At 34.6% G+C, this 144,179-nt stretch overlaps 1 protein-coding gene across 13 annotated transcripts; it reads right to left on the bottom strand.

Moving 5' to 3' along the window:
- Positions 1 to 10,456: 10,456 nt before the first annotated feature.
- On the bottom strand, positions 10,457 to 110,842 carry Picalm (phosphatidylinositol binding clathrin assembly protein). 13 transcript variants are annotated; one of them, XM_077796881.1, is made up of 22 exons: positions 110,385 to 110,842; positions 77,817 to 77,959; positions 73,981 to 74,056; positions 70,996 to 71,098; positions 61,912 to 62,005; positions 56,626 to 56,737; positions 54,725 to 54,831; positions 52,902 to 52,943; positions 47,841 to 47,926; positions 45,977 to 46,100; positions 45,572 to 45,708; positions 44,931 to 45,034; positions 38,477 to 38,605; positions 32,068 to 32,175; positions 29,925 to 30,041; positions 29,799 to 29,829; positions 29,521 to 29,620; positions 26,894 to 26,917; positions 25,409 to 25,468; positions 23,114 to 23,218; positions 13,228 to 13,330; positions 10,457 to 11,895 (listed from the first exon to the last, which is right to left on the bottom strand). In XM_077796881.1, exons 1-21 carry the CDS (start codon positions 110,512 to 110,514, stop codon positions 13,238 to 13,240), a joined length of 2,025 nt encoding a protein of 674 aa, XP_077653007.1. In that variant the 5' UTR covers positions 110,515 to 110,842; the 3' UTR covers positions 10,457 to 11,895; positions 13,228 to 13,237. The 13 variants fall into 13 exon arrangements, with proteins under 13 accessions (XP_077653007.1, XP_026240443.1, XP_026240442.1 ...); XM_026384658.2 differs by having other exon boundaries at positions 29,925 to 30,056; XM_026384657.2 differs by having other exon boundaries at positions 38,477 to 38,626.
- Positions 110,843 to 144,179: the final 33,337 nt, after the last annotated feature.

The following is a 144,179-nucleotide window of genomic DNA, read 5'->3' on the forward strand; positions in this document are numbered from 1 at the left end:
ACCAGCCCTTTAATTATTATTATTATTTTAATTTTTGAGACAAAAGTCTTACTAAATTGCTTAGGACCTCACTAGATTGCTGAGGTTGGCTTTGAACTTGTGATCCTCTTGCCTCAGCCTCCTGAGTTGCTGAGATTACAAGTGTGTACCACCACGCCCAGAAGATTTATCTGTATTTTCTTCAGATAAAAACAATATAGGGCTAGGGATGTAGTTCAGTAGTAGCGAACTTGTCTAGCATAAGTGAGGCCCTCAGACCTCAGGTTGGATTCCCCAGCATTGTAAAAACAAAAAGCAAATGAAAAAACCTTATTCTTCCCACTGGTACAAACCAAAGAGCATCTAATACTAACAGAAAGCAAAGTCCACATGATAGCCCATTGATTTCAGTAGCTCAGCAGAAATTGACTTTTTTTTTTTTCTCTCTCCCACTTGGAAAGTTTGGTCCATGAGATTATTAAAACAAACCAGGCACATGTTAGTATTCTGGCATAATTTGTTAGTTGTAGTAGTTTGTTCTTTACAACGTGAATTTGCAGCATAAGAAAATATCAAATGACTAAAAGTCTTGTTTGCTGCCAAGATTTCATAGTTGAAAAAGTATCATTTGGAAAAGGGAGTGTCGTACCTCTAGAATAAATCTGCAGGGTTTTCTTAACCAATCTCTTTTTAGCTAGCTCTTTCATTGCTGTGACCAAAGAACCTAACAAGAACAACAGAGAGGAGAAGAGTTTATTTTGGCTCACGTTTCAGGCCAAGGTTGGCTGGCTCCATAGCTCTGAGATCAAGATGGAAGTACATGGTTGGGGAAGGTAGCTCAGGATATGGCAACCAGGAAGCAGAGAGACCAAGCTCTGTTCATCAGGGATGAAATATATACCCCCCCAAACACACTCCTACTGCTTGAGATGGTGGCAGACCTTGGCATAAACCACATGGTGCTGGTTCTGCAGGAATGCAGGATTCTGGAGTTATGTAGGCTTTCTACTGAGATTTTAAAGGAAGGCGTGGGAGGGCAGGCAAAGTGTAGCAAGGTTGGAGTTCCTATGGGGTGCCTGGGGATAATGCATGAAGGAAGCTGGAGATCCCCAAGATTAAGAAATGCCAGTGACTAAGGAATTTGTGAAGGAAAGCTGCAAGAATAGAGCAGATAAGCCAAGAGAGGCCAAGTGGGCTGCCACCAGTGAATCTGTAGGAGTATAGCTACACAGCTCTTTGGAGAAACCATCACCATAACATATGCCCTAAATGCTGGATGTGGAGCTATAGCTGGATTTTGATCTTGCTTTAGTCCATCCCTTCATTCTATGCCCCTATATCTTTCTTTTGGAATGGAAACATTTATTCTGTGCCATTACATATTGGATATATGTAACTTGCTTTTTATCTTTACTCTCACAGCTGAGTTTGCCTTGGATCTCAGATTAGATTTTAGACTCAGACTGTTGAGTAATGCTGAAATTAAAGACTATGGAGACTCTTGAAAATGGACTAAATGTATTTTGCATTGTGTGACAGGCATGAGCTTTTGGGGATCAGGGGTGGAATACTATGGATTAGATGAGGTATTCCCCCCAAAAGTGTAAGATAATGCAAAAATTTTCAGAGATGAAATGATTAGATTGAGAGTTGTGGTCTCCTCAGTGGATTAATCCACTAATTGTAACTGTAGGACACTGGGGACATGACTTTAAGTTACTCTTTTCATCACAGAAAAGCAAAAACTGACCAGAACACAACCCAAACTCTAAAGAGTTCAACAGTTATAGCTTTGCTAGATGTCTACATTGCAAACCAAATCTCAATAAACTCATTCAACAAAGCATTTATGGAACAAGTCTTTCAAGCCTGGTACTGTGTGAGGCTTTAGGGATAAACTTTGCCTTTTTCCTCAAGGAGCTCATATCCCTGTAATAGAGCCTGAGCCACCATTGTTGCTTTTTGATCTTCAGCAATAGCAAACAGAGGAAAGAGAGGACCACAGGACAAGCTATTTCAGGTATGTTGGGTGAGAGATCTCATGTGGTTAATTCCAGTTATTTTACTTTAAACACCTTTAATAATTGGTCTGGAAATTTTTTATATAAAAATGAGTTTAGGTAGATTTTATGTGGGTTTCAGTTCTCAGAATAATAACCAAGCATGTGAGCTTTGCGTGTTGTTATTTTAGATTTGGGGGAGCAGGGACTAGGTAGGAGTATAGCTACACAGCTCTTTGGAGAAACTATCACCATTACATATGCCCTAAATGCTGGAAATTAGATAGGTTTTAAAAAATTAAAAAGATATAGAGGCATAATATGGAAAACACATACCTTGGAGTCAGGCTAGTTGTCTCTGAATCTTGGGCAATCACTTAACCTCTTTAAAACTGTTTTCTTCATCTGTACTTTCTGGGCCTAATTTCTTTTTATTATTATTATTATTATTTTGTATTCTAATTTGTTATATATAACAGCATAATGCATTACATTCATATTATATATAGAGAGCACAATTTTTCATCTCTCTAGTCGTACACAAAGTAGAGTCACACCATTCGTATCTTCATACATGTACTTGGGTAATGATGTCCACATCTTTCCTACCCTCATGCCCCCTCCCTTCCCTTTGCTCTATCTAGAGTTTGTCTAATCCTCCCATGCTCCCCTGCCAACCTCATTATGAATTAGCATCCCTATGTCAGAGATTTGGTTTTGGGGGACTGGCTAACTTCATTTAGCATTATTTTCTCCAACTCCATCCATTTACCTGCAAATGTATGGGCCTAATTTCTATATTGCAGGATTATTTTTTAGATTAGAGTGTTTGTAATCTGAACACAGCAGTCATGCATTATATGGCTGCTGAAATAACTACTAACATTTAACAGTAATCTCAAGACTTTGGGAACAAAGCCAAAGATATTTGGTTGCCTGCAGTGTGTTCCTGTGAAGGTGCACAGAGCAGTGACTGTGATCAAAGTATGCTAGGTGCTACCCAGTCTCTGGTGACAGATGAACTCTTTACACTCTTACTGAGAGGCCTGCCCCATGTACACCTTCTCAGCTGTCCCCTGGTTGAGGACCTGTGGGCCCTAAGAGGAGCCGTCAAACTAGCCCCAAAATGCTTGTACATAAGACAGGGCACCACATAGGGCATTTGTTTCTTTTTGAGCCCTGTAGTCAGGCACTGGGATAATTCAGGGAATCAGGAGGCTAGGGCATTTTTTTTTTGTGACAATAAAGGACTGTTTGTTAAAGGCCTACTTGGTCTCACTAGATGTCAACACAACACTTCTCTCTTTCTTGGAATCAACAGGCTTTTAAGCCAGGAAACATGACCTCAGGCAACTTTGGCTTTCTAAATATTAGTGATTCTGATTGAATTAAGTTATTTCCATTTCCCATTCCTATGACTTTGAGGCTCAAATTCCCAGAAAGGCTGCTTATTTAGACCATGACTCTTTAGACTGGTTATGTTGTAGGTCATTCCATTCTTCAAATATCAGATACTTTTAAAGATTATTTAAATAGAAACATTTCAGATTTCCAGCATAGCAAATGAATTCTACAGTAATGGCAGACACAAATAGATTCTCTGGACAAGGTTTTGTCAGTATTTCTTTCCTCAAGTCTTGGAGTCAATTCGTTGACCTCTTACCTGCTTGGGTTAGTGCCATCATCTCAGCTATAAAAAATATGCTAGCCCTAGCAATAATTTCCTCTTAAGAGGGATGAAAATTAGGGCTGGGGATGTGGCTCAAGCGTGATCGTGCAGCCTGGGTTCCATCCTCAGCACCACATACAAAGATGTTGTGTCCGCCGAAAACTAAAAAATAAATATTAAAATTCTCTCTTTAAAAAAACAAAAGAGGGATGAAATTAACTATGTTGGATTCTCCTCTGTAAGAATGCTCCAAATAAAGCCAGTGAGATATTTTTACCTTAAAGCCCTCAGCCACCAAACTGAGAGATGGCATATTCCATCTCATTTGAGATTCTTGTGCAAATGGATAATTAACCTTGGATCTATGATGCTCTCTTTGGCTGTTTCACTTCAATGCTTTATTACATTTATCCAGCAATAGCAATTTGGTTTGCTCACTTTTCATTTTTTAAGCTTTTGACATCTTGTTTTCACTGAAATATTTAAATTTTAAAATTGTAATTCTTTTTTTTAGGACTTCCCAATCTCAACTTACAATATCTGACATGGCAGGGCTTTGAAGTCATTAATGAGAAAAAAGTGTCATAAAATTGACAATTTTTTTAATAAAAATTGTATGGCTAATGGTAATGGTGGCTAATCTATTTTGCCCCTTCTGTAAGAATGTTTTCATATAGTTGTTTTCAATGAATACATGGCCAACCAAACTAAAGATTCAGTTTCCAGTTGTTTTTCTTCCACGTGACAAAGTTCTGGCCAACAGCATATGAACAGAAGTTATGCACAAATTTGGAGTCATCTCTTCCCCTCCCCACTTTCTTCCATCCTGCTGTTGGGAATGTGGTTATGCTGCTCAGCCACACTGGAGTGTGCAAATGAGAGTAACACCTTTAAAGATAAGAAACTTAACACATAAATATGGTCACCAGCTGTGCCAGCTGACTTACATATGAAAGAAAATAAACATCTATTTTGTCTGAATCATTGTTAGTGTAGGTTTTCTGTTATATACAACCATAACAAACCCCAATAGAGTTAAAATCTTAAATGCAGGCAAAAATCCTGAAGCAGAAGCAACTTAGCAAGAGAGACCCTGTCTCAAAACATAAAAAGACTGGGGATATGGCTCAGCGGTAAAGTGCCCCTGGGTTCAATCCTCAATACCCAAACAAAACAAAGTCAAAAAAAAAAAAAAAAAAAACCAAAACTCTTCAGTAATACTAACAACAACAAACACTTAAATGTATTCATTATATGTAGTATCGATATATCATCCTGTCATAATACTATGAGGTAGGGTCTACAGTTATCACCATTTTACAGATGAAGAAACAGGCAGAAAGTAAACTTAGTATTTTCCCACAATTGCCCACCTAGTTAGGAATATAGCTGTTTGAACACATATGGTTTGCCTTCAGAATCCAGACTCTTGACCATAAGCTATTCTATATCCCATTTAAAAAAAAAATTGTAGTTGAGCACTTGCTTAACATGTGTGGAGGTCCCAGGTTTAATCCCAAGCTCCGCTCCCTCCCACCAAAACCTCCAGTAATTATGTTAAACCTTTGCCAGTCGATTCTAAGTGGTTCTATTTATCAAGTAAATACAACCTTCCTACTGACTAGGCACTACTATCATACATATTGTATACAAGAAATTAAGGCACAGGAAAATTAATTAACCTTCTCAAACTGGCATTTAAACTCACAGCATGGCTACAAAGTCTGTACCTTTCCTTCTGTACTGTCTCACCAAGTAGGAACTGTTTCCCTCAGTTGAAAGACTCTGTGGGGAAAGAGATTGCACTTCAAGAGACAAGAATATCTGCAAATAGTCCCTCAAGTCCATATTTAGGCCCACCATTTGCTTCTTTTAATCTCCTGCTTCGTTTCTAGTCCTCAGCATTCCCGTCTCTGTTGATTCTGCAGCCTGTCTTGACTATCTACCTTTGGCCAGCAACTTTAGCTATGACTCTCAGAGTCTTAAGATTTGTCCATGCCTAGGACTTTTATAATAGTCTCCTGATTCGCTTGCCTGTTTGTTCTTTCTCCCTATTGTCCATTTCTGGTATAGCAGTCAGTCTTTTAACTTAGTTTTTAAAACAATACTCTACTCAACATATCTAGTGTCTTTCCAGTTCAGGAAGAAATCAAGCCTCAGTATGACCTAGAAAGCCCTGGACCACTGCCACCCAAACCTCAGCTTCCACCAAGCTTCTTCTGTATCACATCGCTTAGGTCTCACTGGCAACCTTGCGGCTGCTCAGAGAAACCAATCACAATCCCCTTTAGACTTTTGCCCTTTGTTCTGCTTGTATCTGCAGGAGCCACTCTCCGCATCTTACCACATTGCTTCCTCATTTCATTCAGGCTTCTATTCAAAGGTCTTCCTTTCATACCCTATTCAAACCATACCGTGCTCACATCTCTCTCTAACCTGTTTTTCGTATAGTACTATCATCACTTGTCATAAAGTATTTGTACATTGCCTACTTTCCTCCAAAAAATAAGCTCCATGAAAGGAAAAATTATGTTTTGTTTCTTGATTCTCACACCTAGAACTGCTGGGCATTTAGTTTGAGTGGGTGAACAAAGAAAATCCACTTTCATTTTCAACTCTTCTTGTTCCAGCCCATATGACCTTTGCAGATTGTCCTTTACCTCTTCTAGTTCACAACCAAGCTTCTTTCATATCTGCGTTTTCTCATCTTTTCTTGCCCTTGTAACCTTCTGCCCTTATCTATCCTGCAGTTTAGCTAAAGTTAAGGTTCAAGTTGAAAACCAATAGATCCAATGAAATTTTTCATATTTATTTCACTTTTGTCAATCATTCTCTACTCCTTCAATTATATCTTTGAAATCCTTTCTCTGGTTCTCCTCTTCCAGCTCTCATTGTTCTTTTCTGGTCTCCACCAATCCTTTAAAATCTCTTAATAATGGAGGTGTTCTTTGACACTCATCTTTGGCCCTATCTAGCAGTTGTTCCTTTAGAAACCTCAATCACTGTGATGGGTATTATTCTGCATTGTCTTTTCTATACTTTAGATTTCCAGAGACAGATTTACAAGGCATAAGATCCAACATTTTTAATGGCTTTCTGAAAAGACTGTCCAGTTTACCGTGCTGCTAAAAATGATCAAAGCTACCGTATTTCTCTCCCTGGAGAGACAGGAGTTGAACAAGCAAATTAGAGAGGCGCAAACAAAGGGGCAGAAAATCCCAGAATTCTATTAATAGATAGTGAAAGGTTGGCCTGAGTAGAAGAATCAAGAATGGAAGTCTGAGAATGATTTGATAATATCAAATATTTGATAAGCAATGAGGTACAGATACACTGAAGTATTTCAGCATTTAAGGCCCAGGACAAAGGGAAAGGCTTGGAAACAAGAAGACAATTCATCATGCAATAGATTATTCCTTCCCTTCTCAGAAAGTGATATTTGGGCAGAAACTTATCAAGTAAGGAAACTTTGTGAAACATGTATACAAATCTTGCAACCAACAAACTATGCCTGAAAAGTTCATTGATGAAGTTTAAACATGCTTTGTTATTTTCCCACATCAGTCAAGAGACCTGGAAAGTTCCACTTAGCTCTTGAATCTTCTTTAAGACAGTAAAATAATGCTGGTGAGTAGAAGACCCTTTTCTGTTGGGTGACTAATAGCCCTTCCTCAGAGAGATAAACCCATTCTCCCTTTGGTTGGCCTGGGAATAAGCAGAACCTGGTAGAACACACTGCTTATTACTTCCCCAATTACAGTCAATAAAGACCTAAAATAAAGCCTGTCTGTTGATGCAAACAGACCCAAGACCAAGGCTATTTTGTACTGCAGGAATGTTCTTGAGGGGTGGCCTTAGGCAGCATGATTTATCCCACGAATTTGATTTCCTATCCCTTAACATAAATTCTTTTAACTTTTCTTCCATGCAACACAAATTCTCATCCCTAGATTATTTATCTAAGTAAATTCTCTGAAAGTGAAAATTACTGGATAAAGGGCACGAACTCTCATACCCTACATATACCAGTATGCAGAGTAGTTATGAAACCGGCCAGATACAAGCCATACAGATTCAGCCACTGAGTTGTTAAAGATGACACAGTAAGTGACTCTTTCTAGGCCTCAATTTCCTTAACCATAAACAGATACATACTAAAACACTCAGACCAGCTTTACACTTGGAAAATGCCACTTTGTTCTCAGTTCAATTTTTCATTACTATTAAAGATGAACTTTTTTCATTGTTACTGTTTCTTGGTAAACTGTCATATTCTCTTACTTTTCCTATTTGACTACAGATAAACTACCTTTATTTTTTTAATCTTAATAATCCTTACATTTTCACTGTGTGAAATTTATTTTATGTATACTGGAAGGAATTCACCCTTCCCCACAACAGGTATTTGGTACTGGTAAAACTATCTTGTTCAACAGTCTTACTTTACATATATTTCAGTGCAGGACCTGTTCATCATTGAACTATACTCCCAGTTTGTTTGTTTATTTGCACTGGGGATTGAACTCAGGGGCACATGGCCACTGAGTCACATCACCAACCCTATTTTGTATTTTTCTAGAAAGGGTCTCACTGAATTGCTTAGCATCTCACTTCTGCTGAGGCTGGCTTTGAACTCTTGATCTTCCTGCCTAACTCCCCAGCTGCTGGGATTACAGGTGTCAGCCATAGCGCCTGGCTATTTTGCTCTTTTGAAATGCTACTCTTATGGCATATTTTAGCACCCATTATTAATCTTCCTTTCCTAGTCCTGTTTCTTTTAGGCCAGTATCACAATCGTTTAATTTACTTTACCGTGATATGACCAAGTGAACCCTCAGTTCCTCATTTTTTTTTTTAAACTAACACATGGTATCCCATGATGAACTCTAAGTTTCTTAAAACATTAGCTTCTGGTGATAATTGTTATGAATACCAAGCAATGAGTGAAACAATCCTTGCACCCACCTTAGACCAAATTGCTGGGTTTCTTGGGATCTCCCAGCGAGTCTTTTCCCTTCAACTGCAATGCTTTTCCTCTGTTCAGACCTTCAAGCTGCCCTTCAATAAATAATAAGGAAGTGAAATGCTTTTAAGTTCTTACTTTACTTCGAGACAAAAATGACCAGAGATGCAGACTTTATTTTGTGCTTTCTAGGACAGCAACTATGCTAGCTGGCAGTACTAGTGTGGTGTGCTTGATACTTTCAGATAAAGGGTTCTTCAAATAAGGAAACCAAGTTCCTAAACAGCTTGGAGTCCAGATGAATGGTGGGGAGTAGGCAGCTATTTACTTCTTATATTTCTTTCTCTTTGCTTCTAGGTAAGTGTATGATAATCCAGTGCTTGTTTATCAGAAGCACAAGAAGACAACAAGCATCCCAGGTTCAGAGGCAGTATGTAGGGTGCTTGACTGAGAAAGGCTCAAAAGGACCATTGCTTTGTTCCCAAGGTAAGTCTCACAAAATTTTTACTTCAAAACTGTCTTTAAAATTAGCTTTTGTAGGCTGGGGTTAAAGCTCAGTGTTAATGTCCTTAGCATGCACAAGGCCCTGAGTTAGATCCCCAGCACAAAAAAAAAAAAAAGAAGGGGGGGAGGGGAATTTCCTTTTCTAGCAGGTAGAAGAAAAGCTTATTAAGCATAAGTTCCCATAAAACTTTTTCTACCCTCACTTTTCTGTCTGCCTATAATTGGTATGACATACTCTGCCTCAAGAAAGTCACATCTGTTTCAAAAGAAATATTCTAGAAAAAAATTTTACACAACTTTTGACAATGTGGGCAGTTCCATACAACATAAAAAACTACAGGGCTGAGGTTGTGGCTCGCCTAGCACGTGCAAGGCCCCGAGTTTGATCCTTAGCACCACATAAAAATAAATAAATAAAATAAAGGTATTGTATCCAACTTCTACTAAAAAATAAATATTAAAAAAAACTATACCTGCATACTACGTTGACAATTAATGGACATTTACTAAGTGGTTTTGCTAACAGAAGGCTAGAAATCCCAGCTAGAGACTTAGAAAACATTTCTCATTTCCAAATAGAACATCATTTCTTAATACTACCATAGAATGACCTTAAGGCTTTCTGAGAGAAGCTGCAGGGAGGAAAATACAGAAGTCTTTCTTCTCAGAGGTTACTCAGAGCAGTTTTACAAAAGGACGAGTGTGGCAAAACAAAGATCTAGACTGGTTGTAGAGACTGCTGAGGTGGCTTCTTTCTTGGAAGCTATCTGGCTGAGTGCTTTGGCAGGTCCACATATTCTGTGACTCAGTCATTACTAGCGTACAGGAGCCACATTTGTTCTGAATGAATAAATTTTGTTTTATAGAAGTTTGAGCAGTAAATCTCTGCATCATCAATGAATTTTCAGAATTTGCGAATATGTTTGTGGATAATGACAAACAAGAGAAGAACCTTGATATTATCTTAAATTTTCAGCTGAAGCAGAAATGCCAGTAAAATTAACAAAGCTGGCTAAAGCTATATTTTTCCAACCATGGCAAATACTATGTAGCTATTATCAATGCTTTTAATCCATCATATACTGTGAATTCTATTTACTATTCCATATGCAACATGATACAAAGGTTTCTTTGGAAGACATAATCATATGCACCAATATGTAACTCAAAAGCATTTCTCCCTTAAACTTACCTGATTACAGGCAAAAATGAATAATTTTAATAAATACTTGTTTATACTGGAAAGAGCCTAGAAGTTACAAAACTGCAAAGATTAATCTTTTTAGAAATTGAAATAGAACAAATTCTATATTTTATTAAATCGGCAAATATAATCACCTGGTACACTTTTATTAGCAAACAAATGATGATACTGATGATAAAAGAAAATAGAAGAAAAAAGAAAATGCACTTCAGATCAGAATATCATAAACCAAGTTTTGTGGAAGCTGCATTTTTTTATTTGAAAATCCACCCATTTTGCTAACATACATTTTAATATTGTAAACAAAAATAGAATCTGCAGAGACAATGCAACAAGTATGCTTAAACTCATGTACAGAATTGCTTTCCTACAACAAACTGTCCTTCTTAAGGCCCCTCTCAACCCAAGCGTTAAGATGTATTTACACAAAGCACCGATCAACAGTGCAGTTTAATTCTTCATTAACTAAACTCTTGGCTAGACATTAACTTTAAAGATACTATTTCCCCTTATTTAAAAGGTACATGATCATAACATGGCACAAGCCAAATAAAAAGTTCAAGGATTTTCCCCCCTCCCCTCCCCCAATAACACCTCCTAGAGTTTTACTGAAAAGAAGGAAAGTCTTGAAGTGAAAGCAATTCCTCACATTCATTTTGGAAAGGCCCTAATGTCAAATGGAAAATAATGACATGCCAAGCACAAAGCAGTAAAGATCCTTCCCAATGCACTAATGCTGAATTTAAAATGTAGTGCTTTTCCTAGTCAGTGAACTGTTCCCTTGCAAAATCCTAGGCACAGAATTGACTATAAGGATTAATGCATTTGTAATGCTTCCCTAAAACCCACAGAGACTGAGATTCAGACCTGTGGGCTTGCCTTAATATATTTAGTGCTCTTTATGTCAGCTGAAAAGCATTCTGAATCAGATTCATTCTTGTGGATAAAAATCAAACATACTGTGTACATCCATACTCATTTTCATAAGGAGGTTTGATATAATATTAATGTTATGTAAAATTGATAATCATAAATAAATACAAATACTTAAGGAATGTCTACTGCAAACTGAATATAAATTTTTTTAAAAAGAAAAATTAATTTCAATTAAGTTTCTGTAACTTTGAGGACTGGAGAAAAGAAAAATAATGCATAATTAAGAACTGTGATTTTGATCCCCCAATGAGTCCTGTTGAATTACAGTAAAGGACACAGCTCTTCTTTCCAGGCAGCTTTTCCAAATACAAATTTCACACTTTCCAAATAAGGGCTTTTCTTGGTAGGTTATCGATTATGGGTATTAATAGGAATTGAAAGAACTGAAGGGTTAGTCACCAAAAAGACAGAGCTTAGTCTTAAATCATGGCAATTCTTGGCTTTATAAAGTGTATTGGTACGTTCTATAAACTAGTCCCAATTTCCTTCGTGGGCCTTCACTGGGTTACTGTAGCATTCTAATGGAAGAAGAGTTTAAGAGACAGCAGTTTGGATTTTGCTGGAAGTAAGGATTCGCCACTTGAGCACTTGTCTTTTTGGAATAATTCCATTCTCTCTTATCTAGTTACATAAACTGTATCTGGAAAAGAAAAAGAAAAAGACATGTGTAAGTTAATTCATTGCATTATGAAACGTCACAAATAAAAATTCTTTGTGGACTTTGTTATTAAATGGGCCAGAAGAGTTTACTTATCACAAAACGTAGTTATAAAACAAAGTCAGTCTTACTGACTTTTGTGCCTGAACTCAATATTTGAAGTATAATTACAGGGCCAGAAGAGTTTACTTATCACAAAACGTAATTATAAAACAAAGTCAGTCTTACTGACTTTTGGGCCTGAACTCAATATTTGAAGTATAATTACAGGAACAGACTTCCAAATATCTAAGTACTAAAACTAAGGTACGCTTGGGGGAAAGAAAAGAAAGAAGACCAATGAGCTATTTTTCTATGACAGATTCAAAACATCTACATAAGCACAAATATTCCATGTAAAATATCATTTGGGAAATCAAAATGTAATTTCCAAATGATATAAAATTATAGACAATAAAAGGAAGAATGTTATGCTGACTAAACCATATCTTTACTAATATAAATAAAGATCTGTAAGATCTATAAAGAAATACTTTTCAATAGGGAATCAATCAATGTTCACTCAAAGGTAACTTCCCTCATGATTTCTCTAAAACTGCCTATCCAAAGATATTAATAAGGTAGATGTTTATTAACTTGCCAAATAAGAAGAGTACAAACTCATAAAGATCTAGCAGGTAAATGTAAACTGAGGGCCAGAGCACCAAGAAGATCAAAATATACTGTCTTCCAGGAAACAAAGGCACTGTAAATCATATGCAGAATCCTTCTAGTTGAAAGGGCCTAAATATTCCTTTGCTCTTAATTTAAAACCAAGCTGTTTACAAAATAAATAAATAGATGACTGTTTTTAAATGAAAAGGCACACATAAAAGAAATCACTGAAATGAATCCTTCACAATTAATCCTGGTTAAAACTAAAGATGCTCCCAGTTAATCTCTAATACAATGTTTAAAATTATGGTGTCCTCTACAAGTCTTTGAAGATTTGCTAAAATATCTAATTTTTAAGGGTGATATTTGATCGTATCCATTTGCTGTGAGCAGTGGATGCTTCAATATGTAAGATGGTCCTTTGATTTCATAACTTCTAATTATGTTGAAGATATTTTTTCAAGTTGTTTCTCTTTATGTCCTATTTTGACCCATTTTTATTCTTCATCTAAAGAATAGAGGAGTTGGCAGAGAAGAAAAAAAAAAGGGAACCTAGAGTCCTTTAAAGAAACAGAGGAGGAGAAGAGCGAATTGTAGTAAATGTTTGGTAAATTTTTAAAAAGTATTTAAGTCCCCATCTCCCCCAACAAGCAGCAATACCTAAAGTGATTTATAAGAAATCCTCCAAAGAGAGCTCTGCAAAAGGGTCCTTTCCTGAAGCTCTGTGAGGACTGTGACTGGAGGGGCTGGATGCTGCCGACAGCTGGGGGAAAGAAGACAGAGAGAGGGAAAGAAAAAAAGATCTCAGAATGACAGAACATGAAAGCAGAAAATGTAATGAAAGAAGAAGTGGTTTTTGTTTTGTCACCTTTAATAAATATAAAGGTAGCCTTTGTAGAAAATGGAATTAAAACAAAAGTTTTAGTCACATGTCAAGTTAAAGGGTATCCAATGGCATGTGTTTTCCAGAAAACAAATTCACGTTTCTGAAACTTCAAAGAAATAAAGTCTTTTACTCAAAAAGGTCAATATAAGCTGACCTGTGATTAAGACTTTAGTGTGTGGGAGGGTGGGGAGGTACAGGAGACAGGATACATAAACACATGCATATGCATGTGTTTACACTGAGTAAAGATAGCTTCCTTTGCCCAGGCTATCTGTCCAATGTTGTATGAACTCTGACTTTAGTTCAGACCCAACATATCTAGCAATACTCTCTCCTTCCTTTCTTACAAAGGGTAGAAGTTAACATGGAGTTGTCTTCTGCCTATTTATCTAGACAATCTGTAGTTGACATGCACACTGTCAGAGGTGAAAGAGATCTTGGAGTTCACCTAGTCTGAAAGTCCAGATACTGCACCTGAATAAGGGGAACACTTCAGATTATTGATTCTTAGAATCTAACCATCCTTTAATATATTACAAGGTAGTGAAACCAATGAATTTAGTAACATATCTTTAGTGATCTCCCAAAGAAAAGATACTTCTCAAGAACCAAGATGTTAATTTTCATATATGTATCTCTTTCACCAAATTGACTTATGAGTATTTTAAAGCCAACATGAGGAACTTTAGTTTGGAGCAAATTGTTCATTCTTTTTCTCCCTTTATACAGGATTGCACAGGATGCAAGCATAGGACTCTTTTGAAATGAGCTATTTCAACTAAGCATTAAATCAAAGTTCACAGTGGAAACAGTTTCACTTCATACTTCCAACATTCAAATCCTATAAAGAATTTAAAGCCATAAAAACCTCTATGATGGTCTAAAATGATCTCTTTTCCACATTTTTACTTAAAAAATAAACAAAAGCAAAAGAAAAGCACTATAAAGAATGAGTAGATAATGAGTTTTCACAAATATTACATCACCAGTATAAGCAATCTTTGTTTCAGAAATAAATGTTCAAAGACAATAAAGAAGATGACAGAATCATGCAGGGAGCTACAGATGGGAGAAAGGGCAGCATATGGGCTTGAAGTTTCAAACATCATCCATGTAGGGACAGACTAAAGTATAACTTTATTGGAGAGAGATCCCCATCTTCCCTCTGCAGCCTACATATGAAAGCCCATTCAGAAGTGGGATAACTCCAAGTAGTCGTTAGTTATTCAACTGGAAGACAACATTCACATGTATCTCCATTATTAACTGGGTTTCTCTCCAAAATAAATTTTCTTTCATTTAAAGTTAAAACAATAAACCCTGCTCATTATAGACTGCACCCCAATCACAAATTTCCTATGAGAGCTTCACGCTAAAACACACTTCTTAAGTCACTCATTTCCTTAGGGCAGCAATCTGAAGACCTGATAGCCCCACAAGCAGATGCCCCTGAAGAATGCAGACCAAACAGACAAGATTATTCTTTGATATATTTTACATGGGCGAGCTGCTAGAGAGAAGTCCAAGAAGCTGACAAACAATGTTGAACAAGATCAAATTTCCTTGGGAAAAAGTACTGGTTTTTAATTTCTACTAAACTCTATTAGTCTCTTAAATTGGTAAGACAGACTGACCAAAACACACACACACACACACACACACACACTATAAGCATTTAGCAAATTAAAACAAGATTGATGCCACCAATGAGAAAACTACAATTAATATACCTGCAGTAAGTTTCTTTTCATAAATATCCATCTGAAACAGACAAATCCATAGACCAGACTGGTGTGGCTACTGTACAGTTCTAAGGACCGGGACACGAGACACTACCTCGTCCTATCCTGCTTTTCCAGCACTAATACCAAAGCACAGACATACATGCACTGGTGAGAAAGTAGTCAGCAAGAAAATAAAAGAGAAGGAAAGGAAGAGGCTGCTTATATTACTCATCAAGTAAAATAAAAGACCCTAAAGGGACAGTGGGATTCCAATGGGTCAGAAACAGCAGGATTTTAAAAGTTTGATTGAAAGTCACCTGAAACTTTGAAAGCTAAACTTCTTTTACTTAAAAGTCTTCTTTCTCTTTTTTCTTTCTAAGACAGGGTCTCATGAAGTCGCTGAGGCTGGCCTCAAATTTATAATCCTCTTGCCTCAGCCTCCCAATCACTGGCATTACAGGAGTGTGCCACCATATAGGGCAACTGACATTCCTTTATTTATCATTCTTTTGAATAAATTAAAGACCATGATTATAAGGTTGCTAAGGAACATAAAAATGGCATAAAACAAACCTAAAACACCACCTGTTACACATTAATTTCAAATAATATTCTCTATCCCAAAATTCACAGATTAAAAAATTAGTACAAGTATCAATCTGTTCAAATCAAAGTGGTTTATATCACAACTAATGATATTCAAACAAAAGCTGTTAAATCTTACTGCTCCTATATTGAGAAACAAGAGCAGAATACAAATAAAGATACAAAAATTGACACTGAAGATGGAAACTTTTGAAATTTCTCCACCACACTAATCAGTCTTTTAAAATTATATACATACTATATATGTTTATATATTTATACATTAAAAAATATATTTTATTGTTACCAAAAATCTTTGCTTTTATCTTCAGAGTAAAGATTTTTATTGTATTTAATATAGTAAAAATAGTACAGAAATCACATATTAATAAAGACAAACATACTTAATAAAATTTTAAAAGTATATAATTCTATTTACAGACTATGCCACATAAATAGAAATATTGTTTTATGAGGTTTAATTTCATTACAGTTCTATTTTTCACACACACACACACACACACACACACACACATCTAAAAATGAAGGGGGAAGAGAAAATTTCAGGATAAAACAAGAAAATAACAGTAGTCTCATAAAGCAAGACTGGTACAAACAAAAGCTTGGGAGAGGATAAAAAAGACTATATTTAGGACAAATTTTTAGAGAAGCCACTTTGCTACATCTTTACATTTAAATTCTTCAGTCACCCAAAAGCCTAAGTAGAAAATCCAGTGCTGTAGAGGCTCATTTTATGTCTTCATTGAAGAAACAAAAACATCATCTCAAGAGAAAAATGGATACAGTTCACTTGCCTGAAGAGCAGTGTTGCAAAAAGACAGAACTAAATTTTTAAATCTCCCTTTATGGCTGTTTTGAGTATTAAATGGTAAATACTCAGCATATTGCCTGGCATAAATTAGTAATTCAAATATTAATTCAATCATCCCTAACATTTATCATCAAATCTATGCACATAAGAGGTCCAGCTCAAATGTTATTGAGTCTGCATTGCTCTTGCTCTTCCTCTGTGTTCAACACTTGTGGTCTCTCTTAAGGGGCCTTTATCTATCAGTTTCTTGTGTTTCCAAATTACACTCATCTTTAGACTCCTTAGGTACAGGCAACATCTCTTACCTGTTTCAAATAAGTATTCTAAAATTTGTTAAAATTATTGGGGGTGGGCTAGTGCTAGGGATTGAACCCAGAGGCATTTAACTACTGAACCACATCCTCAGCCCTTTTTATATTTTTTAATTTGGGACAGGATCTCATTAAGTTGCTTAGAGACTCACTAAGTTGCTACGGCTGGCTTTGAACTTGCAATCCTCCTGCCTCAGCCTCCCCAACCCACTGAGATTTATAGGTATACACCTCTGTGCCCAGCTAAAAAGAGTTATATTTTGAAAATGACCTCCAAAGCGGATATGAGAAGAAATTAAAACTTTTCTGTTTTAAAACGTAACCATTGGGCTGGGGATGTGGCTCAAGCGGTACCGCGCTCGCTTGGCATGCACAGGGCACTGGGTTCGATCCTCAGCACCACATAAAAATAAAATAAAGATGTTGTGTCCACCAAAAACTACAAAATAAATATTAAAAAAATTTCTCTCTCTTTAAAAAAACAAAAGTAACCATTTAAAAACAGGGCCTGAGCCACACAGCAAGACCTTGTCTCAAAAGAGAAACTAAAAAGAGCTGGGGAGGAAGCTTAGTGGTCTAGTGCCCCTGGGTTCAATCTCCAGTACCTCCCCAACTAACAAACAAATAAATAAAAATATGTAGCTCAGTAGTAGAGTACCCCTGGGTTCAACACCTGGTATCACAAAAAAGTTCATATTTAACATGTTTTTTAATGTATATAAATATACAATTGCTATAGAAATATATTAATCTATAAATACACATATACTGAGGGTACAGAGTTGCTGTAGGTTGAATGCCTGTCCCCTTTAAATTCATGTTGAAATTTAATTGCCATGGTAACAGTATTAAGAGGTAGAATCTTTAAGAGGTGTTTAGGTTGTGAGGGCTCTGCCCCCAGCACTGGCTAAATGCTGTTATGTGGGGGTGGGGAGAGAATTAAATTTTCTTTTCTGTTTTTTAAGATTTTAATCTTTTTACTGATTGATTTTTTTCAATTTTTACCACTGAGTCACACCCTAACCCCCAGAATTTATATTTTTAATAATTCATTTTTAGAGTAATACAGGGAATTAAACCAAGAGCCTCAGGAAAACTAGGCAAGTGCTCTACCACTAAGCTACATCTCTAGCCCCCAAACGATATTTTTAAAATAAATTTTTCTGGTAAATGTTAGATGGTCAGTCCATTTCCATGCTTTCTATATACACAATGCTATATATACACGGTCACTGGTGTTCATCATGAAGATTTTGTAGAACTTCAGTTACTGAAGATTTTAAGATGATAAGAAATTAGATTTTTGCCTTTAAAACAATGTCCTGAACAAAAATGTAATAAATAAGGCCTTATTTTACATGTTGTCTTATTAACAATAGAGATCAGCAGATGGGACTCCTAACATTTTAGTTATAACTCATTCAGGTATACATTGGGGGGTCCTGAAACAGTTTTTCATCAATGGTACTAAATTTCAATTTCCAATATAAATTTTCTCATGTTATGGGCAAGTATAAATAAGCACAATATATAGCTGACAAGGCAAAAAAACCTTTATAATCTGGACAAATCAGCTAATAGCAGAGGTACTACCAATATCCACAATTAACTTATCAAGAAAGTTAAACACCACCACCACCACCACCCTCAAACAAATCCTAAAATGCCCTATTTTGCAAGACTTGAATTATTCCAATATCTAAAGCCAACAGTATCCGTATTTATAAGGGTACAAAAGAATCACAGTAAGCCATAGTTTCCTTTCAGACACTTAACTGAAGTAAGACTTAAAATTAGCCACTGCAAACAAAGACATTTTGCATCTTCAGCCCTATGTTCCCTGAACAAGATTGGTAGTCCTCCATACAAAATGCCTAATACCAAGAAACCAACAAAACTTTTAATACTAGTTTAAAATTAAATAAACGCCTGCCAGGTATGGGGGAATACACTTCTCAGTGTCTTGGCAGGGTAAGGCAGGAGAATCTCAAATTTGAGGCCAGCCTCAGCAACTCAGTGAGACACTGCTTCAAAATAAACAATAAAAAATGGACGGAGGTCATAGCTCAGTGGTTAAGCACACCTGGGATTAATCCTCAGTCCAAAATAAATAAATTTAACACTCTATACTTTGGAGAAATAAAAAGATTGTAACTAGTTAACTGCCTTCATTTAACAGCATAACAGCTACACACTGCAAATGTGGAGTTTACAAACTATTGGTCAGCAATGAACATCCCAATTTATATAAAACACCAGTAAAAATAATATAAAGCATTATGTAAAGCACCAATAAGAGAAGGCATAAGAATCTCCGTTCTTTCCAACTTAACAAAGAAAAAGTAAAAACTACAGGGACCTGGGGCTGGTAGAGTGCTTGCCTAGCATGTGTGAGGCACTAGGTTCAATTCTCAGCACCACATACAAATAAAATAAAGGTTCATTGGACAACTAAAAATATTGGGGGCAGAGGGGAGAAGAAGAAGCTACAGGGACCTTTAACACTCTATGCTTTTGGAGAAATAAAAATATTGATATGGGATCGTTGAGTTTTCCATACAGTAAAACATCTAGGAAGATGCACTTAAAGCATATTTTTAAAACAGCTATAATGTTAGGACATGGGAGAGGGGAGTACTTGATACTGAACCCCATGGTGCTCTACCACTTAACTACATCCCAACTTTTATACTGAGACAGGGTCTTCCTAAATTGCCAAAGGCTGGCCTTGAATCTGTGATCCTTCTGCCTCTGCCCCTGGTCTCTGAGATTACTGTAGCCATTTGCCAACACACCCAGCTGTAAAGAAGGATATTTAGCAATAGTATAGAACTGGGATTTGATAGACTTCATTTTTCATTTAAACTATCATTTATTTTACAATGTACAAAAAGCAATTGTGTTTTCCCTCAAAGACTTTGAGTCCAACTGAAAGGAAAACAAAAAAATGAAAGAACAATTAAAAAGTACTTCCTTTAAAAAATTATTTTGGTTACAGCTACTACTGAATAGATAACATCAATCCAAGGGATTACCTAAGAATCATTAAACACAAAATTGTAAAGGAAAATAATGCAGAATAAGGAAAAAGAATTCCAAATCTCATAAGGACACTAAAGGAACAAGAAATGACCAAAGAACAGCTAAAGGGCAAACCTGCTTTATTGCAGATGAAGACTTTTTGGAAAAGACAAATAGCAGTAGAACAATAGATACTTACTGAAAACTGTAAAGGAATGGAAATGAAGCAGCTGAATATTCTATTCACTCAACATTACTCTTACAAATAAGAAGATCTCATAAGGTAGTTTTAAGATGAAAGAAAAGTTTAGGGATGTTTTAAACATTCAATTATATTTAGACTCACCTCTTTAGATTTTAAGTATAGAGATAAGATGCTACAAAATACTGCCTATGGAAAATTATATCTGTAGCTATATAAAAGATTAAATCAGACATGCAAGGAACATAGGAGAGTGTTGTAAAACAAGCATGAACTGGTTAAGGCTGTAGAATGCAAGAAGGGTGGATCCATAATAACAGAGGAACAACTGGTGGGGACTTTGAGATTAAATACACAGAAAACAATGAGGGGGAAGGAATTAAGAATAACATGAAAAAATTTAAGATTCTGACTTTCAAATGATGCAAATGATTTCTGTGAGACCAAAGTTTCTATGAGCCACTTCATTGCTGCCTGATTTTCTTTTTTTCTAGTTTTCAATTTGCTTCCTTAGTGTGTTTTTCAATCAACAATATTTAGGGTTAAGCACTAACTTCTCAACTAGAAACATATTACCCTAATGCTCTCATTCACTTCTGACATAAAGTTATTAGGAAAAAGCATTTTATTTACTGTTTCTTTCCGTGCACATGAAAACTGGTATTTCAGTGAAAAGATTATATGGGTTTTAGAAGGCAACAGGATATAAAACCTGTTTTTTTTTTTTTTAAAGATATAGCTTTACTATTTCTTTAACATTCTTAAGCAAAATCCATATACAATGTTTTTAAGGTTGAAGGTATGATTCATTACCCTTCTTCTCTCTCCCTCTTCCACCTGATTCTTTTCTCTAAGTCTCCTTGCTACTTTCATTTTGTCACTTTCCTCCCCAACTAGACTCCACATGAGGGAAATACATGATATTTGTCTTTCTGAGTCTGGCTTATTTTACTTAACATTAGAATTTCCAGTTCCATCTCTTTTCCTGAAAATAACATGATTTTACTTTTCTCTATAATATTCTGGCAGTGGACATTGTTGGCAAGTGTAGTAGATATATCCTGAATGTATTCACAATATATATTATTGTAAAACTGTATTTTATAACCCAATATTTCTTATTGGGTTATAAAACACAGTTTATAAACCAATAAGACAACACAAGGAATTTAAAGAGTGGTTTACTGCTGACAAAGAAGATGGGGCTACTATAGTGGCCATAAGGGCTCTGTCCTACAAATGTAGAGGTGGTGTAGTAAAAATGAGTACTGTACGAAGAACCAGGATACCTGGGAGTAAGTTGCATTGCACCATGTACTTAGTTGAAGAGCCTTTCTAAGTCTCAGTCTCCTTCACTTGTGAAAGAGTAAAGATGACAGTAGACCTATCTACTTTAAAGATTACTTTGAATATTGCTTAAAAGGCAGTACTGAAGTTTAAGTTAGCATTATTCTGATATAGCCTGAAAGACAAGATGTAGACTGGGTGCAGGAATTAACTAGACATCAGAGAAACACTTCTATAATCAAGGTTCTTAGTAAGTCTGTATCTCTAGACTAAAGATTTTCCTAAAAAAAAAAAAAACCTATTTACATAAATATATTTAGGCTCTTATCAGTTTTTTAAAGCGGACAAATTAATTTTTGAAAATAAATGACAATATACTTTATGCTGTTAAGTACAACTAACAAAAGAAAAAAGAAAAGAAAACCCTAAAAGGCAGGCAGAAGCTTCTATTGTATAAGAAGAAGATATCTTCATTAAGAATCATCAGTATACTTCTTAAAGGGTTATCAAAATCCAGTTGTGTTTCTTTAGCAAGTCAAAAGGGTAATGAGGACTACTGTGTTAGACACAGGAAGAAAAAGTCACTGTAATATGGACAAATATATGAAGTATAACCAACTAGGACTTTATTTCTTAGAACTAAATTCACAATCCACTTCCAGTCAACAGAGACGCCAGTTTATTAACTGACTTACTACTCAAAAAGGCTGAAAAATGAAAGAGCTTCCTATGTTTCAGTCTATGAAAAACAGAGACTAGATTTAAATAGCTCAACATCAACTAATCTTAGTAATGTTACACTATAAGCCTTGACAAATCTAATGTATATGTATACTGAGAGTAAAAGGAATACCAAAATTTTCATTATTAAATGCTCACTCAAATATTTTCAAATAAGCATTAGACAAATATAGTCACCAGTGCCCTGGTGCTGGAAACCATTTAAGAAATGGAGCGAGTGCTTTAATAACTGTAAATAATGAATTATTTCTTAACTATAAAAGAACGTGAATAGAGCCATAGACACAGAAAAGCCAGTCTAACACTTCACAAGGTACCAGATAATAACAAATATTTTTCTCTTATCAGAGTAACAGGTACAAGCTTAAAGAACAAAAACAAACAAAAAACCTTATGTCTAATTCCTCTAGTGTCAATAATAATGGGTTAAAAAACAAAGACTGAATATTTTTAGGGTAAATTTTCAGAAAGAAGACAGAGCCCTAAAAACATGCGAAAAGTCTCTCATTAGATCAGCATGACATTTCATGTTTTTCTGCCTTCTTTTGGTTTGTTTTGAATACAATCCTCAATGGCAGAAAGTTATCTAATGAAAAAAATGACATACAAAACTTTCTGGAGACTTGTCAAGAGTTACAAAGATCCCAAGGACAGTACTCTTGTTAAAGCACCATTTAGGCAATCAAGAAAATGATGCTCTATTTTTCCACAGCTAAGGATAGCATGCCAGACTCATGAAGAAAAAGTAGACTCCTCAACTTCAAAAAACAATTCTCTGGATCCAACAAGTATTAAGTTGCCAAGAATTTTCCATCTTTAAATTTGTAACCTACTGTCCTTTCCCTCCAAATAATCAACATTTGTAAAAGTTATTATATTCAAAAACAGACGAAGCAAGTAATATCCACCATGAGATCCAAATCAAGTACATTGCAAGTTACATGTAAAATATAATACCTGTGCTCCTGATACAGGGCCGAAGGGGTTTGGTGGTCTCATGACAGGCTGGCTGTATATTAAGGTTGGTTGTGTCATTACAGGTACACTTCCCATTTGAGGCGGCTAAAACCAGAAGAATATCAAGTTAAGGGATATGGAGTTACATTTTACTTACTATGAATAAGTAAGCAAAGACAATAGTAATAAGAGGTACTGGTACCTATGATCTGACTAGACAGAAAAGAATACAAATAAAATCAACAGTGAAAATTTTTTAAGAGAAGCTCTTTTGGGGGAATGGAAAGACTTTAGCATGTTCATTTTTAAAAATTTATTTATTTATTTATTGGTACTAATGATTAAACCCAGGGGCGCTCAACCACTACTAAGCCATATCTCCATTTCATTTTATTTAAATTTTGAGACAGGGTCTTGCTAAGGTGCTTAGGGTCTCACTAAGTTGTTGAGGCTGGCGGGCTTTGAAACTGTGATCCTTTTGCCTCAGCATCCTGAGTTTTTGTGAGTATGTGTGTGCACAACTGCAACCAGCAGGCAGTATATTCACTTTTAAAAAACAAGAAAGTCTAGCTTTTTCTATTCAAAGAGTTGCAAAATTTAAACTTTACTGTAGTACAATGGACAAAATGATTTAGACCAAAATTCCTCCTCAATTTCTAGATTTGCCAGGTTTATAAATCGAGAAAGCTAGACTCAATGTCTCAACAGCTAACACATTTCAAGGTAAACCAATTGGCCCTTGTATATCAAATCAATTTTTATGCCATTATGTAAATTATCACTAGTAAAGACAATGATTTTTTAAAATAATTGCATGTAATGAATTATTTCTAACTGGGGGTCTCAAGCCAGAGGCACTTTACCATTAATCTACATCCCCAGTCCTTTTTCATTTTTTTGAGAAAGGATCTCACTAAGTTGCCAAGGTTGGCCTGGAACTTTTGATTCTCCTGCCTCAAGCCTTCAAGAGGGCCTAGGATTATAGGTATGTGACACCATGTCTGGCCGACCATTTTTAAAAGAAGTTTATTTTCTATACTTCTTTTATTTTATTTTTGATATTTTTAGAACGAAATCAAGAAGGGACTTAAATTCACAAAAAAAGTTAATTCATTCTAGAGTAACCTAAAATTGAATCTCAACCAAACTTTTCTTTAAAAAAATAAGATGTACAAAACCCTGCTATTATTACTTTGGTTAAAAATGCAACACACTAAAATCTTATATTTCAAAAAAAAAAAAAGGTATATTTAACCTTTCAAAGAGAGGTTTTGTTTTGTTTTGTTTGGTGGTAGCGATGCTGGGGACTGAACCTACAGCCTTGTGCATGAAAGGCGAGCACTCTAACAGCTGAGCTATATCCCCATCCCCAAATACAGGATTATTTGTATCAAGAACTTTGCTTTATGTTTATAGCCATGACCACCAGTCCAAAGGTTATGAACTTTGTTCACATGTATGAAAGGAGCTACTTGCATACTGTGTGTGCATATGGCACAGCAGACACAGTAAAAATAGCAAGGGACATGATGCTGTTTTCTATAAGCATTAGTTCCTCAAAATATACTAGTGGGACGAAGCCACCTCCAATTTTTATCTATATATTTTATCTATGTATTGAAAGGGTTAGGAAAGCAAGGGCAGTGTAGTATGTTGATTTTAGGAACCTTAAAGGTTAAAAGACTGTGTAGATACTGTAACAATCATTATAGGAAAATCTCCCTAGCCTATACCAGACTAAAATTTGTGCTTACAATTCAAGAAAAACATGAATCCCTCTCTTCTTTGACAGTAGTAAGGTAAGAAGACAAAAGGTATTTAATGTAAAGTTGCAACAACAAAAACTTGGCATTAACATTAACATTTAAATGAGGTTGTAATGGAAAACAACATGCCTCATGATGTCATGAGGGGAAAAATAAGACAAATAATTAATAGTGAATATAAATAATATTTATTATACAATGATTATTCTAGACATACCAAAGAAACCAAAGCATTCATATTACTGAAGAATGTCTGGGCTGAACCCAGAGTGCTCTGTGCCCGACCCCCGCCAGCTCTCATCACCCTCTCTGCCCCTGGCTTGCTCTCCCCACCCCCCCACCCCGTAAGGAGAAGGCACCCTGGAAATCTTGTGCCCCCCATTCATCTCACATTAGTTGGAGAAATGAGGCTCTAAGATGTGGCCTGGTCACCAGGATGACTGTCTCCAGTCCTGATAATCACACCTGGACCACAATGGTCCTAGGTTTAAATGTCTTCACCAAAAATTATATCTGGAAAAATACTTACAATGCCATATCCTAGCATGCCTGTTGGTGTAGTAGCAGGATAGGCCATTACAGGAGGTGCCTAATAGGGTAAAAGAAAAAATAAACAAGAGCGTATAACTCAAATATATCAACTGAGTTCAAGGAATTAACAGCTATATTTCCACTAAAAACCACAAATATTTGCTAAGACAGCTGTGATTAAGTGATAATTAACTGTGTCAATTAATGCTCAATAAAAAGTATCTTGAAATTAGCAGAAAAGCAGAATTATTTAAAAAGAAAAAGATAACACTTAAACTTAGATACAATTAGTGAACTAAGGTTTCAATGTACAGCTTTAAAATTTTTTGAGTGCTTGCCTAGCATCTATGAAGCCATAGGTTTGATACCCAGCATGGCCAAAAGAAAAATCTTTGGATTTTTATAATAATCAAAATTCTAAGATTTTAAAGTCTATCAACTATCCTAAAAAAATGTTGAACAAGAAAAAGCAATAGGATTAAATGGTTTCCTAGGTAGTTCACTTTTTTAGCACTCAAAGAACAAAAGTATTAAAGATCCCAAAGCAAGTGACCTGATCCTCTAAAACATTTAGTTTTAAGGACCTCAATGATTTCTAACTACTACTGAGTATGACTATTTTGATGAATCATAGTTCTAAAGAGAGTATGTATGTATGTTAACTTTCTAATTTCCTCCAAAAATTACTTCAGATACAGTGAATTTTTAAGGCAGTGTATATTTTAATGATTAAAAGAACCAGCTACCACTAAGATTTTTAAGTTACCCTCCCCTTCCTACTTTAACAGATGATTTGTAAATACATAATCTGTGTGACCAGAGTTATTTTAGATATAGTTGCTGTCTTAACAACATTCCCTCTGTGTGTTTCTTGTAATGAAGACTGGAACTAAATACAGGTGAAAGACCAATAATACTGCTGAAACATAAAAATAAAAATAAACTGAAATTATATGACAATTTGAATATACGCATGGAGAAGTTAAATAAAGCATAACATTTAAAAAAATAACACTAAAGTGAATAGTTAAAAGTTTAGTAATTCAGTGAGCATGTAGGGCTTATTGGTCTCTCCCTACTTAAAAATCAAGATCTGCAAGAGCAGCAGACAAACTGCCAAGTATAGCAGAAGCCTGTAAGATTTCATGCAGTTGTTATTTTAAACATTACCACAATCAACATTTCCCTTCATTCAGAAGTCATCAAGTGCATAGTGGCAGCACAGATACACACACAGACACCCAGCCATCTGGCAGCAAATGGCGGAATATTAAGCAAGAAAAAAAATTGGTATTTCCCATGCCACCATCAGAATCAATTCTGCAAGATGCCCATGAAACCAGGAGATGCTAGGAAGAATTTTTGACACACTGAAAATCTGAATGTGAAAACAAGTAATAGCTGGAAGGTTATGAGATTCTGCTGCAGCAGTGGTTAATAGCATGCCAATTTATTGCAAAAAGGCTAGTTTTTGGTCACTTACGTATTGTGGAAAATGCATGCCATTCTGTTTTTCCCAGGGAGAACAATTACATAATGCAATAACACTGGATTAGAACAAGTACTTACACAACAGAAAATACACAGAGAGCATTTTAGTTCACATGTACATTCACCAAATACCTAAAATCCCTTGTACACCCAATATCTAATGAAAGAACATCTATACAAAAACACTATCAAGGTTGACAAGAGAAACTGCGACTTTAGCCTCATCTCTCTATATAAAGTTCTATATATGCAGTGCATCCTGAAACAGGGTCACATCAGATAATATTTAGTACAAAACAGGAAAGTACTAATGAAAGATGTTGAAATAAAACTAATAAATTTGTCTTAAAACACTTAAAAACCTTGACAGTGTTTAAGGATTAATGATAAAAAGGTTAGAAATGTAAAGAAATGTCATAAGCGGCAGTTTATCTTATGTAGTAAATCACATTACTGGCCCCACACATTAGTCAATAAGAAGAAACGCGTTAAAATACATGTAAATATTTTAATAAAATCTCATTAAGAGATGATACACACTACCATTTACAAGACAGGACCATGAGTATTGTTATCAACTGTGTATAAATTATAAATTCTAAATGGTCAGATGCCTATTACATTCTAGTGATCAATCTTAAAAGTGCTATTTTAAAAATCTGTTATGTTTCATTAATATCAACTTAATATAAAATAAGCAAATACTAAATGCTAATACACTTTGTATTTATGTCACTCCTCACAAATTATTAATGTATAATTCACACAGGAGACCATAAAATCCACTAACCTCCTATTATTCCCAGTGGTACAGTGGGGAAAACATTGGATTAACGGTGAAAAGAGATTGATTTTAATTTAAATCTGCTTTTCAACAGTTTAGCACTTGGAAAAACAATTTTATACTTAAAATTGGGATGATATACTTTCAGTCTCCCCAAATAGCACCACTTATAAACTTAAAATAGAGTATGTATATGTGCTTGGGTATATGTACATAAAAACAAACTAGTTAAATGCCAGGTATTTTTAATGATGGTAGTGACAACTATCTGTGAAAAATTAGTGCCATAAAAAGGGAGCTAAATTTCAGTATATTCTCCTTTTATGAAGCCTGAAGCTAATAAGACTGTAAGTAATGTCACACCAAAGTTTATCAACACATTATATTTTTAACTTATCCCTACTAATTTTAATAACCCAAGACAATTTCAGTAATCCAAGGCAAACAGGGTGATGTCCTAGAAGGGATTTAAAAACAAGAAATACGCTATAACAAGGACAATGGAGATCTCTAATAACAAAAGGAAGGCTATGATGTGTAGCCTGTTTTATCAAAACACTGCTACTACATCACTTTAAAAAAAATGCATGCTTCAAAGGTTTCCATAAGAAAGAGAAGGAGTATGCTCTTCTCTGATTGAGGGAGACCTGTGGATTATAAGATAACAGCTGGCCAAGGATAAGAAAATAGCCACAAGCTATTCTAGGCACACTATGCCTTACAGCAGTTTAAAACCATTATTAGAATCTCTTCAGTACTAGGTACTAAGTATATAATCAGCAAATACCATTAAACCTCATTACTTATGTATTTAGTATTTGCAAATTTGCCAACTGATAAAATATAAAATGCCCAAATCAAAATTCATTGGGCTTTCAAAGTCATTCTTAGCCATACAAGTGCAAAGGGGCATTAAAATTGAGTATCCTGATACACCTCTTACAGCTGAGAGGAGCAAAGGGGAAGAATGCTCTGTAATGTTTCAGTTCTCATGAAGTTAACAGAGGATGGAGAAGGTAGAGGACAGTCCAGTACAGTGCAAGAAGCTCTAGTTCTGGGGTCACATGGATAGAGCTAGAATTCAAAGTTAATGATGTTGTGAACTCATACTTTAGAACTTCATATTCCTTTTGTAAAGAAAGGAAAACAGAATTGACTAGATTTAGGCTTTTTTTTTTAAGGATTTACAATTTAAATCTGTATGATAAAATGTAGATATGTATAAACTTCCCCTAGCAATGGTTCAGTGTTCAGGGTGACAGTAAATATTTAACTGCTATCAACAATGAGAATCAACTCTATAAATTATGACATTATAAAAAAAAAAAAGAAAGAAAAAACAAACCAAACAAGTCATTCCTTTACCAAAAGTGAGATCTGAAGAAAAATAAAGATTTTATATTCAGACAAATAAGTAATAAATTAGAGACCAGCAGTATCTCAAATGCAAATGTTCTGCAACTCCCAGGCTTCTTGGGTTCTAAAAATGCACTCTATCATTTAAGAACTCTTTGACCCTGGGCATATTTCTTAGTAACTCTGTGCCTCTGTTTCTTCATCTATAAAATGGGGGAAATAATAATTCCTACTATAGAGGGTTCATATAAACACTAAGCAAAAATCACACATTACTTATTAGAACGAGACCTAGCACAAAGTGGCCCTTAAATACATGTTTAAACATGTACATGACAAACATAGTCAAACAGCTTCCAAGGAAATACAAATTATCTATTTAAAACTCAATAACTATCCATTTATGCCTATCACTTTAAAAACATTTTCAAGTTACACATTTAAATTAAACATTCATACCAGGAGCTTTTCCAACTCACCATTGTCGCAGCATTCCAAGCAGTTGTTGGTGCAACCTTTGGTTGCCAGTTAGATCCTCCAGTCAATTTCTTTTCACCTGGCTGACTCCAATTTACATCACTTTAAATAAATAAATGTAAATGAGAATATTAAATGTATAATTTTAAAGGTTCTATACTAAACAGACTGAACAGAGCATTTACAATGCAGACTTGACATCTCTATACATACTTTTGAGATGAAAGCCAAATCAACTTCTAAATGACACATGGGGAAAGAATACACATAAAACACTTACTTCTTAGTGGTTCCATTTCCAATGCCAAGATCTAGAAATAGAGAAAAATAAAGCATTTTAAAACCAGACTCATTTTAATAAAATAACTTATTTTAAAAGATGACTGAAGAATCCAAGATTACTTACTACCCACAAGGTTGGCTAAAGATGAATCCAAGTCATCAGACACCAACTTGTTAGGTGGGAGCTTGGCAACAGGAAGACTCTGGTTCTGAGAGGCCACTGTTGGTTTGAGAAGTCCACCTAGTTCATCAAAGCCTTAAAGTTACAAACAAATGAAATAGGATTTGTAAGGAACTTTATGGTGCTACACCTTTCTGAAGGAGGTCTTTGCCTTTTCTACTTCTTTGATCACTGGAAATGTTCTCCCAAAAAAAATGGGCATGAGTAAATGTCCTCAAATGGAAAAAAGAGACGTTTACTATTTCAAAGTGAACTGGCTGAGAAGGCTGCTCTTGCTTTGACAGAAGTCATTTAATGTCTTATGACAAAATTGCATTAGGTGGCCCAGTGATAGAGCACTTGCCTCACATGTGTGAGGCACTGAGTTCAATTCTCAGCACTACATATAAATAAATGAATAAAATATAGGTCAATCAACAACTAAAAAAAAAATAATGAATAAAGGGGATAAAAAAGGCTAAGAAATGAAATATAATTCTGCCCCTTCTCCTGGCAAAATTTTCTGAACCCTCAATTATATAACAATATAGGTAGAAAATATATCTTAGCTGGCATGAAGGCACTCTCCTGGAATTCCACTGACTCAGGAGGCTGAGGCAGGAGAATTCCAAGTTTAAGGCCAGACTCAGCAATTTATAGTGAGATCCTATCTCAAATTTTAAAATATTAAAAAAGAACAGGGGATGTAGTTCAGTGGTAAAGTACCTTTGAGTCCAGTCCCCACTAAGACAAAAAAAAAAAAAAAAAAAGAAAGAAAAACATAAGAGAAAAAAGTTCTTTTTAAGAAATAATATCTTAGAGAAAAGTTTTCATATTCTTTTCATATTCTTCAAAGTAGAGAAAAGCTAAATTAAACCTAAATATTAATAAACTACTCTAATTATTCTTCTAGTAAAGTAGGATTATTTCTTGAAAATGAAAATAAAACTCAATGTTTCCCACCAAATGGTGAAGGAAAAACAAATTTGACCAAACCAAACCACTCAAGAGACTCAATAGCATGATCTAGGAATGCTAGAGATTTCTTAAAGTCACTAAAGGACGGTGGTTTACCAAACATCAACAACTAATCTCCACTTTCTTTCTCCTAGGCAAAAAAAACACAAAGGTTGAAGTTGTAGCCCAGTGGAAGAGTGCTCTATCATGTGTGAGGCACTGTGTTCAATCCTCAGCACCACATAAAAATTAATTAATAAAAACGTTTTTAAAATCATAAGGAAAAAGTATAATATACAAAAAATAAATCCTTAATCCATACATACAAACTTGCTTCTTATTTTATGGATAATAACAAATTGAAAATTACATAACTAGGAATACATCAATTATATTCTCTTTAAATGGATAAATTTTAACAACTAATCATAATCAATGGCCATCTCATGATAATAATAATATCAGGAACTCTTTTTTTCTTCCAGTACCAGGGATAGAACCCAGAGTGTAGTAAGCACTCTACTACTAAACTAATCCTTTCATAGGAACTTTATAAACTCCAGATTAACAATGTATTAATAAGCACAAATGTAAACTTTGTCCTATAGATTTATAAATTCTTTTAACACAAATGAATGAGTACACTATAATAAAAAAAATCACCCTTTAAATAAAAAAAAAGTTCCTACACTCTACAGGCCTAATATTTAATGTGTTCTATATATAGACTATTTACAACAAGTTAAGGTATTATACAGGTTGTATTTTCCATTTCAAACACAACCAATTTCATACACTGCAATACAAAAAAGTTATTATTCATTTCAATAAAGTATAAATTATAATAACTAAAAATGCACAGCACTCTATACATAATCATTAGCAACTTGGCTTTTTACTGAGAAATATTTTTTTCTAATTTTGCTCTGTGACAAAATTTCCAGGGTCTAAATTGCCACCAATAAAAAGGTATCAAATAACAGTTCCTTGAAATTCTTACCTAGTGGTTGAAGGAAGGTGGGGCAATTTCATAGGTTTCTCCAATGTAATCTACTTATAAATGCTTAAAAGCAGCATTATCTTTATCTTTCCTTGCACAGAATCTAAATTAGGACATTTTTTAATACTTTTAATAAAAATATTTTCTTACCCCCGGAATCTACAATAACATTTGTAGATTTATTTCCAAACACAGATTCAAAGTCAACATTAAGGCCAGCTGAAGGATGTGACTGTGCAACTGGAGAAGGAGTGAATCCTGAGAAAAACCAAAATGGAAAACAAAAATAAAAACACTTCAATTCTTGAATTTAAATCCACATTTAAAGGTCTTTAATACTGATAACAGAATGGAAAAAGCAATAAATTCCCCAAACAAAAAACAAAGCTAACTCCTCAAGCAAAATGTATTCTATAAAACTACAGTTTTTGGGGGGTGATGATTATAATGTCCCTACCAAAAACCATCCACTCACACAGTAAACTAAAACAGGGCTGGGGATATAACTCAGTGGTAGAGCAATTGCCTAGCTCACGTGAGGCCCTGTGTTTAATCCCCAGCACTGAAAGGGGGGAAAAAAAACTAATCAATGAGCAACTGATGTTGAACTAGTTTCATTAGAGAAATAAAATCTTTGCTTATCATTCACCTTAATTTTGTATGCTTATAAAACACTAAGGATTCTAAAATTCCAAGATTTTGCAAGAGAATATATAAGCAATGTAAGGAACCATATTCTATGTTGTTTTTTTTTTTTTCAAAAATATGAATATCCCCCAAGATAAAGTCTTTCTCCACCTACCTACCTTTCATCTCTCTCTCACCTTTTCTTCTTTGTTTCCCCAACATTTAATCAAAAGCTAAATATTTGTTTAAATTCATCTGAGAAGTCAAATTCTGAAAGTTGCAACCCACTAATCCACATGTCCACCTGTGTTTAATGTTTTTGTAATATTATAGAAAAAAGATAAATTACTTTCAATCGTCCAACCACAGTCTAACTTCAACTTTACTACTTTCCAAAGTAGGGTTGATAAGTATAGAACTCTAGCCTAAAACACCAATCCATAATGAGAATAACTTGTTCTTCTTGCCTGTTACACTGATGCTAGTAGAAATAAGCAAATAAATGCCATTTTTAAGGCCAGCTCATAATGAAATAACAAATCTAAGATTTTTGACTGTGAGACTGTATTTTTTTCTGAAATGAGATTTTTTTCTGAATTGAGATTCTGAATTTCTAGAAGCTGAAAATAATAATTAAAATTATGTCAAGGTACCTGGACTGTCACATGGCTTGAGAAAGTGAATCACTGAGTATATCCAAATAAACAGCAGTTTAGCAAGGATCCCAAAACATAAATTCTTTTGCCCCATAGGATATAGTAATAAATGGCTCCTAAGATCCCTTCTCTATCTCTAAACTCTCTGAAATTAGAAAGTAAACAAAACCAACCTAATATTAGAAGTTTAGCATTTACATCATTAAGGAGAAGTTGAACTTTTGCGAGTTTTAAACACAAGTTCTTTCTTCTTCCATATTTCTGAAAAGGGACTTTTAGTTTAAATCTTACTTTAAATTCTCAATGTGTACCACCAAAATGTAAAAAACTAAAATGATGTTATGTTATACTCGAAAGACTCATCTTAAAGAAAAATGTAAAATATAGGAAGAGATTTGGATTGAGAAGTTCAAGAGTCCTCAAACATATAGAAAACCATAATTAGTTATTAACAATAATAATACCACCAATTCGGGCTAGGGATGTGACTCAGGGGTAAAACGTTTGCCTAGCACATGCAAGGTACTGGGTTCTATCCTCAGCACCACATAAAAATAAATAATAAAATAAAGGTATTGTGTCCAACTACAACTAAAAAATATATATTAAAACAAATAATGCCACTGATTCAAGGTGGTACATCCACATCAATGACACTATTTTAAGTGTAGCATGTTAGATCATATAATAAATCTTATGTAGGACACAATTTTTTTTTTTTGAGACTGGACAGTTTTGCTCTTATTTCAACCCTTAAGCTATTCTTTATTCAAAAAACTATCAAATACAAAGTAATATGTAAACCTTCTAACAATTCATTAAAATGATCTTAGAATCCAAGATTAACTGATTTAACAACATATTAAAATGGGCAACCTGTAACGATACCATGGGCTTACTGGATTTTACATAAAGAATCAATACATATACTCAAGAAAGACAAAAATCTATCATGCTTACTTTCATACCCATGTGATAAGCATCACACTGCAAGAATTATCATACTGTTTTTTTAAAGCACTCCAGTAATCTTGCTTATATTATCACTTATCTTTAGATCATACAAGCAACAAAAATTTAAAACTAGGCCAATAAATGAAACTTCTATTTTCTCCTGCTATAATGTTCCAGTTTTCTGGAATGTGACTGATGTAACAAAAACGAGCCTATCCTTTCAAGAAATATGGAAATAACTTAATTACTTCCTACACAGAGAGGAACCATTTCCTGAAGTCCCTAGGAGCATCAGTCTGTGAAAGTACAGTATTATTACCTAAAAAGACAAATGGTTAGAAGGATATAAAGTAATCCAGAGTATATATCTCAAGTTTAAAAATATCTCTATGTAGACAGAGGAAAAGTGTAAAAAAAAAAAATTTTAAGTAATCATAATAGCTGATTAGCAACCAGGGAAGCAAGCAATTATTTCCAAGGTAACGATCTTCCAAATAATTAATGAATACATGTAGTACACACCTTCAAGATAAGAGTTTTGCACTGTCATTTTAATGAACATCATCAACTTAAAGGTCTTTGTTACTTAAAAAAAAAAAAAATTTTGGGTGGTACTGGGTCTTATGCATAGTTGGTAAGTGCTCTAGCACTGAGCTACACTCCCAGCACACCTCTGTCACTTTGCCATCTTTTAAATTTTTAAAGCTACTTAAAACAAAGACCAAAAAAGGAAAGTCACTATTGCAAAAGCAAAATTTAGAGAAGGGATAGGGTTCTGAATTAAGGTTAACTTTATAAAATAATAACTGCACTGTCATGCTCATCTTTTGTTTCACAAAGCCCAGTGAAAATTGTCAATGATCAGCAACCAAATAGTAATATTTGGAAACCACCACCCTGAAGAGTATATCTCAAGAGGATAATAATAAATTAACAAAAAAGCACACAAATGACAAGCTTTGGGGCAGAAAGGCATTTCAAACACCTTTAAGAAAATTTGGCTAGGCTATTAATAAATTTTGGTGGCAGTTTCTTAATAAATTAGGCTTTATATTTGTTTGTGAAAGTAACTGCTACCACTTATTAAACACTATTAAGCATTATGCAAAAGCTTTATAAACGGGACATTATTAAAACCCTACAACAACTCTGAGATAATTATTATTATTATCCCCATTTTATACATGAGGAAATTAGGAGATTAAACAATTTATCCAAGGCCAAAGATATAATAACTGGTAGAATCAAGCCTTGAAATCCCATTTGTTTGATTGTAGGACCTACCTGGAGTTTCAGTTTATCTTAGGGATTCACCTTATACTAACTACTAAGTAGAAAAGCAAAATTTACTATAGCTATAACAATTCTTTTAAAAATGACAAGTTTTTTGGGCTGGGGTTGTGGCTCAGTGGTAGAACACTTGCCTAGCATGTTAAAGGCACTGGGTTCGATTCTTAGCACTGCATATAAATAAATGAATAAAATAATAGTCTGTTAACATCTTTAAAAAAAATTTTAAATGACAAATTTTATGAACTTTTTGAGCTTTTCTTTGTTAATGCTGAACCAAAAAAGCAAATAACCCAGGGTAATTTTAAAATGTAAAAGCAATGCAAAAATAATCACTGTTTAAGATTATATCTGATGAATAATTTAAAATGTACATTCAAAAAATAAAGCAGTCCACACACACAAGATGATTTTAGTAGTATTGGTTTTATGATAATATTGCAATATGCCAGGCATAGTGCTAGATGTTCAACTGTTATGTATGTAAACCTTCTGACAATACTGTAAAACCCTATTATACCAACTTTCACAGGCTTATAAAGGTTAAATACTTGCTTAAATTCAAGTCAAGTTAATGAAGTAGAACTGGAATTCAAACTCAAGTTTGCTAGACCCCAAGTATACTTTTTCCATCAAATGTCCTTATGAATTCTGTTTTTAAATATATTCAACCATGTCCAATTCTTAATACCAAGAACTCTAATTTTTTACTTGGGCTGTTTATACTTTTAACACCAGCTTAAATAAAGATATCAACTACAATAAATACATACACACACACACACACACAGAATTTTGAAGTTTGATAACTACAGCAGTGCTCTACCATTGGCCAATAATGTATCTGGAAAACTGATGAATATACAAAGAACTTTTAATTCCACAGCTTCTAATATTAAAATGTTTTATACTCTTCAGAAAATTTACAAGTCTTCAGTCTGAATTAAAGCAGAGGCATCTATTAACACCACCATAATGTGTTTAATTAAGGAAAACAAAATTAGCCAAAAATGCATTATTGAAAAGTAAATATTTTTTCTTGAGAAATTTCTAAAAAACTCATTTTGGTGGGGTGGGGGAGTATCTCCTGTATAAATAAATTGATAAATTTTCGAGATGCCATTACCTACCTCCAAATAAGCCAGCCTACAATAGAAGGCTTGTGACATAAAGCTAGTGTTAGGATAAGCTTAAATGCCAGAAAAAATTCTGACAGGGTATATAAGGCAGAAAGGGATAATTAGGGCGGGCCAGGTGGGGGCAGGAAGTGAGGGAGTGATTGAGGGAGGAAAGAAAAAGAAAGAGAAGGAACAGTTAAAAAAGGGATGGAATAAGTAAAGAAAGAAAATTAAAAATAAAACAAAAAAGGGGGAGACCAAGCATCTAGGGTTCTTCAAATTAGAACATACTAAAAAAAAGAACCTAAACTCCATACTATACTTTAGATGAAGAAGAGGAGGAGAGAGGACCAAACTACTGTTTGCATCAAATTAAAAAACAAAACAAAAACAAAAACAAACCTCACACACCAATCCTATCTTATTAAAAAAAGAAATACATGAAGGCCAAGTGCAGTGTTACATGCCCATCATCCCAGCTAGCTGAACTAGGAGGATCTCAAGTTTGAGGTCAGCCTCAGTGAGACCATATCTCACTAAACTGGAAGTGTATATCTGTGTGTGATGCTCTGGGAGAGAGAGAATTTACTTTTTAGCCAATACTAATCTATCTTCATTAGTCTAGTTTTACAGTTCAGGAAGGAAGCCTAAACAAGGTCACACTCACATATATGGCATACTTAGGACTAAAACCCACTCTTTGACTTACAATTAATTCTTATTCTTGCAGCTTCCACGAGGACAAGCTACCTATTACACTGAGCACCATACGATCAGATACATGTCTTCCTCTAGCAGGGGTGGAGGATATTGAGATATACAGCTATTCCCCGATTTTTCTGGGTTGTTAATAATTGTATAAACAGGGTTTGACAGTTTTGTATTACAATAACAAGAAGGAATTACTCCAATTGATTATTATTCTTTATATATAAATATATATAATATATTCTTTATATATATATATATGATTGAGCTTTAGACTATATATATACATACATATATATAGTTAGACCTAACTTAAAACTTTCTCTGGACTCCCCTATTAACGTTCTACTTAATTCCTCCCTCTCTCTCATACATATCCAACAGAATATTTTGAATGTACCCACATGATCTGTTTAGGGAACAAAATTACTTTCAACATGCTATTTTATCAAATATTCAAATTCATATCACCTTAAACTGTTTCTCTGAACTGAGTAATTACAGTTTCACTATCTTGAAGAGAGCAGCTCGCCTTTTCTTTTTTAAAACAGAATTAATTCTGCTTTAGTATATACTTAGAAATTCACTTTTCCCTATATAACTCAAGTATGAAACTGCCATTTTATGGATTTTTATACTGCAATCACAGGTTATTCAAGTCAAATCACTTTTCTACTTTACTAGTTAAAACACACCACATAGTTTCTACTTTTCACTTGTCTCCAGGCAAACAATAATATGAAACCCGAAGATTGGGATGAAGGGGTATGTATGGATTAGACAATATAAAATTGTAATTTGAAACAGTTTTAAAAAAATAGTTAAGATCACTACTAAGAGTATTTCCAACATCCTCCCAAGCACAAAGGTATTACTTTATAATCGGCTCCTAATAAAGAAGATGTTCCCTGTGATGCTAGACAGCTGGAGTATTTCACAGAGAACAAAACACTTTAAAAGAGTTCAACATCAAAGGAAATTTTTTTTTTTTTACTAAAAACCTATATTAAATAAAATTAGGGACACTAGTGTTTATTTAAAAACCCCACTACATTACTACATTATTATTGCTTTTTTGTTTATTTTACAACTTGATGTTAAAATCCAAAGTGATTTTGCAGTGCTTTAAAAGTATTAATGGATACATTAAAAATACTTAGGCAGTATAAACATGAATTGGAAAAAAAATGTTAAATGGTACTTTACCAACAAACATTTCATGAGTAGGTGTCCTAGTAGTAAAAGTGGATACATCTGAAGAAATGGGAAGGTGAACATCACCACTACTTTTTGTGAGGAAAGGATTTAAGCTTGGAATGGCATCATCAACAGCATCTAAAGTAGCAGAGAAAGGATCTGTGCAGTCCAAATGTATTACGGCAAAATGAAGAAAGGAAGTAAATAAATTAGTATTGCAATTAGTCAAAAGATGCAAAGTGAAAAGTAGTAGCTATATTATTGTTTATTAATTTAAATGCAAACACATCTAATGGAAGAATTGCATTTAACATATTTTAAAAGGAATCTTTAGGGAAAGGAAAAAAAAAAACCATTTATGTGTCCATTAACAACAGCAGCAGGTTAAGGATTTGTTCTCCCAACATTAGAAAGCCAACAGTTAAAAGAGAATAATCAAGATGTTTCCATAAAAGAGCCACTCACCTTGACCCACCTTCCCTGTCCTAGGTGCCAATGAATTGGCTTTGGATGCACAGCTGTGTTTACTCAAATAATTGACACAAACAATTGGTATATGTGTGGTATAAGTAAACTTTCAAAAAGAAGGGTGATAATTTCAAATTAGGGGTAAGAGGCTATCTATGGTATGTGCAGTATTTCCTGTACCAGCTGAGAAGTAGGAAATAAAATATTAAAATGAAGAAAAAAAATTAAGGATGGAGAAAGAGATTTTTGACATTTAGGGACAAAGATGAAAGACTGCCCATTTAGTAGAGGGCAATAGCTTTGAAGGTCTAGCTAAGAGCTTTAGAGTCTTTCAAATGATTTTTTGATGGAAGATCAAAAGCAATGTTCTCATCATAGGACTAATATACTAATTACTGTAATCAAATCCTACATCTAAAGTTATTCTAGAATCAGATTTCCTGTACCTATACTTCATTCATCATAATCATTCTAACAACTAAAATTCATTTACCTATATTCTTAAGCTTTGAAGAGTGAACTAAAGAGAGAAGAAAAAGAAGTAGCAAAAAAGTTTAAAGACTTTTTTTTTCTATTTTATAAATTAAAAACAAGAATTCTACATTTTTAACCAGTAGAAGCTTCTTGTCTATTTTTGTCAAGTTCTTCACCTTCACTGAAGAATACAGCGGTACTTCCAGTAGTAGGCATTGTATTTCACTTTTTTAAGACTGAATAACTGACAAGAGGGCAGCAATGACCTAAGGATCAGCTCACTGACTACAATATGTCAGACACTTCCTTTAAAGTCAAAAAATAAGAGTTATTCAGTCAAGTAAATTCAATGTTCCAAAACCCTAAACATGACTATTTGGAAGAGGAAAATACTAAGAAAACACTGAGCTCATGGGTTTGCATAACATATATTTTTAATAAAACTGTAATATTTATATAATATGAAGTCCTATAAACTTCTCAAAAGTATGCTGATTATGCTATTCAAACTCAAATGATGTTTTAACATTGTCTTCCTTCCTATCTACTCCCCAGTAAATGAAACAGGATAAAGAATCAGAAAAAATAACTCAGAAATAAACAATAAGAAGCAGATATAAAAAACTGGTTTTTTTATACTAACATAAAACGGCAATGCTATCTATTCTAACTGCTCCTTGCATAAGAAAGGAGTTGCATTAAGTTTAGACTTGACAAGTTGGACAATAAGTACTATTTTAAACTTAATAATGGCACGAGTTTTAAAGTACAAAATACTTTGTTGACCGTGTAATATAAAACATCTCTCTAATCTTCCAAGCCAAACAACAACAAAACAAACAAACAATGAGAGGAGTCATTAAAATAAAAAGAACAGGACCAGGGATGTAGCTTGGTGACATTCTAGGCATTTGCATTTGCTTAGAAACCAGCTTCTAATCTACTTGATAAAATATTATAGGAACTTTATATCATTGTAATCTATTATTAATACTTAATTAATAATTATTTATAAATTGTCCTGGGTCTGAGCCCCAGTACAAATGTGCATGCATGCATAAATAAATAAATGAATAAATTGCATTTCAATAGCAGATCCATTGATTCATGAGAAAAGACATGTTTAGTAATGGTTACCATTATCTGCTGTTTAATTGATTAATACCATTTTATCTAAGCACCTAATTTTAATCATTTTCTATTATGTGAAACATCTGAGACGATTATGCAGAAACACGTACAAATGCATTATACTGTAGATCAATCAGACAATAAGAAAAACTAGCTTCTAATCTACTTGGTAAAATATTATAGGAACTTTATATCATTGTAATCTATTAATACTTAATTAATAATTATTTATAAATTTATATTTTATTTTTATTGTTCAAGATGATGATAATAATGTTCTATTTATTCCAACTTATTTACTTACTAGACTGGCAACTCTAAATCTCCTAAACTTTAAAAAAATAATTTTGTCCATTTTTTGAATCATTATTCACATGAAAGTTTAATTTTATGGCAACTAGAGTCATGGAAAAATAATTTTAAAAAGCTAAAACAAGGACTGAAATAACACCATGGTCATATTATATATAGCCTTGGGGTCTTAAACACTTGATAATCTATATTTACAAATGAAACTGAATTTTTTAATGAAGTATTGTGTACTTCGTGCCAGTTAAACATAAAGCAAATGAAACTTCAGAATGGATAATTCTTTCACACTTAAATTTTGAAATCCTAGGGCTGGGATTGTAGCTCACCAGTAGAGTGCTCCCCTAGGTTTGAACCTAGGCCTTAGGTTCAATCCTCAGCACCACATATAAATAAATAAAATAAAGGTATTGTGTCCACCTACAACTAAATATATATTTTTCAAAATTTTAAATCTTGCTTCAAATACTCAAAAGTTCACTGAGCTGATAATATTGTATATTTTTAGATGCACTGTAACTCAAAGTTTTCTGAATAATAAAAACCTAAATCTTTTTGGAATATCAGTATTCAACACCAAGTGCTTGTTTAGACTCCTGACCATTTCTTGAAAATCAAAGCCTCCCTAACAATACAAACAAGGGAACAGGGGAGCTTGTGTTCTCTCATTTTCAGGTGGAAGCTTAATTTATCTTCTCATATAAATATACAAAGTCTTGGGCTGGGGTTGTGGCTCAGCAGTAGAGTGCTCGCCTAACATGTGTGAGGCCCTGGGTTCAATCCTCAGCACCACATAAAAATAAATAAATAAAGGTATTGTGTCCAACCACAAGTAAAAAATAAATAAATATTTTTAAAAAACATACAAAGTCTAGGAATACAAATGCTTATGATAAAATAGTTATGATAAGAAATTAATTAAATACTCGTTCTATTATTAACATGCATATTTAACTAATAAAAGCAAAGTAAGCACAGAACAAGATTTGGGGATTATTTAAAAAATCATACTTTGTCACATGCTGCAAAAAGCATGATATAAACTTTTATATATTAAAGTGTTCAGATAAATGGCTAATTTCAAAATACTTCAAGATGATGAAATCTTTTCATATGTTAAATGTCTTTATGATAATCTGAAAGTTCTTGGCTTCAAACAATCTTCAGTTATTTAGTCATGCAGAAGTCAAAACTCTAAAATTATCACCAGCTTAGAAGTCAAGTATCTTTATGTGTAAGTCAAGACAGGGTTTAGTTCTGCTTAAATTGAAGGGCTCATTCCTTGTATGTTAACAAAAAGGTTTTAGAAAAATAATAGTATAATTTCTATTGCCTCTGTTCCCACTGTTCTTGATTTTGACTTTTGATGGGCCCACTACTCATGCATTGTGAACTGAATGTTAAAATACGAGGGGATATTTTATGAAAATAACAAAGCAAAATAACATAAAACAAAAATAGACATGATTAAATATATTTCACATACTGTGTTTATGCATAGATTATTATGAAATAATTTGTTTATAGGACACCAAGTAATTCTTAAAGCTGAAAGTACTTAATTATTCTCCCACAATATAGTCTGTTTACTTTCATGAGTTAAATCACTCCAAAAACTTTCTCACTGAAATTAACTAAGTATGTCCAGATAAAAACCACTAAGAATTTCACAGTTAAGTTTCTTTGAAGTACTAAATATACTAATTTCATTAAGCCTTCTGTTAAAATTTTAGTCTACTCAAAAAAATAACTTTTCAGTCTTAGTTTATTAGAAATAGGAAAAAGTCAAAACTACTTAAATGGTCATTTTAATTCTAAGGCAATTAACAGAAGAAAAGAAAACAAGCATATAAATTTGTCAGATTGACAATCCTAAAATCAGGATATAACCAAGGAACAAATATACCTCTTATGGTAACTTTGAAGTTATTATTTAATTATTATGTTTTCAGAAGTTTACTCTTTTGATAAAAGTAAATAGGTATGGGGCTGGAGTTGTAACTCAGAGCACTTGCCTTGTACGTGTGAGGCATTGGGTTCAATTCCCAGCACTACATATAAATAAGCAAATAAATAAAGGTCCATCAACAACTAAAAAATATTTTTTTTAAAAAAGTAATGGTAAATCATTAGAGCATTTGGAAAATAAATATATGTGAATATATATATTTACACATATACATGCCAGGAGCGGTGACACATGCTTGTAATCCCAGGGACTTAAGAGGCTGAGGCAGAAAAACCACAAATTCAAGGCCAGCCTCAGCAACTTAGGAAGGCCTCAAGCAATTCAGTAAGACCTCATCTCAAAATAAAAAATAAAAAGGGTTGGGATGTAGCTCAGTGGTTAAGTACCACTGTGTTCAATCCCTAGTTCTAAAACAAACAAATAAAGAGATGTATAAACTCTAGATTTTGATTTCCAACCTATTAAAAATCACAATTTTTGGTGAAATGTTGACAGAATTGAAACCTTAGGACTTAGTGGGTTAAGAAACTCCTTTCTTAACCTTAATTTGCTGCCTATGGTTCATTCTTCAGTATTTTTGAAATACTGAATTTAAGCTATCTTATCATTTTTAGAAATTACTCCAAGATCTTAAGATTTTGCTAAATTAACTAGTCTTTAGCCTTAATTTTTTAATTCATTAAGACTCACAAAACTAGTCTAAAAATCTACTGTTTTAGTGTTTTACTGTTTCTTGCCACACCATAAAACAGAAATAATCTGCCCAGAACAGGAGAAAATATCCACTTAGTCAACTAATTACCTGTTAAATGAATTTATTTAAGTACCTGCTATATATCAAGAAGTGCTCTAGGACTGGGGCTGGGGCTCAGTGGTAGTGCACTTGCCTGGTATGTGTGAGGCACTGGGCTCAATTCTCAGCACCACATATAAATAAATAAAGATCTATCAACAACTTAAAAAATACTTAAATTTAAAAAAAAGTGCTCTACACACTGGGAATATAGCAATGAACAAATTATTTTTAAAACTTCTGACTTCACATGGCTTACATAATAGTATACAAAAACAGTACTTTTAAGAAATAAGTACTAGGGCTGGGGTGGTGGCTCAATGGTAAAACAAGTGCCTGGCATGTGTAAGGCACTGGGTTCGATCCTTAGCACCACATATAAATAAATAAAATAAAAGAATAAAAAGAAAGAAAGAAGTACTAAAAAATTTTTCTTGAAATGCAAATCATTAAAATAAAGAAGAGAACGACCTAGTTCAAATGCTGTAAAAATTTTGCTATGAGTGATAAGTCTATCAATTTAGATTTTAAAATGTAAGCCAATATAAAATTTAACTTGAGACATTTTCTACTTAGTATCCTTCCCTCCTAGAATACCTCCTTTTCCTTCATAGCAATTTTTAAATAACTATTTATAAAATAATACTTATATATACAAACAAAAGCACCAAAAACAACCCAAAGAAGCAATTTGAAAACCAGATATCTAAGCAAAACTGTGTAGAAACTGACATGGACTAGGCACTTTCCTTCTAAGATGATAGGCTATGGTCACCTCATAATCAAAGAACTCTTCAAGGGTAGCAAATATTCTTGCTGGTGCTAGGGAGAAATTTTATAAGTACCAAAATCTTACAGGTCTGAATAAATCAACATTAAAGCTTGTCATGAGATACCTGGTCACAACATACCTGACTACCTGATAATACCATCTAAGTTTTTCTAGAACATTGTCATACACTGACAAAGAAGAGGGTTTTCCCTGAAAAGTAAATTTTTTCCTGTATCAAAAGCAAATTTCTGATTATGGAATCAAATTCACATTGAAAGAATTATTTCATACTTAGAAAGGTGGCCTTGCCTCTTATATTTAATTTCATCTTCATTAAACATCATTTCATAATTTAATTAATGTAAATTCCAAAATTCCATTCATGAAATGAAAATGTCTTCAAGCCATAAAATTAGTTCAGTGCCACTTTAATATTTCTCAAGTTCTCATGTATCAAGTGTAACCAAAAACTATATAAATGTTACATCACACAATGGAGAGGCGAGAAGCATATACAACATATAAAGTAGAAATCATTAATGCTTACCTCCCCATGTACTTGCTACCTGAGAAGTACTTGACATAGGATGTACAGATGGATGAAAAGTTGGCTGCTGCAAATCAAGCAGGTCATTTGGCAGCTTTGATGTGCTAGGAAAATATTTTGGAAAGATATGTTATTTCCTAGCTAAACTTTGCTAATGAGCCACCGCCCACACACAAATTAAAACATTAAAAAGTAAAGGGGAAAAAAGGAGCCCCAATGATGTAACCCTCAAAAAGAGGAACAGTTTCTGTAGGATAACAATTGTATGTCCTTCATTCAACAACATATTTCTAAAGAGGCCTGGAAAAGTATTCCAATACTGTGTATTAAATTTACATAGAATTCAAGTAATTATAGCTTTTCTGGAAAGAGTCAATGACTTCCCCAGAAAATACTGATTTTCTTTTGTTATATTCCAATTAGTAAAAATGGTAATTTTGTCATGTTCCATTTCCTAAATATGAAATATCATTTCATATTCTACCAGTTACACCATTTAGCACCATCCCTTTTGTGTGAACTTAGGGATAATCAAAGTAATTTACTTCATAAATCAAAGTAAACCTGAAAAAATCTGCAACACTTTTATTAGAATTTTTTGTACCTGAATAACCAAAGATAACCTTAATCTCTCCCCATACCTGTTAGAAGAACTAGGAGTAGAAAATATGTCAATGGCTGGTGCAGTCATTATTCCCCCTGCTGAGGTGGACACAGGAGAGGCTGCAGTTGTTAAAGAGGTATGAGGTTTCTTTGCAAGTTCTTTTAGGCGCTGCTCCTGTTGAGAAAGGAAACTCTCATAAGGAATTCAGAAACCAGATTTATTTTTACAGCCATCAAGAAAAAAAGTGCTTTCTAATTTTGTTTAGAAAGACAGCAGAAGAGTATTTCCAGTAAACACCCATTATTCTGTCCAGATAAAAAATTAGACTGTTTCAACCCATGTGATAACCACAAATTAAAAACTATTAAATTTGTGTAGCATCTCAATTACTTTATGAATACCCATATTTGCTTTTCTAAATAAATAAAATGTACTCACTTACCTTTAAAGCTTTTAAACGTGCCTGTTCTTCCTCTAATGCTGCTTGCTTTTCCCTTTCATCCACTTTGGTCAGAGATAGGCCAGTGCTTGCCAGAGAAGAGACTGCATTGGAAAGTGTTGTGGCCCTAGGATAATTGGACAAAGGTCATTTGATTTTTCTGTCAAACAATTTACATTAGATCCAGGTCATATATGCTCTTGGCAACCCTGTCATGAGTAAGTTCTAATTGCAAACTTAACTTACAAACCCAAAGCTGTACTTCAAATGAAATATTTTAACTAGTGGCCTACAAGATTAGAGCAAATTAGAACATGGTTGACTTAGAATTAAGTGTTAAGACTTTGGAAAAGATTCACAAGAGTAGAACCTGACTCTTCTAAACCCCAAGGAGAGGGAACCAATGCAATTGGGAAAGAGCCCTCATATTCCCAGGAAATTCCTGATAGAAAAAAGCATTACATTTCTCATAGGGAAATATCCTTCGCCAATTTAAACCTGGTTTGGGGCAGTGCTTCCATAAGAACACCAAACCATGAGCATCACTAAGTAATGTTATGGCTAGGTATGTTTCCCTATAACGACATTTGAAGATGTCATTCCCCCAAGGACTTCAGATTCCTTGAAAAGAAGATCAATTTCAACCCAGACACTAGGTTATGTTGTATCTCCTTTCTATGTGCAGCTCTTCTGCCAAACTAGAATTGCCTTTTCAAATGGATTATGTGTGCACAATGCATCATTTCTTATTAGCAGGTTCGAAGCAAGACACCCCCTTTCCCTTTTATCAAAGATTTATCCAAACCATAAACTCAACATTAAATTCCAAGATAAATAAAAATATGTGTTAAAAGAATTCTAGCCAGAAAAACTATCCTGACCTTTATTAATTTTCCTTTACCACAAACTAAACATCATTAATTTCTACTTTTAAGTACATAAAGTAACAATAATATTTAACCTAAAAGATACAACTCAGAAGAGAAAGGAACAGTAATATAGTTGTGATAAAAATCCAAGAAACATGATAGCTTTTATGATAAATACTTCAAGTAAAGTGGTACATGTGAACATTACTTTCTCAAACAATCAAACCTTCACATTTAGACTCTCATGGCACTTCAAAAGCCCACTAGAAAATTCAAAGTGCAAATCCAGGATTTAAAAAAAGTATTAAAATTCATTAATGACTTTTCCTCTTGGAAATTATTTAAATTTTATTACTAGGAAAAAAGAACAAAAGGAAGATTCTCATTACACTTTAAATTCTTTACTGTTGAAAGGAAATTTTCATAAGAAAACATGAGATTTACTCAAGTAATTACTCAACATAAAAATCATGTCACAACACTGATTTGAGACATTTGTGTTATTTTCAATTTGCTAGATTAACTGGGAAATTAGTGCAAAATTTGAACTGATTAAAATATGACGTGTGAGAAACCAATTCCATGAACTGGCATTAGAAAAAGATAATGAAATTTCATGTCAGACATTCTTGGTTTAAGTTCCAGCTTTCCTATTATAAATTAATATAAAGTATATTATAATTATAAGGAACAATATAAATCAATGCATTATCTTTATGAGGAATGCTGACATAAAAACACTTCTGAACCAAAGCATTATTGTCATCATCTAAAAAGACACTGACATTTATTGAAGGTCAGAAAGTATTCCAAGAATTAACATGTATTAATACATTTAATCCTGTTACCAATTCTTTAAGGTTGACAGTATAATTAAGCCCATAATATAGATAATTAAATCAAGATAGGGGGGAAAAAAAGTGACTTGAAACTTGATTTGGATCATCTACCCCCTCAGAAAAATCACTCCCACTCTTTGCCTACAAACAATAATGTACCTGCTTGCAGCTGTAGAATCTTTGATTTTCTTTCCTTCCAAGGAAGCTAAATGTTGTTCCAAAGCATCAAGAAGACTACTGGGGGCCTAGAATTGTACAAATATTAAAACTTTCATAATAATCAGGTCATTGGCCAAAATAAATCAAGTGTTATCTAACATGAGAGCAACAAAAATAGGTATGTTCCTCTGGCACTAATGAACACTGAGGAAGACATTTTAGGTACCTAATGATAATGACTACTATCTTATTATATAAACATGACCTAGCTGGAGGTACTAATAAAAATATAACAAAAATATAAAAAACTGAAGACTATGTAAACATGAAACATTAAAAAGATCTTGTAAGGACTTTAATTTTTTATACTTAACTTATTTAAATTTTAAGTGAAAAACATACTCCTAAAATCTAGACATATTATTGAGCATGCGGCAGATACTCAATTATTTGCTGAGTAATTAAATGCATCCAAACATTACTTTAGGGTAGTTACTGATAAGTGACATGGAAGATTAGCATCAAGGAGATGCAAATTAAAATTACAATGAAATACCCTTTTCATCTATGAGAATGGCTAAGATTAAATAGATGAGCTACATCAATTGTTAGTGAGGATATGAAACTGGAACTCTTATACACCACTTGTAAGAACGCATCACCTGTAAAAGGATCAGGTCTTTTATAGTTAAATACACATTTACATAATGATCCAATTTCACTCCTAATTATTTACCCAACTACGTAACCACTCAGTTTCACTAATTATTATTATTAACTCAAAAGAGATGAAAACTTATCGACGTAAGAAAAGACTCATTTAACAATGTTTTAAGTAGCTTTATTTATATAGTCAAGAATCTGAGCAATCCCCAAATCCATTTGGAAAACTGTAAGTTCACATAAAATGAAATACTACTTAAAAATAATGAAGAATGAATTAATTAATGGTGTATTTAACAACATGGAAAGATCTGGAAACATGTTTATCAGCCAGATATAAAAGTAAATACTTATATGATATTATAATACACAAACACATACACACACCCCTCTTATTTTTGTCTACTGTTCCTAACATACAGCTCCGATAGCCTTTGTAACTTCCTAAGAGTGAGCTGGGGATATAGCTCAGAGGTAGAGCACTTGCCTAACATGCACAAGGCCCTGGATTCAATCCTCTACACAGGTTGGCGGGATTCCTAAGAGTGCTTCAGAGCTCAGGAAGCAAAGTCTGTCTTTCTCACTTCCTGCCTCCTTTCACCTGCTCCTTTTTTTCCCCAAGGCAAGATATACAAACTAGGATTTCTCTCCTCAAGGACCATTACAGAAACTAAAAACATGCTCTAATCTTCTCTTCTGTCTTGAAGCTGGCCATAAAGTAATTTTCTGATCTATGTTTTGTGATAATAGATCATTAGACCCAACATTTCAAAAGGGACCCTGTCCCACACCTGGGAGAAAGGCAGACCGAATAGAGAGGCCTAGAAGAATCTGAACAGACAGATCTGAGTTTTTCCAGTCAGTTTGTTACCATTAATCATACCCTTCTGTCTAATCATATTTCTAAGGATTGTGCATGTTACCCTAAAGGTCAGTTCAAAAAGTTTCTTTGGACCAAATAATTAGATGTTTGGGGGAAATGACATGCCCAGAGAGGGCATGCAAGCTCCACATCCCTTCCTACATGCTTCATCCTATAAAACTCTTTATCCTTTATAATAAACCAGCAAACCTGTTTCCCTGAATTCTCTGAATCACTCTAGCAATTAACCAAACCTGAAGAGGACGGTTATTGGAACCCTAATTTATAGGTAGCCAGTCATAAATACTGGTAAAACAGCCTCCTATTGATTTACATCTCAAGTGGGAGGGAGGTAGCACATTTGGGGACTCTGGGATCTGGAGTTCTCTTCAGGTAGAGTGTGTCGGAATTAAATTGAACTGAAGTGAATTAGGAGACACCCAACTGGTGTTTACAGGATTGCTTGCTTGGTGTATGTGGGAAAAAATCTCATACATCTGGTATCTCAAATGATCTGTGTTGTGAGAGTATAGTAGGATACCCAAAGTTTAAATCTGTATTGCCACTGAATGTCTACAACTAATATAACTTATTGATTCTATTCATATTAAGTTCAAGAACTGATAAAATTATGCTACAAACCAAGTATTTCTTATCTGAAATGCTTAGGATCAGAAGTCTTCTGAATTTCTTAATTTTGAATATTTGTGTATATATATAATGAGATATCTTGGGAAGGGGTCCCAAGTCTAAATATGAATTTAGAGGTTTCACAATATATCAGAAACATAGCCTAAGAGTAATTTCAGAAATACTTTTTTGTGCGGCCACATTCTGACTATGGCCTGTCACATGAGGCCAGGGGCCACATACAGAATCTTCCACTTTTTGGAGCATTTTGAAGCATCTCTAAAGCCTATATCAGAATTCAAACTTGTAATTGTACATGAAGGTGGACACAAAAGATTGGGGTGATGAAAATTACCTGTCTTGAATGGTATATTGGTTAAACAAATGTCTATATCTAAGAAATTTCACTGAAATGGATACTTTATACAATATTTTTTAAAAACTGAAGACTAGTTTAAAACTCTTGGACTATTGGTCAAATATCAAACTAGTATTTGGTTACGAGTCAAATTTCTTTCAGGAGGAAATCTTTCAATACGCAGGGCAAGAATGGTTCACTATTTAAGCAAAGCAAATGCATCAATGACATGGGGGGGTAAGTACAAGGGACTGTACCCATGGGCACTTGACCACTGAGCCCCTTTTGTATTTTATTTTGAGTTAGGTTCTCACTAAGGTGCTTAGGGCCTTGCTAAGTTGCTAAGGCTGGTTTTGAACTTGCAATCCTCCTGTCTCAGCTGCCTAAGCTGCTGGAATTATAGGCATGTGTCACAGTTCCCAGCTCAATGACATTTCTTTACCCCAAATACTCTATGGGATTTAAGAAGTTTCTGGTTACACAATCCAAAAACAAAAGAGGCAGCACCTAGCTAATTCCTCTTCAAATTATAACTTTAATCATTTCTTTCAGTATTTTCTCTAAACAGTATATACCAAGACCTTAGCACAAGGGAGATCTAGGAGAAACTATTTTTAAAATAAAAAACTAGACTGTAAGATTGATTTTTATAATGAAAAGAGAACATTGTACATGTACATCCTCTCCCCCCAGCAACGAATCTGTTAATCAGCATTTTATAGATGATAAAAGTTAAAGTATAACAAGAGCTTTTAGTGCAGATGATCATAGGGGTGTTGAGGATTGTGATTAACATTTAAAAAGCTCTTCTAACACAACAGCAGCATGTTAGCTATCTTGCAGAAGATCACTGAATTCATAAAGTAGACAACACTAGCAAATCCACTGCACAGATAAATCGCAGGTTAAAACTGTGCCCATTCAAACTGTACTTCAATTTTTTCTGAAGGGTTTAGGAGGTGGCTTACAAATATCAAAGTTACAAGTCGTGACAAAACATTTCTAAAATTCCTAAGCATATATAACTTTTTGAAAACACAAATATTTCAGTTAAGAGTTAAAAAATGTGATGCTTCACATCTTACAGGAATTTCTAATAATAATAATAATAATAAGTAATCGCTAATTTCCACTCTTCTACATTACCATCATCTTACCTAATGTGTAGGCAACTTTTGGTTCACTCCTGAAAAACTTGTGACTCACCAAAAGAATGCCTGGCTTGTTGTTCTTTTTTCTTAACAATCACCAATAAAGAGAGAGGGAAGGAGGAAGGGATAAAGGCTGGCCAACCCTGCCCAATTATAATGCTATGAATATTCAAGTACAAATGACGACAACAGGTAATTTCTATGTATTATTTAATATTTACTATTTTAAAACAAAATATAGAGGAACCTGGCATGACAAATTAGGTGGATAATGGAGCAATCTGAAGCTGCCGGATCATTTTATACTGTACAATCTTCAAGCAATACCTGTGTCTCATCCTCAGCCCAGAATAACATGCTCAGTCTTAATGAAGCCAATTCATCTCATGTGGACATATGCATGAGTGCTTTACTTACAAATAACCCATAACTAGATCTACTGCATACTTAGTCTTGAGATCAGAGGAATAAATCAGAATGAATGCAAAGAAACACAATGAGAAACAGTGACAACAAAGTGTTTGAAAGATGTCATTGAATAGTTTAAAACAAGGTAAAAGAGATGTCACCTATTAAGGACAAAACTGACATAAGTGATTTAACAAAGACAGTTTATACCAGACACTTTCTAAATACTCAGTAAATGAAACACTGAGAATAAGCCAGAAGAAATTGCAGGTATAATGTTTCTTTCCCACAATTTTTTTTAAAGATGATGATAAACAACAGTTAACATTAACTAAATATTTTTTACTCTTCATATGTTTTAGGTATTAGCTCATTTAATCCACAATCTACTGTGTGAAGTAGGTAGTATAATATTCCCATTTTACAGATGATGAAAGTTAAAGTATAAAAAGTGACTTCCCCAAAATCACCAGGCCAGCTAACTGCAATCAGGACTTAAGCTCTGGTAGTTTAGCCACAAAGCCCACTCTCTTAATTCTGTATTATACTTTGATGTTTATCCCTATTTAATACTCCCACCTAAGTCAAAGCAAAACTTTTTACTTTTTTTAAAAAAACAAACAAAAATCTTATGTAAAAAAATTCTCTACCACTAATATAATGAAAATTTTGTACAATACTATTCTAAGTTCAGTTCCCAGGTTTTGTTTTTACTTTTTCTTCCTTTTTTGATAATGACTGGGTGGGGAGAACTAAAGGAAATAAATAAAGGATTGGTATACAACAATAGCAGGAAGAACGATCATTTATGTGATCATTATATGTGATTGTATAATGTTAAAACAATCTTTAGGAATATATCAAAATTATAAAATCTGTGTAGAAAAATTTACACTGATCTCTTTGACAGTAGGGGTTATAAACTATCCATCATCTTAGCATTACAGTATACAACAGAAAGTGAACCGATATTTTAATAATATACTTACCTGTGAAAGGTCTGGTATATCACCTCTGTCAATTCCAACTTGCTGTAAGAAAAAGCATTATATTTAGCAGATAAAATTATAATAAAGATTTTTATGAATAAGTTGTGGGAAAATGACATATTATAGATTGACTTCTTAAAAACAGAAAAATATTTAACTTTTCCCTGATGATTACCAAATGTATGGTCAGTTGGGTAGTTTAGGTTTTATACATATGTCAAGGAATATCTAAATAGGATATATCTGTGTCCATAAAACCCCCAACACACTTCCACAAAGTTCAGGAACAAGGTAGTTTTCAGGGAAAAAAAAAAGTTCCTACAAATTCTAGCACATAACTTAAGAAAACTGCATCCCATCCTGTGGCCATGTTTCATTTGCTAGTCATTCTTCTTTTTTCTCAACTTCTGAGGATCCCAGAATGATGTTAATAGCTCATTACTGCCTGAGACATGTGTCCCCTTGAAACATATTTCAAAAGGTTACTCTTGCCTTTACTCCAAGAACTAAGATCTCTTAATCAAAGTGCAAGCCCACATACAATATCATGACAGAATATTTTAAGGCAAGGGAGTCCTTGTATCTCTTAGATCATATGGAGCAGATGGTTCTGGAGATGGAAGTGCTTAAAAACTTATGCCAGTAACTATAACTACGAAATGCAAAGAAAGAACACAAGAGGACAAAGAGAAAAATCAACAAATTAACACTTATTTTAAAAATTTTATTGCAATCTGAACATAAATTCTACCCTCATATGTTTTTAGCATATGACTGATTCTAAAGAAATATTTTTAAAAAATATATTTTTAAAAAAAAAGAATTGTAATACAAAAAAAATAAACATCTCCAAACCAAAAAAATCACTAATTTATCCTTGAAAGATCTTTAAATCCAAAATAAATTTCAGTAGGCACCTAAAATAGCAGAAAAACAACAATGGTAGGGCTGAGGATATAGCTGAATAGTAGAAAGCTTAACTAACATGCACAAGGACCTGGGTTTGATCCCTAGTACCACAAAACAAAAACAAAAAGACTACAAGGCTATTTTCTTTAAAGGTCTCATCATCCTGTTCTATACTATTCCACCAGCTAAAGAATAAAATACTACTATAGCTTTACAGCCCTAGAATCACTATCCTGCTAGTTTCAGGGTACTGTCTTTGATGTGATTGATCAAATTATTTTAGGGAGATATCTGTAGCAGTAACAGGTAGACAGCGGAAAAAAGAAAAACCCTTGAGAGCTGCCCCTGGGTTGAGAAGATAATGCCCCCAAGCATTACCACAACTGTCTTCTGTGATAATTTCAGAAAAGTAATTTTTAAAAGATTCACAAAATTAGATTTTCCTATAACCTACTTTTATGATAAATAAATATACAAATGCACTTCTATATGCAAACAAAGACATTTTCAAATATGAGTCTCCTGCTGCAGGAGAAAGGGAATGTGTACTGACATAGAATATTCTCTACCACAGTTAACAGAATAAATCTTTTGAAATACATGGTTCTAAACATAAAAATCACAGCCTACGTGGTATATCATTTATCTTATTTTATAGAGAACAATTTAAAAATAGATGATTTTAATATGCCCTATTGAATTAAATATGTAGCATATGTTTTATTAAATATTATATCACATCTATACCTACTACAGAATTCATTTTGGCATATTAACATGACCATATATATACATATATATTCTTACTATACTGAAGACCTATCTTTCATTTGGATAATGAGTGATTTCCTCAATACCCATACTTTTAGATAAAAAAGCAAGTGAGGAGGCACAGTCCCTGAAAGACACTTTACCTCTGCAACTTTGAGAAACTCTGAGATTCTTGTCATCCTAGTTAAGAACTTCTTATAGATGTCAAGACCTTCTTTGCACTGGTTCTTTTTCATATCAAAATATTTTTCTGCCAAAAATAAATATAAAAATACTTGTATTCACATCAAAATATAACACTTAAAAGGAAAAAAAATTCAGTAACAGCTCCAAAAATATCATATAGGTCTCAAAGGATATACCCTACAACAAAAACATCAGTGTTAAATTAATTTAGCTATTTAAAGCAAATTAGCCAAGAGATGCTATTATATTAAAAAGAGAAAAATACTTGATTTTACTCATATTACTAATTTGTTCAACAATACTGCTACTCTCAAAATTTCCTGGGTATACATTTCCATGTATATGTATCATACTTTAGTACACATTAAAAAGCACTAATATTTATACAATTATTTTTTCTAACAGTGCATTTGTATTAACATACTAAATGGCAACTTCACCATGTTCAAAGTCACTTGGAAAGCTCATTTCACTTTAATGTGAACAGCACTAACAATCTTAATTTATACTAATCAGAGGGTAGAAGACTATATTTTTTAGAACTTTATAGAAAAGAGCAACTTACATTTCTCCTTATGAAAAAATAGGCCCAATTTTCCTAGCCTTGCAGATTAAAGCATCTCTGAATAAACTTGTTTTAGTGTAGTTTATCAAAATTATATTTAAATAAATACTTCTAAAGAGTGGATGGGGAAAGAATGAGCACACTGGAATAAAAATACTTGACATCTTGGGGCTGGGGATGTGGCTCAAGCGGTAGCGCGCTCGCCTGGCATGCGTGCGGCCCGGGTTCAATCCTCAGCACCACATACCAACAAAGATGTTGTGTCCACCAAGAACTAAAAAATAAATATTAAAAAAAATTCTCTCTCTCTCTCTCTCTCTCTCTCCCTCCTCTCTCACTCTCTCTTAAAAAAAAAAAACAAAAACAAAAACAAAAACAAAAACAAAAAAAATACTTGACATCTGACACCTAATATTTTGGTATTCTTTACTGTTATTTTATTATTTCATCCAAATCACACCAAAATAAATGAGCATTTCTAAGCAAAAAGTACCTGCATTCCACTGAATACACAAAAAAGCACTACAAATTCCTACCATACCTCAAAGTAAAAGGCAACCATAAAAATAAATGTTTAATGCATTAAAAATAATTATTCATTTTTAAATTAAGTATATGGACCAAAGTATAGTTCAGTGGTAGACAATGTATAGTATTCAAGATGCCCCAAGTTCAATCCTCACACAGCCCTGCCCAAAATTAAATAAGGGGTGGGGGGGAGTCAATTTTACAAAGCTGATTATGGAATAAAATATGAGGAAATAAGATTAAAATATATGCCATAAAATTTACTATCTTAAAGTCATTTAATTTTTAATGGATTTCTTTTTTATATTTCTGAAATACATAAAAATACATAAAGAAATACAGATACAAAGTTCAATTGGCATAGCTTGTAATTCCAGTTAATCCAGACGCTGAGGCAAAAGGATCACAAGTTCAAGACCAGCCTCAGCAATTCAGCAAGGCCCCAGACAAAAAGAAAAAAAAGGGGGGGGGAGGCGTGCAAGGGGTTGGTAGGAATATAGTTCAATGACAGAAAGCCCCCTGGGTTTAAACACAGTACTACAATATACAAATATATACAATCTAAGGTCTTCTAGCTGAACATTCTGGTTATAAAAATATGAATTTAATAACTTGCACATACAATCAGGCACAGACTTTTCTACAAATAAATTATAATGAATAAACATATTGCAATGAATTTTTAGGCAGCTTTAAGTAACAACTCAGTAAATATTATTTATTCATATAACAAACAAAATATTATTAGGCTACAACAGTATTTACCCAACAGATTAATAATTCCTTCATTGTATGCTGCAAATAGTCTAATGGCATCTTTGAACAGGAGCATGAAGGCAGCATTTATTACCCCATTTGTAAGTTCATTGCTATTAACCTGGAGGAGAAAATGAAAATGATATTAGCTAATTTTATGTTTTAAATGATAATGACAAATAGACTCCCTTCAAATTAAAACAGCAAATTCAAACATTTAGGCATATTAGAGAAAAAGTGTATATTTGCTTTCTATAATACATACATTACATATGAATTTGCTAACGTGAACTTTCTGGATTTCTTACACTTAGAGTTAACAAGCCAAAAAGTGTATATTTGCTTTCTATAATACATACATTACATATGAATTTGCTAACATGTGAACTTTCTGGATTTCTTACACTTAGAGTTAACAAGCCAAATATAACAAAAATCTTAGATAAGGATTCAGATTTACATAAAAAACACAAGCAAACAAAACTGAAATTTTTGAACATTCATTTTTAGTTCAGAAATGTGTCATGTGGGAAAAAGTAATGTCATTTACCCTTTAACTTTTGAAATTCCTAGATTATATTTCAAAAAAGTCTTTTAAGTAAAAATGTATTACATTATGTACTTTTAACAGCAACATGGAGCCCATTTCTAGATAGAAGCTCATAAAAGACTTACTGAATTATTTTAAATAAGTATTAAATGGCTACTATAATCACCACAACACTGAGTAAAGGTAGACAGAAGATATGTATTTTCTTTTTAAGTGTATCGTTTCCCAGTATTACAAACTAACTTCATGTGGTCACTGGGAGAATTAAGTGGTATCATGATTAAGAAGAATCTACCACAGGAGTTGACAAAAATAATTATAATGAAACAAAAAAAAGTAGTACTAATTTATCTATCAAGAATACTGGAAATACCTTTATTTTTTATTCAAGGAATTGATCAAATGGATAAACCAAGTAAATTGCTACATACATTATGATATAATACAAATTTGAAATGTAATTTTATATAGATATCCAATAATATAGTAAATGAAAAAAACATTGATGGTTGGCCCCTTTAAGCCTCTCTATATAAACCAAAATATTGTTTTGTAATTATGTCAATCTTCTTTGTCTTCTAGAACAGAAGTCAGCAAGTTGGGGGTAGGGTCAGACCGTGAATGTTTTAGACTTTGTGAGCCATCCAGTCTTTGCTATTAACTATTCAACTCTGTTGTTAAAATACAAAAGCAACCATGAACAACATGTAAACCAATAAGTCTGACTATGATCCAGTAACACTATGAACACTGAAATCTGAAATTTCATATACTTTTCACCTACCACAAAATACTCTTTAAAACTTTTCAACCATTTAAGTATAGAAAAACAATTTTTATCTCATGTGCCATACAAAAACAGGCAGCAGGCTATTGTTTGATAATCCTGTTCTAATTTTGAAACACAGGATTCATTTTTTTGAACACTTAACTATGTGCCACACATTCTTAGGAAATAGGGATACAGCAGAGAACAACACAGTCCTGCTTCCTGCCTAAAGAAGCTTGAAGACTAGCAATTAATAATATAAAGGAAAAAACAATTTCATCATGAAATCATCACAATCCCATTCAAGGATTTGCCTTTAAGCAAGTCTTAAGCATGTCTTAAGTCAAAGGCCAAAAAGAGAGAAGGGATGGGGGATATATCAAGGAAAGAAAACTACAGACCAATATCCTTGATGAACATAGATCCAAAAATTCCTAATACAACTTATTAAATCAAAGAAGGTGGTGTATAAGGGCTGGGGCTGTAACTCAGTGGCAGAGTGCTTGCCAGCACATGTGAGGCACTGGGTTCAATCCTTAGTCGCATAAAAATAAATAAAGGCATGCTATCTATCTACAACTACAAAAAAAATTTTTTTAAGAAATTTTTGAACATCCATTTTTAGTTCAGAAATGTGTCGTGGGAAAAACGTGTGGGGGTCAACATCATAAAGATACAGGAAAGATCAGTGCAGCGGAAAGAGGAAAACAAGAAGTAGAGAGTATGGATGGAAAGGGGAGGAAATATGGAATGAATTTAACAAAATCATGTTATATGCATATATAAGTACACCAAAGGAAATTTGTTTATGTATCTGTAGAAAGTACCAAACAAATTATTTATTTATTAAACAAGAAAAAAATCAGTAAAGTAGGGGTAAAAAGAATAAGGGGAGGGAGGAGGAGAGAGAAGGGACATAAATGGGGACTGAAAATCAAATTCTTTGCACATATGATTTTGTCAAAATGCACCCAACTACTATGTATAACTATAATGCTGTATTTTTTTTAAAAAAAACTTAGCAAGTCATATTTAACAACACATAAATATTGTACATTATGACCAAAGTGGTTTCATTCCAGGGATGCAAAGATAGTTCAAAAGATGCAAATCAATAAATGGAATTCACTACATAAATAGAATTAATGACCAAAACCACATAATTATCTCAACAGATGCAGAAAAAGCTTTCAACAAAATTCAGCACCTATTTGTGATGATAATGATAATAATACCGAAGAAACTAAGAGACAAAAAGAAGTTACCACAACATTATAAAGGCTATATGGGACAAACCCAAAGCCAGCATTATAGTGAACGGAGAAAAACTGAAAGTATTTCTCTAAATCAGAAACAAGACACTCTCAACACTCCTATTCAATATAATTACTTGAAATTTTAGCCTGAGCAATTAGGCAAAAAAAAAAAAAAAAAAAGAAAGAAAGAAAGAAAGAAAGAAAAAGGAAATAAAAGGAATACAAATAGGTAGGGATGAAGTCAAATTACCACTGTTTGCAGATGTTAGGATCCTGTATTTAGAAGATCCAAAAATCTCCAGTAGAGCTAATTAAAAAATTCAGTGAAGTAGCAGGATACAAAAATCAGTAATCTTCCTATATACCACTAATGAATCCACTAAAAAAGAAATCAGAAAATAACTCCATTCATAATAGTCTCATGAATGATTGAATACATACAGACATACATACATAACCTAGGAAATCTAACCAGTGAGGTGAAAGACTTCTACAATGATAATTATAGATCACTGAAGAAAGAAGGTGAAGAAGACCATGAAAGATGGATAGGTAAGAAGAACTGATATTGTTAAAATGACTATATTACCAAAAGTGAGCTACACATTCAATGTCACCTGCATTAAAATACCCATTAGCCTTCACAGAAAAACAGTACTAAAATTCATATGGAAGAATAAAAGATCCAGAATAGCCAAAATAACTTAAAGCAAAAAGAGCAATGCTAGAGGCATCACAATGCCCAATTTTATTTTATACTAGGAAAGGTATAATAATAAAAACTGCATGGTACTGGTTTAAAAACAGACATATAAATAAATTGAATAGAAGACAGAAAAACCCCACCCACCCAGATACAATCACCTAATCCTTGACAAAGGTGCCAAAAACACTGGAAAAAGTCTTAACAAATGGTCGTGGAAGAAGTGAAAATCCAGAGGGAGAAGAAGAAACTAGATTTCTATCTGTCACTTGATATAAAAGTCAACTGAAAATGGATCCAAGACCTAGAAATTAGACCAGTAACCTTGAAGAGGAGCAGAAAACATAAGGTTCAGTATTCCAACATATTGGTGCAGGCAACAACTTCCTCAATAGCATTCCTAAAGCTCAGAAAATAAGAACAAGAATTAACAAATGGATGGCATCAAATTAAAAAGCTTCTGCACAGCAAAGGAAACCATTAAAAGTGTGAAAATGGAGCCTACAGAATGGAAGAAAAATCTTTGCAGACTGTTCTTCCAACAGAGGATTAATATTCAAAATATATATAAAAAAAACTTAAAATCAACACCCAAAACCCCCAAATAATCCAGTCAATAAATGGGCAAATGAACTGAATGGATACTTCTCAAAACAAGAAATACAAATGGCCAACACATGTATGAAAAGATGTTCAACATTTTTAGCAAACAAGGGAATGCAAATCAAAACTTCACTGAGATTTTATCTCTCTAGTTAGAATGGCAATCATCAAAAATGTAAGTAATAATCAATGTTGACAAGGATGAAAGGGAAAAGTAACGCTAATATGCTGTTGGTGAGACCAAATCAATACAAGCACTAAGGAAATCAATGTGGAGGTTCCTCAATAGACTAGGAATGGAACCACCATATGATGCAGCTATACCATTCCTCAGTATTTACCCTGAAGAATTGAAGTCATCATGCTAAACAATACACGCATATTCATGTTTATAGTGACACCACTGACAACAGCCAAACTATGGGATCAGTCAAGGTATCCATCAATGGGTGAATGGATATAGAAAATATGGCACATATATACACAATGGAATTTTATTCAGCCAAGAAGAAAAATAAAATTATATCATTTGCAAGAAAATGGATGGAACTTGAGAATATTATGTTAAGCAAAATAAGCCAAAGTCAGAAGATGAAGGTTCATGTTTTCTTTCATCTATGGAAGCTAGAGAAGAAAAAGGAAAAGAAAAAGGCGAGGGGGATCCTCATGAAAATATAAGGCAGACCAGCAGAGGAAGGGGACCAAGGAAAAAAGAAGGGGAGGGAAACGGGAGGAAAGTACTTGGGAATGAAGATGACCTAATTATGTTACATGCATGTACAAATATGGAACAACAAATCCTGCTATTATATGTTATTATAATGTACCAATAAAAATTAGAGGGGATAGGGATAGGGAGAGGGAGAGGAAGAGGTAGGGAGAGAGAAGAGTTGAAAATGCTAACTTCTAACATAGTAAAAACAAATGACAATGCTGGCAACTTGGTTCAGATAATGGTTATTTAAATAAAAATTATATAATGCCCTTTTGGGGTAATACATAATGAACTATTATACTATTTGAACTTTATTTCTGACAACTGTCAACTTACAAAACAGAAGTAAAACAATAAGGTAGCTATTCATAAAGAAAATCATTATGCATTTTTCAAACCCAAAGCCACTACCAAAATAAAGTACATTTTCAGATCAATCCCTTTGTCTTCTCCATCACTTTATTTAGCTTATACATCCTAAAATTCCAGAGCTAGAAAAGAAGCACCTAAGAAATTAGAGTAAATCTAAAACATAAAAATGAATAGGAATTTATCTAGGGATATTTATAGAAAATCTTTAGCCAAATAGTGTATTATACTATGAAAAAGTAAAGTCCATAAAAACTTGAGAAAAAAAATTGATCAGTTACAATGATGTAATATTTTAAATCTTAAATTACAAATGTATAATCAACTTACATTAAAATCAAGGAGTGCATCCATTTGATTTTGAATAATTGGTACAGTTTTTAAGAGTTTTTCTGTGTTCATTGTTCTCATAACTCCATCAGCCCTATATGAAAGAAAAGAAAAAAAAAAGAAATCAATTTCCTATTAAATCAAATTTTAAACTCCCATCTGGGTCTATACCTAGAGAATAAATTTGCTACGAAACGTGTCACATTTTTAAGTCACTGTACTTGAAACTTCAAGCAAGGATCATACAGAAAAACACACACACACACACACACAAAAAGTAACACTATATATCTCCAATATTACTGTGTTCATTTAAAAGCAAAAAGAAAGCTGTAAACCATGAGACTTAAGAACTAAAGTTTATATTCCATACCAGGAATATACTTTTCATAGAAGGAAACCATATGCTCTCCACAACCACTTGTGTGTGAAAGATAGACTTAACCAATTAAAAAAAAAAAAAAATCATTTGCCTCACTATGGAGCTGTTAGTTTGGATGTGAGATGTCCCCAAAAAGCTCACATGTGATAAAATACAAGGTTTAGAAGTGAAATGAATTGGTTATGAGAGCTTTAACCCCATCAGTAAATTAATACACTGATGGGATTAACAGAGTGGTGCCCAGAGGCAGATTATGGTTGGAAGAAGTAGGTTACTGGGGACGTGTCTTTGGGGTATGTATTTTGTATCTGGTGAGTAGAGTCTTTCCCTCTGCTTTCTGATCATCATCTGAGCCACTTGTCATTCTGCCAAACTCTTCTACCATAATGTTCTGCCTCATCTAAAGCCCCAAGGAATGGAGCTATCTATGAACTGAGAACTCTATAAGCCCCCAAATAAACTTTCCTCCTCTAAAATTGTTCTTGTCAGGTCTTTCAGTCACAGCAGTGAAAAACCTGACTAAAACAGGATTTAAGAGTTGAACTCAAGTCTTCGAACACTGCTATATTCAAAGTATTTTATTCAAGATCCAAATAGCTTATAATACAGATTATAGCTAAAACCCAATCAACTACAATCCAGATACCAGAAAAAAACAAAACAAAACAATTAAGCTATGAAAAGCAACAATAGTGCTTCACAAGAAACAACAGTTTAATAAACACTGGACTGCTTTAGTTAGGCTGCTACTAACCAGTTTTATTCTGAATAGCCTTACTAATATAATGCACTAACCCATCCATCAATGGTTCAAAACTATTTCCTCTCAAGTGGTATACTACCTAGGTTGGTACCAGATGCTAGAGTTTGGGCTGAGAATACCAATCTCTCTTTGCAAGCCGTTATTTTCATAAACATCACACTCTCATTAGTTACCATCAGTTCCCTTTTAATTCTCCCTCTCTTCTTGCTGAAGTCATTTTTTTAACCTTTTGATCTTTCTCTAATACAAAAAACTTATACATTGGTTCAGTATTTTTGGTTAACTTCAACATCTACACAAACAACCAATTCAACGTCTTGATCTCAAAGTTCCTCTACAGCATTCCCTATTCCTATAGATCCTTTCTATCCCCAGATAAACTACTCTACTCCTCAGCTCCCAAATTTTAAAAAGACAAAACTCAGACACCTTATTCTACAACAATAACCTTACAGCTGCTTTGGTCAAGTATCCCCAAACCAAAAACTATTTGACCTCATCAAAAACCCCAATTTATTAACTCTACTACTATCCACATTGATCCCTTCTCATTTTTATTTTCTTCATGTAGCTTATTATTCCACAGATCATTGTTGTAAACACTTCCTTACAAATATTCCTAATTTTCTTCCACCTGTCTTCTTCACTGCAGTCATCTGGCAAATTGACAATCCTGGCTGAGCAAACATTTAACTTATCCATGCCTATACACACACAACTGGGTGCTGGTAAAGAAAACCACCCAACAGCGAAAACTGGCAAAAATGAATTCATGACCATCAACCTCTAATAGGTATTCAACATTGCAAGCAATCCTCTTAGTCTGCTCTAGTGAACTCCTGTTCTACATACACTCATAGCTACTTCTCCTACTTCTATATCACTGCCTACTCACACAAACTCTTGAATCATAATTCCCAAAATACTTCATTCAGAAATAAACAACAAAAAGATACTGTCAGGTCTTCTTGAAACCCAAACTATATCTATTTGGTCTCCTCTGTTGTAATGGAGGAGGTCTTCATCTATCAAACAGAAATACCACTTATGCAGGTGTTTAACATCCCATTCTGTCCATTGGTTGTCCTTTCTTTAACACAGCACCATTCAACAGAACTAGCTGTGATGATGAAATTGTTCTATATCTGCATAATTTAATACGGTCAACTGACTAGTGAAATGTGGCTACTAAATATCTGAAATTTGGCTGATTCAAGTGAAGAGATGCATTTTTATTGCATTTTTAGCAATTTAATTTTAATTGGCTTATGTACCAAACAGCCAGTGCAGCTCATTAATCCTTTTTTAAATACTAGATCGTCCCTGTGGTCACACAAACAAAAATTCTAGGACCACTAATCACCATTCCTTAAACACACATACACACTCTCTTTCTCTCTCCCTGTCCCCCCACTAATCCCTATTCCCATCTATTTGCTACTCTCCTAGAGTCAAGCATGCTTATCAAAAGAGTTCACACTTCACCTTACATTTATTTTCCAGTTCATTCCAATATGAGCCTCCACTATGTAACTTCAGTTAAATCTCTAGGGCAGAAACTCTGTTGCCTCTCCTCATTTCTTTATGTACTTATTTACTTTTTGGTGGAACTGGGGATTTAATTGGGGCTTCTCACATGCTAGACAAGAGGTCTATCACTGTGCTATATCTCATCTAACCAGACTTCTCAGCATCATTCAAATGCCTCCCCACCCCCACCCCCACCCCCACCCCCACCCCAGGCTCTTTCTTTCCTTCTTACAGAACCCAGGGCCTCATGACACTAGGTAGACACTCTACCTACCCCTGAGCCATCCCCAACTAAAGTTTGCCTCATTCATGAAATATTCCTTTCCATCCACTATATCTCTCTCTTCTTGCTTTCTTCTCATTTCACTATCATTTAGTTCAATGTTGTTTTCTGGCTCCCCATCCTCTCTACCCACCCTCTAAAAAAGAGATGATGGTGTACCTAAAAAAGTCATTCTGGGCCCTCTCTTCTCATTCCATATTTACTTTCCAGGTTATAAGTCATTCCTAAGGTTGAAATTACCGAAATGCCATTAACACACTCATATTTCCAGAATGCCTTAGTTTTAAGTTAGTTATATCCAACGGCCTACTTGATATTTAAATCACATGCATCTCAAAGATAGTATTTCCAAACTGTCCTTAATTTTTCTTCTTCTTTTTTTTTTCTTTTTTTGTTGTTGTAGATGAACACAATACCTTATTTTATTTCATTTTTTAAATTTTTATATGGTGCTGAGAATTGAACCCAGGGCCTCATATCTGCTAGGCAAGTGCTCTACCAATGAGCTACACCCCTAGCCCCAGGTCCCTAATTTTCTTTTATCACTAGATCCTATACTACTCTCCAAAACCTTCCCAGTAAAAGGTGTCATCTTCACAGTGTCTTATTCCAGAAACGAGGGAATGTTTTTGACTCCTTCCTTTCTCATTAGCCTCTGCATTTCTTCCCAGAAAACTTTAAAATTCTTCAAGTAAGAAAAATCTTAAAGCTATATATCATATGCTCATATCAGATTTCAGAGAAATTCAAATACTTAACAAATCTAAATATTTGGATATGATTCAGACCAAATCCATGATTTCATATTTCATGTATAATATAAATTTTTAATTTCATTAACAGATTGTAATTAAATTTGGATAGTTGATTACCAAATTTAATAAAGCAGTATACTATAAGTTTGGTTTCTATGTCCTATTAAAGACAACACCAGAATTACTCTTTCTTTTGCTTATACAACAAAGTTTTGTCACTTGGGACACTACCAATTTAGACTACAAGGTAATTCAGTATAATTCAGGATTCGATACTACCAAAAAATAGAATGTAAAAAAAAAAAAAAAAAAGAAAAGAAACAAACAAATATTTAACAAACAATTGAAAAACTAAATCCACAGGCAATTTATTGGGTCTTTATACACAGAACCATTTCATGTACTGTTTATAAACACATTTGCTCATCTTTGTGAAAACTATTAATATCTACTTTGACAAGTCCTGAAGCTATAAATATAAAATTACGTTTTCTCATGAAGGTGACAAAATATACTAACAACCAAAAAAGGCTTTCTCAAAGAAGTGATATTTGAATAAATATTTGCCAGAAAAACAAAAGGTAACTTACAGGAAAAACAAAATACATGAGTCAAAAGCCATTTAACCATTTATATTGGTAATTCATTTTGGTTTTTCAATACCCTATTATTTCCATTTAAAAGACTATGCTGGTTTCTGTCTCATTTTTAAAAAATGAATCAATGTTTACATATAAAATACTCAATCTATAAATATATCTGACAAAAAACATGCATAGGTCATTGATCATTTAGCTTGCCCTTAGCTAGCTTGAAAGATAAGAGCCATAAAAATAAGTTAAATTTGATTACATTTTTAAAAATTTGCTGTAATTAGTTATACATGGCAATAGAATGCACTATGATACATCATACATAAATGGGGTATAATTTCTCATTCTTCTGGTTGTACATGATGTAGAATCCCACTGATCATATAGTTATATATGTATGTAATAATTGTAATAATGTCTGATTCACTCTAGTATCTACCTTTTTTTTTTTTTTTGTAGTGCTGGAGATCAAACCCAGGGCTTTGTGCATGCTAGGCAAATGATCTACCTTAACTAAGCAAGACACTACAACCCAAGATTTTTAAACTTAATAATGTTAAACAAAAAGAGGAAGAAATATTTGTAATCTGGCAATTTATTTTCCTAATACACCAAAAGCTCGTTTGGTGAGTGTTTATAATGTGCTGAGTAGCATATATACTATCTCATCTAATTCTCACAAAAATCCAAATGGATCAATACTATTCAAATCACCACTGTTTTATAGATGAAATGACTCAAGTTTAGATGAAGGCTTCACAATCATGGAATCACATACTACTATGGCAGAAAAGGGTTGTGTGCTAAGAAATTGATCCTTTAACCCTTCAGGCTCAAGCAATCCTCTCCATTTATCTGAGTATCCTATACAACCAATATCAGTTTGTGTGTCGCCATGTGGAAAAAAAAAAAAAAATCACACAAGTTCATGGATATATTAATAAAAGATCATTGATTTTAGGAAACATGCATCAAAGTATTAAGAGCTATAAACTATAAAAGGGCCTGAGATGTATAACCCAATCTCAAAAGGTTCATTAAAAGAAGTACACAAACATAGAGAATATAATTAGGGCAAATGCTGGCAAAATGTTAAAAACTGGTGATTCTGAGTAAAACACACAGAAGTTCTCTGTTATATTCTTGTAACATTTCCCAGGCAAAATTATTTTAAAACAAAGATTTTTTTTAAGTCGGCAAGCATAAATTGTGAGGCTGGGGTCATAGCTCAGCAGTAGTGTGCTCGCCTAGCACGTTTCAGGCCTTGGGTTCGGTCCTCAGCACTACAAAAAAAATAAATAAATAAAAGAAAGATATTGTATCCAACTACAACTAAAAAATAAATATTTTTTAAAAAGCATAAATGGTATTTTTAAAAAGAAAATATTTATTCAATTTACCAATATAAAATGTATACCTAATAAGATACATTTTCTATGAGGATGGTATTATAAAAATATTGGTAACTGTATTTAAGTCAATAATTGCTGGGCACTGTGTTGCATGCCTTTAACCTCAGAAACTTGGGAAGCTGAGGCACAAGGATCACAAGTTGAAGGTCAGTCTCAGCAACTCAGTGAGACCCTGTCTCAAAATAAAAAAGTGAAATGGCTGAAAGTATAGTTTAGTGGCAAAGCAACCTTGAGTTCCATTCCCAAGTACACCCCTTCACAAAAAAAACCCCACAATAATTTCACCTAACTTTTATAAAGGGAAATTTCGATATTTTCTATTAAAATGTTAAATGTATATATCCTGTGACTCACTAACCCTAAAAATTTATTCTATAATAAAATTCACTTAAAAATACACCCAACATGTTAAAGGATGGTCAACTCATAGCTTTTATAAGACCAAAAAATGAATGATCAAATGTACATCTAGAATATAATTCTACAACCATGCCAATGAATGAGTTTATCTCATTTTAATCTGTGTGTACGGAGGTTAAAAATGTCAAAAATACATAGTAGGGAGGAAGCAATATTCAAAAAATATGATCTAATTATTATATAATTTTCTATGTGCTTCATATATTTATTTCTATTTGCACAAGAAGATTAGATATGACAAAATGTTAGCATTTTCTGTAAGTTAAGTTGCTATCTGAATTTTTAAAGTTTACTATTTTTATAAATGTAAAAAATTATCTTAAGCTGACAATGGTACATGCCTGAACTTTCAGCTAACTAGGAGGCTGAGGAAGGAGGGTCCCTTCAGCCCAGGAGTTCTAGGCCAGCCCAGATCCCGTCTCAGAAAAAGAAAGTTTGCTCTATTAGATATAAAAATTCTCAGTCTTTGAAATCTATAATTATCTTAACCTGTAAGTATCATAAAGATCAGCTTTACTGAAAACACTCTATAGTGAAGTATTAATGCATGGCCCAACTAGAAAATGGTTTAATGGATAGGATCCAGGGATAAAGAACCAGGCTTCTAATATGAACCTCTCCACTATAATCTAAAAAGTGCCTAAACAGATGAAGTAAAATCTGCAGAATTTTGGTAAATGCCAAAACTAAAAATCACTTTTTCATTAATTTGGGATTAATTACAGAATAACTGAGTTCTGCTTTAAAATTCTTACATAACTAAGAATGTGCTAAAGATACTTTTCAAATCACCACTGTTTTACAGATGAAATGACTCAGTTTAGATCAAGACTTCACAATCATGGCATCACATACTAAAATATTTTTATTAAATTTTTCACTTCAGTTTAATAATTTAAAATTTCAAGAGAAAAATTTAAAGGAACATAACAATTGCTTAGATCTTTGGGATGTCTGAGTTGTAGGTTAGCTCAGAAAGGCATTTACCAGAATATTTTTTGCAGATGCCAAAGTCCCCTCAGGACAGGCCTTTGTAGCTAAAAGGCTCAACACTACCTCGCAAGAGTACCTTTCGAAAGTGACTGGGGCTGTAGATCAATGGTACAGTGCTTGCCTATCATATCCTGGTTCAATCCAGGATAAACAGGGAGGGGAAAAAAATCTATTTAGAAAAAAAAAAATGCCATCAGATATTAACAGTATCTAGGAAAAATCTGTATATACCAGAGACATTGATTATCATCATTTTTATGACTAGTTCATGTACTAAGATTATTATTATTTAGGATGCAGCAAAAACTAAATTCATCTTCTGCATTCAAGATTAAAAGAATCAAAACAATATTGAAAAAAAGGACACAGTTGGAGGACTCACACTTTCTAATTTCAAAACTCACTACCAAAAAAAATATAATCAAATTAATATGATACTGGCATGAGGATAGTCATATAGATCAACAACAGAATTACAAATTCAGAAATAAATCTTTACATTTATGGCAAATTCATTCTCAGCAATGGTGGTAATATGCCACCAGTACCGTCACACCATGAGAGAATAATCTTTTCATAAAATTGAACTTACACAATTTTTAACTCATGCCTCACACTATATATCAATATTATTTCAAAATAGGATTAAAAACCTAGATGTAAAAGCTAAAATTATATCTTAGAATAAAACACAGAAGTAAATCTTTGTGACCTTGTATTAAATAATGTTTTATTTTACATGATGCCAAAGTCCAGCAACCAATGGAGAAAAAATTATAAACTGAACTTTATCATAATGAAAATCTTTTGTTCTTCAAAGGACACCATCAAATCAATGAAAAAAACAAGATACAGAAGGGAAGAAAGTATTTGCAAATCATATGTGATCAAAGGACTGGTATCTAGATAGTCCCAGAATATAGAGCAGTGTCCTCTTATCCACATACAACAAATCCCAAAATACCCAGTGGGTATCTGAAACTACATATAAACCCTATATATAACTATAGGTAACTATGCTCACTATTATTAGCCATCAGGGAAATGCAAACCCCAAATCATAAGACACAATTGCACATCCAGTAGGATGGCTACAATTAAACAAGAACAAAAATCAAAAGCCCAGAAAATAATGAGTTTTGGCAAGTATATGGAGAAATTGGAAATCCCACTCTCTAATAGTGGGAATAGTTCAACTGTTTTGAAAAATAGTTTGGCAGTTGCTCAAAATGCTAAAACCAGGAGTTACCATATAGTCCCAGCAATTCGACTGCTACATTTACACCCAAGAGAAGTCAAAAGATAATCCACACAAAATCTTGTACAATTATGCTCCTAGAAACATTATTCCTAATAACCAAAAAGCAGAAACTCCTTGAATGTCTATCCACTGATAAACAGAGAAAAGATATGGTATTTATCAATGAATAAATACTTCCTGGCTACAGAAAGATATGAAGTTCTGATATATGCTACAATATTACACCTAAAATATATTACGCTAAACAAAAGAAGCCAGACATAAAAGACCACATATTGATTAGCTCAATTTATAAGACCTATCCAAAACAGTAGATTCATGGTCACCAGAATCTGGGGGGAAAGGGGAATGGGAAATGGGAAATGACTGCTAATGGGGTGCTGAAAATGTTCTGAAATTAAATAATGGGGATAATGTCCAGAACTTTGTAAACACATTAAAAAACATGAAATCAGAGATTTTAAAAGGGTTATTTTTATATTATGTGAACTATATCTTAATAAAGCTACTATAAAATTTTTTAAAACTTGAAAAATCCTTCTACAAAAATTATTTGTCATCCTTCTTCAAAGAAAAATGAATTTCATCTTTCAAAACTAAATCCCACATTCCATAATCTTTAAAAACTCCCATGTTTTTTACATTAAATATTCAAATTAATCAATTAATTCAAAAAAGAAAGCATAACTCACCCTCTCTTCACTTTTGTGAAATCAAATGCAACTTGTCTGTATGAAACTGCTTTTTCATTTAAATATCTACTATACCGCCTAATGAATGTAGACATGTCATATCCTGTAAGAAAAGAAGGTTTTCATAAATGATTAAAATCTCAATTTGTCTATAAAACTCACTTATTCAAGTTATAATGTCTTGATAATACAAATCAATTTAGTAATGTAAATTAAGTAACTAATGAATAACATTTTCACATTAAATTCTGTAAGAATTCACTTTTTTTTTTTTTTTTTAATTCAGTATCGCTATTTTGTCCAGACAGGCAACAAACTCATGATCCTCCTATCTCAGCCTCCAGACTGCCTGGGATTAAAGGCGCACATTACCGTGCCTGGCAAGAATACATATTTTTAAAATCAGGTATGTAATATGCGACCTGAAAAGCTCTTTTCACTAAATTTCACTAAAATAAGAAGTCTGTTTCGCTTTTGATCCACATTCCTATTCCTTATCCAACAGAAAGTGGAAGAAAATGTTTCTCTTACACAACTCAATAACCTCACAATTCAAATTTAACATCCTTTAGAACTGTAATCCCATTCCTCAAATTACCTAACAAATTTTACAATTTTTATACTTGAAGACAATTTCAATCCAAGATTTAAATCTTAAAAAATATTATCCTTACAGAAAACTTGAACATGAAGTTTTTAACCTTATAAATTTCCATGGAAAACCTTTATTTTCTCTAGAGATACCATTCCTGCTCCCCTATATGAATATTTTCAATGAAACCTTCTAAATGAACACAAATCTTTCTAATATTTTTGCTTCATCAAAATCACATCATTTGAAAACTTTAGCATCATAAAATGTCATGTTATAAAAAATCCTTTTGTTAGTTATTGCATGACTTGAGAAGTCCATTTTAACCCAGCTAATAAATTTAACTGTATTTGATCACTCCTGCTACTTTAAAAAGGCAATACCTGAAAACAACTGAAAAATGAGACTAGATTTAGCAATGGTCACCACTTTGTTCAACAAAAATTTATTGAATGCCCCCCATCCTGCACGCAAAGTCAGTGACCTGACGATCCACTGGAGAAAAATTAGTGAATAAAAATTTTTAAAAGTACACTTTCCCCATCTGGCCACATACCTCTAGTGCACATTAATGTTAAATACTCATGTTCCTCAGCTCTTTGGTTCATATTATTTCCTCTAATCTATTCTACTCCATCCTCTCTGGTAGGGGAAACATCTTTCATCATTCAAGGCTCAGCTTCTTTGGAACACTGCTTAACTGTTCTATAACAACTCATTCAAATTATAATGTCTTGATAATACAAATCAATTTAGTAATGTAAATTAAGTAACTAATGAACTGCCTCGACAGTATTCTTACTCCAAACACAACTGGTAGCTATCAGTAGTACAACACGTCTATTCTACTCACTAGAGTACAATTTTATTTCTATATGCCCAGTGAATATTTAATATAGCAGAAAATACAACAGCAATCAAGATTTCTTTTCAAAAACACCACTAAATTACATGTTTTTAAATATTATTGTTTTGTCTTAACAATCTCTTTAAAAATGAGACAAAATGGTTTAATACACATGTCCAAGTAAGGTTCTTGTGTATTATTAGCTACTAATTTCCCATTTCCTTATTGATAAGGTTTTAAGGACAGTTTTAAAGGCCTTTTCTAGAGCAGTGGTTTGCACACTGTTTTCTACAGACTTTTAAAGTTCTAAAATAAGGAAAGTAGCAGCAGAAATAAAAGGATAAGTAGGGAAAGAAACAGTTTCTTCCATTTTCCCCAAATCAGAGAAGCCCCATATTTATTTGTTATAGATTCCTGTTTTGTGGGTAAGATTTCATTTCAAAAGAGGGATCTATTGCTTAATTTCCCCCCCTTTTATACCTCTTATTAAAATAAAATGAATTGTGTAACATGACACATTTACCAGTATTCCAGAATCCAAGTAGTATTTCCATTTAACTATGGAAATACTATGAACTATGTGGCCCCTAACATAAAACACTAAATCCCAATGATTTTATTTCTACAAGACAACTATCGCAATCACTAGAATAGTCTCAATGTCTTAAGACTTGGTTTATTCTGATCCAACTTGACCAAGTTGTACTTTCTTTATATCATACATTTCCCCTGCTTAAGCCAATTCACTTCCTCATCCATTCTCAAAGACTAACACAAGTCTCACCTTCCCTAAAAACATTTCCCCCAATTAAGTCTCACTTTAATATTCACAAATCATTTGGTATATCATTTATACAGTTCATCCTAGAGCTGACATTCTATAATGCTAATAGCCTAGTTTTGGAGATAAGTACAGTAGATTCCATTAAGACAGAATGGGCATGGATGGCAATAACAGAATATGGCAATTTCAAAATTACTAAATTAAAAGTAAAATAATAGCTGTGTGTACCAATGAGCAATTCATCTAATACCATATTCACCTAAGCTACTAAAACATAATATTTCAGTTACATTTCTTAGAATTAAACATAAAACAATGAACAATAACAAAAATAGATACATGGTATCTCCCATGTTCCATGCATTATTCTAAGTACTTTACAATTAGTTATTAACTACATCTTTAAGCCTATTGAATAGGAACTATTATCATTCCTGACTTTACAGATGCAGAGAGGTAAAATGGCCTGCTGAAGTTCACAAAGCTGGTAAGCAACAAAGATGAGATTCAAATCCAAGCAATCCAGCTCCAGAATCCATGCTCTCAATTAACTACCCTATACTGCCTCTCAAGAGTTTTGGGGGTGTTAGGTAGTGAAATCAATCTTCATTTTCAAATTGAAAGCTCCTCCCCACTTACCCCCGCAAACTTCACTAAAATGTAATGTTTAAAACAGTACATGTTCTAAAATACAAGGTTCAATTCTGTGGTAATCATATGTTATTACTCTCAATATTCTAAAATGAATTAAGTTGTCTTTACCTTGCAATCCACTTTTATCCAAAAAATTGCTTAAGTTAAACAATGTGTTCCTGGATGCCAAATACTGAATAAAACGCTGGAAAACAAACAAATAATTATATCAAATTAAGGTGCTGCCATCTCACAAACTCTAATCTGAAAATCAGGAGGAGAAATTATGGTTAACACATTCCAATGAGTTTACAAAGTTTCAATTTCTATTTTTTAATTTAAGTTTAAATTTCTCATTCTCACTTATCCCATCAAATAGTTACCAAGACCTAACTAGGAATGTATAAGCCTAATGTCCACAGCTATAGTATTAAAGTCAAAATAATAAAAGGAAATAGATACTTTTAATTAGGAGCCAGTGATTCTCAATTTACTGAAGTGTATTAGGATCATAGCTAATCTCATATGTAGATCTCATCTGTGTTTTATTTATTTACTTGTTTAGTTTTTGTGTGAGCGTTTTGTTACATCTGCTACTCAGTCTAGCCTCAAGCAATCCTCCCACCTTAGCCTCTCAAGTAGCTGGGACTAAGGTGTATACCACAGTGCTCAGTTCACATCTGTATTTCAGTTACCTGTGTCCCAAAATTTTATGGCTTAAAAAAAAAATTCCTAATCATACAGAAGAACAATATTACAGAGAGCCTTTTACACACAGCCCAGGCTAAACACATTAACATATTCACTCCAGATCTTGTCCTAGGATACTTTAAGTTCTTTTGTTTTAAGTTTTTTTTCAATAACAAAACATTATCCATTTCATTGAAGACATATACCTTCAATCTCATTCCTCTCAAGCCCTCTTCAAAAACTGTTTTTGAAGCAAGTATGTATCAAATACTTTTTTGAAGCAAGTATACATCATTTCACATTCTTTTCCACAATTTTTACTACATGTGTAAGTATCTATAAATGTAATCTTGTTTTCTATTTTAAATTTATGGGAACGTTATACTTATTCTTTTGTCATGAATTTTTTAAAAATATTTTTTAGTTGTTGATGGACCTTTATTTTATTTATTTATATGTGGTGCTGAGAATGGAACCCAGTGCTTCACACATGGCTGGGCAAGCACTCTACCACTGAGCCACAACCCCAGCCCGTTGTCATGTATTTTTTTTAAAACATATTTTTTTAGTTGTAGATAGACATAATACATTTACTTTATTTGTTTTTATTTTTAATGTGGTGCCAGATGGTCGAACTCAGTGCCTTACACATGCTAGGCAAGTGCTCTACCACTGAGCCACAACCCAGGCCCTTTTGTCATATTTTTAACTCAAATTTTATTCATTTAATCTATGTGGATCTAGTGTACTCATTCAAATAATGTAGTCCTCCAACAAACTAGTGTCTCATTATGTATTCATTTCTTAATTTACAGATAATTAAGTTCTTTCCAACTTCCACTTTTATTATTAATGGTGCACTAACATCTTTGAACTTGGTCTCATGTGTAACTACTTAAGCAATCTCAGGATATATACTTAGGATTGAAAGTTCATCTTTCCAAAATATTGTCAAAATGTTCTGCACAGTTAGTTTACCACCTTAATTTCCTTTACATACAACTTGTAAAACAGCTAAAGAAATGCATTTCAGCTTCACGTTCTCCCAAGGATTCCTTTTTTATATTTATTTTTAAAACTTTTTAAATACATGCTGAGGCTTATAATAAACTCGGATGTACACAATCACCCCCGACTCAATTATGTTTACCTGAGATTATCCCAAATTAACATACCAGGGCTCTGAAAACCAATTTGTGAATTGAAGATTCATGTTTCATTATCATCCTAATATAATATGTTTCAAAAAGAACTTAAAATATCCTAGGACAATATCAGTATATTTTTTTAGTCTTTGATAATATTCTTCTTAACCACTACATTCTAGAAATGAATTTAAATATTTTAGTTTAATCAACCTAATTCATTCATGTCTTTGGGGATAATAATCTAAATTTTCTTAGTCCTTTCTAAATTCATCATTAACATTTAAATACAAAGACATGGCTTTAGTCAAGTTTTGATCATATATCCAACATTATCCTAATAATACTGAAACTAAGTACCACTTCATCAATCTAGCAAATAAAAAGGCTACACAGATAGTCTAATAACATCTGCCAACAAGAAAACCTCAGAGTTGTACAAGCTAGCATAAAATAGAACACAGTATGAATTTACCTTGCTGCTTAAAGGAAACTAAGAACATAAATTTATCTAAAAACAAAAACAATAAACCACCCTGAAATGCTCTTCCCCTGTCAGTCAACTGTATAGAATGGCAGTCCACTTTCTGTTTTTTCATTATCATCACTGTGCCTCCATACTTAAAACTTGTGAAAGCCATGACCAATTCTGTGTCTCTTTATATGGCACTGTTGTTGGTTATATATGTGGTTTTTTTCTTTTAAAGAATAAACTACATTTATTTGTACACACCCACACCCACCCACCCCCACACACACAGTAAAATAAGCCTGAAATTCTTCAGAATAATTGCAATCTATGTAAACATACTCTAAATAAAATTGAAACTATTAACCCTAGTTAAGAACAAAATGTTTTTAAGTTTACATTTAAGTTAGTATACTCAAACATTTCTACTGGCTCTGAAAACTGGTTATAATAAACTGGAAAGCAATCGAGCAACATATGTCCTAAAAATGGTTGTAAATGTTGAATTACTAATCAAATTTCAAGTAACTAGAAACAATTTTTTTAAATTTAAACTACAAATAAAATTACTCAATGAAGCAATGAATAATCAGAAAATGAAATTTCCAACAAGGGGTATAATCAAGAAAATTGTGAAATAAATTTGAAAAGATACAACAAAAGACAGACAATAATACTTAGATTGTAACATTATACAAATAAGCTAACTATAGCTATTAAAAATTCAAACACCTTTAGACAAGGAGCAGAAGGAAATACCAAAATGAGGAAATAGTAAGATTTGTTGGAATGATCAAGTTTTGGGTAAATTGCTGCTTTAATTTTCTGAACTTCATTAATGCTGCATTGGTATCTGTCAGAGAATAAGAGTTCATGAGAAACGCTCAAAGTAACAAGTGATGCATGTCACAAAGTTATGCTCAAAAATCTAATACCAACAACTAAAGTCCCTCTTTATCTCTATGAGAGCTTTCTTAGGCTGCATTTTAAAAATTCTAATAGCAATATATGTTTATCTCCTTTCATTCAACTGTTCTTAGTTCCTTTTGACACAACTTGACAAATAAAGTACAGTAGGCTGAGAAGACTACTGAAGGCTAAAAACCAAAAATTGGCTATTATCCTATCACAGAAAATAAGACAACTCTCCAAACAGAAAATTGCAAAAACTTTTATGTCTTGTTACCCTTCTAAGCAACAAAGTCTTCAGGGACACCTTTCTGTTAAGAAAGGTATCTGCAATCAGTACCTCTCAGCAAAATGCCAACTTAATCCTCAATATCATATTGAAATATATAAAGTACTTCCACAACCATATGAGATCAAACAGAAATCTGACTGGGCTATAATAAAACATCAAGTGGACATAGATGAATCTCCAATCTGTAAATGAGGATTGTAGAGATCAGTCCTGCTCCTGAAACTTATCTCTTAAAATTATCTTTTCTTCTTGATCGCATTATTTAATCATCTATACTCTGATCCATATTCTGCTTTCTACACCATCTTTCCTTGAACTGCAGGGTCTACAAGTATATTCCTGGCTGTACATGTTGCCCTTTTTATATATATTTCAGTTGCTGAAGTTATTGGTGAAGTTTCAGTGTGAAACAAGCTAAATTACCATCACATCAATACACTTGTTAACCAAAAATTCTTACCTCATTTCCATACACCATCAGATGGTGAGTTGTAATGAGAGATTTGAAGACCACCACCCAACTACTGTTAGTAGTTCTTTCAAATAAACTGTCTGCCAACTGTGGGATGTTCACATTCATCTCATTTGTGCACTGAATTAAGTCTGCAATTAAAAAAAATAGAAGATTAATTTACTCTCTGGTTTTAATTTACTGTTAATGCCAGACTGGCATATAAACGTGAAAAATTCAACAAAGTGGAACAACAGACAGATTGGAGAATTTAAAACTCTTTCAGGAGAGTAACTGAGACACCATAAAGAAGCAGGTACTGATTAGAATTATTTAAGTGATCAATAATATGAGAAAGTGAATCAAACGTTTTTAGGGAATAATTCATCCTCAAGTGCTTTATTTACCTCAGAAGGACCTGTTTCAAGAAGGCCTTGAGGGATTTCTAGTTCTCTTACTATTAAAAACTGTTAAAGTTTGTAATAATACTGGTATTATTCATTCTTTTAATATTAAGTTGTTAAGTAAAAATTTATCTTTAAAAATATTTTTAAAGAAATCATTTATAAAAAGATCTGAACAAACTGAAGGTCAGCTACCTTTACTAATACCTGCCCTAGAGCACTGTGTGCACTAAGAGGAAGATAACAGAGCAGACTTTTGTTCTGTGATTGGGTAGGAACTCTGAGTTTGTTTATGTAAAATATTTCTCATTATTCTTTCCCCTCAATTTTCCTGAGTTAGCTCAGGTATCAGTTGATACCAACTATTTAATGCTAATAATTGGAACTGACAATGAAAAATTTCTTACTGCATGAATTTGGCAATCAGCAATGAGTCAGACTTATACAGCATTACTTTGAAAACTGTTGAACCAATAAAAGTTCCAATTTCACATTTCAAATTCAAAAGCATTACTATAAAATAGGCAAACAACTGTTTTCAGCACCAAAACTGGGTGGGGTGGGGAGATTCTCAATGAACCTACAGTCTACTTAAAGGCAATGAGTAGAAGACCAAAAAATGAGTATAAAATATGATGTATAACTATCTCGGCTCTAACTACCATTAAAGGAAAAAAATTAAGTTACATGTGAGTCATTAGTAATGTGTCCACTTTTAAAATCTTCAGTCCATAATGATTAACAATGAATTCAAGGGATCTAACTTGATTGCTAGAAGTGACAATATAAGTAAGAACATTTATATCTTATGATCTTTCAAAATGTTTGCTCTGGTAGGTCCAATTAATATACAGAGTAACAAATGCTAAACAATTGCATTTCGCAGCTACCCTGGCCAACACTGCTTAAAGAACAAAGCACAAAGCAGTCAAACAGAGTCTGCCCATGGATCAGCAGAATGACAAAAGGTTTTCACAATTCAGACTATTTGCAACAAAAATTAAATAGCACATTCAACTTAAGCATGTATGCTTCTGAGAATTAAAAAATAAAATTTTATCTGCCTTCCCTTAATCTTCATGGTACTTCATACCAACAATTCTATGACACGGAACATATTTGCACTCGTCTCCTTTCAAATACACTCTACTAAGGGCAAAGCCTACCTTTGCTCATTTTAATCTTTTAACATTTCAAATACATCATCAAAATTCTGATGTTACTTTCTTTTTCATTATAAAAAGCTATATTCCTGGCTTCTCTTTTCCCCTTTACATTTAGCCTTATAGGCCTTGAAAGTTCTATATTCTTCCAGAAACCATCCTGATAAAATATTTAATTCTTAAATGTAGTAGCTACTTCCTTGCAATGGCATCAATAGTGATTTTACTCCTCAAGAATATTTTTTCTTTCAAAATTTAACCTGTCACAAAATTTGTTATAATAATTCCAAAAGTGCTCCTACCTCTGTGTGTATGTATGTATCCCCAAGATCACATTAGTAACCAAATCATTTTGATTCAACCTCCTAAACTTCTTAGAACACCCATTTTCTTCTTTTCATTCCAGTGCCAAAGCCAAAACTGAGATCTTATTTATTTAACAAGAGAATATGTGCTACCCACCTTGAAGGCATTCAGAAATTGGGGAATGAGAATTATCACGATGGAATTTTACTGGCATTAATATTAAAGAGGGAAATTAACTATCCTGCAATACACCAGAAATACTCCAAAATTAAAGACTGGCCCCTGAGCTGACTGGTCTCCTTTGGATTAACCTGATTTGGGGTCTTGCCAATTCCACATCTCTAACCATTCTCCTAAACTGGAACTGGCCACAGAATGACCTATAATACAACACTGTCACAGTCTAATCTAAATGATATCCCTAATGCCTAACCGATGGGGAAAATACCTCCTGCCCTCCATATGCTCCTTGAATCTTAGCCTCTAACACAGAACCACTTTCCAGTTTTCTGTGATATGCCTTCTACTTCATACCTGAATCTGATCATTCCTGCAAAAGACTTCCTATTTAGTGAAGCCTTTCCCTCCATAGACCCTCCAATGTCACTAAAATTGACATATTAGTTCACACTATAAAATCATTTTTCCACACTACAGTTATTTACTTCTAAATAATACTCTTCTACTAGAGACCTTAAAATCTATAAATGTTTTATTCTTCATCAGAGGTAAATTGATTGCTAAGATTAGTCCATGCCTTACAAGGATACAGATTTGTTTCAACTACAGTATTATTTACCTATATAAACAACATGATCTACAATGTATGTATATATACTATACTATATCAAGTATCAAATGTGTGTATATATACACATATATTTGTTGGGAGCCATTCTCACACGTGATCGGGTGCCTCCCGTTGAGGGTCTGAGGCACTTTGGCACATGTCGAAGTTTTTCCCGTCCCTCTCCTGATGAGAGAGCCCATCCGTGTGGGGGTGTGCCTGACCACTGACCCGGGGGACCCAATCGCTGACCCTGACCTTGGAGTGCAGCCCCCCCTCAACCTTCATTGGATGGAATTCTCCCCTGAATCTCTGGTTCCCTAATAAAAGGCTACTCCCGGCGTGCTCGCTCTCTCTCCTGCTAGCCCTGAGTAATCCTTGCTGCCCTGCTGGGCGGCTAGAGGAGCGAACCAGAGAGGGGAGCCGTCTCGGACCTAGCAATAGAATTAAGGTAATTGAGTCTTGTGTTTTTATTTCGATCTCGTCTAACTAACTTTATGCCTAGAACCTCATTAATGAAACCACTGCGCAGGTCGCGTGGTAGATATATTTATACAAATTTCCCTTTGTGATCTGTTCTCCCCTCTGCGGGCCTTTGCTTCAGCTATACCAATACCTTCCTTCACAATGCTGAGCAGATGCTAAGCACTGTTACCTTGGATACTTGGCACTGTTTTTTCTTCTGCATAGAATCCTCTTTTCCCAAGTATTTGCTTGCTCCCTCATTTTATTCCTATAGATCTATGCTGATATGTCACCTTATCAGATAAACTTCCTTGAATATTTATACAAAATAACAAAGCCTTAAAGACTACCTCCAAATGCTCAATATTACCCTTAGTCTACTTCATTTTGCCCCAAAGCATGTACTTCTACATAACTCATCTTAATTTAATATATGTATTTCGCTACTAAAATGTTTTTAAGTCCCATGTGGGCAGGATTGTTTTGTTTTCTACCTCACATAAAGTGGTCATTCTTTGTTTTTGTTGTTGTTCTAAATAAATACATTTGTTTTAGTATGCATATGGACACTTACTCTGATATTTTAAGAAAGTATCCAAAACAGTATTTCTTACATAGACTAAACCAACATTCTACAACTATTAGTACAATCTGTTATTCCCCCAAAATTGAAAAACAAACCTAAGGCCAATACATGTGCAAATTTTCAAATTTCAAGTTAAAGAAGATATAACAAATAGAAGTTTTCATTGTAATACTTTTTATATAAACTGCATTGTGGCCACCTGTAATCCCAGCTGCTTAGGAGGTTGAGGTAGGAGAATTACAAGTTTAAAGCCAGCCTCAGCAACTTAGCAAGACCCTATCTCAAAATTAAAAAGGCCAGAACATGATTCGATAATTAAGAAAGAGCCCCTGGGTTCAATCCCTGGTACCATAAATAAATTAAAAAATAAGCTACAGTAGGCTTACATATGACCATATTAAATCTGAAGTATAAATCCGCAGGCTAAAAAACACTTTACAGGGCTGGGGTTGTAGCTCAGTGGTAGAGTACTTGCCTTGCATGTGGAAGGTACTGGGTTTAATCCTCAGTACCACATAAAAATAAAGGTATTATGTCCATCTACAACTAAAAACACATTAAAAAAAACTTCACATATTATAGAACAGGAAAAATAAGAATTCATGCCGAGATTATGAGTCAAAATAGATCAAATACAAAACCAAAGTTGTACAAATGTTACTGCGGGTAAGGACATTACTAAATAAAGTTACATAAACTCTGCAGTATATACTTTCCCATAGTATTTTAACTCAACCAGTAATTTTCTCCATGCAGTTATTTCTCCTCTGCACAATATTCCTACCACAGTGGTAACCTGAAAATTCTTCCAAGTTTGATCTCCAACAACTCAGGAGGGAAATGTTTTCCCCACCTCTGACTAACCAAAAGCAAATTGCTCTAAACAAAGATCATAAAATAAATACAATGAGAATATCAGTAGTTACTGCTTGTCCTACTCTCTTTTTTTTTTTTTTTGGTGCTAGAGATTGAACCCAGGGCCTTGTGCATGCAAGGCAAGCACCCTACCAACTGAGCTATATCCCCAACTTGTCCTACTCTTACTTCAGGAGAAAATATTTCTTAAAAGGCAAAAACTCAGCAACAATTTCCCTTACTAATCAAAAAGGTTTCAGAATGATACCCTATATCTTCCTTTATTTACCTTGAGAATATAAAAACTGAAGTATCTTTTTGAATATTCCATGAACAATCCCAAATCTCACACTCAAAAAAATAAGTAACACATGGCATGTATGTTCAAACAATGAGAACATCTAGCATGAAGAAAGAGCATGAAGAAACTAGGCCAACCACTACAACAAAATAGAGAAGCCAGACACAGTGGCGCTCACCTGTGATCCCAGCACCTGGAGAAGCTGAGACAGGAGGATCATGAGTCCAAAGCCAGTCTCAGCAAAAGTGAGGGGCTAAGTAACTCAGTGGGACCCTGTCTCTAAATTAAAATAAAAAACAGGGCTGAGAATGTAGCTCAGTGGCCAAGTGACTTTTGAGTTTGATCCCCAGTACCCAAAAAAAAAAAAAAAAAAAGAGAGAGAGAGAACCAACTCCTACCATACAAACAAAACACTCTCATTTTTAATACTTAATGTCCCCCCAACAATGTCTGAGTTAGAGAAAGCAGATGTTAATTAACTAAGTTTATGTAGGAAATGTTCTTATCCAGTTAAGGTCACAGGAACTCATTAAAAAGTGACAGATTTATGACTAGAATTAATTTTTGTAACTACTTTAAAACATGCAAAGTGAAAGTTCAATTTACTACCCAATTTAAAGCAACTCTTAAATTTTTTACTTAAAAACAAAACCAAAAGAAAAACAATGAAAGCACAAAATAGTACATTCATATTTAAGGGAAAATTTTCAGCAAAGTACAAAAAATTCAGACCAGTTACCAGATAGTTAAATTAAGCTCATAACCACATTCTTAGTGCTGATCACCAGTTTATACTGACCTCCTCAGGCAGAGTTCACAAACTTTTTAGAAACTTAAGTTAGGGAAGAGTTCACTTTTACAGAAAGCAAGGCAACCCGGACAGTGGCATGATGCACCACTAGAATACAGTGTTACTGAATTCCCTGGTAAAGAGGCACTTAATCATTAGGTTCTAAAAAACAACTATGCTGGGGCTGGAGTTGTGGCTCAGTGGCAAAGTGCTCACTAGCACGTGTGAGGCACTGGGTTCAATCCTCAGCATCACATAAAAATAAATAAAATAAAATTATTGTATCCATCTACAACTACAAAATATTTAAAAAAAAAGAAATTATAGGAACCAGGGTTGTAGCTCAGTGGTAGACTGCTCACCTAGCACACGTGAGGCACTGGGTTCAAACCTCAGCACCACATAAAAATGAAATAAAGATATATGTCCACCAAAACTAAAAAATAAATATTAAAAAGAAACTATGCTAATACCCAAGTCAGATTTTCTAAAACATTAGCCTGGCTAAAAACAGTTTGAACCAACATTTCATAATCATTTAACCAAATGCTAGTATTCCTTTCAAAGGGGTTATTTTGAAGGATAACCTTTTATACTGGGTTTTTGGGGGGACTGGGGATTAAATATACACCCCCAAGCATTATACCAATAATCTGTACCTATGTATAGGTACTACCACAATGAGGTCTACTATGAACCTAAAGGCTTTTGGGCTATAAAGATAATAGGCCAAAAGATAGTTATAGCCCAAAAGATAATCTTTTTGTAATTGCCCCCACAGGGCAATTACCAGGCAAGATGGTGAATGCTTATAATCCTAGTGGCTCAGGAAGCTGAGGCAATGAAATCACAAGTTCAAAGTCAGCCTCAACAACTCAGCAATCCTAACCATGTATCAAAATAAAAAATAAAGGGTGGGGGGACCGTGGCTAGGGATGCAGCTCAGAGGTTTAAGCACCTCTAGGTTCACTCCTTGGTACCAAAACAAAAAACAAAACAAAACAAAAACCCAATTGACTTTAGTAATTGGAGATATACCCTATTTGGATGGCAAATTACACAGTTAATCAAATATCACTTCACTGATCACATCTCTGAAATATTTCCTGAATGGGAATATAAATAAAAAGAACAAATACCAAAAAATAGAAAATGGTTTCTAAGATTTTGACATAAAGTGTCAATGTTTTTTCATATAGCAAAAATTTTAAATTATTTAACATTAGAAAATGTTCAAGTTGAAATCAGACTTAAACTAATGAAAAATAGACACATTTTTCTCTACATAAATGTCAAAATGTCTACGAAATTAAATAAACAGTTTTATTTCTTACTCTATCAATTTTTTTTTCTGTAAGAAATCAGAAAAAAATTATGGTCCAAATTAAGAACTCCTAAAATTTTATCTTTAAATTTCGTGGGGTTACTGTCAAGAACACAGTACTATATGTTTATTTTTATATAATTTCATTAGAATTAACTTAAAAATATGCTCATTACAAACTGACTTCTACCTTAAGAAATTTATCTAACCAACATATTAACTGGGTAATGACAAAGTATATGAAATACTGAATACAAGTGTCAGGAATTGTGTTACTATGAAAAGAAGAAAGAGGGACATTTAGGTTATTTTTTATTGTCTCAAAAGACAAGCCAGACAAGATGGTACATGCTATCCTAGCTCAGGAAAGGATGGGGAAGTTCATGCAGGGTGATCACAAGTTCCAGGTCAGCCTGGAGAACTTAATGAGACCCTGTCTCAAAAATTTAAAAAGGAGCTGGGGACATAGCTCAGTGATTGAGTGCCCCTGGGTTCAATCCCCACTTCTGCAAATTAAAAAAAAAAAAATTAATGAAATTTAACAAACAAGACATGTACATGTATAAAAAGTAGTAATATTCTATTTAGTCTAATTTTTGGTGTGGAAATAATTTGGAAGAACTGTTAGCAACCTACAGATAGCAATTGTTTTTTCAGGTTTTTGCTAACCCACATTTCTGTCTGGCCACTACAGTGACAATATAAACTGCTTTAATAGAAAGACTACTTCAAGGAGAGGACATAAAGTTTCTTAAAAAAGGCATATTTCTGGCTGGCAAAGGACCAACATTCTTTTTATCTGTAGCAAAGGAAAGGAGAAAAAGGAACATACAGAGAAAAAAAGAATTCAGTTGGAACTTAGATATACAAAGCCAGTCCTTTTTAGTATCTGGTTGGAATTGCACCTCTTAAGTCATGGCTGAACATAAGCCAAATTTACAGAACTGCTTTTACATCAACTTTAAAAGTACAAAATAAATTCTTTTAGTTAATGGAGTCATTATGTAACTGCCCTAAAATTTTAATCAACACACAAAGCATCATTTTCAAATAATCCCAACCTACTATCTTAAAATGTTATCATTATTTCTTCATTGGTCTCTTCACCCACTACTATGACATAAATATAAAAAAAAACTACAACAAAAGCAAAATCTGTAAGTTGTGAAAATGCTCTACAGAAAAATATACTTTTAGAATACTCTCAGGATTCATTGCCACTGACTGACATGTTCTAGTCAAAGAATTGCCTACCTCCTTCATTATCAAAATGTTTTCACCTACCATGTAAGCCTTCCTAATATAAGATCTGAAAGCTTACCTAGGACTGCTTTTTGGCATTCTGGTGTGCTCTGCATTCCTAACACTAGGTGGCAGACTGAACAGAGAAACCACAAAAGCTGGCAAGAAAAGAGATGGGTTCAGGCTCATCTATGGAAAACTTCCCTAATGTTGAGATTGTTTAGGATTCCATTCTACTGCTCTGAAATGGTGATTTCCAAACCCAGACACCTTCATTTCACCCCAGATTCCAAATAAGGATCTCAGAGATGAGGAAAAATTATACTTTTTAAGCACTCCCTCAAAGATTTATGGTTTCTATGTTGATTTTTATCAGAAAATATGACAACAAAAACTTCATAGAATAAAAACTCATCACTTAATAAAAAATTAATACTTTTTTATTTAAATGGAATATAAAAACAAAATAAAAGCATTACAGTGTTCTAACAAAAAAAAAAATAAAGTGGCTTTCTCTTCTTTGAAGATTTGAAGTTTCGGAATTAATAATCACACCTACAGGAAAGAAAACATAGTAAGTATCAAGTAATTTAAAAGCAAATTTTGTATGTCAATATACAGACTATTTCTTTCTATTCTAAGAACTCACTAGTAATTCATTAGCTTAATTAGGAGATAATTACCAGGAGTCTCAAAAACAATCTAGAACTAGATCAGAAACACAAAACCTGCTTCCCTAAGCAAAATGAAAGGTCAACTAATAATACACTATGAGCACTGTACTTACCTCCTCCAAAGGTGTAAACCAGAATATTCCAGAGAATGAAGAGCACAAAAAAAGGACTGAAAGAATTCTCCTTAATTCCAACAAGACCAGGAAAAAGGAACCAAAGCTCGAGAGGCTCTGTAAATGCAGATTAGAGTACTACAGAGAAAAAAAAAATTATCTGGAGAAGAGTGTTATTAGTTGGGAATAACCAAGTGTCCGGGGTTTATTTATTTAATTTTGGGGGGGAGGAACGGTTCTGGTTCATACATATTGTCCCAGTGTCACATTTACCCTTATAAGTGACACAGTTTAGATAACAAATTATATACCACTTTAGTTATAAGTGGCCTAATAAAAGTTTAGATGTAGGTAAGGAATTAATAATATACAACCACTATCTACTCCTGGTGTACATTCATTTTTCTAAGAGCTCTATATTCTGGTTTATCTCCAGCTTCCCTAAAACACAAACTTGCCTCTGTTCTATCCACTTTGTCATCTCATGAACATTATTTAACCTTAACTGCTGGTCCTATTTTTTCACATTTGGAAAATCATCTAATCTCTAATATCAAAGAAAACTTCTATAGAAATAATGTACACATTTCTTCTCAGAAAATCAAATATGGTCTTCTGGGGAGTTTGAGACATTAGAATGTTTCATATCTATGCTCAAAAATACTTCACACTTAAAAAACATGAAAATGGTCCCAACTAATCAAATCATCCCATTTTTGTGTTAATCAATAAGACAATTCATTACTTTGTTAAAATAAATTCTCAAGAAATGTTTGTCTCCTTGTATCCTCCACAATGAGGATACAAGTGCCTTGTACACATGTTCATATGATGCTATAAATATTTGTGAATTCCATGGCTGAAACAAAAATCCAAATTTTCACTCATAAGACCGGAGTGGGGGTGGGGGAGTAACAACAGGCAAAAACTCTTCCCTGCAGACAAGGTAATATTATTCTCCAACAGCCAAGCCCAATGTCTATAAGTCATGTCCTCTCTTAACAATTTAAATTCTGCCTAGTCAGAGGGAATAATGGATTGTAGTTAGCTTCTCTGCCAGTCTCCCACACCCAGAAAACACAAGCTCTATTCCATATCCCCAGTGCAATTAGAACAAGGAAAATCTTTATACTCAACCTTCTTGAAGCCTTGCAAACTTCAGTAAAAACAAAGAGAAATCCCACTTATTCTAAAAATATTCATTACATAGTATAATATGACAAATAGTATATTAAGAGTTAGAACTATACAAAACAGTGGTTGAATAAAACTCCTGTTATCACAGGGCTTATATACTAGAAAGGGAAGACAATCAGTGAACTAATATATGCTAGTAACTGCTAAGGATTTCTTAGCACTTAGAAGATGATGGTATGTGTTTGGGGGAGGCTGCTATTTACACATGATAATCAGAGAAGGAGTCCCAGATTTAAAAAGACAACAGTGGTAGTGTCACCAGTGGCCTAGAGGCCTGTGGAACTAACCACCAAAATTAATTACAACCTTTCAAATAGCAGGGAAATGTAGTAGCACCCCATTCATTCTATACCTCACATCTCTGCTTCACCCATGACAAACCAAAGACAGTGAATAGGATCTTCATCTCTAATTTTGCAAAGTCTCTAGTTTTATGTAGATGGTAAGCAGAGACAGAGGAAATCTCAACTGTTTATTATACATTTTCAAATTAAAACAATGTGCTTACTTTAAATGAGTCAAAATTTACATCAGTCATTGATTACACTTTATTAAGTGCAATAACTATAGCAAGTAGGCATCAAGTTCACTAACCAACAAGCAAAAGCCCTTTCTAAAAACATCACTTTCAAATTGCTAGAAATAGTAATGATGCAGTTGGAAACAGTAAGCAGCACCTCTCTACATGGCTTTAAGTTGGGAAATAATGTTCTGTAAGTGGAAAAGATGAGCAATCTATACTTACTGGTAAATTACTATAAAATAAAGCAAAGTAGTTTTCCTATTAAGTTTAAACTTAAATTTTTTAATTTCTAAAAGAAATAATCACTTGGGCTGGGGATGTGGCTCAAGTGGTAGCGCGCTCGCCTGGCATGCGTGCGGCCCGGGTTCGATCCTCAGCACCACATACCAACAAAGATGTTGTGTCCGCCGAGAACTAAAAAATAAATATTAAAAATTCTCTCTCTCTCTCTCTCTCTCTCTCTCTCTCTCTCTCTCTCTCCTCTCTCACTCTCTCTTAAAAAAAAAAAAAAAAAAAAAAAGAAAGAATCACTAGCAGACACAAAAAACTCCCATCCTCATAAACTTATTACCACACAACTCTTCCTATAAAATTCCATGACCCAGGGCTGGGGTTGTGGCTCAGCAGTAGAGCGCTCACCTAGCATGTACGAGGCTCTGGGTTTAATCCTCGGCAACACATGATTAAATAAATAAAATAAAAGGTATTGTCCAACTAAAACTAAAAAATAAATATTAAAAAAATTTGTATGGCCCACATTCCCTTGTTTCTAGTATAAAAATTAGTCACTTCATTTCCTAATAAATGACTTTCTTAAGACATTATAAAATACCTTCTGAGATAAATATCTTAAAAGCTACCAAAATTAAAATGAACATGTTACTGTTTTAAACTTAAAAATCCCATGTAAATTATACCTTGATAACAATTTAAGGGAAAGAATATATCCATTCAAATCTAAAAATCCAAGTTTTGGTCATCAAAAAGTCTTTGTTGCTATAGGGCAACAAAGTTATTCCAGACTATACACCAATAAAGAATTTGGTACATTTTATTTAAATTTAAACATTGAAAATAAAGTGTTATTTGATTCCCTATATGTTTAAAAGCCATCAACTACCAGTTATGGTGGCACACGCCTATAATACCAGAGACTCAGGAGGCTGAGGAATAAGGTTTGCAAGTTAAAAGCCAGACTGGACAACATACCATGAGACCCTATCTCAAAATAAAAAATTTAAAAAGCATGGGGTGGGGGGCTTTGGGATGGGGATGTAGCTCACCCCTGGGTTCAATCCCTAGTACTGCAAAAATAAATAAATAAAAGTAAAGCCATCAGTCTAGTATGAGACAGCAAAAACTTAAAAGAACTCAAAATATGTCTGAAAATGTGTTACTCATCTATTAAAAGTTAGAAACAATCGCAACTTATTATGCATACTGTAGTGTTAATTATAAACTTGTTTTCCCCTTTAAAATAATTTATTTATTTTAAAATAAAATAAAATTATTATCTTAATAAACAGCATTTTGAGAAACAGATCTATACTGCTAAAAAATTTAGAAACAACAACAACAAATATTTAGAAACAAATGTAACATCACTTACTATGTGGTACCTAATATCTTCAGTGGGTTTTTCTTTTCTTTAGTTCTGCTACTATGTCTTACCACAGTAATGATGCAGAGATGCTAACAATAAAAACACCTTAAGATTAAAACTGTTGGGGCTGGGATTGTGGCTCAGCAGTAGAGCGCTCGCCTAGCACGGGTAGGACCCAGGTTGGATCCTCAGCACCACATAAAAATAAAGGCATTGTGTTGTGTCCATCTACACCAAAAAAATATAAATATTTAAAAAAAGATTAAAACTGTTGATTCTTTCATGCCATGTATTTATCTATACATAAATAAATAATGTTACATACATATTTTCAAACACCAAATTCTACCTGTGGGTATACATGTGAAGAGTCCCTTAATTAGTGAAAGGGTATATATTTTTCTTGGCTTGCTATGGGAAAGAAAGCAATATAAATCTTCCGTGGTCTACACAAATACCAAGAAAAATTTAACTACCTTTCTACCATCATTCTACAATACCAAGCTTTTAACCACCTCCTTTTCTGCCAGGGTGTCAAAGATTCCCCCCAAAATAATTATTTTCAACTAAAATGCTTATACTATGAATATTTCAAGTTAATCCTTTCCTAAACTTGGTGAAAACTGGAGAACATTAACTAGCTTTTTCTTTTGCTGTTGTTATTAGATACCTTTCAGAATGACTGAGATTGGCAGGTGAGGAAAAGGGATTTCCATTTTTAGCCATTTCTATGAGATACTCCTTTAAATTTCATCTCTCCCTATCAGAAATTTTCTAACTCACACTTCTTGGCAGTCTATCCTAAGTGCTATTCATTTCTAATCTCTGCCTCAACAACAATAAGGATGCTAATTTCACCATTACTAATGTTCTGCTCTAGGATGTCCTTCTACTTCCATGTAAGGTCCCATTCATTTTCATGTGACAGGATGATAACAGGACCAAGAGACATATCAGAATAAGCAAAAGATCTAGAATCAAATTCCATATTCACTACTAACCATCATAGCATTATGACTTGAGTAATGTTAGTCACTGAGTTTCAAACTCCACATATTAAAAATGGAACACTAATACTTAATTTGAACAATATCCTTTTTATTTTTTTGGTACCAGGGATTGAATTCAGGAACACTCAAATCACTGAACCACATCCCCAGCCCTTTTTGTATTGTATTTAAAGATAGGGTCTCAATGAGTTGCTTAGTGCTTCACTTTTGCTGGGGCTGGCTTTGAACTGCCATCCTCCTGCCTCAGCCTCCTGAGCTGCTGGGATTACAGGCATGTGCCACCACACCCAGCCTGAACAACATCTTTGACTAAAATCTATCTTTAGGTACTTTAAATTATAAGCTTTAAAGCACCTTTACTAATATAAGATATTGTTGTTTTTATTTAGCATCTTATTTTATTGATGTTTTCCCTCATTTTGGTAGACTATTCCTCCCCGTGATTTTCCCCACATGATATTATAAAACCACATCAAACTCAATGACTCCTGGAAAACCTCTGAAGTCCAACTTCTTCTTCAACTGTTATGGTTCAGATGAGGTGTCCCTTCAAAAGCTCACATGTGAGATGATGCAAAAAGGTTCAGAGGAGGTTGGGAGAGTCTTGACACAATCAGTAGATAAAAAGCCCAGATCATTCTGGCATCCTGACCCTGATAGGGATTAACTGGTAACTGAAGTGGTAGGGTTTGGCTGGCAAAAGTGGGAATTGGGCATGGCTTTGGGGTATACATTTGATTCTGGACAAGTGGAGTATCTCTCTGCTTCCTGATAATGTGAGCTACTTCCCTCTGCCACTCTCTTCCGCAATGATCTTCTGCCTCACCAAGATCCCCCAGGAAAGCAGCCAGCCTTCTATGGACTAAGACCTCTGAAACCATGAGCCCTCAAATAAATTTCCTCTTCTACAATTGTTCTGATCAGGTCCTTTATTCTCAGCAGCTTCAACTGAGAAGTGTTACAGTAGGTACCTGTCACTCAAAACTAGCAAAATAGACTAGGTGCACTGGCATTTGTGTATAACCCAGCTATTCAGGAGGTTAACTTTGTAGAAGGATCCCAAACTCAAGGCCAGCCAGGGCAACAGAGCAAAACCTGTCTCAAAAACAATAAAAAGGTCTTGAGGGGGGCTGGGGATGTGGCTCAAGCAGTAATGTGCTCGCCTGGCATGCGCGGGGCGCTAGATTTGATCCTCAGCACCACATAAAAATAAAAAAATAAAGATGTTGTGTCCACGGAAAACTAAAATATAAATATTAAACAAATTCTCTCTCTCTCTCAAAAAAAAAAAAAAATGGTCTTGAGGATACAGCTCAGTGGCAGAGCACCCCTTGGGTTCAATCCCCAGTACTACAAAGAAGAAAAAAAAGATTGAAGGAAAATTGAAAGTAGCAAAATATTAACACAAACTAGTGGCTGTGCTGAAACAATAGGTTCTTCAAGCAGTAATCTTTGCATTAAAGGAATGGGTGAAGATATCCATTCATCATATTTATTCCTTCTCTTCCCCATTCCAAATGGTGTGAGTGTAGTCATCACCTTCTCTAATTATCCTAAAAATCACACAATCTCTGTGTTTAGCTGACAGCAAAACTAACTCCTAATACAGACAGTAACCACTTCTTATTTGCCTCACTTTATCATATTCATTGGCGGCATCATTTTTATTCTGGCTACAGTGAACTGAAGTTGACAAATTATAAGGAAAGCAGCACACAATTCAACCCAAGTTGAAAAGGAACTTGTTTCAAAAGTTTTGGGCATTGTCCATCTCCAGATAACTTAGAAATTACAAGCCTTAATCTATATGCAAGTTTAAGGAAGCCAAGAGTGTCACAGAAGAAAATACCTCAACTCAGTAGATATTAGCTGAACAGGCCTTATGTGATTTTAGTTACATGAGAAGAACACACAAAGGAGTTTTCCAGTCATCTTTTTTTGCCCCAGAGATACAATCATTCCCAATATTTCCCAAGAGCAGAAAGAGTAACTATGTTAAATGGAGCCTCAAAAGCTACAACACATTCTTGGTTGGTCACAAGTTAGGAAAACATAACTGATAAAGAAAGTCAAGGAAAAGGTTATTCTAGGTTAAATCTATAAGCCAAGGATAGAACATGGCCTAAGCGTTTTTCCTTAAAGTTTCTAATCTCCTGGGGGGCTGGAGATGTGGCTCAAGCGGTAATGAGCTCGCCTGGCATATGTGCGGCCCCGGTTAGATCCTCAGCACCACATACAAAAACAAAGATGTTGTGTCCGCCGAAAAAAACTAAAAAATTATAAATATTAAGTCTCTCTCTCTCAAAAAAAAAAAAAAAAAAAGTTTCTAATCTCCTGATAGGAAGAAATGATTCTCTCCCTGTACAGTACCTTCAGGAGGTCAGTCAAGGAGTATCTCAGCCTCGTGAGCTATTCTATAAATAGCTTTTTCTAACTTAGCTGCCAGTTCCAACTCCATAACTAATTTTTTTAAAACAGTTCTTACCTTTTATTGCCACTCAGCTGTGATATGCAATGTTTCTGGGATAGGCTACAGAAAACTACCCAAAAATAATGCCCTGGGCTTTACTACAGCCAAAACAATACTGTGCAGAATTAGAAGAACAAAAATGAGGGACTACACAAAATCTAAACTTTCTATTAAATTAATACACAACACAAATTCCAAAAACAGTAACTAATAGACAAATACATAGTTCTGTGAAGAAAAGTTACAAAAGTTAATGTTGAAAAAAGAAAAAGAAACAAGGAAATTCTGTCAGCTAAATTTGAACCTCTCAATCATTAAGCAACTAACTTTACTTCTAAAAGGAAAATGTCACAAATGAGGATAAGGAAAATGTTGGTATATCTTCCAATTCTGAAAACAAAAGGCAAACTTACACGTAAAGAACAAACCAAGGGCTGGGGCTGTAGCTCAGTAGCAGAGCGCTTGTCTAGCACATATGAGGCACTGGATTTGATCCTCAGCACCACACACACAAAAAAATAAACAAATAAAATAAAGACATGCTATCCATCTACAAGTACAAAAAAAATTTAAAAAACAAAAAAGAACAACCAAGAAGGAACTGGGGCAATAAGGTTGATCAAATTGTTATGTGCATATGCAAATATGGCATAATGAATTCCACTATTATATATAATTATAATGAACCAAAAAAATTATTAAGAAAGGAAACCAAAGCATTCCTTCAGTTCCTTGTCAAAAGATCAAAAGCATCTCTCCTATAACTTATTTCCTCTTGTATACAGTTTTAAAAAAACAATTCAACATAGGTTCACACTTTTAAAAAGGCCAGAGAAAAAGATAACTTACACTTTGACAAGTCAACTAAAATTAGCTGTGCACATACTTCAAAGTAAAAGCAAACTTTTTCTTCTCCTCCTAGTGGTTATTATAGGTACACAAAAGGTTATAGTCCAAAAATACACAAGCAATTATAGAAAGAGAAAAAAAAACTGAAGCCTTGATTATATAATTCCAGTTATTAATAAGGATATACATAGAATTCCCAAGTCCATAATACATCCACATAGAGTTCATACAGTTCAAGAAACATAGTTCTTCCAAAAAGCAAACTAAATTAAGGATCCATGAAACACATTATTATTAATAATGCTTACATTCCTATGGTTCTAGGAAATAAAAATAAGAGATAAAATAAGACTGGAATAATAGTCCATAAATTCATGATTTAACCAAATCATTCAAAGATGATTTGTTACTGTGGCAGAGGATATGGTGATGGATTAGTGATACTTCTTATATACCTTTCATTTTGACAATAAATACAGGACAATTTGCCACTGTACAGCACAATTTGGCAATAGTTAAAGCAAGCACTAGTACCATCCTTTTTGAGTTATCAAATTCATAACACTGGTATGAACACTCTGAACTAATCGAATGAACCAAGTTGTTAAAGACCAAGATACTTGAATACTTTAAAAAATGAAACAACAAAAAGCTGTTCATGAAATAGTTTACTAGCCCAGTACTCTGAGCCCATTATTTCCACCAAAGATTTATTAAATAATTACTAAGACACTTTTATGCAACAGGCATGATATTCTGAATACCAGTGATACCAAAATGAATAAAATGGAGTCCAGTTTTTAGAAAAGATAAACATGCACAGGCTGCTTTGTGGGGTGAAAAAGAAAAAACACCCTGCAGAGGGACGGGGAAGCAATCCGATTACAAGCTTGAAGATCAGCAAAACTCCTTGCCTTTCCTATTTTCACACTGTCAGCAGAAAATAAAGATATAGTGTAATTCTCAAAAATGGACTCTAAGTATGGTCCAACTTTATCTACAGTAGCCAAAAGCTGCCAGACAATAATTTATATCTAAAGTATGACTAAAATGTATACTCCCTCCATAATCTGACCTCAGACAATCATTTCAGCTGTATTTCTCATTATACTCTGCTTAGCTCTCTCACAGGCCCAAAGAGCCCCATTTGCAGATTCATTTGTCTCCCAAACACAACTTCAGCCTTCCCCACCTACAAAAGTCTGTGCACACTTTTTCCTCCATATGTCTATTGCTCCTCACTGCTTATCATTTAAAGTTCAGTTCTGTTCTTTAACAACTCGGGAGACTAGAACAGGAGGATCATGAGTTCAAGGCCAGCTTCAGCAAAAGCAAGGCACTAAGCAACTGAGTGAGACCCTGTCTCTAAATAAAACACAAAATAGGGCTGGGGATGTGGTTCAGTGGTTGAGTGCCCCTGAGTTCAATCCCCGGTACCCTCCCCCAAAAAAAGGTATTATGTCTTCCTCTGATCCTCCCCCCACCCCTGCTTGGTACTGGGAATTGATCCCTGGACCAATTAGACAAGCACTTTACCACTAAGCTACAACACCCAGGCCTTTTTAAATTTTATTTTGAGACAGGGCATCACTAAACTGCCAAACCCGGCCCTAGGACTTGTGATCCTTTGCCTCAGAGTAAAGAGTTGCTGGGATTATAAGTATGCAACTACACCCAACTCATACACCTTTTAATGTAGAGATCAAGTGTCATTCATTTTTGTATTCTTTTCTAGACCCTGATCACTTTCCTTCAGCATCTCACTTATTGTTTCTAATCAGGATTTGTACAGGTCCTGCTCAACATTAAACAGAATTCAATTTCTGAATGTTTGGCCTTCATTCTTACTCATACACTAAGCAAAAGATTTTAAATATTTCCTATGAAATTTTATGAAAATACCATGAAACATAAAAAGAATTCTCACTTTTTCTACTTAGCCCAAGAAAAAGCTAAAGTCTCACAAAATGATAATCTTAAGAGTCTTAGTAGGTCTTTAAAAAACAGCATGGAGGCCAGGCACAGCAGCGCATGCCTGTAATCCCAGCAACTCAGGAGGCTGAGGCAGGAGGATTGTGAGTTCAAAGCCAGCCTCAGCAAAAACAGGTGGGAGCTACTCAGTGAGACCATCTCTAACTAAAATACAAAATAGGACTTGGGATGTGACTCAGTGGTTGAGTGCCCCTTAGTTGAATCCTTGGTACCCCTCCCCAAAAAATAAACAAACAAAAAACCAACCAGCAATGGAGACCAGGAGGGAAAGGGCACAGATGAAGTAGTTAGTAGGAAGAAAAAGACCATCCTCCACTCATTATAACTTATTGAAGGCATATACTTCATTTCTTACTGTCTTTATTTACAGCTTTATTTACAGTGTCCTATATAAAAACACACAAGCCCTTAGCAAATAAAGCCTTATAGCATCCTGCTGTAAGATATGGACTACTGCAGATAACAAAAAAAAAAAAAAAAAAAACCTAAAACCAAGGACTATCCAAAATCCATTTCTGACAATCACACATAACAATAATAGTATTAAATAAAAGTAATAAAATAATAGTACCAAAAAACAGAAGAGGAGAAGAAGGAACTGCCAATATTTAACAAGCTGTGTTTGAAATCAAACATACCAACAAAGAGGGGAGGAGTGAGGAGAGTGGAGAGGGTATGGGGATTGGAAGGAAAAGTGGAATGTAAAGGACATTATTACCCTATATACATGTAAGATTACACTATTGGTGTGACTCTGCACCATGTTCAGCCAGAGGAAGGAGAAGTTGTGCTCCACCTGTGTTCAATGTGTCCAAATGCATTCTACTGTCATGTATAACTAATAGAACAAATTAAAAAATAAAAATGATTTTAAAAATAAACAAAATAAAAATTTAAAAAATATATATAAATATGTGTGTGTGCACACACATACCAACAATAGGTATATCCTAGGATAAATATTTCAGTGTTAAACTGACCTGATTTTATATAACCTAACTCTGAAAAGTTGATTCCAACTCCATCATTCCTCACATTTTCAATCAATATGGAATAAAATGTACTCTTGATCATGGGGGGGGGGACATTTAAACAAGCCACTATTATAGCACAGACTATTACTCATGCAGCAATTTTCTACTTTCTTTAAATGATCCCAAACTACTATTTCATAACACACAGAAACCCAATAAGAAATTCATTCTCCTTGATTCTTTCATATACATGCTATATGCTGTATTTAGCATAATGAAAAAGACATACAGGAGCCATATCTATAAACAATTATAATTAAAAGCACTATGAAGAATTCCAATATATAAAAAGTGTCATTATGGCAAAATACAAAATCCTATAGAACCATGGGATAACACTTTTCCGAGTGGACAAAAGCATACTTATTCAACTATTATGCTACCTCTTCAATCACTTGAAAAACTACATACGTTGAGAACCTAAAAAACACACAGTGAATCAGGCTAAGTGTTCCATCCAGCTGAAAGGATATTCAACCTAAAAAAAAAAATCCCATTTATCCACAACAAACTATGCCCAGTAGTGGGGATTAACATCAAGAAAATATTTTTCTCCTCCACAATTTTCTATTTCTACATTGCAAAAGAAGATAGTAATTTAGATTCCATGTTAACTTTAAAAAAAAAAGAAGGGGGAAAAACGCAAATATTTTTAGTTTCCTTTTACATAGCCTTGTTTCCTACTATGGTCTAAATGACCCCTTCAAAATTTATGTTGAAATTTAACTGCCACTGCAACAGTATTAGGATGTGGAACTCTAAGAAGATGGCCCTGAGGACTCCACCCAAAGCACTAATGCCATTAATGGAGAAATGAGCAATCTATAAAAATGACCCCTTTCAAGTGCTCTCTTGCTATATGATATCCTCCTTCATGTTATGACACAATAAGAAGGCCTTCACCAAATGGTGAAGCATTGTTATTGGACTTCCCAGCCTCCACAACTGAAGCTTATTTTCTTTATAAACTGGTCAGTCTGATCCCAGTACAGTGGCACATGCCTATAATCCCAGCAATTCGGGAAACTGAGGCAGTAGAATCCCAAGTTTGAGGTCAGTCTGGGCAACTTAGAGAGACCCTGTCCCAAAATAGAAATTTTTTAAAAGACTGAGAATGAGCTGAATGGCAAAGTATTCCTGGGTTCAATCCCCAGTATCACAAATAAATATATATCAAAATTTTCAAAAAGGACTGAGGATGTGACTCAGTGGTTAAGCACCCCTAAATTCAATCCCTTGTACAAAAAAAAAAAAAAAGGGGGGGGGAAAGACAATAGTCACAGAATGGAAAAAATGTAGCAAATTTTATAAGAATCTAGTATCCAAACTATGTAAAATATAGTACTTTCCTAGAATCCCAAATAAATAAAGAACCAAATTTAAGCAAAAGGAATGAATAGACATTTTTCCAAATAAGAAATACAAGTGCTTAATAAACACATAAAGAGATACTAAATATCATTAATCATTCCCTAGTGCCAGACTAGGGATATAGCTCAGCCTAACATACATGAGGCCCTGAGTTCAATGGCCAGTACTACAAAAAATAAATAAGTAAATAAAATAAAAATAAATAAAACACTAGGGAACTAAAACAAAACCACAATAAGATACCACTTCATACCTTCTATGATGACTACTTAAAACGTAAAAAACAAAAATCAAGAGTTAAGAATATGGAAAAACTGAACCCTTCATTCATTGCCAAATAGTGCAGCTACTATGGAAGTCTGATAGTCTGTCAAAAAGTCAAACATATGATCTAGCAGTGTTAATCTTAGATATAAACCCAAAAGAATTGAACGTGTTCACACAAAAACTTGTAAACAAATGTTCACAGCCATATTTTCCTTTTTTTTTTTTTTTGGTGCCGGAGATTGAACTCAGGGGCACTCAACCACTGAGCCACACCTCTAGCCTGTTTTGTATTTTATTTAGAGACAGGGTCTCAGAGTTGCTTAGCACCTCACTTTTGCTGAGCCTGGCTTTCAACTTATGATCCTCTTGCCTCAGCCTCCCAAGCTACTGGGATTGCTGGTAAGTGTCACTGCACCTGGCCACAGCCATATTATTCCTGATAGCAAAAAGAGCAAACAACCCAAATGTTCACCAAGTGATGAACATATAAACAAATGTGATATATCCATACAAGGGAATGCTATTCAACTATAAAAAGGAATAAAGTACTATTACATGTTATAAGAATGAACCTTAAGGGCTGGGATTGTGGCTCAGTGGTAGAGCAATAGCCTACCATGTGTAAGGCACTGGGTTCGATGCTCAGCCCGACATAAAGTAAAATAAAGACATTGTGTCCACCTATAACTTTATATATGTATATATAGAGAGAGAATGAACCTTGAAAACATCAGCATGCTAAGAAATCAGATACAAGACCATACATTATCCATTTATATGAAATGTCCAGTAAAGAAAAATTCATACACAGAAAGCAGATTAATTGTGGTGAGGGGTAGAGAGGTAACTGAGAATAACTGTTAATAGATACAGAATTTCTTCTTTAAGTAATGGAAAATGTTCTAGAATTAGATAATGGCCATGGTTACAAATAATGTTATGACTATATTAAATACTACTGAACAATACACTTTGAAACAGTTTTCACATTATGTTTATTATGTCTCAATTTTAAAATTATTAAAAAAACCACACACAATTCTCTGTCATAATTATCTCTGAATTGGTTAACTGCTAATATTTCAAGTTATTCCATTTAATGCATGAATCAAATTTCTGCAAAGACTTTTTTAAGAGACGATCAAAAAGGTCTTCAGCCAGACATGGTAGTGTGTGCCTAAAACATCAGCTACTTGGGAAGCTGAGGTCATCATGGACAATCTAGAAAGACCCTGTCTCCTAAAATATATTTTTAAAAGGGTGGAGATGTAGCTCAGTGCTTGCTTAGCATGTGTGAGGCCCTGGGTTCAATACACAGTACCACAAATTAGGAGGACTAAGGGTGGGGGCAGGGAGGTTTTGCCAATCCTCTCCAGGAAAATACCATCCATTATTGATTGTTCACTGTATACTTAAATTTCATTAATCTTTTTGCATATTAGATGTATTTAAAACGATACATTTGTTCTTCTAAAGCACCCACAAGATAGCTAATTATTTTATTTGCACATTCAAGATGAAACACAAATACCCCTTGTTCTCAAGAGTTTACAGTCACAAGAGACCTAGAATTAGCAGAAACAAGGACATTAAAATATAGTACATTCTGAAGTCACCTGTACAGTATATCTTCGATCTTTATGGAGTGAAGTGGTTTGGAGAGAATGCCTAGCTTCCTCAGTCACTACTTGGAATAACTGCCCTAGAGTAAAATTTGGGCTCCTAGGATTCTTTTAAGTAATAAACTAATGCTGTAAATACCAGCACATTCCTGAAATCACTGCTGGAATTCCAAGTGTTCAAAAGAAAACTTTAAACAATTTCCATTAGCCCCTGGGGTATCAACTTCCAGTCTAGATTTAGTGACCTTACTTTACTATCATTACTACTAGCATACCAATCCTTACTTCACACTTATATAAGGCTTACTTCTAAATCAGTCATTTCTTTTCTTTCACATTTTTACATTATCTGCTAAGTGTACTTCATCTTTGCTTAATCAAAAATGAACCTGCCACAGTCACACTCAAGGAGGCACCCTTCACACAAGAGGCCAATATGACTGGCACTATCTTAGAGTGGTACAAGGAAAGAGCTCTGACAAACACTGCAGATCTATTTCTGGTCCTCTGCTTAATTCTTAAAATTACATTCTACTTTCAAGAACATGCCCTCAAAATATGCACTTTATAATATATAGTTCAAATTGAGCAGCTATAACCAAAACCTTTGCTCTAACAATGTTTTAGAAAACACTACCCAGTATCTAAACAAAACTAAACCTCTTAAGGTCTCAAGTTCTAGGAAACACACAGATCATTGTTATAATGTGTTACCAAAACATTACTAACTTTATACATAAATTTTTAACCAGCCAAATACAATTCATTACAACTAAGATAATTACCATAAAGAATATTCATAAATGTCTGCTGGAATAGATCTTATTCTATTGCCATAAGTTGTTCAAGGCATAGTCTGAGATATGCAAGCAGACTAAGCTGACTAGGTATACTTTGGGAAATACAGAAAAGTACAGGGGAAAAAAGTTCCTATTGTACAAATAAAATACACATAAACCATACACACACACACACACACACAGTGTGTGTATATATACACATACGGTTTATACATATAACTACTGTTTATTATCAAAATTATAAACTTTATAAATGGTGATAATGTTGGACTAACAGGACCATGAAAATTATTCAAGGAATGTTTTTCAGAAACAGGTTACCTAGTGAAAACAATGGGGCTGCTTTCCCCAGGGCTTGCCTAGCATGCCTGAGGCCCTGGGATTCAATCCTCAGCATGGTAAAACATAAACAAAAAAAATGAAAGCAAATAGTTTAAAGAAAATTTAAAAGAGTGGAGATGAGGGTACAGCTCAATGGTAGAGAGCACTTGCCTGATACGTGCAAAGTCCTGGGTTTGATCTCCCAGCCTCACTAAAATAAAAAGAGAAAAAAATCACAGGATGTATCTATCTTAACAAAGGAATGAGGAAAATATTTTGTGTCCAAGGAATGTTGTGTGCAAAGCAAATAGGTTCTGGTGGCATTTGCCTGTGATCTCAGGGACCACAGAGGTGAGACAGGAAGATCACAAGTTCAAGGCCAGCCCAGGAATTCAGAAGATCCAATTTAAAAAAAAAAAAAAAAAGGCTGGGGATATAGTTCAGGTAAAGTGCTCCTGGCTAAATAGTTTGGATGTCAAGAAACTCCTTTTGGCTTAATTGATATTAACCTGCCTGTTCTTCATGAAAAAAGATTGCTCTGGGAGGAAAGGAGGAGTAGAGAAAAAACAAATAGATCAAGAGCTCCAAGAGTTCCAATTTAATGACAGACTTTATTAAGATCTTGAGGGGAGGGGGGTTTTTAGATATCATTGCTAGACTCTTTTTTCCCCCAGTGGTCACCTTTCTAAGTAACACTGCACATTCCTTCTCATCTGCCTAAACATTGTGAAATAATCAAAGGACAAAGTCACAAGTCTTCCAGTGGTTGGGTCGCTATTAACTACCAAATGAAATCCAAAATTACTTGGAGAGTTCAGGATCTCTGAAATCAAGTTCATCTCTGAGAACAGTTTTCTCCCCTATAATATATACCTTTCCTTAGAGGTATATTATTTAGGATCAGAACCTTGACACTTTTAATAGGTTAGAACCGCAAAGAATTTTTAATCTGAGTTCTATTGATATTATTGTTAGAAATTAAAGCCATTTAGAAATGTAAATTTTCATTTAAAAATAATAAAATCTATTATATGTTTGACAAAATTTCATGAAATATAACTATGTTTTCCAAAGCAAAATTTTACAAGAGTGGAATTATTTTAAATTTTTGTAACACTTTAGTATCTGGCTTAATAGAAAACAGTTGTAATGATTCTTACGTGCTAATACATTCAATCTATTAGAATATCACACACATCGCCTCTGAAAACCTTCACTGTACACTAGTGAAGGAATGAAAATTGAAAAGGCAAATACTATCTTAGTACATGAACACAGTTTTTTAACCTCACAAACTTGCTGAAAGGGTTTGGGGGACTATACCTGAAGAATCACTACCAACAAAAGAGCAGAGGCAACACAATGGAGCAATGATAGTCCTTTATCTTTGAAAGTGGAACAACTGGACATTCACACACACACACACACACCAAAAAAAAAAAAAAAAAATTGTATAGACACAGACTTCACACCTTTCACAAAAATTAACTCAAAGAAAATAGAGAACTAAATGTTAAAAAATAAATAAATACATGAAGCTCCTAGAAGACAACATAAGAGAAAAATCTCAATGGCCCTGGGTTTGGTAGAGAAAAATCTCAATGGCCCTGGGTTTGGTAATGACTTTTTAAAGATACAACACTGATAGCATGATCCATTAAAGAAAGAATAGCCAGGTATGGTGGTGCATGCCTGAAACTCTAGCTACTTAGGAGGCTGAGAAAGGAGGAGTGCAAATTTAAGGCCAGCATGAGCAACTTAGTGAGACTGTCTCAGGTAAAAAAAAAAAAAATAGAAAGGGCTGGGAGATGTATCTTAGTGGTAGATATGCCCTGTGTTCAATTCTCAGTACCACCAAAAAAGAAAAGAAAAGCTGGATTTCACTGAAATGAAAAGTTTCTGCTCTGCAAATGATATTCATAAGAATAAAAAGGAAAGCCACAGACTGGGAGGAAAATATTTGCAAAAGATACATGTGACAAGGGACTATAACCTAAAATTTACAAAAACTCTTAAAATTCAATAAGAAAACAATTTACCTTTCAGAAAGGGCCAAAGAACTTAACAGAAAGAAACCTCACCAAAGAAGATACACAGGCTAGCTGGGCACAATGGTGCATGCCTGTAATCCCAGCAAGTGCAGAGGGTAAGGCAGGAGGATCACCAGTTCAAGGCAACCTCAGCAATTTATGGAGGTTCTAAGCAACTCAGCAACCCAGTTTCTAAATAAAATAGAAAAAAGGGCTGGGAATGTGGCGCAGTTGTAAAGTACCCCTGAGTTAAATCCCCAGCATAAAAATTAAAAAACAAAACAAAACAACAACAACAACAAACCCTCAACAACTGAGAAAGACTGTTTCAAAGTAAAAAAGAAATCTGTTAAAAATGTATACACATAAAAAGATGCTCCAGATCTTTTCATTCCATCATCAAGGAAATGAGGCCAATTAAAACAACAATGAGCTACACACCTGTGAGAATGCTCAAATTCTAGAACAGTGAGAAAGTTAAATACTGGTAAGGATGTGAACTACAAAAATTCTCAATCATTACTGATGGAAATGAGAAATGACTCTGGAAGTGACTTTGGAAGACAGTTTTGGCAATTTCTTACAAAATTAAACATACTCTTTTTTTTTCTAAGAATTTAACTTTTATTTTATTTATTTGTTTTTATGTGGTGCTGAAGATCGAACCCAGTGCCTCACATGTGCTAGGCAAGCACTCTACCACGAAGGTACAATCCCAGCACCAAACTGAACACATTCTTAATATAACATACACACAAATGTTGACAGCAGCTTAATTTATAATTGTGAAAATTTGGAAATAACCAAGCTGCTCTTCAATAAGTGAATGGACAAATAAACTGTGATACATCCAGACGATGGAATATTATTCATTCCCAAAAATAAATTTTAAGCCATGAAAAGACATGAAGGAATCTTAAATACATATTACCAAGTAAAACAAGTCAATCTGAAAAGACTATATATGTTTCCAACTATGTGGCATTCTGGAAAAGGCAAAACCATGAAGATAGTTTAAAAAAAAAAAAACAATAGTTTCAAGGAGTCTGAGGTGGTTAAACTACTTTGTAAGACACTACAATGGTGGATACATGCCATAGGCTTTTCCAAAACCAAGGAATGCATCATAACACCAAGAATGAATACTAGTGTACATTATGGAGTTTGGGTATAATGTCAACATACGTACATCAATTATGACCAGCTGTACCACTTTAGTGAGGGATATTGATTATGGGGAGGATATTCGTGTGGGAATAGAGTAAATATGAGAAACAAGCAGCTCAATTTTGCTGTGAACCTAAACTGCTCTAAAACAATATTCATTTTCTGGGATAGAAAAATAATTATGTAAAATGTCACACTGAGATGACAGTACAGACTCCAAGTGCTACACTACTTGGGTTCAAATCCCAGTTCACCTCTTCTAGCTATATGACCTTATGGGGAAAACAGAGGCTCTCTCACAAAGCTGTTAAATGGAAATGAACTAGTTATCAAATAAAAAATGTTCTGTAAGGCATCTAGCACACATTAAACACAAATAAATATTTGTTAAAAATAAAATCAAACTAGGTATAAGCACAAAGAACATGGCCATTGCTATTTTTCTATTAAAACAACTTGAGAAACCCTTAATGCTTTGAAAATCGGGCAAATCACAACTAAACATAATTTTTAATACAAAGGTTTACGTTAATCAAGATTCCTTTTAAATGAATATCACTAGCCAAATCTAACTGCCCAAAATAATTCTCCATGAAAAGAACAATATACACAATGAACACAAAAAATTCTAAAAGGTCAAATCCAAAATTTTGATTCTCTAGAGAAATGCATAAAGCAGTTCAACTGGGAACATACTGAGACAGAACACAAAGTAACGGAAATGCCACTTTAGCCACCAAAAGAACAGGAAGAGCAAATATTAAGCCTTTACTCTGCAAATACCTCTTCTTGATAGAGTTCTAACCTTGTGCCAAAAAAACTTTTATTTATTTTTCTTACTTCTTTGATTTTGGAACTGAAGAAAATAAAGAGGTAACTTTCTACACATTAGAATCAACTTTTGTATTAAATATTCTAGCATATAATTTTATTTAAATTAAAGCAATTCTGATAAAATAAATTTAGGGGCTGGGCCTGTAGCTGGGGAGGGGGGCAGAGCACTTGCCTACCATATGTGAGACACAATGGGTTCGATCCTTAGCACCACATAAAAATAAATAAAATAAAGACAAACTGTCCACCTACAACTACAAAATTTTTTTTAAATAAATAAATCTGGGTGTGGGATTGTGGCTTAGTGATAGAGATCTCATCTCACATGTGTGAGGCACTGGGTCCGATCCTCAGCACAACATAAAAATAAACAAAATAAAGATATTGTTTCCATCTACAATTTTTTAAAAAATTTAAATAAATAATTTAAACAAGTGTATTTTAAAGATATCAAAGGATGTGTCTCATACAAATGCTTTACAAATAATATGAAAAAAATAGCCAGGTCATTATAAAGTGTTTCACTTCTCACCCACCACTATAACTTTAAATCCAAACACAAACACACTTAAAAAAAATTATCCAAGCCTGGTGCTATGGCACATGCCTATTAATCCCACTAGTCCAGAAGCTGAGGCAGGATTGCAAATTTGGCCAATCTCCAGCAATTTAGTGAGACCCAGTCTCAAAATAAAAAGGACTGGGGATGTAGCTCAGTGGTAGTGTTTGTCTAGCATGCACAAAACCCTGAGTAAGGGGGGGGGGGGGGAATTCAGATATATAAAATATACAGTAAACATAAAATGCATAGATGTTCAAAGTCCAGTATTAAGTATATCTTAAAGTAAGCCCATTAGTGAGGCACAATCACTTTAAAGAAATGTTTTAGAATTCATTTACTAATTACAAATAGGACAAGAACAAAAATGGGTGAATGTCAGTCTTTTAGAATACAAACTTTGGTTGACCCTCTTTCTATGGGTTCTAATCCTCAAAATCAACTAACCTCAGATTAAAACATTTGCGGGGAAGGGGAACTGCACAAGTACTTAACTTGTACTGACTTTTCTTTTGTCATTATTCCTTAAATATAAAATATAATGACTATTTACAAAGCATTTACATTGTATACATATAAGTAATTACAGCTGACTTAAAGTGTAGTATATAAGTAATCTAGAGATCCTTTAAAGAATAAAGGGATATGTGCAGATTATATGCAAATATTATGTCATTTTACATAAGGGACTTAAGCATCCAGAAATTTTGACATATGATGGGGAGATACTTGTGCCTGGGAAACTGAAGTCCTTCAAATATAAGGGTTGCCATTCCTCTACCTTGATTTTGGATAGCCATAAGAGGCCTGATATTACATAGAAATCATTTATTTTTACATATGTTTCAAGTTTAACAACTCTTCACATTAGGGTTATTAGTTAACTTTTATCCATTAATGCCTATAAGCAAAGAAAAAAGATCCTTTCTTCAAGAAGTATGCAATGTAGTATGAATTAATCTATAACTCACAGATCATAATAATCACTTCCTAATATGGAAAGATCCTGGAAAGGAAGTGTACAGAAACCACCGCCACACTCTATGGCTTATAGGGAAACAACAGTCCTAAGCATATTATGTTTTTGTCAAATGTTGCCATTTTAAACTGTTTCTTTTTGGTTCAAATAAGTAGGCATCAGCTGTTAGAGACATTAAAAAGTACAAAGGTGTGGTGCTGAAAATCTGTAATCCCAAAGACTCTTGGGAAGCTGAGGCAGGAGGATCATAAATTCAAGTCCAGCCTCAGCAACTTAGTTTGACCCTGTCACAAAATAAAAGGGGCTGGGGATGTCACTTAGCAGTGAAGTGCCAGAGTTCAATCCCCAGACCAAAACAAACAAACAAACAAAAATCAGGAGTACAAGAGAACTAAGCTTTCATTTAAGAAAAAGTTTTTAAACTTCCAAGAAATAAGTCATTTGTTATGATATATTTCTGTATAAAGCCTAAACTTCATGATGTTTACACTAAGAATTTTCAATTTTCTCAAAGCATGTTGAAGTGTGGGAGGAGCAAGGTATTTAGTAAACCACTGGTTGGTGAGACTTTAAATTTATTTCATCAATGAGAACTAGTTTCAAGGACATTTAAATTGCATTAAAGGCCAAATAATATCACTGTGTTTTAACTCCTCACTGAAAATAAATGGATGCACTTTATGTATATAGTTTTTTCAGTCAAACATTATCAAGTATACTCAAGTTCTAAAAATACGGGAGTTTGAAAACATAGCAAAAGAGAAAAAGAACTAAAAATGTCAGATTATCCTCAAAATCTAACCCAAGTTAACATTTGCAGTAGCAGCCATTACAAGAAACAAGGCCATTAACATTTATAAAACTACAAACAACTCTTCAACCATAATCAAACTATTGTCTATCCCTTCAAGCAACTTTTCAAAAAGAATCACTTCTCCATTTAACATAAGATATACCCTTTCAAAAACTTTTAAAGGCAGTATCTATTGTTATAACTTATTTTGAATGAGGGAAAACAATTCATAGTCAAGTACTGTCTTCTTCCTCCTACACACACACACACACACACACCCCAGAATTAAGAGTGTTAAGGTAAAATAAGTTTTGGTAGAGCAAACTCCCATCTTTGGAAGGGACATAAGCAGTAGACATGTCTACTCCAAATATAAAACACTATGGCTTCACAATGCACTGTAAGGAATTTTCTATTTATACAAGTGTCATCATTTAAGTATATTCTCCATTCTCTAAACTGGCTGAAACTGAGAAGTAACAAGCACCCTGCATGAGTGTCACAGAGAACCAAACTAATGATTTTTACAAAACTTTTCCACAAATCACAATAAATAATGGTTCTGTCTGTAGCAATTACTTGTTCTAACAGCACTTCATGAGCAAAGTATCTTGGAAGAATTCACATTTTGTTAAAAAAAAAAAAAAAAAAAGCTGTTTAAGTGCATTGCAAGTATTACAAGCCAAAGTCCAAATGAAAAACCAAAACAGGGCTCCTGACAGTGAATTCCTTTCAGAACATGCTCACTCTTGTTTCACATGGTAAAAGCAAAGTAACTTTCATGTATGATGAAAGTTATTCAGTCTAATGTATCCAACAGTCATTTTAAAAGGGAATTTGTGATTATTTCCTTACTCTCTCCTTAAAAGTTTCAGGTCAAAGCTCCGGTGGACTTAAGGATTGAGAGATCCACTGAGCTTTGTACCCTGAGGTAAAGGAGGTGGCTTATGGGTGGCTTCTGGGTTTAAAAAAAAAAAAAAAAAAATGGGAGGAGTTAGTTCTACTAATTGAATCTAAGTTACTGAATGAAGCAATACTATGCTGTATTAGAAAAGTTCGTGGCCCAAAAGATAATAAGCATGAATTAAAAAGTATCCAAGATGAAGCTCCAAACATCTTTTTACCATTGTTTTTAACCAGATGTATGTTATTTGTAGATAATTTTATTAATTCATTTTGAACAGTCTGCATACTTAAGCTACTAAAGTTTCACACTTAAGCTTCTAAATTCAAACCGCCAGGGTTAACAGTTCCAGGAACTGACATCAACATCAGCAAAGCCTTTTTCCATATCCCCATTCGAGATTTTAAAAAAATGTGGGGGACTGACATTCTCAGTCTCACCCTCACCCCAGTCAAAAGCAGACAATACAATGATTAAATTCCACCAGAGGCGACTAAAAATACCAACTTTCCACAAAGCTTTCCCTAAACCAAAGTGAATCCCTTTACTTTTACTCCTCACGAAGAAGGTAATATGGGATGAACGTCGGGTAACTGGGTATGATACTGGAAAGAAAATCAGTCGAAGGAGTTGTAGTTCTGAAGCTATAGAGGCAAAGAAAGGTAACCCAAGAGGAGGAGGAGGAAAGGTGGAAGAGAAAACCGGGAAGGGTGAAGAAAGGAAGTGGGAACCACTTCGAGGGCTGCGGAGTAACAGGGTCCAAGGAACCCGAAGTCCATGGAAACCCGAAAAAGGCTAATAGGGAAACAATGGGGAGGTGAGTCCCGAACAAGCGTGGAGACGCTCGGGCGAGGGCGATGAGGCGGCACGGGACGGGTGGGATAGAAGGGCGAAAGGCTGCAGTAGACAGGAGAAGCAGGGCGTGAGAAGCAAGGCCGGGAGGCAAGTTGGGGTGTACTGGGGCACGGAGGTGCATCGAGAGGGGAGGCCAGGATCCCCTAGGATCTGGGAGGGGAGTGGCTTGCCAAGAGATATTTGGACAGGGGACGGAGGGAACGGAGGCCGTGAAGGCAGGTGTGATGGAAGCAAAAAAGAACACAGCTCGACGAGCAGAGGGACCCGCAGCGCCAGATAAGACGAAGGGAGGAAGAGGCAACTGGAGGAGAAGAGAAAAGAAAAGAGATGGAGAAAAGGACGAGGACTGCGCGGGCGTGAAAGGGGTCCGCGGTGGGCTTCACTCACAGTCCAGGTGCTTTTTCTTGGGGCCCATGATCTCGTGGGTCGTGGCCTTGCATACTGTCTTGGACACCGCGGAGCCGGTGACACTGTGCTGGGCGGCGGTGATTCGGTCCGTCAGGCTCTGGCCAGACATCTCTGCGGCTCCTCCGCCACCCCTTCTGCTCTGCAGCCGGCGGGGACCGGGACCCCCAAGTGCTGGAGGGCCCCCACCCCCCACCGCACCCCCTACCCCCACCGGCTCCTAGCCCGCCTGCCGGCCTGGGGCGGGGCTCAGGGCCGCGCGCTGCCACTCAGCCTGCAGAGAGCCGGCTCGTGTTCCCCGCGGGGTCCGACACGATGTCGAGCAGTTCCTTGCCCCCGCCTCAGATCTGCCCACCCCTTCCCTGGTCAGCTGGAGCCGGGCTGGGTAAGAGGGACAGGCAGCTGCAGGAAAATGGCGGCGCCAGGCTCCTCCTCGGAGCTTTCCGGGCTGCCCCGGGTCACGTGACTAGGGCACCGCCCCTCCTCCCTTCTCCCGCCCCTTTTTCCTTCCCTTTTCTCCTCCACGCCAGCCCTCCCTCGCTCGGCGAGGGAAGAGCGGGGCGGCGCCCGCGCGTTACGTGATGGAACCCGCCCGGCGGGCGCAACAGGAGGCCGGCCCCGGGGGAGTGCGCGGCCCGCCGCGTCACGTGGCCCTCTCTGCCAACAGGTCGCCTAAGGCTGGGCCCGGGGGTCACAGAGGGGGGGCGGGGCGGGGGAGGGGCCCCGAGGTCGGCGCGCTGCGGGGTGGGAGGGCCTAGGGCCTGAGGTTGAAACCCACGGCTTGACAAAGAGGAGGTGCAGCTGCTTGCACAGCTTCTTCTAAGGAGGAGGGTGTCAGGGGTTTTCCTAGCCGAGTCAAGACTGTGTTTGGTGATGCCCCCAAAGCCGTCCTCCTGGCTTAAAGAAAAAGGTTCCAGCCAATCTTCAGAACCTGTCAGCAGGCCTCTCTTCACGGTGGAACTGTTGAAGCTTCCTGTTTGTTTACCCCAGAAAGGTTTTTTTTTTCCTCCCATGTTCCTTGAGAGACTTTGAAATGTCTCTTGGTTTTGTTTATCTCTACTCTGAAAACTGGACACGTAGCTTCGAGTCTAAATTTAGATACTAACTGGCCAGTATTCATCCTCTAGGGTGTCAAATAGGACAGGAAACACATAGCTTCGCTGGAATTCGAAAAGGGAAGTAGTAGGATGATGTCAACAGCGATTAGCTTGACCCTACAAGGCTGACTGCTGTGGTGATTAAAGGTCCAGACCATAGAAGGAAGTGAGAGGGGTAGTAAATGGAGAAGTTCCATTCAAAGGGTCAGAAACAAGTACCTGCCATCACTCCGGGTTTATTATTTCTTCCCTTGGACCTATTTTTTCTTTGGGTGATCCAGATTTCCATGGAAAGAGATTGACACTGCCTTGCCTTGCAGACATTTTAGAGCTGAGTTGTTATATCTCAAAAATCTCTTTTGTAAGACCGAGAAGATCTATTAACAAAGCCTTTTAAAATGCTATTACTGGCCTACATTTAATTCATAGTTAGGGATAAATTTTAAAACCTATGAATGTTAAGTTACCATCATAGTCATATGTAATCTTGCTACTTTCAAATGAAATGCTAACATACTCAGAAAATCTGTGTACACCATCTGCCAAACAAATCCAAAATACTGTGCTCCAATCTGGTGACTCTCAAATGAGGCAAAACTAATAGATATTTTGTATTTTATGTATCATATGAAGAATTGTGTGGTATCCTCCCATTGCCTTTCTCTCACACTCCCCCACATACACACCCTGCTTTTTTTCTGTTTGTCTCGCTGCCCACCCCCCACTTTGGCTGGTGAAATTATGCAGCCCCATGCTTTTACAAAAAACTTACAGTTCTTAAACCAACAGGCTTCATCCTTATCAAACCAGCTTCAAATTTCATAAAACTGTAATGACTTCCTTCAGTACATCTGCAGTCCATCAATGAATTACCCAATTCTCAAGAAATGTCAACCATCATTGCTACTCTTCTGTGGGTTTCATTGTTTAAGTTACTGATTGGCCTGAATCTCTGCTTGATAAACCCCAATAGAGGTGATCTAGCTATCAACTGGAAATATTTTATCCTTGGAGACAATGTAAAAGTTATTCCTGAGCACCCAGCAGGAAACACATTTTTATGTACTCCTGTAAAAGATAATCCAGGAAAGTTTTTCAAATGATCTTTGGGCAAATAATCAAGTTCCATTTCTTGCTCTCTCTCTCTCTCTCACCCTTCTTTGACTCTAGAAACACAGCAAGAAGACTCTCGCTAGATACCAGACCCTCAATCTTGGACTTCCCAGTTTCCAAAAATGTGAGCCAGTACATTTATGTGTATTTTAAATGCCCCAGTTTGTGGTATTCTGTTACAGCATGTTATCCATGTTACATGGACTAAGACAAGCTACACTATCACTACCCTAGAGGATAAAATTAAGAATTCAGCCTGGGATACACATCTCTTCATGATCTAATCCTTACCTAACTACTTACTGAACTTTAACTCTTCTTGTTCCCCTACATGCACTCAAACCATGCCAGCAGGTAGGATCCAGGGAGGTCCCCAGAAGGGAAAAGTGAACCTCAACTCAGCCCTGGCAAGTTCTCAACTTACACCATAGAAAGGAATTTCAGCATAAATTAAAAGTAATATAAAACTAGAGTCCTGTTTCCTTCCTTGCTTGTTTCCTTTCTACCTATCCTATTTCTTCTCTCCTATCCCAATACTACTTACCATACTGTCTTTCATACCCCAATAGGTAGGCAGATGTCTCCTTTTATTTGTGTAATATTTTGTACATATTTCTGTGATTGATTTTATTGCTCAACGTAGGGGGTGAGGAGATATCCTTATGCTAGTATTGTGGCTAATGTATGGTAGACACACAGTAGAATGATGGTTGAATGAATAAAGAAAACATTTAAATCACTCATTTACATACATCACTCCAAATCTTTCATTTGATAAAATTTACCCACTTTTTCACAAATGTATCATGACCATCCCATAATTAATTTGTCTGGCGCATCATCTTTACTTAGTACTTTGCTAATAATTCACTCTTCCCAAAATATATATCAAATACCTACTGTATGTCAGACACCATTGTAGTTGCTGAATACTGTTCTAACAGTGAACCCATCAGTCCTTCGGGAAATAATAAGTTCCCTACTTTGATTACCAATTCAAAGGCCTATTTGCTTTACAAATGAACAGTCCAAAATAGAAGGAAACAACTTGAATAGTATGTTATTTCCTACACTCTTCCAACTAAAAGTTATGTTGTAGAGAGGCATAGATGTACAGGGAAGAAGCAACTGCTTTTTTTTTTTATGCCTCCTATGTACTACATATTTTTTTTTATTTAATTCCTATCACAATAACTGCAGAAAAGTGTTGTGCACATCTAATTCAGGAAAACAAACAATGCTTATAAGTAATATAACTTCCTCAAAGTCCACAGATTCTAAGTAGTAGAAGCAAGATTTAAGAACTTACTCTCTTTCTATTACTTTTTCCAGACCCTTTGTCCATTCTTTTTTGTTGTTGTTTTGTTGTGTTTTTTGGTTGTTTTTTTTTAATGTTTTTTTGTTTTGTTTTGCTTTTTTTTTTTTTTTTTTTTGGTACCAGAGATTAAAACCAGGGTGCTACCACTGAGCAACATCCCTAGCCCTTTTCATTCTTTATTTTGAGACAGGATCTGGATAAATTGCTGAGGCTGGCCTTGAACTTGTGACGCTCCTGCCTCAGACTCTGAACTGCTAAGATTACATGTAGTCGCTTCAAACCTTGGGACAATTTTTTTTTTTTTTTTTTTTTTTTGGTATCAGGGATTGAAATGGTATACTGTACCTGAGGAAACTTGATGATATCTATGACTTAAAAGTAGGAAAATGTCAGCTTTTGGTGCAGTGGCACATGCCTATAATCCCAGCAGTTTAGGAGGCTGAGACAGGAAGATGGAAAGTTTAAAGCCAGCCTCAGCAAAAAGCAAGGCACTAAGCAACTCAGTGAGATCCTGTCTCTAAATAATATACAAAAAAGGGCTGGGAATGTGGTTGAGTGCCCCTGAGTACAATCCCCAGTACCCCTCACCCCTGCAAAAGTAGAAAAGTGAGAGAGAAAAAGAATATAGAAGAGAAAATGAACCAGAATTTTTACACTTTTATACTTAAACCCATTTCCAAATCCAAAAACAGTCTACCAGTTCCTTATTGTCACTGTTAGAAATGCAGTTATACTTTTTTAGCATTCTGTTCATGAAGTTGATAGGAACACCTGGCAACTCCTTCCTCCCTGAGCTTACTATGTTCACACTTCCTGGTGTAGCCAAATCAGTAAAAGATTACCTTATATACCTTACAAAAAATAAGGACTTTTCTTTGTAGCTGAGTTCTCTTGCTAGAACTCAAGCAATTACTACATTTCAATGTAGGAAATTTATTCTAGCTCTCAGCATACATATTTATGATAATAGCAACAGCATATAACTTTGTTCATTATGTACCCTGTGATAACCATGTTACATAAAGTATATCTTTGACCCTAAAACAGCTTGTGGATCACCAAAATGTTTCCTTTTCCTCCAGAACACAGTTGAACTATGTTTCCCAGCTCCCACTGTGATTAGTTGGGGTCATGTAACTGATTTCTGTCCAAGAGAATGTGAACAGAAATGACAAAAATCATTGGCCTTGAAAACCTCCCATACTTGGTTTATATTCTCTTTCTCTTCCTAACTAACACCTGAATAAAAACTTCAAAGAGTTAATTATGGTTTTGATATAAGGTGTTCCCCCAAAGCTCTTGTGTTTCTGCAGGAATATTCAAATGTAAAATGATTGGATTATGAGAGTTATAACCTAATCAGTCAATCTTAGTTTGAATTACTGAGTGGGAACTATAGGAAGGTAGGAAGTGGCTGAAGGAGGTATGTCACTAGAGCCTTACACTAGAAGGATGCACCTTCCCTCAGGGGGACCACCCCCCGCCCACACACACACACTGCTTTCTGACCCTGCCAGGAGCTGAGCAGCTTTATTCCAATGGGCCCTTCCTCATGTTGTGCTTCCCAGAGCAATGTAATTGGCTATCACCAATGGACTGAGACATTTGGAACAATGAACCCCAAATAAACATTTTCTTCTCTAAGTGGTTGCTGTCATATATTTTGGTCATAGTGACAAAAAAAAAAGAAAGAAAAGAAACAATAAGATATCTAGTATTCGTTTTTGTCTATAACCTAACAGACTGAATCAAGTAAAAATGAACCAAAACATTCAACATTGAACCAAAATGAGATCAGACGCTAATGTTGAAATTAGGTCATTAAATTATAACCAATAGGTTATATAAGTAAAATGGAAGAGATTCGTGATTTTAGGCATTGGGAGAAGCGCTGGATTTTAGAGTTAGACACTTAGGTCTGAACTCAGGTTTATAACTAGGAAAATTATTCAGTTTCCTCATACATAATACAGGGTTAATGGTACATATTTTGCAGACTTCCTGTCAGGATTAAAATAATGTACACTAAAACTAGTATAAGCCGGGTGTGATGGCTCACACCTGTAATCCCAGCAGCTCAGGAATCTAAGCCAAGAAGATCACGAGTTCAAAGCCAGCCTCAGCAAAAGCGAGGTGCTAAGCAATTCAATGAGACCCTGTCTCCAAATAAAATAACCAAATAGGGCTGGGGATATGGCTTAGTGGTTAAGTGCCCCTGAGCATAATCCCTGGTACCGCCCCCCTCCAAAAAAAAAAAAAAAAACTAGTATAATGCTTGGCACACTAAAATTAGTCAATAAACATTTACTCAATTTTATTATAAATAAAGCACTCCAATACATTCTTAGGACACCAGGGTAAATTAGTCAAAATATTAACTAAAAAATTTTATTTATTTATTTATTTATTTATTTATTTATTTATTTATGATACCAGGGATTGAAGCCAGGGCACTTAATCACTGAACCACATCCCCAGCTCTTTTTTTTTTTTAATTTTTTTTATTGGTTATTCAAACATCCCCCGCTCTTTTCATTTACTTATTTTTTATTTTGAGATAGGGTCTCACTAAGTTGCTGAAGCAGGCCTTGAATTTGCAGTCCTCCTGCCTCAGCCTCACAAGCTGCTAGGATTATAGGCATGTGCTACTGCACTCAGCTAACAAAATGTATTTATTACTCTGATAGAGATTGCACGGAATATATAGTAATTGTAAAATTAACATATCTCTGTACAGATGGATCAATGAAATTTCCCTAGGGGGATAGACCTTAAGTGAGTCTTAAAGGATGATCGGGAGTTATGAAGGAATCAGGAAATTATTCCAAACAGAAAAACCCACACATTCAAAAGAATAAACTGCGTGAAGGCTGAAAATAGTGGTATATGGCTGAAGTGTAGTATGTGTGGGATTCTTATTCATTCACTCAGCAAGAACTGTAGTTATTGAGCCCCTTGAAATGCTAAATAGTGTTCTGTGTCCTGAAAGTATATCAGTGAACAAACTAGGAATTTCCTGACTTCCTGGTGTTTATTTTCAAGTAAAATATATAACAAAGAAGAAATAAATATGAAATAAATACAGAAGATGAAGAATGCTATGAAGAAAAACGAAGCATAGTAAAAGAATCAAGAATGATAGGGGAGCTGGACACAGTGATACAACCCTGTAATCCCAGCAACTTGGGAGACTGAAGCAAGGGAATCACAAATTCAAAGCCAGCCTCAGCAACTTCACAAGACCATGGTTTAAAAAGTAAAAAAGAGTGGGGATATAGCTCAGTGATAAAGCACCCCTGGGTTCAACCCCCTAGTACCAAAAAGCAAATAATGGTATGTAAGAAGACTTTAAACCCAGTAGTAAGGTAAAATCTAGGGAGGTGACATAGTGGATAGTGGGAGTCAGCAATGCAAATATTGGAGAGAAGATCATTTCACAAAAGGAAAACAATAAGTAGAATGACTCTTATGCAGGAATAAGATTAACTTGTTTGCAGAAGAGCAAGGCCGTCTAGTAGAGAAAGGGTGAAGCAAAGTTCTAGGAGGTGACCTCAAAGATAGTCAGACCATGAAGAGTTTTGTAAGGCATGTTGAGAACTCCTTTATAATATTTAGAGGTAGATGTCGTATGAAAATAGCCAGCTAGCCCATTGGAACAAACTGATAACTACATGAAATAAGGCCGTTTCCATCCAAGATCATTGGAACAAGGCCCCATTCATTATCATGTTCTTTGTATCCTGTTCTCTTGGCTGTTTTATCCCCTTCCTTTGAATTAATGTTCTTGATTGCTAATGGACATCTTAGTCCTTAACTCCTGGTATTCCCAAGACCCAAATTTTGACAATTAGCAGATATGGGACTAATTCAACAAACCCTGATAAGGTTGAACAGACCCTACCCAAATTAATTTAAAAAGACACTTAAGGAAAGTCCAAATAGATTATGGCACATGTTTTTATTCTCTGGCTTGAAAATATAGGAATACAGCTTTAAAATGCTTTGCAAACTTCAATAATTTTTGTCTTAGTGTCTGTTGTATTGCTGTTACCAGATATTATTCTTCAGTTTTAAATATTCCTGCCCACCATTGTTAAACTGGATGATTTACAAATGATCATCCAACAAAAAGAACAATATACTTTAGAGGTCAAAATGACTACCATGAAAAACTCAATATACAATTATGACATTAAATAGTAATGCAGATATAGATTGATCTTGTCTCAGAAGAATAATTGTATTTCTTCCAAGTTGGCCTGAAGATTGACAGAAAGGAAGGGAAATGAGAATTGAAGCAAAAACTAATAATTTGCGAAATGGATCAACTATTTTCTATCATGTGCAACATAAACTACTGAAGCTCTATTTTAACACCAACTTGTTTAGACCCATAGACTACAAAATAAACCACAGATAGAGTAATTTAGTTGTATTTACACAGACATGTATGTTTTAGGTTACAAATTTGAACCAATACCTTCCAGGACTACAAACATCCACCAGCTACTCTGTTATTAACACCATCCCCTTCCTAAATCTTATAAGTATCTCTTCCTAACTTGTTCCTTTTGAGACATTTAAAACTCAGTTACAGTAAAGCTTCCCCAAATCAGAACTTTAACGAATCCAGATTTTTAAGGTTTTCTCATGATTTTTGTATGAAATATGGAAGGCTAAATCATATCTTTTCTCTGCCTAAATATATCCATGGCCAAAGAGACAAACCCACATATCTTTAGTCATCTGATTCTTGACAAAGGTGCCAAAAACATATTGTAGAAAAGATAACCATCTGTTAAAAAGGCTATCTACATGTACAAGAACGAAACAGCTGAGCACAGTGGTATACACCTGTAATCCCAAGGACTAAGGAGGCTGAGATAGGAGGATTGTGAGTTCTAAACTGGCCTCAACAAGTGAGGCCCTAAGCAACTCAGCAAGACCCTATCTCTAAATAAAACACAAAAAAGGGATAGGGATGTGGCTCAGATTGTCTCTGGGTTCAATCCCCAGCACCAAAAAAAGAAAAGAAACTAGACTTTATCTCTCACCCTACACAAAAATCAACTCAAAATGGATCAAAGGCTGGGCATGGTGGCACAACTTACAATCCTAGCTGCTTGGAAGGCTGAAACAATAGGATCACAAGTTTTAAGCCAGTCTGAGCAACACAAACAAACCCTAAGCAACTTAGCAAGACCTGTCTCAAAACAAAAAAAAAAAAAAAAAAAGAGTTGAGGATGTGGCTCAGTTGTTAAGTGCCCCTGGGTTCAATCCCCACTACCACCACCACCAACAAAAAAGGATTGAAGACCTAGAATAATGTCTTTTCTTGTGTGTGTGTGTGTGTGTGTGTGTGTGTGTGTGTGTGTGGCTGAGGACTAAACCCAGGGCCTTGCACATGTGAGGCAAGCACTCTACCAACTGCGCTACATCTCAGGTCCTAGAATAATTTCTCATTATTCAAAGACCAGAAACTATGTAACTTCTAGAAGAAAATGTAGGGTCAGCACTCAGTTTTTAGGCACCAATCATGACTTTCTCAATAGGACCCCAAAAGCTCAGGAAATAATGCCAATAGTTAATAAATGGGATGGCATCAAATTAAGACATTCCACACAGCACAGGAAACAATTAGGAATACAAAGAGAGAACTTACAGGATAGGAGAAAAATTTTGGTAGCTACTCTTCTAATAGAGGGTAAATCCAGAATTCCTAAAGAACTCAAAAAACTTGGGGGCTGGGGTTGTAGCTCAGTAGTAGAGCACTTGCCTTGCATGTGTGAGGCACTGAGTTCATTTCTCAGCACCACATATAAGTAACAGCTAAAAAAAAATTTAAAAAGTTAACACTAAAAAAATCCAAATAACCCAATTAATAAATGAAAACATGAACTAAACACACATTTCTCAAAGAAACACAAATGGAAACAAAAATATGAAAAAATATTCAACGTCTTTAGCAATTAAGGAAATGCAAATCAGTCAGAATGCCAGTCACTAAGAATATAAATAATAATAAATGCTGGAAAGAATATGGATAAAAAGGAACACCTTTATACTGTTGGTAGGATTGTAAATTAGTACAATTACTGTAGAAATCAGTATGGAGATTCCTCAAAAGAGTAGGTATGGAACCACCATGTGACTCAGCCATGCTACTCCTTGGTATTTATCCTAAAGAGTTAAAGTCATCACACTACAGTGATATATGCATACCCATTTTTATAGCAGCACAATTCACAATAGACATACTACGAAACCAGCTTTGTGTCTATCCAATGGATGAATTGGATAAAGAAAATGTGATATATATACAATGGAGATTTATTCAATAATAAAGAAGAATGAAATTATGTCATTTGTAGGAAAATGGATAGAACTTGAGACCATTATGTTAAGTTAAATAAACCAAAATCAGAAGGTCAAAGATCATGTTTTCTCTTATATGTGGAAGCTAGAGAGGAAAGAGGAAAAGAAAGGTGTAGGGAGCGGCTCAGGGATTTCATGAAAGTCAAAGATCATTAAAGGAAAGGAACTGGGTAGTAGCAGGAGAAGAGGGAGGGGGAAGTATTGGGAAGTGATATTGGCCAAATTATATTATTATATTGTACAAATATGTAACAACAAATCCCACAATTATGTACAACTAGAATGCACCAATAAAAAAATATGTTCATGGTCTAATCCCCAGAATTTGCAAATTTATCTTACGTGGTAAATAGAATGTTGCAGGTGTGATTAAGTTAAGAATGGGAGCTTGTCCTGGATTATCTGATTGAAGTGATGTAATATGGTCCTTATAAGAAGAAGACAGTCAGAAGGAGGAGAAGGATATGTGATAACAAAAACAGAGATAGGAGTGATGTGGTCATAAGCCAAGGAAAGTCACCTTTAGAAGCTGAAAGAAACAAGGAATGGATTCTCTTCTTAAATGTCCAGAAAGAACCAGTTCTGTCAATGCTTTGTTTTTAGCCTCATCAGACTGATTTTAGACTTCTGACTTAAAGTAATTTGTCAGGGTTAGAAGTCTAAAATCAGATAACAGATTAAATTTCTGCTGTTAAGTCACTATGTTTGTGGAATTTTGTTACTGCAGAAATAGGAAAGTAATATAGAAAGCTTTGGCAGGAATTTGGATTTTATTCTGTGTGATTTGAGAATTCAGTAGATTTTTAAACAGGGATGACATGATATCAAGATATTTTAAAAAGTATTATTGCTGGGTATAGAATGGAATGTAACAGCAAGTGTAGAAGAAAGGAAACTAGGTAAGAAGGAATATCTATAGACTAGAAGAGCAGTGATAGTGACTTGAATTAGAAGGGATGACATGGAAATCAAAAGAAGCACATAGATTTAGATATATTTTGAATAAACAATATACAGAATTTGCTGATGGAATGAATAGTGGGGAGAAGAATCTGGAGATAGAGGCTCAAGTAAAGAGACTATACAAGGATGATGCCTAGGATTTTGGACTGAACAACTGAGTGAATGAAGAATGAGGGTAGATGAACTGGGAAGAAAGATGACAGCCAGGTCATATAGGACCTCATGTCACACTAAAGAATACAGACATTGTCTTGAGGAGTGAGGAAGCACTGAAAGATTATAAGCATAGAAATGTCATGAGGGATTAATGGATCTTTTGGTAACTTACATTTTTAAAATTAATTTAATCGACTAAATGATACACAGAGCCAGAAACTGTTATTCCATCTCTTTCCTTATTTCGCTACCCATGTCATGCTTTGGCTTTTAGTTTAATTAGAGAAACATTATAAGATTAGATATCAAGAAATTTCTGCACAGCTGAAGTTTACATCTTCTGGTCTTCATCAGGCCTAATTCACAGAAGGCTGATAGAAGATTAGGAAACAAAAATCTCATAAAAATAATTGTACTTGTTTATAACAGCCCAAGGGCAAGATCAAAAGAAAATTAGCTAATAGGTAAAGGACATTTTAATAGTGACATTAGAGATGAGAAGAAGGATATAAATTCTAGATATAGAAAGTAATATGCATAATACTTAGAAATATAATGGGTAGGGTAGCATAATGCAAAGTTTAGGTTGATTCCTTGGTTTCTGACCTGGGCTACCTGAATGTCTCATGATGCTATTCACTGAAAAAGAAACCTAGAAGGAGAGGAAATCGGAGAGATGTCAGGGAGAAAATGTAATCAGTTTAGAGTTCAGACATCTTAATTTTTTAAAGTAAAAAACAAAATTATAGCAGATTTAGGTTCATAGAAAAATTTAGTATAAAATACAAACAATTCCCATATAGCTCCTGTCTGCACACATGCACAACTCCCCAACTATGATCATCATGTGCTACAATGGTGTATTTGTTACAATCAGTAGTACATCATTGTCACCAAAAATGCATATTTACATTAGGGCACAATCTTGGTATTGTACATTCTGTGAATTTTGACAAACATATGATGACGTGCACCTACAATTATCATATATATATATATATATATATATATATATATATATATTGCCCTAAAAATTCTCTATGCTCTATCTAATCATTCCTTCCTTTCCCTAACCCCTGACAACTGATGATTTTTAGCATCTCCATAGTTTTTGCCCTTTCCAGAATATCATATTTGTGGAATCATACAGTATGTAGCCTTTTCAGACTGGCTTCTTTCACTTAGTAATATGCATTTAAGATTCCTCCGTGTCTTTTCATGACTTCATAACTTATTTGTTTTTAGCACTGAATAAAACTATCTCTTGTCTAGATGTATCACAGTTTTTTTGTCCATCCATTTACTGAAGGACATCTTGGTTGCTCCCAGATTTGGGCAATTATGAATAAAGTTGCTAAACATTCATGTGTTTTTATGAGAGTGGACATAAGTTTTCAATTCAGTTGGTAAATACCAAAGAATTCAATTGGTAGATAGTATAATATGTTTTGTTTTGCGAGAAATTGCCAAAATCTTCCAAAGGGGCTGTGTCATTTTGCATTCTCACCAGCAATGAATGACTTTTCTTTTGTTCCACATCCTTGCCAGCCTTTGTTGTTATCATCGCTATGAATATTGGCTGTTTAAATAGGTATATACTTCTCGTTGTTGTTTTAATTTGCAGTGACCCAGTGGTATATATAATACTAAACTTCTTTTCATACACTTACTTTCCATCTGTATATCTTGTTTGGTGAAGTATCTTATTATGGTGTAGATATATTGGTTTCTGACTTGGGCTATCTGAATGTCTCGTGATACTATTCACTGAAAAAGAAACCTAGAAGGAGAGGAATTCGGAGAGATGTCAGGGAGAAAATGTAATCAGTTTAGAGTTCAGACATCTTAATTTTTTAAAGTAAAAAACAAAATTATAGCAGATTTAGGTTCACAGAAAAATTTAGTATAAAATACAAACAATAGCAGGCTGTTTTCTTATTGTTGAATTTTGAAAACTCTTTATATATTTTGGGTAATAGTCCTTTCTCAGATATATGTTTTACAAATATCTTTTCTTTTCTCAAGCATAGAAACTAGCAAGTTTTATTTAAAGAATGGAAACAGACTTCTCCCAGGAGGATGAAGAGGGCCATAGCTGGTATCCTGGTATCCCAAGAAATGGGAGCATCCTGTCCTTTTATGCATCTTGGGTTTTCTTTGTTCTCCTGCCCTTTTCCCTCCTTATCTCTCTCCTTTCTTTCCCCATTCTTTATATGTGACTAGGCCCAAGAGATGCCAGAGGGATGGCCAAAAGGTGAGAAGCAGATGGACTGGGAGGCTTTTTTTTTTTTTTTGAACCCACATCTATAGTAGTTTGTTATAGCAGCGTAAATGGATTAGGACACATTTTAATGTTCCATTTTAATTTAATTATTGTGAAGATTATAAAATCTATGTCTGAATTCACTTCTTCTGCATGTAGATGTACAGTTGTTCCAGCTCTGTTTGTTGAAAAGACAATCTTTACTTCATTATGTTGCCTTTGCTCCTATGTCTAAGAACAGTTAATAAACACCTGTAATCCTAGTAGTCAGGAAGCAGGTGCAGGATCATTTGCGCTCAGGAGTTTTAGACTCTGTCCAAAAAAAAAAAAAAAAAAAGAAGAAAGAAAGAAAAGAAAAGAAAAAGAAAGCTGATTATCTCACTTATTTCACATGGGTCTACTTCTAGGCAATTTTGTTTCATTGATCTCTTTGCCTTAGCTTCACAGTGAGTCTTGAATTCTGGTGTCAATCTTCTAATATTGTTCTTTTTTTTAAATTGTTGGTTGTTCAAAACATTACATAGTTCTTGATATATCATATTTCACACTTTGATTCAAGTGGGTTATGAACTCCCATTTTTACCCCATATACAGATTGCAGAATCACTTCAGTTACACTTCCATTGATTTACATATTGCCATACTAGTGTCTGTTGTATTCTGCTGCCTTTCCTATCCTCTACTATCCCCCCTCCCCTCCCCTCCCCTTCCCTCTTCTCTCTCTACACCCTCTACTGTAATTCATTTCTCCCCCTTGTATTATTTTTCCTTTTCCCCTCACTTCCTCTTGTATGTAATTTTGTATAACCCTGAGGGTCTCCTTCCATTTCCATGCAATTTCCCTTCTCTCTCCCTTTCCCTCCCACCTCTCATCCCTGTTTAATGTTAATCTTCTTCTCATGCTCTTCCTCCCTACTCTGTTCTTAGTTACTCTCGTTATATCAAAGAAGACATTTGGCATTTGTTTTTTAGGGATTGGCTAGCTTCACTTAGCATAATCTGCTCTAATGCCATCCATTTCCCTCCAAATTCTATGACTTTGTCATTTTTTATTGCAGAGTAATACTCCTTAGTCCATTTATTTATTTTTTAAGCATTCTTTTTTTTAACCTTTATTTTATTTATTTATTTTTATGTGGTTTTGAGAATTGAATCCAGTGCCTCACACATGCTAGGCAAGCATTCTACCACTGAGCCCCAGCCCCAGCCCTAGACCATTTATTGATTGGGTGGTTTTTGTTTTGTTTTTAGTGTTAAGTTTTTTGAGTTCTTTATATATCCTGGAGATTAGTGCTCTATCTGATGTGGTAAAAATTTGCTCCCAACATGTAGGGTTTCTCTTTACCTCATTGATTGTTTCTTTTGCTGAGAGAAACTTTTTAGTTGAGTCTATCTCATTTATTGATTATTGATTTTATTTCTTGCACTTTAGGAGTCTTATAAAGGAAGTTGGGGCTTGTTCCAACATGATGAAGATTTGGGCCTACTTTTTCTTCTATTAGGCAGCAGTGTCTCTGATTCCTAGGTGACCTGATTCCTAGGTCCTTGATGCACTTGAGTTGAGTTTTGTGCATGGTAAGAGATAGGGGGTTAGTTTCATTTTTCTTCATATGGATTTCCAGTTTTCCCAGCACTGTCTGTTGAAAAGGCTATCTTTTCTCCAATGTATGTTTTTGGCACCTTTGTCTAGTATGAGATAACTGTATTTATATGGGTTTGTCTATGGGCCTTCTTCTATTCTGTATCATTGGTCTACATGTCCAGCCATTGATTTTCTTAATTTTTCTCTATTTATTTCCTGTTTTCAATTTCATTATTTATTATTAATTAATTTCATTAATTATTATTTCTCCTCTTCTGATTAGTTTGCATTTCATTTGCTGTATTTTTTGGGGGGGGTTCCCTAATGTGGAAGCTTAGATAATTGATTCTAGATATTTTTTTCTTTCTAATGTGTGTATTCAATGCCATAAATTTTCCTCTAAGCACTGTTTTTGCTTTATCCCACAAATTTTGGTAAGTTGTATTTTCATTTTCATTTAGTTTGAAATAGTTTTCATTTCTCTGATCTATGTAAGTGTTTTAGAAATATATTGTTTAATATCCATGTATTTTGGTGTTATCTATATATCATGTCTGTTATTTATTTCTAGTTTTTTTTCCTAGTTCCCGCGTGGTCTGTTAGCAGACATTGTACAATTTCTATTCTTTTAAGTTTTTTAAAAGTGTATTTTATGGCAAGGAGTATGATCTGTTTTGGTAAATATTTTATATGATATTGAAAAGATATGCAATATCTGTTGTTGGATAAAGTGGCTATAGATGTCAATTATATCTAGTTGATGGGTAGTACTTTTTGATTTAACTGTATCCTTGTTGATTTTCTGCTTGCTGACTCTTCCCCCTCCTTTTGTTTTTTTTTTTTTTTTTTGGTACCAGGGATTGAATCCGGGGGAACTTAACTATGAAGCCACATCCCAGCCCTTTTTATTTTTTAATTTGAGAGATAGCCTTTCTAAGTTGCTTAGAGCCTTGCTAAGTTGCTGAGGCTGGCCTTAAACTTGCAATCCTCCTGCCTCAGCTTTCTGAGCCACTGGGATGACAGGCATGCATGATCACACCCAGCCTCTTCCCCTTCTTTTAGTTGTATCAGTTTTTTACTTCACATAATTTGATGCTCTATTGTTAGGTATGTAACACTAAGGAATGTTATGTTTCCTTGAAGTATTGATCCCTTTATCATTTTGTGATATATTGATCCCTAATACTTTCCTTGGTCTGAATTCTGCTCTGACTGAATTTAACATAGCTAATTTGGCTTTCTTTTGATTAGTATTGGAATGATACATCTTTATCTCCTTACTTGTTTTATTTATTTATTTGATTGTGGGGATTGAACCCAGGGGCCCATAACCACTTAGCTATATCCCCGGCCCTTTTTATTTTTTGTTTTGAGGCAGGGTCTCCCTGAGTTGCTTAAGGCCTTATTAAGTTGCTTAGGCTGGCTTCAAAGTCAAGATCTTCCTGCCTCAGTCTCCCAAATCACTGGGAATACAGCATGCTCTACCATGCCAGGCTATTTGTTTCATTTGTATTTAAAATGTGTCTTGTAGACAACATATAGTCAGATCTTACTTTGTGATCAAGCCTGATAAAAAATTTTATTTGGTGTATTTAGATCATTAATGTTTAAAGTGATAATTTATATATACTCACTTGGATTCTACACCTACCATATATAATGGCATGAATATCTGCCACATTTGTTTCTGTGTTCCACTGTTGCTCTCATTCTTTGTTCCTACTTTTATACACTTTTTATACTTTTATGATTTTTTGTTTTGGTTTCTGTTTTTTTTTTCAGTATTGGGATTGAACTCAGGGACACTTTACCACTGATCCACATCCCTATCACTTTTCATTTTTTCTTTTGAAACAGAGTTTCCCTAAATTGCCAAGGCTATCTATGAACTCACAATCCTCCTGAATCAACCTCCTGAGTCAGTGGGATTTTAGGTTGCACCACTGGGTACCCATATTTTTCCAAATATATATATATATATATATATATATATATATATATATATATATATATTAGAGAGAGAGAATTTTAATATTTATTTATTTTTTAATTTTTTTAGTTTTTAGCAGACACAACATCTTTGTTTGTATGTGGTGCTGAGGATCGAACCCGGGCCACACGCATGCCAGGGGAGCACACTACCGCTTGAGCCACATCCCCAGCCCCCCATATTTTTTTATTGGTACATTATAATTCTATGTACTGGTGTGATTTGTTGTCATACATACACACAGTACATAATATAATGGGTGCCCATTTTTAATTGAGAGTTTTATATGATTCCATTTTCTTTCCTATCTTAGAATATCAGTTATACTCATTTTGTTTTACATATTTTGGTGGTTGTGCTAGAGTTTATAATATACATAACAAAATACTTATAATAACAAAACACTTCTAATTCATCCATCCTGTCGCTTGTATCATTACTGTCATTCATTTCACTCACACAAAATCCTATGTAAGCATATATACATATATATATTCAATATATATATACATATACATATATTGAATATATATATATTCAAGTACATTATTGAGTTCTTATTTAGAACAAAATGTTATGTGAGATAAGAATAAGATAATAAAAGTTTTTATTTAACCTTAACTTACTTATTCTCCAAACTTCATTCTTTCTTTATGAGGATCCAAGTTTCTGACATATATCATTTTCCTATCTCTGAAAATATTGTTTTGGCATTTCTTGCAAAGCAGGTCTCCTAGCAACAAAATCTTTTAAATTTTTTGTTTGAGTAAGATTGAACCCAGTGTTGATTTACCACTGAACTACATCCCCAGTTCTTTTTATCGTTTATTTTGAGACAGGGTCTCACTAAGTTGCTGAGGGTTCTACATTGGTGAGGCTGGCCTCAAATTTGCAATCCTGCTGCCTCAGGCTCCTCAGTTACTGGAATTACAAGTGTGCACTACCTTGCCTGGCTTCTACTTCAATTTTGAAGGATACATTTTTAGGGTAATGAATTCTAGTTTTATGTCTTTTGTTTTGTTCTTTTTTTTCCTTTTTGCTCTTTAAATATTTCACTCCATTCTCTTCTTACTAATAATATAATTCCTATAGAATATAATTTCTACATAATTTCTAAGGTAAAGTCAGGTTTAATCCTTACCTATATTTCTCTATAGTAAAATGTTTTTTTCCTCTGACTTCTTTCAAGATTTTTTCTTTATTTTTGTGATTTTGAATATGATATGGCTATATGCAGTTTTGTCCTGTGTGGTATTCTCTGAGCCACCTGGTTTTGTGAATGATATTAATTGGAGTAATTCTGTCATTATTGCTTCAAATATTGCTTCAGTTCCTTTCTTTCTCCTATTACATTCCCATTACATGTATGCTATACTTTTGCAGTTGTTTTGTAATTTGGGGATATTCTGATGGTTTTTTAGTCCTCTAGATCAGAGATTCCTCAATGTAGTCAAGTCTATTAATGAGCCCATTCTTCATTTTTGTTTTTTGCAGTGTTTTTATCTCTAGTAGAATTTCCATCTCTTTGCTTACATTTTTAATTTCCTCCTCCTCCTCCTCCTCCTCCTCCTCCTCCTCCTCCTCCTCCTCCTCCTCTTCTTCTTCTTCTTCTTCTTCTTCTTCTTCAATTGAACTCAGGGGCACTTGACCACTGAGTCATATCCCCTGCCCTTTTATGTATTTTATTTAGAGACCTTGTCTCACTGAGTTGCTTAGTGCCTTGCTTTTTGCCAAGGCTGCCTTTGAACTCATGATCATCCTCCCTCAGCCTCCTGAGCCTATGGGATTTCAGGCATGGCTAATTTGTACTTGAATGATGTCTTTTTCACATTAGAGCCCTTGGCACATTAATTATAGTTGTTTTAATTCTCAATCTGATAATTCCACAATCCCTGCCATACCTCACCCTGATTCTGATGCTTTTTTTCAAACTATTTTTTGCCTTGTATACTACTGTTTTATTTTTAATGTGTCTTGTATACTACTGTTTTGTAGTATGACATGATTAACTGAATGATAGAAATTCCAGTAAATAGCCTTTAGTGAAAGGGTGATAAGGCTTGTGGAGGATGCAAAGCATTCTATATTTCCATGGTAAGATCTCAGTATTTTGGTGCCTGTGCCCCTCAAATATGATCTTCATTAGTCCATCTTAGGTTTTCCTCTACATTAGCTGTGATAAGCAGCAGGAATTGGGCATTTCCCTTTCCCTGGGTAGGTCAGGTTCTGATAAAACACCAGCAGCCTAAGCGCTTATAGTATAATATAAAAATATATTTGTTTTTTGCCCATGTCTTCTAGCACAGAGCTATTAAAACTCTTGGAATTTTTTAATAATAGAATTGTCCTTTTTTTTTTTTAATTCGCAATGAGTCCCTTTCAACCAACTTTAGTTCATGCTAATGAAACAACTTAAGGTGGGGCCCCTAAATGGTCTTGGATGGGGCTGGTAACAAGAAGACCAAGGTTGGGGTTGCAGCTCAGTGGTAGAGTGCTTACTTAGAATGTGTGAGGCACTGGATTCGATTCTCATCACTGCATGTAAATAAATAAGTAAAATAAATGTCCATCAACAACTAAATATGAAAAATAAAAATAAAATAAAAGAAAGACCAAGTGACTAAAGGGTTGGAACTTAACCCACTAACCTCTAATTTCAGGGAATAGGGAACCTGGAGCTTGAGCTCTATAAAAACACTTGAAAGTAGGAATGTGACTCAGAGATAGAACATTTGCCGGTCATGTGTGAGGCCCTGTGTTCAATCCCTGATACCACAAAAATAGTTAAAAATTTTAAAAAATGTAAACATTGAAATTTATAAAGCTTCCAAATAGGTGAATACATTTATGTGCCAGAGGGTGATTGGTGCATCCCAGCTTCATTGGGAAAGAAGCTCTTGAGCTCAGAATCTTCCCAGCCCTTGCCTTATGTACTTCCTCATCTAGTTGATCACTTATATCTATTTTAACAAGTAAGCAAGTGAGTAAAATTCATTCTTAAAATCTGTGGGCTATTCTAGCAAAATTTTGAACCTGAAAGGGTTCATGAGAACTCAAAATTTATAATCAGTCAGTTAGAAGTATGAGTGGCCTGGAACTTATGTTTGTCATCTTAGATGGGGCAGTCTTATGGGACTAACCCCTTAAGCCTGCTTAGTTTGATATATAATATATAAATATTCACATATTGTAATATAATATAAATATTCACATATTGTAATATAATATAAATATTCACATATTTTTATTATATGTATTTTATTGTATATATAAATATATATTATTTTTAATTGACACATAGTAATGATACATATTTATGGGGTACAGTGGACATTTCAATACTTGAATACATTGCATAATGATCAGATCGGGAGAACTGGCATATCTGTCACTTCAGATGTGTATCATTTCTTTGTGTTGGGAAAAATTTAAATCTTCTAGATATTCTGAAATATTCAATTGATTGTTGACAACTCTAGTTATCCTAGTATTCCAGAGAACATTAGAACTTATTTCTCCTATCCAACTGCACCCCTACACCCATTATCTGTCCCTATAGACGTTTCTAATTATGGGTTTCTGCTCTGGCAAGTTGTGATTCTTCAATTTGGGGGCAGAGTTTTGCCCTGTGACCTCACTTTTGTTTAACCATCTAAGAAGTGTTGTTGAATTTTTTGTTTTTTCAAGTTTTTACATGTTAAGATGAAGTGGTAACATTTAAGTTATTTACATGCTGCAAAGGAAATTAGAGGTCCTGGACATATTGATTTTGTGTTGCTCATAGACACCCAATTGGAGCTGTCCAAGACCACAGGGCATTAATGTGGCTTATAGTAAGCAGAAAATACAGATGCAAACAATATGAATGTACAAGTAGTTGATGAAATCATGGAATGTAAGAAGGTAATTGGAGACAGATGAAGACATGAGTCCTAGGGAATTCTAACATTAAAGAAACAACATATAATTCTGAACGAGTACTGATGATATAGTCACTGTCTGATAAAATTAAGTTTTTCCTGATATCTTGAAATTGCTCACATAAGTTTATCAAAGTTCATTACCTTTTACTCTTTTACACCTACACCTCCTACACCCCAATTAACTAAAGCAATTATATTACATAATGTGCTCATCCTGGAGCAATTTTTAGATGTAGACATTTTAATGATAGAATAAAATATTTCAAACTACCTTTTAGATAAGGTTCCACATATTGTTCAGTAAACCATTTGCTCAAACATATCACTTTAAACAAAGATATTGTATTCTAATTGGCAATCCAGAGAAAGTTTTGAGTACTAAATTCTAAACCTCCAAAAATAGAATTAAAATTTTAGATGCTGGAAGATTCCAGGAAACAGTAACATTTCTACATGCTACAGTAAAGTAAAGGCAGGAGAGAAACATCTGCCAAACTTTATAATTAAATCACTTTGTACTGACAAAGCTTTAGTTGAAAGGAGAATGTTTGTGGGGATTTTTAATCAGATAAAAATAGGGCTGCTGTTTTCTCTATAGCAATTAACATAGTTGACATTTAGCCAGATCTGCTCTGGACACAGCAGGGGGTGTACAGTTTGTCCTGATTCTGTGGGAAATGAAAAATGCAGAACTTGGCACAAGGAAAAAATGTAAATCCAAAAAAATGTTGTCAAATATAGCAAGTCAAATTAAGTAAATTGATTTACTGAAGGGCAGTCTATGCTTTCTAGAGAACAAAGCAGGAAGGAAGTCTGGAGTACTAATAAACATTAGGGTCCCTGAGTTTAACTACTAATACTGTATGTTAATAAATTAACATATTTAGTTGAAGACATTTTGCTAGAACTCAATTAGATATTCTGATGATTGAACCTATGGCTATTACTGTTTATGGGAACACACATGTAATCTCAGTAACTAAGGAGGCTGAGGAGAGGATCACAAGTTCAAGTCCAGCATGTGCAATTTAGTAAGAGACTGTCTCAAAAAAAAAAAGGACTGGGGATGTTGCTCAGCGGTAAATCACCCCTGAGTACAGTTCTCAGTACTACCACCACCACAACAAAAAGAACCTAGAGGTGCTGTACTAAGCTATATTCTCAGTCCTTTTTATTTTGGGAGTCTCACTATGTTGCTTATGCTGGCCTTGAACTTGTGATATTCTTGCCTCAGCCTTCAGAGTAGCTAGGATTACAGGCTAATGCTACCATACAGCTTAGATATGAATGATTTATCATGAGTTTTCTTTAAAAAGGAACTATAGTGGTTCATATACAAGATATAAAGACATATTAAATTTTCTTAGCATAGAAAAACCTCTTGATATCATCTTGTCTAATTATTTCATTTATAGATGAGGAAAGTTGGTCCCAGAGATTTAAAGTCACACTTTTATCAAGTCACACTGATACACTGCTCTCTCAGAACTCCTGTCACATCTCCTTTGGCCCATGAACCCAAACTTTACCAGGACATCAAAGCTATAGAAATATTTCAAATAACCAGAGTGATTCTGGCTGACCAATATTTGGGGGAAAAAGCATTTTTATATTTATAACTTCTTAAATATTTATCTAAGATGTTTTCATTTAGTCCCACTTTTATAGGTTGAGGACGTGAAATTGCTGATAGTAGATATTTTTTTTTTCTACTAACAAAGATACCAAATATTGTGTGGTTCAACCTAAAGTTATAAATGTAAACAGAATTGAATGTTTGAATAATTTTTAGTAGCATAAGTTTATCACTCCAAAGAGTTTAACATTGTAATTCCAGGTATAGATGATTTGGGGGACTATATAGAAAATATTCTGACTTCAGAATATCCTGAAAATGTTGAGACTTTTACTAGCCAGCCTCCAAGGTGGATCTCAGTGATCTTCACCTCCTAGTATTTACGCCTTTATGTTCTCTTTCCATAATGAATAGGAGTGACCTGTGGAACCAACAGAATACTGAGGAATTGATGGTATGTGACTTCTAAGGCTAGCTTCCACATTGTTGTATCTAGCTTAGCTTATTTAGTCTGACAGAAATCAGCCACCATGTTATGAGAACCCTCCAACAGTTCTTTGGAAAGGTCCATGTGGCAAAGAACACAGGCCTCCTGCCAATAGCCTGCATTAACTTGCCAACTTTGTAAATGAGCCATCTTGGAAACAGATCCTCAGCACCACAGTCAGGCCTTCAGAACCCTGACCAACATCATGATTGCTACCTCTTGAATCCCTGAGCCAGAACCATCCAGCCAAGTTGTTCCCAATTCCTGACCTACAGAAATTATGTGATACATTGTTGTTTTAGGCAACTAAGTTTGGGGATAATAGGTAACTAATGCAGAACTTTTTAAAAACTGAATCTGTCCTATGTATTAGTTAACTTGGGATTCTGTAGCGAATTATGACAAATTTGGTGGCTTAAAACAATGGCAATTAATTCTCTTATAGTGATAGAAGCCAGAAGTTCAGATTCAAGGTTTTGGTAGGCTTTTGGGGAGAATCCCTCCTTGCCTTTTCCAGTTTCTGGCAGGTCCAGGTATTTCTTGGACTGTGGCTATATTAACTCCAGCTGTTGCTTCTGTTTTCCATGAGCTTTTTTCACTTTTTTAAAAAATAATTTTATTTTTTTAAAATAATTTTATTTATTTATTTATTTATTTATTTATTTTTATTTGGTGTTAAGGATCGAACCCAGAGTCTTGCATGTGCAAGTCAAGCACTCTGTTGCTGAGCCACAACCCCCGCCTCCACTTTTCCACTTTGATAACCCAGGATATTCTTATGTCCAGATCCTTAACATACATTTATTTATTTATTTATTTAGCTGTAGATCAAACCCATGATCTCATGCATGCTAGGCAAGTTCTCTACCACTGAACTACATCTTAGCTCTATAAATCCTTAATTAATCTGCAAAGATCCCTTTTCCAAATAAGGTCATATTTACACATACAGCCTATATGAGTGAATGTCCATATGTGTGTATATAATTTTCTAAGTCACCTAATATTTTCATGAAGGTAAAATAATAATAATGATAATAAAGATCTGATTAAGAATGATCTAGTGAGTTTAATTACCCCAAGATGCATCTTTTTCTTTTCTTTCTTGTTGTTTTAGAGATTGAACTCAGATGGACTTTACTACTGAGTTATATCCCAAGTTCTTTTTTTTTAATTTTTAATTTTTTAAAGATATTTTTTAGTTGTCAATGGACCTTAATTTATTGATACGTGGTCCTGAGAATCAAACTCGGTGCCTCACACATGCTAGACAAGTGCTCTGCCACTGAGCCACAACCTTAGCTCCTTAGTTTTTAATTTTGAGACAGTGTCTCACTAGGTTGCTGAGGGTCTTACTAAGTTCCTGAGACTAGCCTTGAATTTGTGTTCCTCCTGCCTCAGTTTTCCAAGTGTTACTGGGATTACAGGTATGCACTACCATGCCCAACTTTTTTTTTTTAGACTAGTTTTATTATGTTGCCCAGGTTGGCCTTGAACTCCTTTGTTCAATAGATCCCTCTGTCTCAATCTCACAAGTAGTTGGGACTGCAAGTGTATGCCACCAAGCCCAGCGGTATTAAATCTTTTTATGAATAGTAATCAGTAGTCCTGTCTTATATGATGTTGGCAAGAAACTTTGATCACTTCTGGTGAAAGACCCTTCCTTTTAGTCTCTTTCCACATGCAGAGACATCCAGTAGATTAACACCCCTGGCAGATGTCTCTTTGTTCTCATATTCATCCTCCCTAGGAGAGTTTACCTGATTGGTGAGTTCAGGAAAAAGAAATAGACTTGCTTGACCAGGCATAAGACTAATGTAAAACTGGTGAGGCACCTGGGCACAAAATTTGGGGAGACCCCCGACTGTTCAGGTCATAAGGCAGATACATTCACAAGCCTGAGAATAAGGATCTTCTTGAATTTTGCATCCTGGGTGCTTTACTTACCTTACTCTAATCCCAATCCTGTGTATAACCTAGTTGGATCTGCTTGCAGAGATTCTTGTGCCCATCTGCTCTCTTCTGAGTTATGTTAAGGGCCTGTACCTGCCTAGGAAGGTCTGGTGGTGTCCAGGGAACTCATGTCTAGTTGACTTAATCTATCAAATTTTGGGGTAAAATGTGGTCACATATCAAAACCCTAACTTCCTATTTAGCTTTATACCATTAATAAATCTGCTATTTTAATCTCTGGTTATCTGACACTGATGTCTGACTCACAGCTGGTTCCAAAGTCAGGAAGAGGGAATGGGTGCTATTTAATGACATTTACATACACACTTCTCAAGTCACACTTCCTACATTGATGAAAACTAGGCCTAGATAACACTAGTACATTTATAGCTCTACTATGAGAGAGGAAAGACTGAGGAGGCATTTTTTAAAAAACAGTTTGTATTTCATGTGATTTCCTTAGATCTATAATGCCCTTCCTAACTCCATTCCAATTATTATTATTATTGGCCTCACTCCCGTGCTACTCTGTAAAGCTCTTCTGGCATGATGATTCAATATTATACCAATCTTTCTCTGTTTTGATCTATAATTTCTTTCAAAAATTTTTTTTGGAGTTTCATCTTTATATTTTCCATTCTTCAATTGACTCTCCCTCAGTGTCCTAAAAGAACACTCATTATCAGTGTCCTAAAAGGAAAACCAGCCAGGTGCGGTGGCACATGTCTATAATCCAAGTGGCTTAGGAGGCTGAGGCAGGAGGGTTGCAAGTTTGAGGCCAGCCTCCACAACTTAGTGAGGCACTTAGTAACTCAGTGAGACTCTGTCTCTAAATAAAATATTTTAAAAGGGCTGGGGATGTGGCTCAGTGGTTAACAACCCCTGGGTTCAATCCCTGGTTAAAAAAAAAAAAAACCCAAAATGTAATATATTAAAAGTGTCCAGTATTTTTCCATCAAAAAATGTAAAATAAATGTTAACAAATTGAAAAAATTATTTTATGTTCAAAAGTGATTTTTCTAAGGTGTCCAAAATTATCTCTCTTAAAATTAAAAGGGGGAAACTAATTGAATATCAACATTTTATATCAAAATTATTCAAAGAAAAATTTTGAAAGTTTATTTGCATATGTTAAATATTTTAATAAAAATAAGACTATTCTCACTTCTCACATTCAGTGCCCATCCAGTGGCCAATGTAAGAACTTATATCATACTTTGTGCATACTATATGCAGCCTACATATTTATACATTTAAGGGGAATATGAATAGTTTTATATTACAAAATATTTCTTAGCCCCCAAATTCAGATAATGCAAACAAAATACTAGTTCATGAGTACACTCGGGAAACACAAATTGAAATATGAAGAAGAGCAAGAAAATCGATGCATTGTATACTGGAAGATGATACTGCATTATGAAAAATCTCTTATACTCTTGCTCTCTTAGAGGTAGGATCTGAAAAGTTTGTGTTTTATCCTACCTAAGTGCTTCTCTTATTCAAGTTCTCCCCAATTTCTAGTGTTCATTTCAAAATTTGGCAGTGGTTCAATCCACAAATCTCTACATTTAGACATGGTTGTTCTTCCTTTAAGTACATAGGACAAAAGATGTCAAGAAGTATTTCCCTAGGGAGGCAATGCTGTTAAGAAGAAGAGTGGATGCTTAGGAACACTCTATGTCAATGCTGAAAGCCAGATCTCAAGTGCCAGAGGTGCCTATGTATTATTTAGTAAGTTTTATTTTTTTATATTGTGATATGTGGAGGCTCATAAAACTGGGTGACCCTACCCTAGGCAGCTGAGTTGTGCTCCTTTACCAAAAGCTAATTACAGAAAGTCAGAAAGTTCTTTTTATTCCTATGTATGATTCATGGATTAAATAATAAAGTGATTTGTAGGATGTGGTATAATAGGAAGAGTATCAGCTTTGGAGAATAGTACTTTGGTTCTCATCCCAACCTTGCTAATTGGTTGTATAACCTTGAGCAAATTACTTGACCTATTTTTGCCTCAGTGTGCTCACATGTAAAATGGGAATAATAATGATAACTTCCTTGGAGGCTGGTTGTGATACTTAAAAACACTCGTGCTAAACAAACAAACAAACAAAAAAACTGTGCATGTATTTTTGCACGGATGGTGTGACTCTACATTGTGTATAACCAGAGAAATGAAAAGTTGTGCTCCATTTGCGTACAATGAATCAAAATGCATCCTGCTGTCATGTATAACTAATTAGAATAAATAAAAATAAAAAAATTTAAAAATAAAGAATAAAAAATAAAACCCACCCATGTTACTGAGTAAAGAATAATGTACAGATCATAGCAAGTACATGTGTGTTACTCATGTGCACTCACCAAAACATTATATAAAACATAATCCACCTTTGGAAATAGTAGCATAATGAATAATAATTATAATAATTACAACTAGCTTTTGAAGGCCTTCTATATTTACATTATCTTATTTAATCCTCAGAACAGCCCTGAGAAGTAGGCATTATTCTCAGAGGAAGAAACTGAAATTAAGGAAGGTTAAGTATTCTACTCAAAGGCACAGGTAATAAGTGACAGAGCTGAGCTTTGAATGGATGTTTTTTTGGGTCCTGAGCTGTGTGCTCTTTTTACTTTATTATTGGTGAGCTAACGGTATCTCTCTCTTTTCTTTTCTTTTTTTTTTTTTTTTTGGCACCGGAATTGAACTCAGGGGCACTCGCCAACTCCACCACTGAGCCATATCCCCAGCCTTATTTTGAGTTTCATTTAGAAACAGGATCTCACTGAGTTTCTTAGTGCCTTGCCATTGTTGAGGCTGGTTTTGAACTCTCAATCCTCCTGTCTCAGCTCTCGAGCCACTAGGATTACAGGTATGCACCGCTTCGCCCAGCTCCAACCACAACTCTTAATCATATATTCTTAGGTATGGGATCACAGAGTATAATGGTAGTATTATTTGTAAGGATGAAAATTATTAGTAAATAGTAATCACCAAACTTTAGTCCTTGAGGGCAGATATTGCTTCATTCCTTTCTTCACACAATGCCTGAAATGGCGGATACTTAATAAATATTTGTCCAGTGTTGATTAATCTAGAGCCAGTAACATGCTAGTGAAATTAACAAATAAATTTTGTGAGCTGATGCTTTAAAATAGATTCATTGAGATAGCTGCAATACTTTCTTTACTTCATCTAAAAACTTTATAGCAATTGATTGCATAGTTTAGTTGCATCCAACCTTTTGTTCTTGCTTTAATATTTTTAAACCATTGCATTTAGATTTGACTCTCCCATGAATCTTTTTAAAAATATTTTTATTAGTTGTTAATGAAATGTTTAATTTAATTTATTTATTTGTATGTGGTGCTGAGAATCGAACCCAGTGCCTCATACGTGCTAGGCAAATGCTCTACCACTAAGCCGCGATCCCAGCTCCTTCCATGAATCTTTCTGAAATGAAGACTCAAATTTGTTCATATTTTTTCTGGTTTCAACTACAATTCTATGATCCTTGCTAGAAAACAAATTACAGGATGTTTGGAGATGTTTCTTTGTTTACATTTGAACTGCTTGGACAGTTTTATTCCCTCAGAAAAATCTCATGGTACACAAAGGTTCATACTAGTTTTGAAATGCTTATTTGGCCAATTTGTCATTTCAAGAAACATTAAAATTAAGGTTTATATATTTAGAGATACAGTGGTGATGCTATAGAATTTTAAAAGTTCTACAAGGAGCAATCTGCATACAGTACTGAATAACATCTTTTTTTAAAAAAATTATTCTTAAGTTTTAGGTGGACACAATATCTTTATTTTACATTTATGTGGTGCTGAGGATCGAACCCAGTGTCTCGTGCATGCTAGGTAAGCACTCTACCACTGAGCACAACTCCAGCCCCACTGAATAACACCTTAAAATGTATTTGCCAACAAGCTGTACAGGGAAAAAATTCACCTCTCTTTCACTAGATAGGAAGCAGTAGCTATTTGTTTACATTTGATATCATACTGGGGAAGGGGATTCAAGCAAACTTGTGCAGTATAAGTTCAAGTGGTTAGTAACTGCTAATCAAAATGATGGTGAAAAAAGGTTGTGTCAGATACAATCTCAAAATATCCATTCCCCTGACTTTACTTAGCAATGGCACCTTAATTTTAGCTGAGCTTATGGCCACTCAAAAAGAAAGGGGGAAAAAAAGTTCCCTTTCTGTAAGGTATGTCAGCACTAGGTATATGACTAAATTCTAGTCAATGAGAGGGTAACAAAATTGTTCTTTGGGATTTCCTGGAAGACTTCTTTTAGGGAGATCATGCTGCCTTCATCTCTGTCTCCTTCATTTGGGCTGGAAAGAGCCTAATCCTGATGAATTGGGATGAATGACTGATAGACTAAATTGGAGCTTAGCAGATAGCTGAAGCATGAACAATGATTCTGGGATATCAGGTAGAAGGTACTAAGGGTGGAAGAGCAATAGGGTAGAAAGTGTATGTCTTTAATGATTGCAGAACTCTCATCCTGGACTGTTTACTTCCTGACTCCATTTTTGTGACAGAGAAATGAATCAGATCTTGTTTAGGGCATAATTATTTGTGGTTTTGTCTTTCTCATGTGAACCTCATCCCAAAAGACAGAAGGAACCATTAGAATCTTAATATGTTGTTCTCTTGCGCAGAGTAAATAGAAGGTTATGAACTTATCTCCCTGATCATCTTCCTTTTCTGTTTTTTACCCTGAATATCTTAATTCCATCTAGCCTGTAGAAGCCAGTCATCTAGACAGCTTCTTCAAACTTGTTGATTAATCCTAGTTTACGAATACAGTAGGGATTTCTCAAATGATATGTTTATGTTCTCCTAAGATGGCCTAACCAGAGATTCTGGGTTTTGTTCTGGGAAGTTTAAATGATTTCTCTGTGTTTTATACAGTTCATTAATTGTTTACCTTTAAGGAGCCTATGGCATTTTCTTAGAGTACCAAGAAAGGTCAACCATGTGACTTTCATCTTCAAGCTTTAAACTGGTTTATTCATTACATGGAAAAGTACCATAAAACTGTTCTCCCAGAAAGCCTAGTTTTCAAATATTTCCTCATTTTCACAATCTAATCTCTAAAATATTTCAATCTGTTATTGCACATTGAATCTTACGTTGTGAGGTTATAATTTAAAGTCTTTCTTTCTTTTCTTTTTTTTAGAGAGAGAGGGAGAGAGAGAGAGAGAGAGAGAGAGAGAGAGAGAGAGAGAGAATATTTTTTAATATTTATTTTTCAGTTTTCAGTGGACAAAACATCTTTATTTTATTTTATGTGGTGCTGAGGATCGAACCCAGCACCCCGCACATGCCAGGCAAGCGCATTACCACTTGAGCCACATCCCCAACCCCAAGTCTTTCTTTTTTTAAAGTGGGGATTGAACCCAAGGGTACCCTACAATTGAGTTAAGTCCCTAGTCCTTTTTATTTTTTATTTTGAGACAGGGTCTCACGAAATTGCCTAAGGCCTAACTAATTTGCTAAGGCTGGCCTTGAACTCTCAATCCTCCTGCCTCAGCTGCCTGAGTCACTGGGATTACAGGTTTATGTCATCATACCCAGCTAAATTAATCTTTTTAAAGTTTGATATTACCCTTAAAAGATATTTTATATTTTTAATAATTAATAATTATTAGGGAGGTAAATAAGTGTCAAGAATGGGAGGACAGAAGAAAATGAAAAAAAAATATAGGCTTTAATACAGGATAAAATTTATCTTCAAGCTTTCTTATACATTAAACATTTTGGCTAAGTAAATTCTTATAAGGAGTACCAAAAGATTTTTAACCAGCAGTAACAAAAGCCTGACAAAACCAAAAGGTAGGTTTCCTTATGATCTAATAAGATAATTTGGTCTGCACAATTAGCAAATTGATATTGCTAAAAATAGAAAATGGCAGAGTACAGTTCAAATGTTCTCCCAATGGGAACAATGTGCATGATTCAGACTGTGAGCAATATACAGCAGAAGATGACTTTAGGGAAATGTACATAGTTGCCAAATCATATCCTCAGGCTCCAGAATGTGTGTGAATCTTCTACCCACTATCAACTCATGTCTCCAAGATATGTGAACACAGTTATTTGTCATATGTCTGTAGTCTGCACTGTGTTGTAACATAATAAGTATGGGTTCAAGGTCCGAAGATTTGAGTTCTAGTTTAGGCTGTGACAGCTTCAATGCTTAACCTTGCCCAGGGTCAGTTTCCTTGCTTTTAATTGGGGTTAATGATATCTACATTGCTTACTTCACAAATTTATTGTGAAGATAAAATAATATGTATATACTAGTGCTTTGTAAATATAAAAAGGTAAGCATTCTACTACTGAAGGTTTTCCATCTAAACCTTAAGCTCTGTCTGTCCCATTTCTTTTCCTGAAAATCCTTTTTTGAAAATTAAGAGCCAAGCCAAGAGATGTTCCATGACCTGTCTCAAAAACAAATCACTTAACTTCTTGAGCCTCTATACATGAGGACTTGGAGCATATTGGTTGGTCAAAATTTTATTTAGAAGAAGAACATTTTTTATAGTAATTCAGAAGATTAGCATGTAAAATGGACAAAAGTAGATTTGCTCGTCATTGAAATGGTTTAAGCTGTAATGAGAATTCAGGGTCCTATCTAAATGGAGTTTTTTCCCCACTATACCATTCCAGGCAGCCCCTGAGGCCTCCATAACAAATTTCTTTCCTGTTCTAACATTCTACAGTTGGTATTATAATTCCAGCCCTTATGTTTCTTTCTTTCTTTAAGCAAAACTATCTTTGTCATAAAGGGATAAAGAAAAGCTATCATATATTATAAATGGCCTCCAGATGACTTTAATACCAGGTAGGCCATTAGTCCATCATCTGAATCATAAAATTTGCCGAAATGTAACCAAGTCAGTCTGACTATCCAGATAGGTTCCAAATTCTTTGAGAAGGATATCTTTAAGAAGTTACATGAAATATCTCAGCCCTCATGGAGTAGAGAATTCCACAAGAAACTATAAAAGTAAATATTGAATAGGCAATTCTCCAAATTGTTCTCCACTAAATATACAGCAATGCTGAAGGCTCTTTGAAAGTGTTTTCAGTAAGAATGACTCAGAGATGAAGAAACCACTTATAATAAAGCAAGCAATGCAATGCTGTTTCTCAATGGCCCAAATAAGAGAGATTGCTGAGGGAAGTTGACTTCAGGATACACAGATCATATAATCACTGAGTGTCAAAGCTGGAAATCATGTTAGGAAATAACCAGTCTATTTTACAAGTTAAGAATATGAAGTCCAGAAAGGCTGGGAACTTCCCCAAACTTGAGAAGCTGAGGCAGGAGGATTTCAAGTTCAAAGCCAGCAATTTAGGAAGATCCTGTCTGAAAATAAAAAAGGGCTGAGGATGTAGCTAGTGGTAGAGTACTCCTGGGTTCAATCTCCAGTACTGGGGAAAAAAAAAAGCTTGAGGCTTTAGTAGTGGTGGGGAATCGTGGTAGATATATCCAGAGATAGGTTAATGTCAACTAAGTCTAGGTCTTTGGGTTACATGGAGGTACCCACATTTCTTGAGGTTGTATGAATAATAAGATGACTTTATTTTATATGACAGGAAATTCTGATGAAAATATTTCAACATTATTTATAAAGACTTCTTAGAACATTGAGGAAATCATGAATAGAGAAGTTCTAAAAAGAAAAATAATCATAGCATAGTCCTTGCTCTAACTTTTAAAGAAGTCACCACCAAGGTCAAAGTCATGAAAAATTCCATTACTTGCTGACATACTTTTCAACCTACTTAAGCAAGAAAAAAAAAGTTTAATTAGCTGTCTGCTTAGATTTATTTTTTTGTACATAAGATACTGAAGAAATGTACAAATATTTCAATATTTGTACCATCATTTAGAAATAAAAAAATGCAAAAGCTAAACAAAAACCTATGGCCACCCCTATGAAAATCTCATTTCTTCATTATAGTCAAGATTATAACATGAATTCTTACCAATTCTTGCCAATTACAGTCCTTCCTAAACTACATTGTGGTTTAAATCTATAATGAAGTAAACCATACAAATGTAATTAACAAGAAACTTTGAGAATTAATAGTCCTTCATTTGACAAAAGTCTAACATTAATAGACCTGAGGTCACACTACTTTATAAGGAATTTATCCACTCACTCATTAAGTAAGCATTTATCAAGTGCCTTCTGAATAAAAACCATGACACCAGGAGCTATATAGAATACTAAAGACACAAAATTAGATTTCTTAAAGGACATACCTGCATCAGAATCATTTGGAGAATTAGTGTAAAATGTGGGTTCTTAGACCCTCATGTAGGTCTACTGTATTGGTTATAGTTATGGATTTCAAGCAACACAAGCCAATTTGGGCTGTTTTAGGATTAAAAAGGAACCCACTGGAAGGACATCAAGGATTTGCAGAATTAACAAGAGACTGGGTGAAGGAATCTTTAAAGGGACCACAACAAAAATTATACTGCAGGAATGATATAATCTGCATGCGGGCATTGTCATCATCTAAGTTAAATCTTATCATCACATCACTGCTTTAGATTGAAAGTTCAGAAAAAGAGCCTCCAAATAATGAAATGTAAGGCCTGACCTAGGTGAGTCTTCCTGGGACTGATTTCTCAAAAGTGAGATCTCATGGAAATGGGAAGTAGAGTTGAAATGAATGCTGATTAGTCAAGGCAAATGCCTGGTTACCTAGGAAATCCAAGACTCTGAGGTTTAGGCTGGGGATTTTCTACATTTTTAACATAATTCTCAGATTAGAATCCTAAAGTCTGAGAAGTACCGATATATAGGATATTATCTATACTCTGGAAAAGATTTACACCAAAATGTAAAACAGAATCAACTTGCTCTGAAACTGAAGAATAATTCCAAGATCCTGATCAGAAGTTATTTCTTTTAAAACATTGCCCTCCATCTCTACAC

The sequence above is a fragment of the Urocitellus parryii genome, chromosome 4 (assembly GCF_045843805.1).
Source record: "Urocitellus parryii isolate mUroPar1 chromosome 4, mUroPar1.hap1, whole genome shotgun sequence".
NCBI lineage: Eukaryota > Metazoa > Chordata > Mammalia > Rodentia > Sciuridae > Urocitellus > Urocitellus parryii.

What these genes read in the sequence shown, in the direction of transcription:
- Picalm (XM_026384656.2), bottom strand. Translation starts at nt 110,514, where the DNA reads ATGTCTGGCCAGAGCCTGACGGACCGAATCACCGCCGCCCAGCACAGT. An exon ending in ATATACCAGACCTTTCACAG is followed by an intron (nt 47,927 to 52,901) that starts GTAAGTATATTA and finishes GTACAATTCTAG; the next exon opens with GCCCCCAGTAGTCTTCTTGA. An exon ending in GATTCTACAGCTGCAAGCAG is followed by an intron (nt 46,101 to 47,840) that starts GTACATTATTGT and finishes CAATTATCCTAG; the next exon opens with GGCCACAACACTTTCCAATG.